Source organism: Ammodytes marinus (assembly GCF_949987685.1).
Source record: "Ammodytes marinus genome assembly, chromosome: 23".
Lineage (NCBI taxonomy): Eukaryota > Metazoa > Chordata > Actinopteri > Uranoscopiformes > Ammodytidae > Ammodytes > Ammodytes marinus.
The window spans coordinates 17,719,749-17,843,991 of NC_137227.1; the positions used below are offsets into that span (position 1 = coordinate 17,719,749).

At 38.9% G+C, this 124,243-nt stretch overlaps 11 protein-coding genes across 12 annotated transcripts; 7 read left to right on the forward strand and 4 right to left on the reverse strand.

The window, feature by feature from the left end:
* Nucleotides 1-3,609: 3,609 nt before the first annotated feature.
* LOC307268982 (chymotrypsinogen B-like) lies at nt 3,610-12,197 on the forward strand (the record flags this gene model as incomplete). Its single annotated transcript, XM_080051803.1, has 6 exons — nt 3,610-3,667; nt 5,274-5,306; nt 9,012-9,171; nt 10,067-10,332; nt 11,458-11,585; nt 11,973-12,197. 6 exons carry the CDS (start codon nt 3,610-3,612, stop codon nt 12,195-12,197), a joined length of 870 nt encoding a protein of 289 aa, XP_079907929.1.
* A 13,150-nt stretch (nt 12,198-25,347) lies between these two features.
* LOC307268983 (serine protease 27-like) lies at nt 25,348-28,524 on the forward strand (the record flags this gene model as incomplete). The annotated part of the gene is made up of 4 exons (XM_080051804.1): nt 25,348-25,499; nt 26,395-26,660; nt 27,785-27,912; nt 28,300-28,524. 4 exons carry the CDS (start codon nt 25,348-25,350, stop codon nt 28,522-28,524), a joined length of 771 nt encoding a protein of 256 aa, XP_079907930.1.
* A 5,057-nt stretch (nt 28,525-33,581) lies between these two features.
* Nucleotides 33,582-42,377, forward strand: LOC307268985 (tryptase-like; the record flags this gene model as incomplete). Its single annotated transcript, XM_080051806.1, has 6 exons — nt 33,582-33,639; nt 35,344-35,376; nt 40,042-40,204; nt 41,088-41,353; nt 41,627-41,754; nt 42,153-42,377. 6 exons carry the CDS (start codon nt 33,582-33,584, stop codon nt 42,375-42,377), a joined length of 873 nt encoding a protein of 290 aa, XP_079907932.1.
* Nucleotides 42,378-47,131: 4,754 nt separating this feature from the next.
* Nucleotides 47,132-54,130, forward strand: LOC307268986 (tryptase-like; the record flags this gene model as incomplete). Its single annotated transcript, XM_080051807.1, has 6 exons — nt 47,132-47,189; nt 48,871-48,903; nt 51,657-51,819; nt 51,961-52,226; nt 53,345-53,472; nt 53,867-54,130. The coding sequence occupies 6 exons, from the start codon at nt 47,132-47,134 to the stop codon at nt 54,128-54,130; spliced, it is 912 nt and encodes a 303-aa protein (XP_079907933.1).
* Nucleotides 54,131-56,322: 2,192 nt separating this feature from the next.
* On the forward strand, nt 56,323-58,220 carry LOC307268987 (zinc finger BED domain-containing protein 4-like; the record flags this gene model as incomplete). Its single annotated transcript, XM_080051808.1, has 2 exons — nt 56,323-57,361; nt 57,841-58,220. The coding sequence occupies 2 exons, from the start codon at nt 56,323-56,325 to the stop codon at nt 58,218-58,220; spliced, it is 1,419 nt and encodes a 472-aa protein (XP_079907934.1).
* Nucleotides 58,221-68,032: 9,812 nt separating this feature from the next.
* On the forward strand, nt 68,033-77,316 carry LOC307268988 (serine protease 27-like; the record flags this gene model as incomplete). Its single annotated transcript, XM_080051809.1, has 6 exons — nt 68,033-68,090; nt 70,545-70,577; nt 70,979-71,141; nt 71,283-71,548; nt 72,152-72,279; nt 76,876-77,316. 6 exons carry the CDS (start codon nt 68,033-68,035, stop codon nt 77,314-77,316), a joined length of 1,089 nt encoding a protein of 362 aa, XP_079907935.1.
* Nucleotides 77,317-79,104: 1,788 nt separating this feature from the next.
* Nucleotides 79,105-84,952, forward strand: LOC307268956 (chymotrypsinogen A-like). Its single transcript, XM_080051768.1, has 6 exons — nt 79,105-79,164; nt 80,524-80,556; nt 81,172-81,334; nt 82,095-82,357; nt 83,181-83,308; nt 83,874-84,952. The coding sequence occupies exons 1-6, from the start codon at nt 79,107-79,109 to the stop codon at nt 84,351-84,353; spliced, it is 1,125 nt and encodes a 374-aa protein (XP_079907894.1). The 5' UTR covers nt 79,105-79,106; the 3' UTR covers nt 84,354-84,952.
* A 6,043-nt stretch (nt 84,953-90,995) lies between these two features.
* Nucleotides 90,996-97,504, reverse strand: LOC307269062 (chymotrypsinogen 2-like). The gene is made up of 6 exons (XM_080051885.1): nt 97,421-97,504; nt 96,153-96,245; nt 93,738-93,900; nt 92,924-93,189; nt 92,608-92,735; nt 90,996-91,949 (listed from the first exon to the last, which is right to left on the reverse strand). Exons 1-6 carry the CDS (start codon nt 97,476-97,478, stop codon nt 91,551-91,553), a joined length of 1,107 nt encoding a protein of 368 aa, XP_079908011.1. The 5' UTR covers nt 97,479-97,504; the 3' UTR covers nt 90,996-91,550.
* An 852-nt stretch (nt 97,505-98,356) lies between these two features.
* Nucleotides 98,357-104,994, reverse strand: LOC307268960 (chymotrypsin-like protease CTRL-1). Of its 2 annotated transcripts, none has more exons than XM_080051772.1 (6): nt 104,915-104,994; nt 101,496-101,543; nt 100,905-101,064; nt 100,487-100,758; nt 100,189-100,298; nt 98,357-99,686 (listed from the first exon to the last, which is right to left on the reverse strand). In XM_080051772.1, the coding sequence occupies exons 1-6, from the start codon at nt 104,970-104,972 to the stop codon at nt 99,246-99,248; spliced, it is 1,089 nt and encodes a 362-aa protein (XP_079907898.1). In that variant the 5' UTR covers nt 104,973-104,994; the 3' UTR covers nt 98,357-99,245. The 2 variants fall into 2 exon arrangements, with proteins under 2 accessions (XP_079907898.1, XP_079907899.1); XM_080051773.1 differs by lacking the exon at nt 104,915-104,994 and adding an exon at nt 103,791-103,869.
* Nucleotides 104,995-105,962: 968 nt separating this feature from the next.
* Nucleotides 105,963-111,379, reverse strand: LOC307268824 (trypsin-7-like). Its single transcript, XM_080051578.1, has 6 exons — nt 111,243-111,379; nt 108,762-108,872; nt 107,979-108,114; nt 107,619-107,872; nt 107,310-107,416; nt 105,963-107,123 (listed from the first exon to the last, which is right to left on the reverse strand). Exons 1-6 carry the CDS (start codon nt 111,298-111,300, stop codon nt 106,734-106,736), a joined length of 1,056 nt encoding a protein of 351 aa, XP_079907704.1. The 5' UTR covers nt 111,301-111,379; the 3' UTR covers nt 105,963-106,733.
* A 2,701-nt stretch (nt 111,380-114,080) lies between these two features.
* LOC307268915 (chymotrypsin A-like) lies at nt 114,081-121,371 on the reverse strand. Its single transcript, XM_080051714.1, has 6 exons — nt 121,270-121,371; nt 120,073-120,123; nt 119,686-119,815; nt 116,680-116,945; nt 116,004-116,125; nt 114,081-115,695 (listed from the first exon to the last, which is right to left on the reverse strand). Exons 1-6 carry the CDS (start codon nt 121,325-121,327, stop codon nt 115,312-115,314), a joined length of 1,011 nt encoding a protein of 336 aa, XP_079907840.1. The 5' UTR covers nt 121,328-121,371; the 3' UTR covers nt 114,081-115,311.
* Nucleotides 121,372-124,243: the final 2,872 nt, after the last annotated feature.

Here is a 124,243-nt window from a genome sequence, read left to right on the forward strand (position 1 = left end):
ATTATGTAGTAGTCTCTCTCTGTATGGGACTGATTCAATTCACTAGCCCCACTATTAAAGTCTCCCATCCCGGATGCTAAGAATACAACCATCTTGAGCCAAACTCCATCTATTGGTGCCTTTGCTTTATCAAGAAAGTTAAGAAAGTAAAAATTATTTTGCTGCTCCGACCTCGACTATGGTATTAATTCACGTGAATGACAATGAGGAAACCAAACAAGATATTAAGTTTAACCAAATATTAATTTATTTAAACAAAGTTTAACGTAAGTTACTAAGTGGTGCGTGAATGTCAGTAATCAGTAATGGGTGAAAAAGAATTTCCCTTTGGGGACAATAACTTCTAAAGGCTTTGACATAAGTCTTCAGGATGACACGGCCAGCCAGGTCTGACCAGTTTTTCAGATTGACCAACCAGACGGGTCCTACCACAATGAAGCTGACGAGCAGCATCATCCTGTTTTAATTATTGCCGTAACCACCAAGGTCCTGCTTTCTGTATTGTTTCTAAAAATAAAAAATAAAAATAGACCTAAAAAAGTTCTTAATGCAAAGAAAGACACAAGGCACAAAGAAGTCGGAAATAACTGAAGGAACAGATTTGAGTTCAAAGATTAAAAACATTTTTTGTAATGATTTCAGTGCTTTTTGCAGTGATGAGAGCAGAATGAACTAAGCCTAAATGTTGCAACCAAACATAGGCCAACTTTATAGTTTTGAGGGTAGGTTGGTTTGGTTATTCATGTAGAGAACCGCCTTTTTTTAATTTCTGTGAAGAATTTGTTGTTATTTATTTCATTTAAGTTATTAATTTAAGAGGCGGGTGGATAATAACGGATCATAGACAAACACACACGGCATCGATTAGGTGTGAACAGGCGTAGAACTCAGACAAAATGTCAATTAAACTGACATGGATTTACAATATTCTTGCACTACTAATTCTCATTTGACGGTTTTCTATGTTACTTGAAAAAAAACGAATTGCGAAATAATGGACCGACAAGAAAATGCTTGTTACTCTTTTCCCCTTCACAAACATTTCAACCTCAACCAAGCACAACATTTAAAAAATGTTTTAAAGGTGCACTATGTAACTTTGGGTGTGTCAGAGAAGTGAACATTTTCTAAGGTATATTCTCATAACTGAATAAACAAACTTTTCCTCACAGTAAAAATGTGATCCCTGGAACACTGTTTGAAGTTAGAAAGCTTCCTGAAAAAGTTACTGTTTCACTGTTGTTGTTTACAGCAGCAGGGACCACAGTTTGGTTTACAAACAAATTCTTGTGATACGCTTGGTTTACAAGTTCGTCAAAATAAGTTAATTTTGATTTGATGATGATAGAATTATTCAATACTAAGAATTACATTTAGAGTAAATATATTTTGTGAACTCACTGCAGGCTCTGCGAATGTAAACAAATCCCCCTCCTCTGACACTGCATAGTGCACCTTTAAGGATGTTCTCAAATTTCCACTACACCTCATAAAAGCAAGCATTCAAGCTACTTTGCCTTTTAATCAAACGTTACCACAGTTATTTGAACAAAATGATCAATGATGTAGTAGTCTCTCTCTGTATGGGACTGATTCAATTCACCAGCCCCACTATTAAAGTCTCCCATCCCGGATGCTAAGAATACAACTATCTTGAGCCAAACTCCATCTATTGGTGCCTTTGCTTTATTAAGAAAGTAAAAATTATTTTGCTGCTCCGACCTCGACTATGGTATTAATTCACGTGAATGACAATGAGGAAACCACACAAGATATTAAGTTTAACCAAATATTAATTTATTTAAACAAAGTTTAACGTAAGTTACTAAGTGGTGCGTGAATGTCAGTAATCAGTAATGGGTGAAAAAGAATTTCCCTTTGGGGACAATAACTTCTAAAGGCTTTGACATAAGTCTTCAGGATGACACGGCCAGCCAGGTCTGACCAGTTTTTCAGAAACCTGGCCAATTGACCAACCAGACGGGTCTTACCACAATGAAGCTGACGAGCAGCATCATCCTGTTTTAATTATTGCCGTAACCACCAAGGTCCTGCTTTCTGTATTGTTTCTAAAAATAAAAAATAAAAATAGACCTAAAAAAGTTCTTAATGCAAAGAAAGACACAAGGCACAAAGAAGTCGGAAATAACTGAAGGAACAGATTTGAGTTCAAAGATTAAAAACATTTTTTGTAATGATTTCAGTGCTTTTTGCAGTGATGAGAGCAGAATGAACTAAGCCTAAATGTTGCAACCAAACATAGGCCAACTTTATAGTTTTGAGGGTAGGTTGGTTTGGTTATTCATGTAGAGAACCGCCTTTTTTTAATTTCTGTGAAGAATTTGTTGTTATTTATTTAATTTAAGTTATTAATTTAAGAGGGGGGTGGATAATAACGGATCATAGACAAACACACACGGCATCGATTAGGTGTGAACAGGCGTAGAACTCAGACAAAATGTCAATTAAACTGACATGGATTTACAATATTCTTGCACTACTAATTCTCATTTGACGGTTTTCTATGTTACTTGAAAAAAAACGAATTGCGAAATAATGGACCGACAAGAAAATGCTTGTTACTCTTTTCCCCTTCACAAACATTTCAACCTCAACCAAGCACAACATTTAAAAAATGTTTTAAAGGTGCACTATGTAACTTTGGGTGTGTCAGAGAAGTGAACATTTTCTAAGGTATATTCTCATAACTGAATAAACAAACTTTTCCTCACAGTAAAAATGTGATCCCTGGAACACTGTTTGAAGTTAGAAAGCTTCCTGAAAAAGTTACTGTTTCACTGTTGTTGTTTACAGCAGCAGGGACCACAGTTTGGTTTACAAACAAATTCTTGTGATACGCTTGGTTTACAAGTTCGTCAAAATAAGTTAATTTTGATTTGATGATGATAGAATTATTCAATACTAAGAATTACATTTAGAGTAAATATATTTTGTGAACTCACTGCAGGCTCTGCGAATGTAAACAAATCCCCCTCCTCTGACACTGCATAGTGCACCTTTAAGGATGTTCTCAAATTTCCACTACACCTCATAAAAGCAAGCATTCAAGCTACTTTGCCTTTTAATCAAACGTTACCACAGTTATTTGAACAAAATGATCAATGATGTAGTAGTCTCTCTCTGTATGGGACTGATTCAATTCACCAGCCCCACTATTAAAGTCTCCCATCCCGGATGCTAAGAATACAACCATCTTGAGCCAAACTCCATCTATTGGTGCCTTTGCTTTATTAAGAAAGTTAAGAAAGTAAAAATTATTTTGCTGCTCCGACCTCGACTATGGTATTAATTCACGTGAATGACAATGAGGAAACCACACAAGATATTAAGTTTAACCAAATATTAATTTATTTAAACAAAGTTTAACGTAAGTTACTAAGTGGGTTTTTGTGATAAGTAATCATCTCCTGGAAGCCTGCAAATCAGGAGGTGCCAGGGGCTGTCACAAAAGGCATGAAGAAAAACATGTTTGACCTGATGCTTGTCCTCACGAGATTATCTGAAAAGTTTGAGTAATGTTGTGGGTGGGGCATGAGCAATTAAAAGGTATAAAAAGGTTGAGGACTGAGTGAATGAGGCATAGGCGAAATGGCTCTCCAACAGCTACTGTGTGGTGTCACCGCGTTGATCCTTCTCTCAACCAGAGGTAAGACAGACAGATTTTACAAATGTTGAGTGTTGGCTGAAATCAAGGGTGGAAGGAGGCTGCAGTGTTGCTGCTTCACTCAAAGCAAGACAATGCAGGGTGATTTTTTTTAAAACATTATAACATTTTGCCACACATTAAAAAAATTGAGATCTGACTTTAATCTTAGAATTCTGAATTTAAGTCAGAATTATGAGAATAAAGTCAGAACTCTGAGGCAATATCTATCTAATTGAAATAGTAAATTTGCATTCTGAAAAACCCTTACTTTTCTTTTTGTTAATTCTTGTATGAAAAAAGACATGTAAAATGCAAAAAAGTGCTTGAAAAAGCTTGCCTTAAGTTAATGGAAGGGAGCTTGGGCTGAGAACTGTTCAAATAATAATTAAAAGAAAGGCCTAAAGTAGCTCTTATCAAAGGGATGCGTTGAGTTATATTTTCTTCATGTGACATCTTACCTGTCTCCATTTCCATATGAGTGCACCAACCACTCACCCTGCGAAAGATCTTAAAAGTATTGGACGTCTTAGGCTAACTCTGGCTCACTCTGTCCCTGAAATAAACCAATAAATAAATGAATAATTACTAAAACATTTTGTAACGGTTTGCGGCATGAGAATGAAAGGCACAAGCAAAATAGAAAATTGTCAGCTGATCTTTGATTTTGCCTGCAAATATTTAATTTACTTAAAACAGAAAAAATTCTGGTTTTACAATGTAATCAAGTGCACGCAAAAAGCTAATCAATCAAAGTATTTAGAGGGTCAAAGGGCTTGTAATTCAGTGGATGTCCGCACTGCACTGCTACAGTTGTTTAGTTTTTTTGAGTCTTCTTGTGTCAGTAACGGTGTCGGTCTGCACTTTATTCTTTAAATGGTTAATTGTGTTATGTTTAGAAGTGTTTGTAAACGTTCACACAACCATAACTAACATTGCTTACAGTAGGTGACATATCTTTAATGGTTTTGTGTGGCATTTTGGGGGTGAATTACAGTAGCCATTTCACTGCCAAACTCTTCACAAATGTTCCATCAACGCAAGTTCCCCCGTGCGATATTTTGCGAGGACACTGTTGCTGCTTCCTGGGCTTACAGCGATTTAGTGAACCTGCAACAATTGAGCATTAATTGAGCATTAACGAACTGCTATGCTTAATTAATGCTTAACTAAGCATAGTAAACTAAGCATAGCAAATGCTAAACCGTTGATAACTAAGCTTTTACAGTTAGTTGATAAGCATGAACTACACATTAATGAACCGTTAATAGCATTATCTAATCCTTACATAGCAGTTAATTAATGTACCTTTATTGCAAAGTCTTTATGTGACACCTGTAACCCATCAGGAATGAGTCCCAGATGGAATGACCTTTTACATTGATCAATCTCATCATCGCCCACATGTTCCGCTAGCGCTTTTGTGAGACGAGAATTAAAATCTAAAATGTGGCTCCTCAGGTTTTTCTCTCAAAACAAAATCGAACATTCCCATCCTCTGTCTCTCTTGTTAGTCCAGTGTGTTCTCTATGCAAATGCAGGCCATTGTCTGTTTGGCCCTGAAAGGAATTTATCTCACATATTGTTATTTCTGTGTACCATCTTTCAGGTAGTTGTCAAGCAACTGAATCCCCGAAGCCAAGTAAGTATCTGTGACTTTACATGTTTACTCTTCAACTTTTGTTTTCTTACGCCAGCTGTATAACTGCTCTTTGCCAGAAAAATTATATACTGTATATATTATTGGTGTGAATGTTGCAAGCATTCACACTATTGATATCCTAAAGTTTTCAAATTATTATTTTTATTCCGCCACTTTAAAGAACTTTAACAACTTCAACATACTTCAACCGTCATTCAAACATTTAAATATTCAGCTCTTCAAGGACATGTTGGGACCATTTCAACATTTTCAAAAAAAATCATAATTTCATATTCTTTCAATGTTTTATGAAAAATATTCAAATCCCTTCTACTCATTCATACTTATTCCCACAAACGTCCTTGTACCTTCTAAATGTTCAGCTATTTCAGTACATTAATTTGTAAGATTCAGAATTTTTTGGAACCTCTGCAAAATTCTGAGATAATTCAACTTTTATGAATTTTAATATTTCATGCAAAATTATGATTGTTCCTACTCATTCATACTTCATCGTAGAAACTCCATTCAATGTTTTTCCTGTTTGTCTTGCACAGGAGCACACTTTCATAATTCACTATTTTTTCATAAAATGTATAACTTCAGAGATTTTAAAGGTTTATTAAACAAAAAAATCTCTCAATGTTAATTAATAGGGAAAGGGTCCAAACGCGCAGAGAGAAACTTAATTCAAACAGATAAATATTCAGCCGACTTCCTTCTTCAATTGTTATCATTCAAAATGTTCAACAAATGTATAGTTTTCACATGAGCCAGCCTTGTTTGAAGCGACGCAAAATCAAATTTATACAGTGAGTGGATGGAGCTGCATTCCATGATCGGATGTCAAATGAACTCCATTTGCAACTTGCTGGCCAAACCACATTTTTTACAATATAGACCCAAACCTTGCACTGAATCTTAATCGGAATCTCCTGGTTCTCTCGGTATCTTCATTTTGTCTGTCAGACAAATGGTTTGCGAGCAAGAGACATTAGTTCGGATGGTGCGTTTCACTGAGCTCTGGAAGGGATATCAGGGGCCTCATTTATAAAGCTTTGCGTGGGATTCACGTGGAAGCTGGCGTACGGAAGAAATGTAGGATGTACGTGCGTACAAAAATATTCGGATTTATAAAACAGTGCGCACTCACGTCCTACGCCTGTTTCCCTTTATAAATCACAATCTACTCTAAATGTGGCGCAGCCTTTGCGGGCTTCACGTACCGCCCATATTTACCCATACATAGTCATCGACACGCCCGAATTAATATCATTTACTGAGTGCATGAAGGCGGTAGTGGCAATCGCCGACTGAAAGGGAAATGGAAAAATAAACTCCACACGGTGTGGATCACTGCGGTCACCCCGAAGTACCCGTTGGAGAAGTGGCGAACAGGGAAAATATAGTTTGGTGGCAGTGTGAGCGTAAAGGCGATAGAGTGCAGCCTGTGGCGATCTCTGTGAACGCTGTGGCCGAAATAAAAAGAAGTGATCCGACATAAAAGTGGACGCAAACAAGTGCATATCCTCACACAACAGTGTTTGTGCCACGAGCGGGGGGCACTGAGACCCCCCATGAGATACAGATTCGGAGAATTCATCCCGGGGCAGTGACGGGCGGCGGAGGGTTAATAATAAACTTCACAGTCCCTTTCAAAACACAATTGCGACGTGCTTAAACACAAAGAAAAACACATAGATAAAACGGACTAAAAGCCGTGAAAAAAATCACAGTAGCCTATGTGATGTACAGTAGGCTTATCATTAGTGTATGAAAAGGTGCACTCCTGTCTGCCTGACTGAGGCATCGAGAACAGCGTCAGTGTAAAAGTAATAGGCTGTATTCCACCTCAATATTATCAGAATTAATTCCACAACATGCAGATAGGTTATTCTTTAATAACTGCAGAGCTTATTCGAACGTTGCTATTTTGTTTTTATTTGCACTCATATGTCTCCGTTTGTAGGCTATTTAAGATCCTAATTCGTTTTGTTTTTGTTGGTATCACTCCATGGAAAAATCCGTGGAGGCATTTGTTCATTAGTTGTAAGAATGGCTTCATCCGTTTTGCAAAGGAACTCCCAATATATGATAGACCTACATGGCTTATAATAGGCCTATCTGGATACATTTTACACAAACACATTCGTTCTCGCACTTCATACATGTGCCGACGGAGTCGCCGTTTCTCCTTTCTCCACTTTCTGTGCGTACGCATGGGTCAGAGTTTGCGTGGAGGACCGCACATCTCCCGTCAAGTTTGGTTTTTATAAATCCCAATATTTGCTTAGAAATTGGCGTGCGCCCTCTTCTGGGCGTACGCAACGTTTATAAATGAGGCCCCAGGTATATCCCATTGAGTCTTCGGACTCAATGGGATATACCTGTATAAATAAAGGTTAAAAAAAAAAAGAAAAAAGGGGAAACATCAGTAACTGCATGTTCACCAGCTGTGATCACTTGAGGCTGATTAGCTCTCAGTCACCAGGTGACACCTGCACCTGTCTTTGACTCAACGATGACATCATAGGCTAATGTAGGTCAAACTCCAATCCCTTAGGCTCCATTGAGAATACATAGACCAAGTTCAAGTGAAATTTGTATAAGTCGAGAGTTTGAGAATGCTTTTCCTCAAATAACTTTTAAACTGTTCAACTTTTTCAGGAGTTTGAAATTACCTCCTCTGGAATGTGCTCTGGGACCCCGAAAATAAGAAAAAATATGAAAACATGTGGATTTTATTTTCCTAAAATGACTCCACAGCCGCATTCAAAGCGGATGGGAAAAATTCAAAATGTGTTAACTCAGTCATTTTTCATCCGATAAACTTCATTCAACATTCTACATGTTCAGCTCCTTCGGGACATTACATGGGAGTATCCTGATTGAGCTGAACACAGGGTCGGGGGTTCGAATCCCCATTCTAACACAACATTTTAGACTTCACCAGATTTTTTTTGCACAGATGTTGATTATGACTCAGAGATGACATGACAAGAGTTTAGAGGTCAAAGGTCAAATTTCAAGGTCACTGTGACATTGCCTTTTGAGACTGCATTATCTCATGAACGCTTCCACGGTTTTTCTTCAAATTTTTCACAGATGTTCATTATGACTCAGAGATGAACTGATTACATTTTGGAGGTCATAGTTCAAGGTCATAATTCATTAATCAATTCAGCTAGAAAGTCCATTCAAACTTCCAAATATTCCACATTATTCAAACATTCCATTATTCAACCATTCTGTTCATTCAGATATATTCATCCTTCGTTCTTCATCAACATTCAGCAGTGAAGCTTCAGCATTCACACTGCAATTTCTTCATGGAATTGCATTTGTAGTTATCATTATATAAAGCGCTTTTCCAGCTGCTCAAGACGCTTGTATACCGTATATAACACAAAATGGAAAAGTTATAATATGCATTTCCATTCTAGTAATTGAAACTGAACTGAAATGGAGAAGACGTTTCCCTAAACTTAAAGGTTCAGTCAGCGATTCTGAAAACAGGCTTCTTGTCCAAATCACATTTTGTCAGGGGGCGCTCGTGTTATAGTGGTTAGAGCGTCCCCTTCTTTGCCAAGTGGTGTTAGTAGCATATACTTCCTTGCATGAGTAGCGGCCTATATACAGTCTATGGTGGCAGCACTAAAAAATAAGTTTGAAATATGAATGTTTACCTCTCTTATCATCCACCAGAATGTGCCATGGCTGTTGGTAACACCAGGATTGCAGGAGGTCAAGACTCCTCTCCAGGAAGTTGGTCCTGGCAGGTGGACATACACAACGATGGCGAGCACTGCTGTGGAGGGTCCCTGATCAACGACCAATGGGTGCTGACAGCTGCTAGCCTAGTAGAGTAAGGGCCAAAGTTTTATTTTGTTAAATTCTGTAGCAAGGCAAGGCAAGATTATTTATATAGCACAATTCAGACACAAGGCCACTCAAAGTGCTTTACAGGGGCAAGATTAGAATACATAAAACACATTATAAAACATTTAAAAGCGAATAAAAGAAGCAAATAAAATAAAAATTGCAGGTTAAATGGAAACAAAAAAGTCTTCAGACTCGATTTAAAAGAACTGAGAGTTGCAGCAGACGTCAAGTTTTCTGGGAGTTTGTTCCAGATTTTTGATGCATAATAACTAAAAGCTGCTTCTCCTTGTTTAGTCCTAACTCTAGGGACTGTAAGTAGACCTGTAAGTAGACCTGTCCCAGACGACCTAAGGGCTCTGGACGGTTCATAACGTATCAGCATATCAGTAATGTATTTTGGCCCTAAACCATTTAGTGCTTTATAAACCAACATCAGTATTTTGAAATAAATTCTTTGAGTGACAGGAAGCCAGTGTAAAGACCTCAGAACTGGGGTAATGTGATCCACTTTTTTGGTCCTAGTGAGGACTCGAGCAGCAGCGTTCTGAATTAGCTGAAGCTGTCTGATAGATTTTTTTTGAAGGCCAGCAAGGACACTGTTACAGTAGTCAAGTCTACTAAAGATAAATGCATGGATAAGTTTTTCTAAATCTTGCTGAGACATAAGCCCTTTAATTCTTGATATTTTTTTAGGTGGTAGTAGGCTGATTTATTAATTGATTTAATGTGTTTCTTGAAATTCAAGTCTGAGTCTACGACACCAAGATTTCTGGAAACACTAAGCGTAAATTATTAGCGCTTGAATCATTTGTAAAAATGCAACAGGTACTCTGTATCTAAACAAAACTAACAATTATACTTCTGTGTCTTCAAAAAAGTGCCAACGCAGAGAACCTAACGGTGCATCTGGCCCGCCACAGCCATTCCGGGCCAGACCCCAGTGAAACTTATCGGGGAGTTGAGAGAGTTGAATGCCATCCTGATTACGATGACGAGACCTTTGACAATGACATATGTCTCCTGGAGCTTTCGTCCCCTGTGGAATTCGATGACTACATACACCCAGTCTGCCTAGCCTCCGCGGAGAGCACATTCCACACCGGGACTAAAGGCTGGGTCACTGGTTGGGGGATCACTGATGACGGTAAGATTGCAAAATGTACATTTGTACGTTTGACTTAAAAGGTCACATATTATGCTAAATGCACTTTTTAAATGTGTTCTAACATATCCATGGGTCCACGGTGTGCCTAGAGACTGCCAAAATATTTTAAAAAAATAACAATCTCTCCTGTTCTCACTCTCCCCCTTTCTGAACCCCCACCCTCCCCCCCCAATATACTCCAGTCAGAATTCTCCTCGTTTCTGACCTCACAAACTGGAAAGCCAGAAGCTTCCACTGTGCAGCCCACACCCCTATTTCTTATTGGTCCACGGCCCTGACAGACAGAGGGTGAGGCGTATCTGGCTTCGCTTCCGGACAGGGGGCGGGGGGAGCTCAAAGATTGTATATTTACGAGGGGAGCTGCAGCTCTTTTTTTTCAAAATAGGCCATTGTGAGATTAGCTGAACATCAGCATAGTACAATAAATCATCTGAACGTTTTTTTCAGCAAACAATTAAAGAAAAACATATTAGGGACCACTAAGACCATATAATATGGTGTATAATAGTACCGAAAAGTGTATAATATGGGAGCTTTAATCACTGTCCTAAATACTAAGTTTTAAGTACCGAGATGTGGAAATGATGAATGCCCAAAAGTGGCACCTCTCTCTTTAACCTAGTCCATTGTCAACATTTTTCTGACATGCTTGAATGATAATTTAAGGCGAGACATGTTTTTTCAAGAACTGGTCAATTTTGAGATGTTTGGCTATTTTGCTTCCATAACATGTCTTCTTTCATACTAGTATAAATAAAATGTCCAAATGTACATTAAGGTGTTTGGGTATTTGACTGAACCTTGTCTGTTTGTCTGTATATTTCTACTACACAACCATCTTTAACAGCCAACATAGGTTTTTTTCTACAATAGTCCAAACATCTAAACATTCTGAAGCACGGAACCTTCATCTCTCCTGATTGTTAGCTTGCACCCTGCGTGGTAGCTGCTGCTATCGGTGTATGAATAGGTGAATGTGTACAAAACACAAGCGCTTTGGGTCTATGAAAAAAACAGGGAAAGCGCTAGATAATTGGAGTGCATTTACTATTTCTTAAAAACATTCAGAAAATAATTTTTTATTTATTTTTTAATCTCCCATAGGTTCTATTTCCGACATCCTTCAGGAGGTGAGGGTTCCAATTGTGGGAAACAATGAGTGTGGATGCACCTATCCTGACCTCACAGAAAACATGATCTGTGCTGGGGCCAGAGGGAGGGACTCATGTCTGGTAACCACCACTTTTCTTTTTAAATGTAATTCCTTGTTGTGTGGCAACGGAGAAATGTACTAGAAGGCAGAAGAATTTTGACCTGGGAATTAGTACCTGGGTTAGAGGGCAGATTTTATAGCCGGTAGACTGATTGCCAAAGACACCTGGATTTACAACAGTACTTAAAATCCAAATTCACATTCCAGAAATGTGATAAATTTACCAATGAGCCACACGTTTACTAGATCGTTTTCCTGAAACCATCTTACATTTTGGGATACAATTATAAATGTAGTTTTGGTGCTCAAAATATTGCCAGGAAGTTACCAATCAGTGTTATATACCTTATGCTTAAACGGCGTATCCTATCCTATATACCAACGCCTATCACTTGTTTGTTCACAGGGAGACGCAGGGGGCCCACTGGTGTTCAAATATTCCGGTGTTTGGATCCAAAGTGGAGTTGTGAGTTTTGGAATCGGCTGCGGCGAGAGTCCTGCAGGTTACGCTCGTGTGTCCCAGTACGAGGAATGGATTTCCAACATAATCGGCAACAGCAACCTTCCAGGATTCGTCACCTTCAATTCCCCAGGAGTTGACCCCGACTCAAACTTTACCTGTCCCACCTGAGCCCGCTGACCAGAGCCGGGCCGAGGCATAAGCGAACTAAGCGGTCGCTTAGGGCCCCCGACCGCCAGGGGTGCCCCCTAAATTTTTTTTTTTTTTTTTTTTTTTTTTAGTTTGTGTTTGATATCAACATCATATTATGCAAATGTAAGTTATCATACAAAAAAGGAATAAAATGTTTTGGTCTAGATAATTAATAGCCTAAAAATGTTATCAGTTCATCTGGGAGGTAATATGAAATTATCTGATCATGTCACGTTCACATCCATGCACAGTGGAAAGAAAAGACTGCAAATTAGCTGAAGCTAGACGTCTTATATGCATCACATTTTCCCATTTTTTTGTGGCAATGTTGTATGCATTGTCCCTGTCAAATAAACATTAAAAGAAAAAAAAAGTGTGTATTGAGTTTATTTAAAAACAATTGGAAATGGGGCAGCCCTCAGTTGCCCATGCACTGTGTATAGCCTATTTCAGCCTCGTCTGTGGAAATAAAGATACAGTAGCTGGACAACAGAGTTCTTCTGCTTCGTTCCTCTCACTGCATTTAAATGCATTCATTATATTACAGAGAAATATGTCCCGTAAAAGAAAAAGAGCACCAAGCCCAACCCAGAGGACCCTCCATAATATTTTATATTATATTAATATTTTTATGGAAAATCCATGTGTCCTTCTTCAATAGCTTCTAATTCATCTGACCCAGTGTCTCCAAATCATTTGTTCACACAAAATGCCTCAGATTCAGCCTCTTAATTTTCCTCTCAAAGTGCACCAGATTCATGCATTTCACTTTAAAAAGGTTAAAAAAATCTCCCGGGGGGGCATACCACCGGACCCCCCTAGGAGGGTCTGAATCTCGGCTGTCTAATATTTTCACACAGCTGCACAGTGGAGGCACTAGCGGAAAACAATGGGTTTGTGAATGATATTTAGCAAAGATCTATAGTTTCAGCAATGATAACACTGGAGAGGGGCCCCCTAATCATATTTCGCTTAGGGCCCCATGAAGGCTTGGGCCGGCTCTGCCACTGACCCTGCCTACACTTAACCCCCTACCAAAACCACGCCCCCTACCGAATACCCACCCCATAACGAATTCCCCCCTCAAACTACCGAGGGCGGTAAAGGTGGCGGCAGCATCTTCGACAGTGGCGAGAACCTGATCCGCTGCTCCCACTTCACTCACTTCTTCTCACTCGGTGGTTTTCTGGTTCTCTCGTTCTATGTGCTGGTGTGAAAATAAAGTGTCAATCTATCTATATTAGCCTTTAAAGGGGACATATTACGCACATTTTCGGGTACAAATGTTGGTAACACTTTACAATAAGGTACACAAAAAAAGAGTAGTTACCCTTTTTAAAAGGTAAATTTACCTTTTTAAAAGGTAAGTTTACCTTTCAAAAAAGGTAAGTTTACCTTTTAGTTTTTTTGGCATCTACTAGAAGTGGTTTTCATAGTTAATTAGCACCTGCACCCCCCCCCCCCCCCTCCTTCTTGAAAAGCCTTATCTGCTGTGATTGGCCAGATCCATGCCCAAGTTTCCACTGATTGCCTTACGGTTAGCTGTGGATGCTACCTATGGGCACATTATGCTATCGAATTGTATTTCTGAATTTTTCTCTTCATGTGGTAAATATACTAAATCAAAACACTGGGATTGTCCACAAGAAATACAACTTTATGAAGTATAAGATAAAACGTGGATTGGAATTATTTTACCCTTTTTCTCTTTCATTAAAGACAATAAGTTGGTGGGTTGATCAGAAGTTTTACAGGCTTCAATAACGTATCATCTTCAACACATCTCGATTCAAGAATTAGTCTTGTTTAAAACGGTTGGCTTCCAGATATGTTTTTCTGTTATAAAAACAAACAAATACTGAGTGACAGAATGATGAGGAAGGCAAATTCCCATTGTATGTAATGTAATGGACAATAAAGCTTCGTATCTAAACATGATTTCCATGATCTCTTGGGTCCAAAAATCTGCTCTAAAAAAAGGCAGAAACTCAAGTAAAGTACAGCTACTCAAAAGTGTGAATATCTGGGGGGAACGGGGCGCTCGTGCTGTAGTGGTTAGAGCACCCTGTCTTGTATATATAAATGTAGTATCTGAGTTTACTACTCAAGAAAAGGCGATCGAAACCATCCCTTTAACTGTGCCTGCATGCTTGAGGAAGAAATGGGCAAAGGTTGCTTATAGTGGATACTATTTTACTAAGTAATACCACAAACCACACCTTCACGGATGTCAGCCACCCCAGAGGTTGGTTTTCTCCCCATTTATCCAACCGGAAGTCCCATACCTCCATTAAGAATTGCTCGTTGTCAGCTTCCATTATTAGGTAGGTATGGATTACCTCAAGGGTCAATACTCTGACCTATTCTGTTCTCAATGCATATGCTTCCACTGGGTGAGGTCATCAGGAAACATGGAATCTCCTTTCATTTTTATGCTGATGATTCCCAGTTGTACCTACTGTTTAATGAAATCCAGAGGTCCTGTTAAGTGTAAATGTTACCACAGTTATTTGAACAAAATGATCAATGATGTAGTAGTCTCTCTCTGTATGGGACTGATTCAATTCACCAGCCCCGATATTAAAGTCTCCCATCCCGGATGCTAAGAATACAACTATCTTGACTTGGGGTAGGATCATTTTTCGAAGTTCACCTGCATCAAAATGTACATTGATGCAGACAGACAGACAGACAGTTTGGTTTACAAACAAATTCTTGTGATACGCTTGGTTTACAAGTTTGTCAAAATAAGTTAATTTTGATTTGATGATGATAGAATTAGTCAACACTAAGAATTACATTTTGAGTAAATATATTTTGTGAACTAACTGCAGGCTCTGCGAATGTAAACAAATCCCCCTCCTCTAAAACTGCATAGTGCACCTTTAAGGATGTTCTCAAATTTCCACTACACCTCATAAAAGCAAGCAGTCAAGCTACTTTGCCTTTTAATCAAACGTTACCACGGTTATTTGAACAAAATGTTCAATGATGTAGTAGTCTCTCTCTGTATGGGACTGATTCAATTCACCAGCCCCACTATTAAAGTCTCCCATCCCGGATGCTAAGAATACAACCATCTTGAGCCAAACTCCATCTATTGGTGCCTTTGCTTTATTAAGAAAGTAAACATTATTTTGCTGCTCCGACCTCGACTATGGTATTAATTCACGTGAATGACAATGAGGAAACCACACAAGATATTAAGTTTAACCAAATATTAATTTATTTAAACAAAGTTTAACGTAAGTTACTAAGTGGTGCGTGAATGTCAGTAATCAGTAATGGGTGAAAAAGAATTTCCCTTTGGGGACAATAACTTCTAAAGGCTTTGACATAAGTCTTCAGGATGACACGGCCAGCCAGGTCTGACCAGTTTTTCAGAAACCTGGCCAATTGACCAACCAGACGGGTCCTACCACAATGAAGCTGACGAGCAGCATCATCCTGTTTTAATTATTGCCGTAACCACCAAGGTCCTGCTTTCTGTATTGTTTATAAAAATAAAAAATAAAAATAGACCTAAAAAAGTTCTTAATGCAAAGAAAGACACAAGGCACAAAGAAGTCGGAAATAATTGAAGGAACAGATTTGAGTTCAAAGATTAAAAACATTTTTTGTAATGATTTCAGTGCTTTTTGCAGTGATGAGAGCAGAATGAACTAAGCCTAAATGTTGCAACCAAACATAGGCCAACTTTATAGTTTTGAGGGTAGGTTGGTTTGGTTATTCATGTAGAGAACCACCTTTTTTACATTTCTGTGAAGAATTTGTTGTTATTTATTTCATTTAAGTTATTAATTTAAGAGGCGGGTGGATAATAACGGATCATAGACAAACACACACGGCATCGATTAGGTGTGAACAGGCGTAGAACTCAGACAAAATGTCAATTAAACTGACATGGATTTACAATATTGTTGCACTATTAATTCTCATTTGACGGTTTTCTATGTTACTTGAAAAAAAACGAATTGCAAAATAATGGACCGACAAGAAAATGCTCGTTACTCTTTTCCCCTTCACAAACATTTCAACCTCAACCAAGCACAACATTTAAAAAATGTTTTAAAGGTGCACTATGTAACTTTGGATCTGTCAGAGAAGTGAATATTTTCTAAGGTATATTCTCATAACTGAATAAACAAACTTTTCCTCACAGTAAAACTGTGATCCCTGGAACACTGGTTGAAGTTAGAAAGCTTCCTGAAAAAGTTACTGTTTCACTGTTGTTGTTTACAGCAGCAGGGACCACAGTTTGGTTTACAAACAAATTCTTGTGATACGCTTGGTTTACAAGTTCGTCAAAATAAGTTAATTTTGATTTGATGATGATAGAATTAGTCAACACTAAGAATTACATTTAGAGTAAATATATTTTGTGAACTAGCTGCAGGCTCTGCGAATGTAAACAAATCCCCCTCCTCTGAAACTGCATAGTGCACCTTTAAGGATGTTCTCAAATTTCCACTACACCTCATAAAAGCAAGCAGTCAAGCTACTTTGCCTTTTAATCAAACGTTACCACAGTTATTTGAACAAAATGATCAATGATGTAGTAGTCTCTCTCTGTATGGGACTGATTCAATTCACCAGCCCCACTATTAAAGTCTCCCATCCCGGATGCTAAGAATACAACCATCTTGAGCCAAACTCCATCTATTGGTGCCTTTGCTTTATTAAGAAAGTTAAGAAAGTAAAAATTATTTTGCTGCTCCGACCTCGACTATGGTATTAATTCACGTGAATGACAATGAGGAAACCACACAAGATATTAAGTTTAACCAAATATTAATTTATTTAAACAAAGTTTAACGTAAGTTACTAAGTGGGTGTTTGTGATTAGTAATCATCTCCTGGAAGCCTGCAAATCAGGAGGTGCCAGGGGCTGTCACAAAAGGCATGAAGAAAAACATGTTTGACCTGATGCTTGTCCTCACGAGATTATCTCAAAAGTTTGAGTAATGTTGTGGGTGGGGCATGAGCAATTAAAAGGTATAAAAAGGTTGAGGACTGAGTGAATGAGGCATAGGCGAAATGGCTCTCCAACAGCTACTGTGTGGTGTCACCGCATTGATCCTTCTCTCAACCAGAGGTAAGAAAGACAGATTTTACAAATGTTGAGTGTTGGCTGAAATCAAGGGTGGAAGGAGGCTGCAATGTTGCTGCTTCACTCAAAGCAAGACAATGCAGGGTGATTTTTTTTAAAACATTATAACATTTTGCCACACATTAAAAAAATTTAGATCTGACTTTAATCTTAGAATTCTGAATTTAAGTCATAATTCTGAGTTTAAAGTCAGAATTCTGAGAATAAAGTCAGAACTCAATTTTTAGGCAATATCTATCTAATTGAAATAGTAAATTTGCATTTCGAAAAACCCTTACTTTTCTTTTTGTTAATTCTTGTATGAAAAAAGACAAGTAAAATGCAAAAAAGTGCTTGAAAAAGCTTGCCTTAAGTTAATGGAAGGGAGCTTGGGCTGAGAACTGTTCAAATAATAATTAAAAGAAAGGCCTAAAGTAGCTCTTATCAAAGGGATGCGTTGAGTTATATTTTCTTCATGTGACATCTTGCCTGTCTCCATTTCCATATGAGTGCACCAACCACTCACCCTGCGATAGATCTTAAAAGTATTGGACGTCTTAGGCTAACTCTGGCTCACTCTGTCCCTGAAATAAACCAATAAATAAATGAATAATTACTAAAACATTTTGTAACGGTTTGCGGCATGAGAATGAAAGGCACAAGCAAAATAGAAAATTGTCAGCTGATCTTTGATTTTGCCTGCAAATATTTAGTTTACTTAAAACAGCAAAATGACTGGTTTTACAATGTAATCAAGTGCACGCAAAACGCTAATCAATCAAAGTATTTAGAGGGTCAGAGGGCTTGTAATTCAGTGGATGTCCGCACTGCACTGCTACAGTTGTTTAGTTTTTTTGAGTCTTCTTGTGTCAGTAACGGTGTCGGTCTGCACTTTATTCTTTAAATGGTTAATTGTGTTATGTTTAGAAGTGTTTGTAAACGTTCACACAACCATAACTAACATTGCTTACAGTAGGTGACATATCTTTAATGGTTTTGTGTGGCATTTTGGGGGTGAATTACAGTAGCCATTTCACTGCCAAACTCTTCACAAATGTTCCATCAACGCAAGTTCCCCCGTCCGATATTTTGCGAGGACACTGTTGCTGCTTCCTGGGCTTACAGCGATTTAGTGAACCTGCAACAATTGAGCATTAATTGAGCATTAACGAACTGCTATGCTTAATTAATGCTTAACTAAGCATAGTAAACTAAGCATAGCAAATGCTAAACCGTTGATAACTAAGCTTTTACAGTTAGTTGATAAGCATGAACTACACATTAATGAACCGTTAATAGCATTATCTAATCCTTACATAGCAGTTAATTAATGTACCTTTATTGCAAAGTCTTTATGTGACACCTGTAACCCATCAGGAATGAGTCCCAGATGGAATGACCTTTTACATTGATCAATCTCATCATCGCCCACATGTTCCGCTAGCGCTTTTGTGAGACGAGGATTAAAATCTAAAATGTGGCTCCTCAGGTTTTTCTCTCAAAACAAAATCAAACATTCCCATCCTCTGTCTCTCTTGTTAGTCCAGTGTGTTCTCTATGCAAATGCAGGCCATTGTCTGTTTGGCCCTGAAAGGAATTTATCTCACATATTGTTATTTCTGTGTTCCATCTTTCAGGTAGTTGTCAAGCAACTGAATCCCCGAAGCCAAGTAAGTATCTGTGACTTTACATGTTTACTCTTCAACTTTTGTTTTCTTACGCCAGCTGTATAACTGCTCTTTGCCAGAAAAATTATATACTGTATATATTATTGGTGTGAATGTTGCAAGCATTCACACTATTGATATCCTAAAGTTTTCAAATTATTATTTTTATTCCGCCACTTTAAAGAACTTTAACAACTTCAACATACTTCAACCGTCATTCAAACATTTAAATATTCAGCTCTTCAAGGACATGTTGGGACCATTTCAACATTTTCAAAAAAAATCATAATTTCATATTCTTTCAATGTTTTATGAAAAATATTCAAATCCCTTCTACTCATTCATACTTATTCCCACAAACGTCCTTGTACCTTCTAAATGTTCAGCTATTTCAGTACATTAATTTGTAAGATTCAGAATTTTTTGGAACCTGTGCAAAATTCTGAGATAATTCAACTTTTATGAATTTTAATATTTCATGCAAAACTATGATTGTTCCTACTCATTCATACTTCATCGTAGAAACTCCATTCAATGTTTTTCCTGTTTGTCTTGCACAGGAGCACACTTTCATAATTCACTATTTTTTCATAAAATGTATAACTTCAGAGATTTTAAAGGTTTATTAAACAAAAAAATCTCTCAATGTTAATTAATAGGGAAAGGGTCCAAACGCGAAGAGAGAAACTTAATTCAAACAGATAAATATTCAGCCGACTTCCTTCTTCAATTGTTATCATTCAAAATGTTCAACAAATGTATAGTTTTCACATGAGCCAGCCTTGTTTGAAGCGACGCAAAATCAAATTTATACAGTGAGTGGATGGAGCTACATTCCATGATCGGATGTCAAATGAACTCCATTTGCAACTTGCTGGCCAAACCACATTTTTTACAATACAGACCCAAACCTTGCACTGAATCTTAATCGGAATCTCCTGGTTCTCTCGGTATCTTCATTTTGTCTGTCAGACAAATGGTTTGCGAGCAAGAGACATTAGTTCGGATGGTGCGTTTCACTGAGCTCTGGAAGGGATATCAGGTATATCCCATTGAGTCTTCGGACTCAATGGGATATACCTGTATAAATAAAGGTTAAAAAAAAAAAGAAAAAAGGGGAAACATCAGTAACTGCATGTTCACCAGCTGTGATCACTTGAGGCTGATTAGCTCTCAGTCACCAGGTGACACCTGCACCTGTCTTTGACTCAACGATGACATCATAGGCTAATGTAGGTCAAACTCCAATCCCTTAGGCTCCATTGAGAATACATAGACCAAGTTCAAGTGAAATTTGTATAAGTCGAGAGTTTGAGAATGCTTTTCCTCAAATAACTTTTAAACTGTTCAACTTTTTCAGGAGTTTGAAATTACCTCCTCTGGAATGTGCTCTGGGACCCCGAAAATAAGAAAAAATATGAAAACATGTGGATTTTATTTTCCTAAAATGACTCCACAGCCGCATTCAAAGCGGATGGTAAAAATTCAAAATGTGTTAACTCAGTCATTTTTCATCCGATAAACTTCATTCAACATTCTACATGTTCAGCTCCTTCGGGACATTACATGGGAGTATCCTGATTGAGCTGAACACAGGGTCGGGGGTTCGAATCCCCATTCTAACACAACATTTTAGACTTCACCAGATTTTTTTTGCACAGATGTTGATTATGACTCAGAGATGACATGACAAGAGTTTAGAGGTCAAAGGTCAAATTTCAAGGTCACTGTGACATTGCCTTTTGAGACTGCATTATCTCATGAACGCTTCCACGGTTTTTCTTCAAATTTTTCACAGATGTTCATTATGACTCAGAGATGAACTGATTACATTTTGGAGGTCATAGTTCAAGGTCATAATTCATTAATCAATTCAGCTAGAAAGTCCATTCAAACTTCCAAATATTCCACATTTTTCAAACATTCCATTATTCAACCATTCTGTTCATTCAGATATATTCATCCTTCGTTCTTCATCAACATTCAGCAGTGAAGCTTCAGCATTTACACTGCAATTTCTTCATGGAATTGCATTTGTAGTTATCATTATATAAAGCGCTTTTCCAGCAGCTCAAGACGCTTGTATACCGTATATAACACAAAATGGAAAAGTTATAATATGCATTTCCATTCTAGTAATTGAAACTGAACTGAAATGGAGAAGACGTTTCCCTAAACTTAAAGTGCGTATTGGAAGTTAGATGCTGCAGTGAAGAATCATATAGGACAAACATTCTAGTATACTATTTTAATATTTGGTTTTATAAATCTATACTAGAAGTGGCCTCTGGAGCCGTTTTTGTGATACAATTTTACTACCGCACCTCAAAAACAGTTTTCGAATGTGACGTAGCAAGGGGTCGACGAACATACTAATCCATAGACTAGCTTGGTGCGAAACAATGGTAATAGGAGGGAGATTGAGTTATGGTGAGAGGAAAATCAGTGGAGTTTCGGTCTGGAGAGTGACTGGCATTAGCTAGAGTTAATGTTAGCTTATGACAGAATGCTGTCCATATTTCAACACTTAACAGTCAATCACTTTACAAGTATAAGGTTATGAAGCTGCATGACGTAACTCCACATTACCTCTTGCATCACTACTGGAACGAGCGAGCGAGCGAGAGAGAGAGAGAGAGAAAGCGAGCGAGCTAAAACAGAAATTACGACATTTACCTCATACACCTTTTGTTTGATAGGTGCCTGTGTGGGAAAGCCAATGAGCTCAGCTGAGCAGAGCATGTGCTGCAGAGACGTGGATACCTTCTGGGCTCTGGTGGAGACGCTAAACCCCAGACCAGACATAACATACTTGACTCAGTATCAGGTTTACTTTTGAGCCCCTTAGTGCTCCAGATAGCATACCTGAGCTTCAGACAGGAGCATGGCCCTCTGCAGGTCAGCAGACACGAGTATGTCAATCAGTATAACCCATAACAGAAACTACTTTCTCCAATTAATTATTCCACACCTTGCAGCTAATGTGTCCACAGGAATTGTCCGATTTTTTTCTACAATTAGAATATAAGCCTGAGGGCCAAAGTAAAGTAAATGAAGTACATCTTGAGGCAGAGTATTGATAAATCCGACCAACTTAACATTTAGAAGAGTCTTCTAAATATTATGTTGGTTGGATTGAGCAAGTATTTTAGTAGACCAACATGTGTATGATTGAAAATCAATATTTCTAGATGCAGAACAGCAGAAAGGATACATTACAATTGAATTGGAATACTTCTGTTTTTCCATTTTCCATGTGATCACTACTTGTAAATGATATATAGATTATCAGGCTTAACAGTGGATATTGTGTGCCTATCCCCAGGCACTTCAGCTATACAGCTTACCTTATATTGTGTCCAGAAGAACCGGGTATATACAAAGCTTCATATTAATCATTTCATTGATAAATTAATCACAACCACAAAGTGTCACACCATATAACATTTTATGCAGTTTAAAACGTATATATTTTGAACACATGCTTTATAAATTATAAGGGTCTTCATGCTGCAAAAGCAAGACTAATAAATGTCATGTACCTATACAAATGTTTAATGTATTTTATATTTATGAATTACAGTTATTACATCAAAGCACGATAAGTAAACATGTAAAGTAAGAGCTTACCAATAAATCACAAATGTATACAGCTTTTTAAAATATATGTTTGGTTTAACGTATATATGGTCAAAATGGAAGATTAACCAATTTAAAATGAGAATGCACTCATAATAGCATACCTCCCAGTATAGCTGTTTAATCCTCATATTTTATTAAGAGAAAATGTTAAATTTTGTATCTGGCTCTAGATAAAACTACCCCCAATCCTCAGGTGTTTCAAGAACAAGACTTTATTACAAAACACAAAACTAAACAATTAACCGTATCCTTGGTCTGTGGCTCAATTCTTTACCAAATTTAGTCAAAATCTATCTTAGCTTTTTGAGATGTCTAACAAACAAACATGACTGAGTACGTCACCTATTTGACTGTAATCAACAAGATTATGAATTGAGTACTGATCTGACTTTGTCTAGACTTATAATAATCACTATCTGAAAACGGGAAACCAAATTGTGTGCTTGAGTTGTGTGAAGCTGTGACTGCCAGGCGAGTCCCAGGCTGCTCCATCTTCAGAGATCTTCTCACAGGTTCTGGAAAGGCAGCAGGTGCACGGTGCAGTGAAGAACCAGCTCTGCTTTCTCCTAGAGTCTTTAGTTATGTGGAGTCTGTCCCTCTCAGAGAGTCCCCCAGGGCCAAGGTGCTAGGGGACGGACATTATGTAAGAATCCGTTTAGTGATATTATAGTATAAACATGATGGATAATATTTAGGGACTGACTGAAGCTGCTCACTGTAGCTGCGATGGCTTGACAGGGTGGCAGGGTCACATTCTAGCTTCCTCTCATCTGCCATAATGTTTGAAATGCAGGACAGCCAAGTTGAGTCTGTGGAAAAGCAAATTGTGTAGATCAGAAGTTGAACATATAAGTTATCCCAGACAAGTACATACAGCATGTAAACATTTTAAACCCTAATTTACTGTGTGAAGTGCTGAGACAACGCTGCCATAATGTGGAAGAAAATTAACATTAGCTAATAAAATGCCAGAGTATGAAAATACAATACATGTAGGTTTGGGTTGATTCAGATCACAAAGTTAAACACGAATGCAGTATTATAACAGCCATGTATTTAATTCTCTTCATGGGGGTTATCCTCTTGTTAGTCATTTGAAAACGCTTTGTAGATGTTTTTTCGGGCTCAACGAGCAGATATAAATGATTATTAGGCCTACATGATGGAGCTGCTGCACAATTTAACACATGTTTATAACATAGTTTTCTCATCTGCATCATGGGCAGCTTATCTACGGGTCTGTCTTCAGAAACATGTCAACATGTATGTTGCGTGCAGGGGGAATACGTGCTCACATTTATTTATTTGGATCTTGATTAGCCACTACAAAGGCAGCAAATGCTCTATAGGGTCAACACATGCTAACATTACATCCTGATGTAAAACTAGTATGATATGATGGTGCTAATGTCCCAGCAAAGTAGACATACAGCCACAGCGTGTCTGATTTTTATTTTAGCATCACGAGTAGCCTATATCAATATATTTTGCTGACTCAATGTCCCCGGCTAGCGCCAGTATTGTTTAAACTGATTAACGGAAGGAGTCATTGGTCAGCCTTCGTATTTGAGGTTAACAGTTAATTATAATCATGTAAACTATTGCATTATGCCTTATAAAATGGCCCATCTTACAAAAAAGGATGCCAACCAACATTAGCCGTTTTGACCTGTTAGCTAGTGGGTTAGCTAGTATGCTGCCTAACAATAAATGACCACACGTTGCTTTTCATCATTGAAATTATTATGCCGACATGGGAGTTTAAAAACATTCGCTAACAAGACTTACAGTTCATAGTTTCCGTGGGTTTAAATATTTGACGGCCCCGTGTCCTAGTAGGTCTGTGTCCGTGTCCGTGACCATCGGTCCAGCGTCGGCCGCAGCTCCGCACGATGAAGCAGCTCAGCTGTTTATTAAACCACCGCAGGCCCTGGTGTTGTTATCCTGAACTTTACCGTGTCACCCACACATAAGCCTCCTGTCTAAAATGATCGGGAAACCACTGTGTGTTTCGTGAGGGAGGCGGCGGCGCCAGAGATGTAGTTCCGTCTCTTCACGTGTAAACATACCAAGGCTCAAAGCTAGCTAGCTAGCACCGCTTATTTTCTGTCACAGAAACCGTGGACTACATTTATTCTAAGGCTGGAGTACACTATACTTCTCCTTTACTGTAATGTAAAATACAATGCAATGTAAAACTACAGAAAAAATACGAGCACACTAAGTGACACATCTTCAATTCACTACGACCTACTACTGCCTGCACGTAGATGCATTCACGTTCGGTCAGCGTCCCCTTGCTACGTAATATGACGCGTTTGACGTAGGGGGTTAAAAAAAAAGAACTTTGTAGGAGCTTAGCTCAAAACAGCCACTTTGATCTCGGAATCAACATTCTTATGTTTTGAAAAACAAAAAAAATCCTGCATATTATTTTTCAATGGGGATGTCCATAATAGATTATGTATACATCTAGGAATATTTTTAACTTCCAATACGCACTTTAAAGGTTCAGTCAGCGATTCTGAAAACAGGCTTCTTGTCCAAATCACATTTTGTCAGGGGGCGCTCGTGTTATAGTGGTTAGAGCGTCCCCTTCTTTGCCAAGTGGTGTTAGTAGCATATACTTCCTTGCATGAGTAGCGGCCTATATACAGTCTATGGTGGCAGCACTAAAAAATAAGTTTGAAATATGAATGTTTACCTCTCTTATCATTCACCAGAATGTGCCATGGCTGTTGGTAACACCAGGATTGCAGGAGGTCAAGACTCCTCTCCAGGAAGTTGGTCCTGGCAGGTGGACATACACAACGATGGCGAGCACTGCTGTGGAGGGTCCCTGATCAACGACCAATGGGTGCTGACAGCTGCTAGCCTAGTAGAGTAAGGGCCAAAGTTTTATTTTGTTAAATTCTGTAGCAAGGCAAGGCAAGATTATTTATATAGCACAATTCAGACACAAGGCCACTCAAAGTGCTTTACAGGGGCAAGATTAGAATACATAAAACACATTATAAAACATTTAAAAGTGAATAAAAGAAGCAAATAAAATAAAAATTGCAGGTTAAATGGAAACAAAAAAGTCTTCAGACTCGATTTAAAAGAACTGAGAGTTGCAGCAGACGTCAAGTTTTCTGGGAGTTTGTTCCAGATTTTTGATGCATAATAACTAAAAGCTGCTTCTCCTTGTTTAGTCCTAACTCTAGGGACTGTAAGTAGACCTGTAAGTAGACCTGTCCCAGACGACCTAAAGGCTCTGGACGGTTCATAACGTATCAGCATATCAGTAATGTATTTTGGCCCTAAACCATTTAGTGCTTTATAAACCAACATCAGTATTTTGAAATAAATTCTTTGAGTGACAGGAAGCCAGTGTAAAGACCTCAGAACTGGGGTAATGTGATCCACTTTTTTGGTCCTAGTGAGGACTCGAGCAGCAGCGTTCTGAATTAGCTGAAGCTGTCTGATAGATTTTTTTTGAAGGCCAGCAAGGACACTGTTACAGTAGTCAAGTCTACTAAAGATAAATGCATGGATAAGTTTTTCTAAATCTTGCTGAGACATAAGCCCTTTAATTCTTGATATTTTTTTAGGTGGTAGTAGGCTGATTTATTAATTGATTTAATGTGTTTCTTGAAATTCAAGTCTGAGTCTACGACACCAAGATTTCTGGAAACACTAAGCGTAAATTATTAGCGCTTGAATCATTTGTAAAAATGCAACAGGTACTCTGTATCTAAACAAAACTAACAATTATACTTCTGTGTCTTCAAAAAAGTGCCAACGCAGAGAACCTAACGGTGCATCTGGCCCGCCACAGCCATTCCGGGCCAGACCCCAGTGAAACTTATCGGGGAGTTGAGAGAGTTGAATGCCATCCTGATTACGATGACGAGACCTTTGACAATGACATATGTCTCCTGGAGCTTTCGTCCCCTGTGGAATTCGATGACTACATACACCCAGTCTGCCTAGCCTCCGCGGAGAGCACATTCCACACCGGGACTAAAAGCTGGGTCACTGGTTGGGGGATCACTGATGACGGTAAGATTGCAAAATGTACATTTGTACGTTTGACTTAAAAGGTCACATATTATGCTAAATGCACTTTTTAAATGTGTTCTAACATATCCATGGGTCCACGGTGTGCCTAGAGACTGCCAAAATATTTAAAAAAAATAACAATCTCTCCTATTCTCACTCTCCCCCTTTCTGAAACCCCACCCTCCCCCCCAATATACTCCAGTCAGAATTCTCCTCGTTTCTGACCTCACAAACTGGAAAGCCAGAAGCTTCCACTGTGCAGCCCACACCCCTATTTCTTATTGGTCCACGGCCCTGACAGACAGAGGGTGAGGCGTATCTGGCTTCGCTTCCGGACAGGGGGCGGGGGGAGCTCAAAGATTGTATATTTACGAGGGGAGCTGCAGCTCTTTTTTTTTTAAATAGGCCATTGTGAGATTAGCTGAACATCAGCATAGTACAATAAATCATCTGAACGTTTTTTTCAGCAAACGATTAAAGAAAAACATATTAGGGACCACTAAGACCATATAATATGGTGTATAATAGTACCGAAAAGTGTATAATATGGGAGCTTTAATCACTGTCCTAAATACTAAGTTTTAAGTACCGAGATGTGGAAATGATGAATGCCCAAAAGTGGCACCTCTCTCTTTAACCTAGTCCATTGTCAACGTTTTTCTGACATGCTTGAATGATAATTTAAGGCGAGATATGTTTTTTCAAGAACTGGTCAATTTTGAGATGTTTGGCTATTTTGCTTCCATAACATGTCTTCTTTCATACTAGTATAAATAAAATGTCCAAATGTACATTAAGGTGTTTGGGTATTTGACTGAACCTTGTCTGTTTGTCTGTATATTTCTACTACACAACCATCTTTAACAGCAAACATAGGGTTTTTTCTACAATAGTCCAAACATCTAAACATTCTGAAGCACGGAACCTTCATCTCTCCTGATTGTTAGCTTGCACCCTGCGTGGTAGCTGCTGCTATCGGTGTATGAATAGGTGAATGTGTACAAAACACAAGCGCTTTGGGTCTATGAAAAAAACAGGGAAAGCGCTAGATAATTGGAGTCCATTTACCATTTCTTAAAAACATTCAGAAAATAATTTTTTATTTATTTTTTAATCTCCCATAGGTTCTATTTCCGACATCCTTCAGGAGGTGAGGGTTCCAATTGTGGGAAACAATGAGTGTGGATGCACCTATCCTGACCTCACAGAAAACATGATCTGTGCTGGGGCCAGAGGGAGGGACTCATGTCTGGTAACCACCACTTTTCTTTTTAAATGTAATTCCTTGTTGTGTGGCAACGGAGAAATGTACTAGAAGGCAGAAGAATTTTGACCTGGGAATTAGTACCTGGGTTAGAGGGCAGATTTTATAGCCGGTAGACTGATTGCCAAAGACGCCTGGATTTACAACAGTACTTAAAATCCAAATTCACATTCCAGAAATGTGATAAATTTACCAATGGGCCACACGTTTACTAGATCGTTTTCCTGAAACCATCTTACATTTTGGGATACAATTATAAATGTAGTTTTGGTGCTCAAAATATTGCCAGGAAGTTACCAATCAGTGTTATATACCTTATGCTTAAACGGCGTATCCTATCCTATATACCAACGCCTATCACTTGTTTGTTCACAGGGAGACTCAGGGGGCCCACTGGTGTTCAAATATTCCGGTGTTTGGATCCAAAGTGGAGTTGTGAGTTTTGGAATCGGCTGCGGCGAGAGTCCTGCAGGTTACGCTCGTGTGTCCCAGTACGAGGAATGGATTTCCAACATAATCGGCAACAGCAACCTTCCAGGATTCGTCACCTTCAATTCCCCAGGAGTTGACCCCGACTCAAACTTTACCTGTCCCACCTGAGCCCGCTGACCAGAGCCGGGCCGAGGCATAAGCGAACTGAGCGGTCGCTTAGGGCCCCCGACCGCCAGGGGTGCCCCCTAATTTTTTTTTTTTTTTTTTTTTTTTTTTAGTTTGTGTTTGATATCAACATCATATTATGCAAATGTAAGTTATCATACAAAAAAGGAATAAAATGTTTTGGTCTAGATAATTAATAGCCTAAAAATGTTATCAGTTCATCTGGGAGGTAATATGAAATTATCTGATCATGTCACGTTCACATCCATGCACAGTGGAAAGAAAAGACTGCAAATTAGCTGAAGCTAGACGTCTTATATGCATCACATTTTCCCATTTTTTTGTGGCAATGTTGTATGCATTGTCCCTGTCAAATAAACATTAAAAGAAAAAAAAAGTGTGTATTGAGTTTATTTAAAAACAATTGGAAATGGGGCAGCCCTCAGTTGCCCATGCACTGTGTATAGCCTATTTCAGCCTCGTCTGTGGAAATAAAGATACAGTAGCTGGACAACAGAGTTCTTCTGCTTCGTTCCTCTCACTGCATTTAAATGCATTCATTATATTACAGAGAAATATGTCCCGTAAAAGAAAAAGAGCACCAAGCCCAACCCAGAGGACCCTCCATAATATTTTATATTATATTAATATTTTTATGGAAAATCCATGTGTCCTTCTTCAATAGCTTCTAATTCATCTGACCCAGTGTCTCCAAATCATTTGTTCACACAAAATGCCTCAGATTCAGCCTCTTAATTTTCCTCTCAAAGTGCACCAGATTCATGCATTTCACTTTAAAAAGGTTAAAAAAATCTCCCGGGGGGGCATACCACCGGACCCCCCTAGGAGGGTCTGAATCTCGGCTGTCTAATATTTTCACACAGCTGCACAGTGGAGGCACTAGCGGAAAACACTGGGTTTGTGAATGATATTTAGCAAAGATCTATAGTTTCAGCAATGATAACACTGGAGAGGGGCCCCCTAATCATATTTCGCTTAGGGCCCCATGAAGGCTTGGGCCGGCTCTGCCACTGACCCTGCCTACACTTAACCCCCTACCAAAACCACGCCCCCTACCGAATACCCACCCCATAACGAATTCCCCCCTCAAACTACCGAGGGCGGTAAAGGTGGCGGCAGCATCTTCGACAGTGGCGAGAACCTGATCCGCTTCTCCCACTTCACTCACTTCTTCTCACTCGGTGGTTTTCTGGTTCTCTCGTTCTATGTGCTGGTGTGAAAATAAAGTGTCAATCTATCTATATTAGCCTTTAAAGGGGACATATTACGCACATTTTCGGGTACAAATGTTGGTAACACTTTACAATAAGGTACACAAAAAAAGAGTAGTTACCCTTTTTAAAAGGTAAATTTACCTTTTTAAAAGGTAAGTTTACCTTTCAAAAAAGGTAAGTTTACCTTTTAGTTTTTTTGGCATCTACTAGAAGTGGTTTTCATAGTTAATTAGCACCTGCACCCCCCCTCCTTCTTGAAAAGCCTTATCTGCTGTGATTGGCCAGATCCATGCCCAAGTTTCCACTGATTGCCTTACGGTTAGCTGTGGATGCTACCTATGGGCACATTATGCTATCGAATTGTATTTCTGAATTTTTCTCTTCATGTGGTAAATATACTAAATCAAAACACTGGGATTGTCCACAAGAAATACAACTTTATGAAGTATAAGATAAAACGTGGATTGGAATTATTTTACCCTTTTTCTCTTTCATTAAAGACAATAAGTTGGTGGGTTGATCAGAAGTTTTACAGGCTTCAATAACGTATCATCTTCAACACATCTCGATTCAAGAATTAGTCTTGTTTAAAACGGTTGGCTTCCAGATATGTTTTTCTGTTATAAAAACAAACAAATACTGAGTGACAGAATGATGAGGAAGGCAAATCCCCATTGTATGTAATGTAATGGACAATAAAGCTTCGTATCTAAACATGATTTCCATGATCTCTTGGGTCCAAAAATCTGCTCTAAAAAAAGGCAGAAACTCAAGTAAAGTACAGTTACTCAAAAGTGTGAATATCTGGGGGGAACGGGGCGCTCGTGCTGTAGTGGTTAGAGCACCCTGTCTTGTATATATAGTATCTGAGTTTACTACTCAAGAAAAGGCGATCGAAACAATCCCTTTAACTGTGCCTGCATGCTTGAGGAAGAAATGGGCAAAGGTTGCTTATAGTGGATACTATTATACTAAGTAATACCACAAACCCCACCTTCACGGATGTCAGCCACCCCAGAGGTTGGTTTTCTCCCCATTTATCCAACCAGAAGTCCCATACCTCTATTAAGAATTGCTCGTTGTCAGCTTCCATTATTAGGTAGGTATGGATTACCTCAAGGGTCAATACTCTGACCTATTCTGTTCTCAATGCATATGCTTCCACTGGGTGAGGTCATCAGGAAACATGGAATCTCCATTCATTTTTATGCTGATGATTCCCAGTTGACCTACTGTTTAATGAAATCCAGAGGTCCTGTTAAGTGTAAATGTTACCACAGTTATTTGAACAAAATGATCAATGATGTAGTAGTCTCTCTCTGTATGGGACTGATTCAATTCACCAGCCCCGATATTAAAGTCTCCCATCCCGGATGCTAAGAATACAACTATCTTGACTTGGGTTAGGATCATTTTTCGAAGTTCACCTGCATCAAAATGTACATTGATGCAGACAGACAGACAGACAGTTTGGTTTACAAACAAATTCTTGTGATACGCTTGGTTTACAAGTTTGTCAAAATAAGTTAATTTTGATTTAATGATGATAGAATTAGTCAACACTAAGAATTACATTTAGAGTAAATATATTTTGTGAACTAACTGCAGGCTCTGGGAATGTAAACAAATCCCCCTCCTCTAAAACTGCATAGTGCACCTTTAAGGATGTTCTCAAATTTCCACTACACCTCATAAAAGCAAGCAGTCAAGCTACTTTGCCTTTTAATCAAACGTTACCACGGTTATTTGAACAAAATGTTCAATGATGTAGTAGTCTCTCTCTGTATGGGACTGATTCAATTCACCAGCCCCAATATTAAAGTCTCCCATCCCGGATGCTAAGAATACAACCATCTTGAGCCAAACTCCATCTATTGGTGCCTTTGCTTTATTAAGAAAGTTAAGAAAGTAAACATTATTTTGCTGCTCCGACCTCGACTATGGTATTAATTCACGTGAATGACAATTAGGAAACCAAACAAGATATTAAGTTTAACCAAATATTAATTTATTTAAACAAAGTTTAACGTAAGTTACTAAGTGGTGCGTGAATGTCATTGTCAGTAATCAGTAATGGGTGAAAAATAATTTCCCTTTGGGGAGAATAACTTCTAAAGGCTTTGACATAAGTCTTCAGGATGACACGGCCAGCCAGGTCCGACCAGTTTTTCAGAAACCTGGCCAATTGACCAACCAGACGGGTCCTACCACAATGAAGCTGACGAGCAGCATCATCCTGTTTTAATTATTGCCGTAACCACCAAGGTCCTGCTTTCTGTATTGTTTCTAAAAATAAAAAATAAAAATAGACCTAAAAAAGTTCTTAATGCAAAGAAAGACACAAGGCACAAAGAAGTCGGAAATAATTGAAGGAACAGATTTGAGTTCAAAGATTAAAAACTTTTTTTGTAATGATTTCAGTGCTTTTTGCAGTGATGAGAGCAGAATGAACTAAGCCTAAATGTTGCAACCAAACATAGGCCAACTTTATAGTTTTGAGGGTCGGTTGGTTTGGTTATTCATGTAGAGAACCGCCTTTTTTAATTTCTGTGAAGAATTTGTTGTTATTTATTTCATTTAAGTTATTAATTTAAGAGGCGGGTGGATAATAACGGATCATAGACAAACACACACGGCATCGATTAGGTGTGAACAGGCGTAGAACTCAGACAAAATGTCAATTAAACTGACATGGATTTACAATATTCTTGCACTACTAATTCTCATTTGATGGTTTTCTATGTTACTTGAAAAAAAAACATCTGCGAAATAATGGACCGACAAGAAAATGCTCGTTACTCTTTTCCCCTTCACAAACATTTCAACCTCAACCAAGCACTACATTTAAAAAATGTTTTAAAGGTGCACTATGTAACTTTGGGTGTGTCAGAGAAGTGAACATTTTCTAAGGTATATTCTCATAACTGAATAAACAAACTTTTCCTCACAGTAAAAATGTGATCACTGGAACACTGTTTGAAGTCAGAAAGCTTCCTGAAAAAGTTACTGTTTCACTGTTGTTGTTTACAGCAGCAGGGACCACAGTTTGGTTTACAAACAAATTCTTGTGATACGCTTGGTTTACAAGTTCGTCAAAATAAGTTAATTTTGATTTGATGATGATAGAATTAGTCAACACTAAGAATTACATTTAGAGTAAATATATTTTGTGAACTAGCTGCAGGCTCTGCGAATGTAAACAAATCCCCCTCCTCTGAAACTGCATAGTGCACCTTTAAGGATGTTCTCAAATTTCCACTACACCTCATAAAAGCAAGCAGTCAAGCTACTTTGCCTTTTAATCAAACGTTACCACAGTTATTTGAACAAAATGATCAATGATGTAGTAGTCTCTCTCTGTATGGGACTGATTCAATTCACCAGCCCCACTATTAAAGTCTCCCATCCCGGATGCTAAGAATACAACTATCTTGAGCCAAACTCCATCTATTGGTGCCTTTGCTTTATTAAGAAAGTTAAGAAAGTAAACATTATTTTGCTGCTCCGACCTCGACTATGGTATTAATTCACGTGAATGACAATGAGGAAACCACACAAGATATTAAGTTTAACCAAATATTAATTTATTTAAACAAAGTTTAACGTAAGTTACTAAGTGGGTGTTTGTGATTAGTAATCATCTCCTGGAAGCCTGCAAATCAGGAGGTGCCAGGGGCTGTCACAAAAGGCATGAAGAAAAACATGTTTGACCTGATGCTTGTCCTCACGAGATTATCTCAAAAGTTTGAGTAATGTTATGGGTGGGGCATGAGCAATTAAAAGGTATAAAAAGGTTGAGGACTGAGAGAATGAGGCATAGGCGAAATGGCTCTCCAACAGCTACTGTGTGGTGTCACCGCGTTGATCCTTCTCTCAACCAGAGGTAAGAAAGACAGATTTTACAAATGTTGAGTGTTGGCTGAAATCAAGGGTAGAAGGAGGCTGCAGTGTTGCTGCTTCACTCAAAGCAAGACAGGGTGATTTTTTTTAAAAACATTGTAACATTTTGCCACACATTAAAAAAATTGAGATCTGACTTTAATCTTAGAATTCTGAATTTAAGTCATAATTCTGAGTTTAAAGTCAGAATTCTGAGAATAAAGTCAGAACTCAATTTTTAGGCAATATCTATCTAATTGAAATAGTAAATTTGCATTTCGAAAAACCCTTACTTTTCTTTTTGTTAATTCTTGTATGAAAAAAGACAAGTAAAATCCAAAAAAGTGCTTGAAAAAGCTTGCCTTAAGTTAATGGAAGGGAGCTTGGGCTGAGAACTGTTCAAATAATAATTAAAAGAAAGGCCTAAAGTAGCTCTTATCAAAGGGATGCGTTGAGTTATATTTTCTTCATGTGACATCTTGCCTGTCTCCATTTCCATATGAGTGCACCAACCACTCACCCTGCGATAGATCTTAAAAGTATTGGACGTCTTAGGCTAACTCTGGCTCACTCTGTCCCTGAAATAAACCAATAAATAAATGAATAATTACTAAAACATTTTGTAACGGTTTGCGGCATGAGAATGAAAGGCACAAGCAAAATAGAAAATTGTCAGCTGATCTTTGATTTTGCCTGCAAATATTTAATTTACTTAAAACAGCAAAATGACTGGTTTTACAATGTAATCAAGTGCACGCAAAAAGCTAATCAATCAAAGTATTTAGAGGGTCAGAGGGCTTGTAATTCAGTGGATGTCCGCACTGCACTGCTACAGTTGTTTCGTTTTTTTGAGTCTTCTTGTGTCAGTAACGGTGTCGGTCTGCACTTTATTCTTTAAATGGTTAATTGTGTTATGTTTAGAAGTGTTTGTAAACGTTCACACAACCATAACTAACATTGCTTACAGTAGGTGACATATCTTTAATGGTTTTGTGTGGCATTTTGGGGGTGAATTACAGTAGCCATTTCACTGCCAAACTCTTCACAAATGTTCCATCAACGCAAGTTCCCCCGTGCGATATTTTGCGAGGACACTGTTGCTGCTTCCTGGGCTTACAGTGATTTAGTGAACCTGCAACAAATTCTACAATAAAACTACATTAATTAGCTGTTAACGAACCATTTATACCTGCTTAAAGAATGTTAAATGAACATTAATTGAGCATTAACGAACTGCTATGCTTAATTAATGCTTAACTAAGCATAGTAAACTAAGCATAGCAAATGCTAAACCGTTGATAACTAAGCTTTTACAGTTAGTTGATAAGCATGAACTACACATTAATGAACCGTTAATAGCATTATCTAATCCTTGCATAAAAGTTAATTAATGTACCTTTTATTGCAAAGTCACTCAAAGTCTTTATGTGACACCTGTAACCCATCAGGAATGAGTCCCAGATGGAATGACCTTTTACATTGATCAATCTCATCATCGCCCACATGTTCCGCTAGCGCTTTTGTGAGACGAGGATTAAAATCTAAAATTTGGCTCCTCAGGTTTTTCTCTCCAAACAAAATCAAACATTCCCATCCTCTGTCTCTCTTGTTAGTCCAGTGTGTTCTCTATGCAAATGCAGGCCATTGTCTGTTTCGCCCTGTAAGGAATTTATCTCACATATTGTTATTTCTGTGTTCCATCTTTCAGGTAGTTGTCAAGCAACTGAATCCCTGAAGCCAAGTAAGTATCTGTGACTTTACATGTTTACTCTTCAACTTTTGTTTTCTTACGCCAGCTGTATAACTGCTCTTTGCCAGAAAAATTATATACTGTATATATTATTGGTGTGAATGTTGCAAGCATTCACACTATTGATATCCTAAAGTTTTCAAATTATTATTTTTATTCCGCCACTTTAAAGAACTTTAACAACTTCAACATACTTCAACCGTCATTCAAACATTTAAATATTCAGCTCTTCAAGGACATGTTGGGACCATTTCAACATTTTCAAAAAAAATCATAATTTCATATTCTTTCAATGTTTTATGAAAAATATTCAAATCCCTTCTACTCATTCATACTTATTCCCACAAACGTCCTTGTACCTTCTAAATGTTCAGCTATTTCAGTACATTAATTTGTAAGATTCAGAATTTTTTGGAACCTCTGCAAAATTCTGAGATAATTCAACTTTTATGAATTTTAATATTTCATGCAAAACTATGATTGTTCCTACTCATTCATACTTCATCGTAGAAACTCCATTCAATGTTTTTCCTGTTTGTCTTGCACAGGAGCACACTTTCATAATTCACTATTTTTTCATAAAATGTATAACTTCAGAGATTTTAAAGGTTTATTAAACAAAAAAATCTCTCAATGTTAATTAATAGGGAAAGGGTCCAAACGCGAAGAGAGAAACTTAATTCAAACAGATAAATATTCAGCCGACTTCCTTCTTCAATTGTTATCATTCAAAATGTTCAACAAATGTATAGTTTTCATATGAGCCAGCCTTGTTTGAAGCGACGCAAAATCAAATTTATACAGTGAGTGGATGGAGCTACATTCCATGATCGGATGTCAAATGAACTCCATTTGCAACTTGCTGGCCAAACCACATTTTTTACAATACAGACCCAAACCTCGCACTGAATCTTAATCGGAATCTCCTGGTTCTCACGGTATCTTCATTTTGTCTGTCAGACAAATGGTTTGCGAGCAAGAGACATTAGTTCGGATGGTGCGTTTCACTGAGCTCTGGAAGGGATATCAGGTATATCCCATTGAGTCTTCGGACTCAATGGGATTAACCTGTATAAATAAAGGTTAAAAAAAAAAAAAAAAAGGGGAAACATCAGTAACTGCATGTTCACCAGCTGTGATCACTTGAGGCTGATTAGCTCTCAGTCACCAGGTGACACCTGCACCTGTCTTTGACTCAACGATGACATCATAGGCTAATGTAGGTCAAACTCCAATCCCTTAGGCTCCATTGAGAATACATAGACCAAGTTCAAGTGAAATTTGTATAAGTCGAGAGTTTGAGAATGCTCTTCCTCAAATAACTTTTAAACTGTTCAACTTTTTCAGGAGTTTGAAATTACCTCCTCTGGAATATACTCTAGGACCCCGAAAATAAGAAAAAATATGAAAACATGTGGATTTTATTTTCCTAAAATGACTCCACAGCCGCATTCAAAGCGGATGGGAAAAATTCAAAATGTGTTAACTCAGTCATTTTTCATCCGATAAACTTCATTCACATTCTACATGTTCAGCTCCTTCGGGACATTACATGGGAGTATCCTGATTGAGCTGAACACAGGGTCGGGGGTTCGAATCCCCATTCTAACACAACATTTTAGACTTCACCAGATTTTTTTTGCACAGATGTTGATTATGACTCAGAGATGACATGACAAGAGTTTAGAGGTCAAAGGTCAAATTTCAAGGTCACTGTGACATTGCCTTTTGAGACTGCATTATCTCATGAACGCTTCCACAGTTTTTCTTCAAATTGACTCAAAGATGAACTGATTACATTTTGGAGGTCATAGTTCAAGGTCATACTTCATTAACCCTTGGGTATCCTTAACTTTTACTACGCCTTGGTTACCTTAGAGGACAAAAACGTCCTCTCCCTATAAACTGCCATAAAAACATTATACATTAATATTTTTTTCTACTTTTTTTTTTACAAACCTTTTATCTCACTTGACCTCTTCACATACATATCAAATATTCATTCATTTGTAATTGCTTTTAACCCTTTACATGCAAGTTTATGTGATGACGTGAGCCATTTTTATTTAAAAAAAACACAATAATTGAAAAATTTCTCATATAATAGATGCAAAGTGGATTTTTTTAAGTGGGATAATTAGACTCTAGGATATGTTAATGATTTGCAATAAAACTGCTTTTGATATATGTTTAGTATTTGTGCAGTCACAGATGCAAATAAATACTCCCTCTCATGACCTTAGAGGACAAAAACGTCCTCTCCCTATAAACTGCCATAAAAACATTATACATTAATATTTTTTTCTACTTTTTTTTTACAAACCTTTTATCCCACTTGACCTCTTCACATACATATCAAATATTCATTCATTTGTAATTGCTTTTAACCCTTTACATGCAAGTTTATGTGATGACGTGAGCCATTTTTATTTAAAAAAACACAATAATTGTAAAATTTCTCATATAATAGATGCAAAGTGGATTTTTTTGAGTGGGATAATTAGACTCTAGGATATGTTAATGATTTGCAATAAAACTGCTTTTGATATATGTTTAGTATTTGTGCAGTCACAGATGCAAATAAATACTCCCTCTCATGACCTTAGAGGACAAAAACGTCCTCTCCCTATAAACTGCCATAAAAACATTATACATTAATATTTTTTTCTACTTTTTTTTTTAAAACCTTTTATCCCACTTGAAGTCTTCACATACATATCAAATATTCATTCATTTGCAATTGCTTTTAACCCTTTACATGCATGCTTATGTGATGACGTGAGCCATTTTTATTAAAAAAAAACACAATAATTGAAAAATTTCTCATATAATAGATGCAAAGTGGATTTTTTTGAGTGGGATAATTAGACTCTAGGATATGTTAATGATTTGCAATAAAACTGCTTTTGATATATGTTTAGTATTTGTGCAGTCACAGATGCAAATAAATACTCACACTCATCCTCTCCCTATAAACTGCCCTAAAAACATTATACAGTAATATTTTGTTCTACTTTTTTTTTTAAAACCTTTTATCCCACTTGACCTCTTTACATAAATATCAAATATTCATTCATTGTTAGTTGCTTTTGACCTTTTAATTCCAGTTTCTTTGATGATGTCAACAAAGTAACAAAGTAAACCTGCAGCCACCTGAAAACCCACAAATTGCACATTACAGCTGCACACATATGCATGCGCACAAAGACACACACACATACACACACAGTAATTTCACAACACACACACAGACACAACCCTAAGGTATCCATATGGATCCACACTTTCCATTAATTTCTCATATTTCTTATGTTTAGGCCTGCAACTCTAAAAAATTACAAAATAGTACAAAAATGGTTTTAGGGAGCATATTTGATCCTCAAAAAAAACTGGAGAAAATAAATGATTGAGCTAGATAAGGCTAAAAAAGCAATTTTGGTGTCTTAAGTGTTGGATTATTGCCTAATATCATCAAATTTACATGTGTTTGTCATCATGGCTATGGTTTGAAAAAATAAAGTTTAAATTGGGCCATTTTTTCCATACACGTTTGAGTTTGTAAAGTTTGGCTGTGTGTACACAAACACACACACTATATTTTCTCAATACACACATATGCACCTCACACTAGCATCCCTACCAACACACTCACACCATTTAGGTTGATTTTTTTTTTCTATTGCACTGTGGGGGGCAGGACCGAAAACCTGGAAAATGCTTGTAATTCAACCCTATGCCAAATAAAGGGAAATGGCTCAAAATTTTGATGGTGTTGAAAATGATCAATTTTGATGCTTTGTGTCCAGGATGAAAGCATAAAATCATTGAAAAAAATATTTTATGCTGTAATGACAGCAGGATCAAATTGGTGAAAAAAGGCCATTTTGAATGGGAGTCAATAGGGGACAAAAACGTCCTTAGGGAGCTGAGAGGAACAAAAAAGTGTACAGCCTTTATAATAGATGGTACAAAGTTGCTGAGTAGAAATAAACAAAATATTTGAAAAAAAAAAATCCCTGGCCAAAAATATTTCAGCTAACATAAGCACAGCCAAAGTTATACACAAAAAAGAGCGTAAAAAAAGTGCGAAAGGACAAAAACGTCCCCAAGAGCACCAAAGGGTTAATCAATTCAGCTAGAAAGTCCATTCAAACTTCCAAATATTCCACATTTTTCAAACATTCTATTATTCAACCATTCTGTTCATTCAGATATATTCATCCTTCGTTCTTCATCAACATTCAGCAGTGAAGCTTCAGCATTCACACTGCAATTTCTTCATGGAATTGCATTTGTAGTTATCATTATATAAAGCGCTTTTCCAGCTGCTAAAGACGCTTGTATACGGTATATAACACAAAATGGAAAAGTTATAATATGCATTTCCATTCTAGTAATTGAAACTGAACTGAAATGGAGAAGACGTTTCCCTAAACTTAAAGGTTCAGTCAGCGATTCTGAAAACAGGCTTCTTGTTCAAATCACATTTTGTCAGGGGGCGCTCGTCTTATAGTGGTTAGAGCGTCCCCTTCTTTGCCAAGTGGTGTTAGTAGCATATACTTCCTTGCATGAGTAGCGGCCTCTATACAGTCTATGGTAGCAGCACTAAAAAATAAGTTTGAAATATGAATGTTTACATCTCTTATCATCCACCAGAATGTGGCATGGCTGTTGGTAACACCAGGATTGTAGGAGGTCAAGACTCCTCTCCAGGAAGTTGGCCCTGGCAGGTGGACATACACAGAGATGGCGAGCACTACTGTGGAGGGTCCCTGATCAACGACCAATGGGTGCTGACAGTTGCTCAAGGCGTAGTAAAGTAAGGGCCAATGTTTTATTTTGTTAAATTCTGTAGCAAGGCAAGGCAAGATTATTTATATAGCACAATTCAGACACAAGGCCACTCAAAGTGCTTTACAGGGGCAAGATTAGAATACATAAAACACATTATAAAACATTTAAAAGCAAATAAAAGAAGCAAATAAAATAAAAATTGCAGGTTAAATGGAAACAAAAAAGTCTTCAGACTCGATTCAAAAGAACTGAGAGTTGCAGCAGACCTCAAGTTTTCTGGGAGTTTGTTCCAGATTTTTGGTGCATAATAACTAAAAGCTGCTTCTCCTTGTTTAGTCCTAACTCTAGGGACTGTAAGTATACCTGTCCCAGACGACCTAAGGGCTCTGGACGGTTCATAACGTATCAGCATATCAGTAATGTATTTTGGCCCTAAACCATTTAGTGCTTTATAAACCAACATCAGTATTTTGAAATAAATTCTTTGAGTGACAGGAAGCCAGTGTAAAGACCTCAGAACTGGGGTAATGTGATCCACTTTTTTGGTCCTAGTGAGGACTCGAGCAGCAGCGTTCTGAATTAGCTGAAGCTGTCTGATAGATTTTTTTGGAAGGCCAGCAAGGACACTGTTACAGTAGTCAAGTCTACTAAAGATAAATGCATGGATAAGTTTTTCTAAATCTTGCTGAGACATAAGCCCTTTAATTCTTGATATTTTTTTAGGTGGTAGTAGGCTGATTTATTAATTGATTTAATGTGTTTCTTGAAATTCAAGTCAGAGTCTACGACACCAAGATTTCTGGAAACACTAAGCGTAAATTATTAACGCTTGAATAATTTGTAAAAATGCAACAGGTACTCTGTATCTAAACAAAACTAACAATTTCACTTCTGTGTCTTCAAAAAAGTGCCAAAGCAGAGAACCTAGAGGTGTCTCTGGGCCGCCACAGCCATACCGGTCCAAACCCCGGTGACATTTATCGGGGAGTTGAGAGAGTTGAATGCCATCCTGATTACGATGACGAGACCTTTGACAATGACATATGTCTCCTGGAGCTTTCGTCCCCTGTGGAATTCAATGACTACATACAGCCAGTCTGCCTAGCCTCCGCGGAGAGCACATTCCACACCGGGACTAAAAGCTGGGTCACTGGTTGGGGGATCAATGAAAACGGTAAGATTGCAAAATGTACATTTGTACGTTTGACATCTACGTTCTAACATATCCATGGGTCCACGGTGTGCCTAGAGACTGCCAAAATATTTAAAAAAATAACAATCTCTCCTATTCTCACTCTCCCCCTTTCTGAATAGGTGAATGTGTACAAAACACAAGCGCTTTGGGTCTATGAAAAAAACAGGGAAAGCACTAGATAATTGGAGTGCATTTACCATTTCTTAAAAATATTCAGAAAATCTTTTTTTTTTTTTTTTTAATCTCCCATAGGTTCTTCTCCCGACATCCTTCAGGAAGTGAGGATTCCAATTGTGGGAAACAAAGAGTGCGGATGCACCTATCCTGACCTCACAGAAAACATGATCTGTGCTGGGGCCAAAGGGAGGGATGCATGTCAGGTAACCACCACTTTTTTGTTATGTAATTCCTTGTTGTGTAGCAAGGGAGAAATGTACTAGAAAGCAGAAGAATGTTGACCTGGGAATTAGTACCTGGGTTAGAGGGCAGATTTTATAGCCGGTAGATTGATTGCCAAAGACGCCTGGATTTACAACAGTACTTAAAATCCAAATTCACATTCCAGAAATGTGCTAAATTTACCAATGAGCCAAACGTTTACTAGATCGTTTTCCTGAAACCATCTTACATTTTGGGATCCAATTATAAATGTAGTTTTGGTGCTCAAAATATTTATGCCAGGACCTTGCCAGGAAGTTACCAATCAGTGTTATATACCTTATGCTTAAACAGCGTATCCTATCCTATATACGAACGCCTATCACTTGTTTGTTCACAGGGAGACGCAGGGGGCCCACTGGTGTCCAAATATTCCGGTGTTTGGATCCAAAGTGGAGTTGTGAGTTTTGGAACCGGCTGCGGCGAGAATCCTGGAGGTTACGCTCGTGTGTCCCAGTACGAGGAATGGATTTCCATCATCACCGGCAACAGCAACCTTCCAGGATTCGTCACCTTCGATTCCCCAGGAGTTGACCCCGACTCAAACTTTACCTGTCCCACCTGAGCCCACTGACCAGAGCCGGGCCGAGGCATAAGCGAACTAAGCGGTCGCTTAGGGCCCCCGACCGCCAGGGGGGCCCCCTGAAATTTTTTATTTTTTTTTTCTTTTTAGTTTGTGTTTGATATCAACATCATATTATGCAAATGTAAGTTATCATACAAAAAAGGAATAAAATGTTTTGGTCTAGATAATTAATAGCCTAAAAATGTTATCAGTTCATCTGGGAGGTAATATGAAATTATCTGATCATGTCACGTTCACATCCATGCACAGTGTGTATTGAGTTTATTTAAAAACAATTGGAAATGGGGCTGCCCTCAGTTGCCCATGCACTGTGTATAGCCTATTTCAGCCTCGTCTGTGGAAATAAAGATACAGTAGCTGGACAACAGAGTTCTTCTGCTTCGTTCCTCTCACTGCATTTAAAGGCATTCATTATATTACAGAGAAATATGTCCCGTAAAAGAAAAAGAGCACCAAGCCCAACCCAGAGGACCCTCCATAATATTTTATATTATATTAATATTTTTATGGAAAATCCATGTGTCCTTCTTCAATAGCTTCTAATTCATGTGACCCAGTGTCTCAAAATCATTTTTTTCACACAAAATGTCTCAGATTCAGCCTCTTAATTTTCCTCTCAAAGTGCACCAGATTCATGCATTTCACTTTAAAAAGGTTAAAAAAATCTCCCGGGGGGGCATACCACCGGACCCCCCTAGGAGGGTCTGAATCTCGGCTGTCTAATATTTTCACACAGCTGCACAGTGGAGGCACTAGCGGAAAACACTGGGTTTGTGAATGATATTTAGCAAAGATCTATAGTTTCAGCAGTGGTAACATTGGAGAGGGCACCCCTAATCATATTTTGCTTAGGGCCCCATGAAGGCTTGGGCCGGCTCTGCCACTGACCCTGCCTACACTTAACCCCCTACCAAAACCACGCCCCCTACCGAATACCCACCCCATAACGAATTCCCCCCTCAAACTACCGAGGGCGGTAAAGGCGGCGGCAGCATCTTCGACAGTGGCGGTGTGAAAATAAAGTGTCAATCTATCTATCTATATTAGCCTTTAAAGGGGACATATTACTCACATTTTCGGGTACAAATGTTTTAGTTTTTTGGCATCTACTAGAAGTGGTTTTCATAGTTAATTAGCACCTGCATGTTACCACAGTTATTTGAACAAAATGATCAATGATGTAGTAGTCTCTCTCTGTATGGGACTGATTCAATTCTCCAGCCCCGATATTAAAGTCTCCCATCCCGGATGCTAAGAATACAACTATCTTGACTTGGGGTAGGATCATTTTTCGAAGTTCACCTGCATCAAAATGTACATTGATGCAGACAGACAGACAGACAGACAGTTTGGTTTACAAACAAATTCTTGTGATACGCTTGGTTTACAAGTTCGTCAAAATAAGTTAATTTTGATTTGATGATGATAGAATTAGTCAACACTAAGAATTACATTTAGAGTACATTTTGTGAACCAACTGCAGGCTCTGCGAATGTAAACAAATCCCCCTCCTCTAAAACTGCATAGTGCACCTTTAAGGATGTTCTCAAATTTCCACTACACCTCATAAAAGCAAGCAGTCAAGCTACTTTGCCTTTTAATCAAACGTTACCACGGTTATTTGAACAAAATGATCAATGATGTACTAGTCTCTCTCTGTATGGGACTGATTCAATTCACCAGCCCCACTATTAAAGTCTCCCATCCCGGATGCTAAGAATACAACTATCTTGAGCCAAACTCCATCTATTGGTGCCTTTGCTTTATTAAGAAAGTAAACATTATTTTGCTGCGCCGACCTCGACTATGGTATTAATTCACGTGAATGACAATTAGGGAACCAAACAAGATATTAAGTTTAACCAAATATTAATTTATTTAAACAAAGTTTAACGTAAGTTACTAAGTGGTGCGTGAATGTCATTGTCAGTAATCAGTAATGGGTGAAAAATAATTTCCCTTTGGGGCAGGGCTGTACGCTTATTTTTTTAGGTGGTAGCACTGGTGCTAGCAAGCAAAAAAAATCAGTAGCACAAAAATAAATTCAGTAGCACACAAAGTATGATCGAAAACTTGCATAACCTTAACCCATGCATTTCGCTCTAATTACCTTTTAACCTGTCATCTTGGTCTCATTTGAAATTCTCAATTAATATCATATCCTAGTGTGTGCAGTAATAATTGTAGAAAAATTAATAGGGGTGCACTGATTGCAATTTAGACAAAAAAATCTAACCTGCCAATTGTAATTTTTTGCTGATTCAGAATTATTTCTCCCCATAAAATTAATATCTATATATTTTCTGTATATATACATATCATTATTATATTCATAATATTTTTTTTTTGTTAAATGTCCTTCTGTTAATTAAAACCAAACTTTAAAACATTAAACATAGCCTATTAAATAAATAAGTAGGCCTATGCATATTGGTAACATTTGGAATAAGTTAAATAGGTTGTTGTGAATGTGTTGGGAGTAGTTCTTCAGTGGCTTATCAGTTATTTCAAACTGTGTTTAAAAAGACTACTGTTGACTGCTCTCTGCAGCTGAAGCAGTTGATTTTCAAGCTAGTGCACTGCAGGGCTGTGAAGCGCTAACTTCTTGTTCTTACCGGCTTAAAAATAAAAGTCAACTCACGTTTGGCTAGTAACAGGCTTTTAATGTGAAGGCGCACAGGAAATGTTCTGTTTGCACACGCGCTAACTTAACTGTGTGCCGTCGCCGCACAAGCACAGGTCCCGAGCACACATCTTTCACCAGCCAAAGTGGAGGGTGGACTCAATAAATTACTTGCCTAAGACTACATTTACCCGAATTTGGAGAGTGTTAATGTAGAGCCCTCTAAACAGTGTTGTGCAGCACTCCTCTGTGTCTCAGACGGACAGCATCTGCTCATTAGCAAGCTGTCGCACTCGTGCGAGTGGAATGGTATTCATCATCGCACGTGATCAATTTCAGTAGCAAATGCGATCAAAACTGTCGCACTGTACAGCCCTGCTTTGGGGAGACTAACTTCTAAAGGCTTTGACATAAGTCTTCAGGATGACACGGCCAGCCAGGTCCGACCAGTTTTTCAGAAACCTGGCCAATTGACCAACCAGACGGGTCCTACCACAATGAAGCTGACGAGCAGCATCATCCTGTTTTAATTATTGCCGTAACCACCAAGGTCCTGCTTTCTGTATTGTTTCTAAAAATAAAAAATAAAAATAGACCTAAAAAAGTTCTTAATGCAAAGAAAGACACAAGGCACAAAGAAGTCGGAAATAATTGAAGGAACAGATTTGAGTTCAAAGATTAAAAACTTTTTTTGTAATGATTTCAGTGCTTTTTGCAGTGATGAGAGCAGAATGAACTAAGCCTAAATGTTGCAACCAAACATAGGCCAACTTTATAGTTTTGAGGGTAGGTTGGTTTGGTTATTCATGTAGAGAACCGCCTTTTTTAATTTCTGTGAAGAATTTGTTGTTATTTATTTCATTTAAGTTATTAATTTAAGAGGCGGGTGGATAATAACGGATCATAGACAAACACACACGGCATCGATTAGGTGTGAACAGGCGTAGAACTCAGACAAAATGTCAATTAAACTGACATGGATTTACAATATTCTTGCACTATTAATTCTCATTTGACGGTTTTCTATGTTACTTGAAAAAAAATGAATTGCGAAATAATGGACCGACAAGAAAATGCTCATTACTCTTTTCCCCTTCACAAACATTTCAACCTCAACCAAGCACAACATTTAAAAAATGTTTTAAAGGTGCACTATGTAACTTTGGATCTGTCAGAGAAGTGAATATTTTCTAAGGTATATTCTCATAACTGAATAAACAAACTTTTCCTCACAGTAAAACTGTGATCCCTGGAACACTGGTTGAAGTTAGAAAGCTTCCTGAAAAAGTTACTGTTTCACTGTTGTTGTTTACAGCAGCAGGGACCACAGTTTGGTTTACAAACAAATTCTTGTGATACGCTTGGTTTACAAGTTCGTCAAAATAAATTAATTTTGATTTGATGATGATAGAATTAGTCAACACTAAGAATTACATTTAGAGTAAATATATTTTGTGAACTAACTGCAGGCTCTGCGAATGTAAACAAATCCCCCTCCTCTGAAACTGCATAGTGCACCTTTAAGGATGTTCTCAAATTTCCACTACACCTCATTAAAGCAAGCAGTCAAGCTACTTTGCCTTTTAATCAAACATTACCACAGTTATTTGAACAAAATGATCAATGATGTAGTAGTCTCTCTCTGTATGGGACTGATTCAATTCACCAGCCCCACTATTAAAGTCTCCCATCCCGGATGCTAAGAATACAACCATCTTGAGCCAAACTCCATCTATTGGTGCCTTTGCTTTATTAAGAAAGTTAAGAAAGTAAAAATTATTTTGCTGCTCCGACCTCGACTATGGTATTAATTCACGTGAATGACAATGAGGAAACCACACAAGATATTAAGTTTAACCAAATATTAATTTATTTAAACAAAGTTTAACGTAAGTTACTAAGTGGGTGTTTGTGATTAGTAATCATCTCCTGGAAGCCTGCAAATCAGGAGGTGCCAGGGGCTGTCACAAAAGGCATGAAGAAAAACATGTTTGACCTGATGCTTGTCCTCACGAGATTATATCAAAAGTTTGAGTAATGTTGTGGGTGGGGCATGAGCAATTAAAAGGTATAAAAAGGTTGAGGACTGAGTGAATGAGGCATAGGCGAAATGGCTCTCCAACAGCTACTGTGTGGTGTCACCGCATTGATCCTTCTCTCAACCAGAGGTAAGAAAGACAGATTTTACAAATGTTGAGTGTTGGCTGAAATCAAGGGTGGAAGGAGGCTGCAATGTTGCTGCTTCACTCAAAGAAAGACAATGCAGGGTGATTTTTTTTAAAACATTATAACATTTTGCCACACATTAAAAAAATTGAGATCTGACTTTAATCTTAGAATTCTGAATTTAAGTCATAATTCTGAGTTTAAAGTCAGAATTCTGAGAATAAAGTCAGAACTAAATTTTTAGGCAATATCTATCTAATTGAAATAGTAAATTTGCATTTCGAAAAACCCTTACTTTTCTTTTTGTTAATTCTTGTATGAAAAAAGACAAGTAAAATGCAAAAAAGTGCTTGAAAAAGCTTGCCTTAAGTTAATGGAAGGGAGCTTGGGCTGAGAACTGTTCAAATAATAATTAAAAGAAAGGCCTAAAGTAGCTCTTATCAAAGGGATGCGTTGAGTTATATTTTCTTCATGTGACATCTTGCCTGTCTCCATTTCCATATGAGTGCACCAACCACTCACCCTGCGATAGATCTTAAAAGTATTGGACGTCTTAGGCTAACTCTGGCTCACTCTGTCCCTGAAATAAACCAATAAATAAATGAATAATTATTAAAACATTTTGTAACGGTTTGCGGCATGAGAATGAAAGGCACAAGCAAAATAGAAAATTGTCAGCTGATCTTTGATTTTGCCTGCAAATATTTAATTTACTTAAAACAGAAAAATTTCTGGTTTTACAATGTAATCGAGTGCACGCAAAAAGCTAATCAATCAAAGTATTTAGAGGGTCAGAGGGCTTGTAATTCAGTGGATTTCCGCACTGCTAAAGTTGTTTAGTTTTTTTGAGTCAGTAACGGTGTCGGTCTGCACTATTATTTAAATGTTTAATTGTGTTACGTTTAGAAGTGTTTGTAAACGTTCACACAACCATAACTAACATCACATACAGTAGGTGACATATCTTTAATGGTTTTGTGTGGCGTTTTGGGGGTGAATTACAGTAGCCATTTCACTGCCAAACTCTTCACAAATGTTCCATCAATGCAAATTCCCCCGTGCGATATTTTGCGAGGACACTGTTGCTGCTTCCTGGGCTTACAGCGATTTAGTGAACCTGCAACAAAGTCTATAATAACACTACATTAATTAGCTGTTAACGAACCATTTATACCTGCTTAAAGAATGTTAAATGAGCATTAATTGAGCATTAACGAACTGCTATGCTTAATTAATGCTTAACTAAGCATAGTAAACTAAGCATAGCAAATGCTAAACCGTTGATAACTAAGCTTTTACAGTTAGTTGATAAGCACGAACTACACATTAATGAACCGTTAATAGCATTATCTAATCCTTGCATAACAGTTAATTAATGTACCTTTATTGCAAAGTCTTTATGTGACACCTGTAACCCATCAGGAATGAGTCCCAGATGGAATGACCTTTTACATTGATCAATCTCATCATCGCCCACATGTTCCGCTAGCGCTTTTTTGTGAGACGAGGATTAAATCTAAAATGTGGCTCCTCAGGTTTTTCTCTCCAAACAAAATCAAACATTCCCATCCTCTGTCGCTCTTGTTAGTCCAGTGTGTTCTCTATGCAAATGCAGGCCATTGTCTGTTTCGCCCTGTAAGGAATTTATCTCACATATTGTAATTTCTGTGTTCCATCTTTCAGGTAGTTGTCAAGCAACTGAATCCCTGAAGCCAAGTAAGTATCTGTGACTTTACATGTTTACTCTTCAACTTTTGTTTTCTTACGCCAGCTGTATAACTGCTCTTTGCCAGAAAAATTGTATATATATATTATTGGTGTGAATGGTAAATGGTAAATGGACTTGACTTATATAGCGCTTTTCTAGCCGGTTTTCTCAGCCCCAAAGCGCTTTACATATCTTACCACATTCACCCATTCATACACACACTCATACACACACTCATACACCGATGGCAGTAGCTGCCATGCAAGGCGCTCTCTGAACCATCGGGAGCAATTTGGGGTTCAGTGTCTTGCCCAGGGACACTTCGACATGTGGCGGGTAGGCGGGGAATCGAACTTCCGACCCTGCACACCAGAGGCAATCTTCCTACCCACTTCGCCACTGCTGCCGTGAATGTTGCAAGCATTCACACTATTGATATCCTACAGTTTTCAAATTATTATTTTTATTCCGCCACTGTAAAGAACTTCAACAACTTCAACATACTTGAACCGTCATTCAAACATTTGAAAATTCAGCTCTTCAAGGACATGTTGGGACCATTTCAACATTTTCAAAAAGAAAAATCATAATTTCATATTCTTTTAACGTTTTATGAAAAATATTCAAATCCCTTCTACTCATTCATACTTATTCCCACAAACTTCCTTGTACCTTCTAAATGTTCAGCTATTTCAGTACATTCATTTGTATGATTCAGAATGTTTTGGAACCTCCGCAGAATTCTGAGATAATTCAACTTTTATGAATTTTAATATTTCATGCAAAATTATGATTGTTCCTACTCATTCATACTTCATCGTAGAAACTCCATTCAATGTTTTCCCTGTTCGTCTTGCACAGGAGCACACTTTCATAATTCACTATTTTTTCATAAAATGTATAACTTCAGAGATTTTAAAGGTTTTAAACAAAAAATCTCTCCGTTAATTAATAGGGAAAGGGTCCAAACGCGAAGAGAGAAACTTAATTCAAACAGATAAATATTCAGCCGACTTCCTTCTTCAATTGTTATCATTCAAAATGTTCAACAAATGTATAGTTTTCACATGAGCCAGCCTTGTTTGAAGCGACGCAAAATCAAATTTATACAGTGAGTGGATGGAGCTACATTCCATGATCGGATGTCAAATGAACTCCATTTGCAACTTGCTGGCCAAACCACATTTTTTACAATACAGACCCAAACTTCGCACTGAATATTAATCGGAATCTCCTGGTTCTCACGGTATCTTCATTTTGTCTGTCAGACAAACGGTTTGCGAGCAAGAGACATTAGTTCGGATGGTACGTTTCACTGAGCTCTGGAGGGGCAGACATCAGTAACTGCATGTTCACCAGCTGTGATCACTTGAGGTTGATTAGCTCTCAGTCACCATAGTGACACCTGCACCTGTCTTTGACTCAACGATGACATCATATGCTAATGTAGGTCAAACTCCAATCCCTTAGGCTCCATAGAGAATACATAGACCAAGTTCAAGTGAAATTTTTATAAGTCGAGAGTTTGAGAATGCTTTTCCTCAAATAACTTTTAAATTGTTCAACTTTTTCAGGAGTTTGAAACGACCTCCTCTGGAATGTGCTATAGGTTCCCAAAAATAAGAAAAAATATTAAAACATGTATGTGGATTTTAAATTTTATTTTCCCAAAATTACTCCACAGCCGCATTCAAAGCGGATGAGAAAAATTCAAAATGTGTTAACTCAGTCATTTTGCATCCGATAAACTTCATTCAACATTCTACATGTTCAGCTCCTTCAGGACATTACATGGAAGTATCCTGATTGAGCTGAAAACAGGGTCGGGGGTTCGAATCCCCATTCCAACACAACATTTTAGACTTCACTGGATTTTCTTCAAAACTTGCACAGATGTTAATTATGACTCAGAGATGACATGGAAAGAGTTTAGAGGTCAAAGGTCAAATTTCAAGGTCACTGTGACATTGCCTTTTGAGACTGCATTATCTCATGAACGCTTCCACGTTTTTTCTTTAAATTTTGCACAGATGTTCATTATGACATCACAACAGTTTAGAGGTCAAATTTCAAGGTCACTGTGACATTGCCTTTTGTGACTGCATTATCTCATGAACGCTTCCACGTTATTTCTTAAAATTTTGCACAAATGTTGATTCTGACTCAAAGATGAACTGATTACATTTTGGAGGTCATAGTTCAAGGTCATAATTCATTACTCAAAGCTAGAAAGTCCATTCAAACTTCAAAATATTCAAAATTTTTAAAACATTCTATTATTCAACCATTCTGTTCATTCAGATATATTCATCCTTCGTTCTTCATCAACATTCAGCAGTGAAGCTTCAGCACCGTCAGCATTCACACCGCAATTTCTTCATGTAATTGCATTTATAGTTATTATTATTATTATATAAAGCGCTTTTCCAGCTGCTCAAGACGCTTGTATACGGTATATAACACAAAATAGAAACGTTATAATATGCATTTCCATTCAAGTAACTGAAACTGAACTGAAATGGAGAAGATGTTTCCCTAAACTTAAAGGCTCAGTCAGCGATTCTGAAAACAGGCTTCTTGTCAAAATCACATTTTGTCAGGGGGCGCTCGTGTTATAGTGGTTAGAGCGTCCCCTTCTTTGCCAAGTGGTGTTAGTAGCATAGACTTCATTGCATGAGTAGCGGCCTATATACAGTCTATGGTGGCAGCACTAAAAAATAAGTTTGAAATATGAATGTTTACATCTCTTATCATCCACCAGAATGTGGCATGGCTGTTGGTAACACCAGGATTGTAGGAGGTCAAGACTCCTCTCCAGGAAGTTGGACCTGGCAGGTGGGTTTACACAACGATGGCGAGCACTTCTGTGGAGGGTCCCTGATCAACGACCAATGGGTGCTGACAGCTGCTCACTGCCTAGAAGAGTAAGGGCCAATGTTTTATTTTGTTAAATTCTGTAGCAACACTAAGCGTAAATTATTAACGCTTGAATAATTTGTAAAAATGCAACAGGTACTCTGTATCTAAACAAAACTAACAATTTCACTTCTGTGTCTTCAAAAAAGTGCCAAAGCAGAGAACCTAGAGGTGTCTCTGGGCCGCCACAGCCATACCGGTCCAAACCCCGGTGACATTTATCGGGGAGTTGAGAGAGTTGAATGCCATCCTGATTACGATGACGAGACCTTTGACAATGACATATGTCTCCTGGAGCTTTCGTCCCCTGTGGAATTCAATGACTACATACAGCCAGTCTGCCTAGCCTCCGCGGAGAGCGAGTTCTACACCGGGACTAAAAGCTGGTACACTGGTTGGGGGATCACTGATAACGGTAAGATTGCAAAATGCACATTTGCACGTTTGACTTAATCACTGTCCTAAATACTAAGTTATAAGTACCGAGATGTGGAAATGATGAATGCAACTGTTTTGTGCAAAAGTGGCACCTCTCTCTTTAAGCTAGTCCATTGTCAACGTTTTCCTGACATGCATGAATGATAATTTAAAGCTCCCATATTATACACTTTTCGGTACTATTATACACCATATTATATGGTCTTAGTGGTCCCTAATACGTTTTTCAATTGTTTACTGAAAAAAACTTTCAGATAATTTATTGTACTATGCTGATGTTCAGCTAATCTCACAATGGCCTATTTTTTAAAAAGAGCTGCAGCTCCCCTCGTAAATATACAATCTTTGAGCTGCCCCCGCCCCCTGTCCGGAAGCGAAGCCAGATACGCCTCGCCCTCTGTCTGTCAGGGCCGTGGACCAATAAGAAATAGGGGTGTGGGCTGCACAGTGGAAGCTTCTGGCTTTCCAGTTTGTGAGGTCAGAAACTGGGAGAATTCTGACTGGAGTATATTGAGGGGGAGGGGTGGGGGTTTCAGAAAAGGGGAGAGTGAGAAAAGGAGAGATTGATATTTTGGCAGTCTCTAGGCACACCGTGGACGCATGGATATGTTGGAACACATTTAAAAAGTGCATTTAGCATAATATGGGACCTTTAAGGCAAGGTATGTTTTTTCAAGAACTGGTCAATTTTGAGAGGTTTGGCTATTTTGCTTCCATAACATGTCTTCTTTCATACTAGTATAAATAAAATGTCCAAATGTACATTAAGGTGTTTGGGTATTTGACTGAACCTTGTCTCTTTGTGTCTGTATATTTCTACTACACAACCATCTTTAACAGCAAACATAGGGTTTTTTCTACAATAGTCCAAACATCTCAACTTCTAAAGCACGGAACCTTCATCTCTCCTGATAGTTAGCTTGCACCCTACGTGGTAGCTGCTGCTATTGGTGTATGAATAGGTGAATGTGTGCAAAACGCAAGCGCTTTGGGTCTATGAAAAAAACAGGGAAAGCGCTGGATAATTGGAGTCCATTTACCATTTCTTAAAAATATTCAGAAAATCTTTTTTTTTTTTTTTTTTATCTCCCATAGGTTCTTATTCCGACATCCTTCAGGAAGTGAGGATTCCAATTGTGGGAAACAAAGAGTGCGGGTGCACCTATCCTGACCTCACAGAAAACATGATCTGTGCTGGGGCCAGAGGGAGGGATGCATGTCGGGTAACCACCACTTTTTTTTTTTAAATGTAATTCCTTGTTGTGTGGCAAGGGAGAAATGTACTAGAAAGCAGAAGAATTTTGACCTGGGAATTAGTACCTGGGTTAGAGGGCAGATTGTATAGCTGGTAGATTGATTGCCAAAGACGCCTGGATTTACAACAGTACTTAAAATTCACATTCCAGAAATGTGCTAACTTTACCAATGAGCCAAACGTTTACTAGATCGTTTTCCTGAAACCATCTTACATTTTGGGATCCAATTATAAATGTAGTTTTGGTGCTCAAAATATTTATGCCAGGACTTTTAAAAAGGAAGTTACCAATCAGTGATACCTTATGCTTAAACAGCATATCCTATCCTATATACCAACGACTATCACTTGTTTGTTCACAGGGAGACTCAGGGGGCCCACTGGTGTCCAAATATTACGGTGTTTGGATCCAAAGTGGAGTTGTGAGTTTTGGTGATGGCTGCGGCGAGAATCCTGGAGGTAATGCCCGTGTGTCCCAGTACGAGGAATGGATTTCCAACATCACCGGCAACAGCAGCCTTCCAGGATTCGTCACCTTCGATTCCCCAGGAGTTGACCCCGACTCAAACTTTACCTGTCCCACCCCACCACCTGAGCCCACTGACCAGAGCTGGCCCGAGGCATAAGCGGAGGCCCCCCTTAACCTTCCTCCTGTGTTAACTTTCTGCTACCATCCATGGTGTTAGCGGGTCGGTTTCGACCCGTGTCTGAAATCAGCTGTAAAAAACACTAAAAACAATGATCTATCATCCTTTTTGTTTATCATCTCTTGGTTACCTTGTTAGGCTTCCTTATCCATGAAACTATTGTTTTTAATATTTTTGGTGTAGGCAGCTGGGCCTTTTTTTTGTCAGCATGCGCCTCAATTTCAATAAATAAAATGGTAAAATGAACCTCAAGAGAATCATATAAATAAATAATTGGTTGTTGTGTTACCTGATCATTACTGAGGGGTATGAGAACACATTTCTTAACTAAATTTGTTTTATTTATTTTTTCATATTAATATTATTGACTTTTTTAACATTTACGGTGTTACTGGTCAATTACGACCCATAAATATTTATTTCAGAAAAGAGCAAAAAAAACTTTTATTTCAGCATTATACAAACACACAATGAAAACCAGAACAAGTCACAACACAAAATATAGATTTGTAAGGTCAAATAAACAACAACCAATCAACTAATCAAACCAATCGAAATCAATTACTAGTTCCAAAACTAGTAAAGAAAAACAGAGTAAAAGTCTCTGTGTGCATGTGTATGTGTGTGTGTACAGATGTGTGATAAAGAGCAACACTTTTAGTGTTCTTTGCAGAGATATTTCTTGCATGTAAAGCACAATATGTTTATCTTTCTGTCCTTAGTGCTTCGGCAGACCTGACACCTCTTATTTTTAGAATCAGGTGGCCATTTTCACCAAAAAAATGATCCAGAACTTGGCTCACTGTATATCTCCTCATTTTTGAATACTGCAAATAGGAGATGTGCACTCTGCAAGTCACCAACTCTATACTGAATTGACCTCACATGTCTGGATATGCCCGTCTGTTTGTTTCGCTTTTATGCAGGTATAAGGGCAAAACAAGTCAAAATGAGAACCCCCCCAGAGCTCACATGATTGGGAGAGGAGCTGACTGTCATTGTGTTGGCTGACAGTGCACTTATGATTTCAGTTTTGGCTCTAATTATTGTTTTTTAAATCTTATTTTATAACCGGGTCGAAAACGACCCTAACACCACCAGTGTTATAATTTCCACCAGAGCATTTTATAATTAAGTGAAACATTTTTAATTTTTTTCATTTTGTTGAAATAGTGGTTCCTGACAAAGTCAAGAAATCTTGAGGCAATAAACAAAATGTAAGTGGTTCTTTTATGCATTTGAAAACCATAACGGGTCGGTGGCGACCCTAACACGAGAGGAAGGTTAAATTATTATGTATTTATTTTTTTAGTTTGTTTGATATCAACATCATATTATGCAAATGTAAGTTATCATACAAAAAAGGAATAAAATGTTTTGGTCTAGATAATTTATAGCTTAAAAATGTTATCAGTTCATCTGGGAGGTAATCCGAAATTATCTGATCATGTCACGTTCACATCCATGCACAGTGTGTATTGAGTTTATTTAAAAACAATTGGAAATGGGGCTGCCCTCACTTGCCCATGTACTGTGTATAGTCTATAGCCTATTTCAGCCTCGTCTGTGGAAAAAAAGATACAGTAGCTGGACAACAGAGTTCTTCTGCTTCGTTCCTCTCACTGCATTTAAATGCATTCATTATATTACAGAGAAATATGTCCCGTAAAAGAAAAAGAGCACCAAGCCCAACCCAGAGGGCCCTCCATAATCAGGGATGGGTCCGATCCAGTATTGGTATCGGGGCCGATATGGCCGTAATCCACGGATCGGATATCGGATGTATGCCACCGATCCATGTTTTTTTTTTTTTTTTTTTTTTTTTTAATAAATATTTAAAAAAAAAGATTAATAATGAAGGAAAATATTAGTTTTTAATTAATAGCAAACTTCAACCGTAGTTTCGTAATTAGAAGTTCTACAAATAAATATCCTGCTATAGTTTTTTTTTTTTATCCCAAGCTACGCGGCTTTTGCTGTTTGGCGCGAGGCTACATTACAACAAAGGAATACACTGGAGCCGGTTACGCAGAGAGATAGGCTACAACATGTCTTCTGTTTGGCGATATTTCACTCTGGAAACACCAAGTAGCAAGACTGCAACCTGCAATGTATGTAATGCTATTGTTCCGAGAGGTGGAAGTTCCTTGGCATCATACAACACAACAAATATGATTAAGCATTTGCGAAAGCACCATGTGAAGGAACACGAGGAGTTTGTGCTAGCTATGAAGCCAAATGTTTCCACTCAGCAGCAGAGTCTCGCGGACGCTTTTCAGAGGACCGCAAAGCTTCCAGCAAACAACATCAAGGCTAAAGGCATTACAGCGAAGGTAGTTAATTTCATCGTTCTAGATGACCAACCACTGTCTGTCGTGGAAAATGCTGGATTTCGCAGCCTTTTGGAACACCTAGAGCCGCGATACAGTTTGCCATCGAGGCGATACATTTCGGACACTGCGCTACCAGAGCTTTACAAACGAGTGGCAGCGCAGTTACTCGAGCAGCTGAAATATGTGCAGTCGATGAGTTTCACTACCGACATTTGGACCTCGGCTGTTAGTCCGTTGTCGTGCATCAGTCTTACAGTGCACTGGTTAAAACCGGACACATACGCCCCACAGCGAGCGGTGCTGCAAGTTAAAAAGTGCAGAGGGTCACACACCGGCAGTGCAATTGCAGACATTATTAAGGAGATGCTGGGCGAGTGGGAGATACCGTTGCCGAAAGTACATGCATTCCTGCGAGACAACGCGAGCAACATGAACAAGGCTATGCGAGAGTTGGGAGTTTCAAGTTTGGGCTGTTTTGCTCACACTTTGCAAGATGTCCAGACGAGGTGGAACAGCTCCTTCTACAGGATAAAGAGCCTTCTGCAGCAGAAGCGAGCCCTTTGCGCATATGCCGCAGACCACAACATGCCCGCAACGCTGTCGGTCAATGAGTGGACACTGCTTGAAAAAACGCAGACAGTGCTGGAACCATTTGAGGAGCTTACCCGGAACGTCAGCTCCGAAACCTCAACTGCCGCTGATGTTATCCCAGCCATATCCGTCTTGAAGCGTATGCTTGCCAGGGAGGACAGTGCAGATAGTGGCATCAAAACCATGAAAAAAACACTTCTGGAAGCTGTCAACCAATGCTTCAGCAGCATCGAAAGTGATCCTCTCTACTCTGTGGCCACCTTACTGGACCCCGATATAAGGACAGGTGAGACTGATTTTTTCTCTCTTAATACTCTAAAGTAGACTATAATTTATTTAAGCATATTTAGAAATAGATCTTTGATCATTTAAGAATGTATTTGCTTCCGCCAACACAAATAGTGCGGCATCAATAGTCGGGGCGGAGCGCGTTGCCATCGCAACGTGTAAACAACGGAAGTGAACAAGACCTGCAGTGTTTATTCTGGTAACATTAACCACAGTGGCCCGATGTCCCGTAAAAGTCACCGGCGGCTCTTAATATAGCTGGATATAAGGTCCGCTACCGCTACTTAATCCAAACCCCACACTTAATTTCCCAGAGTTTATGAGTGTATTTCTGCCCGGGGGAGTGGGAAAGGTTGTAGCCAGAGTTTAGCGCCACACATTATTTCTCCTTAGCCTCTGCTGTGTTAATTATTTATGTTCACATGATCTTAGCTTCTCTTACTCAACTTCTTTCTTTTTTTGTCAGATTCTTCACAGATGGAGTCATTCTGACGAACGCCAAGGCTGTCCTGTTACAAGAGATGGAGAAGGTGGAAATCACCTTGAACAGGACATCTACTGATGAACATGCATCAACAGCAGAACCAGCAGGAAGGGTGCCTCGCATGGAGACATCTGAGCCAACCTCAAGCCATCACAGCAGCTTGGCCAGTCTTTATGACAACATCCTGGAGGAGCATCACGCAGATACAACGGAACTAGGGAGTGCTGCAGTCCAAATGCAGACGTATTTGAGAGACAGAACCATCATGCGCAGTGAGTGCCCGTTCAAATACTGGGAAAACACCCATGCCCGTTTTCCAATCCTTGCTGCCACTGCACTAAAGTTCTTGAGTGCCCCCATCAACAAGTGTTGAAAGCGAGAAAATGTTCAGCACAGCATCAAACATTGTAGATGAGAAAAGGAACAGGCTCACAGCAGAGAGAGCAGAAATGCTCATTTTCCTCAAGAAGAACCTGCCAATGTTTCAGTGACATTTCAGTGTTCTCAAACTCAAGTGTTTGTTAAAGGTTGCTGTTGTTTTTGTTCTTAAAATAGATTATCCTGTTCAGATTTAGGAATCTAAAAGCAGCCGTTTTTGTTTAGTTTTGTTTGTGGATATTTAAATATTTATTTTTAAACTTTAAAAACCTTGTGAAGGATTTCAAGTTGTTGTATAGTTATGTATTAATCTTTCAAACAAGTTCAAATAAATATGTTCAAATGCATTGAAACCGTTTTGCTTCTTTCTTTCTTTTTACATGACCACCAGTCACCATCAACAAAATGTATAATATCGTATCGGTCAGTATCGGTATCGGCCGATATCCAAACCCCAGGTATCGGATTCGGATCGGAACTAAAAAAAGTTGATCGGTGCATTGGTTTTTATGGAAAATCCATGTGTCCTTCTTCAATAGCTTCTAATTCATCTGACCCAGTGTCTCCAAATTATTTGTTCACAAAATGTCTCAGATTTAATTTTCCTCTCCAAGTGCACCAGATTCATGCATTTCACTTTAAAAAGGTTAAAAAAATCTCCCGGGGGGGGGGGGGCATACCACCGGACACCCCTAGGAGGGTCTGAATCGCGGCTGTCTAATATTTTCACACAGCTGCACAGTGGAGGCACTAGCGGAAAACACTGGGTTTGTGAATGATATTTAACAAAGATCTATAGTTTCAGCAGTGCTAACATTGGAGAGGGGCCCCCTAATCATATTTCGCTTAGGGCCCCATGAAGGCTTGGGCCGGCTCTGCCACTGACCCTGCCTACACTTAACCCCCTACCAAAACCACGCCCCCTACCGAATACCCACCCCATAACGAATTCCCCCCTCAAACTACCGAGGGCGGTAAAGGTGGCGGCAGCATCTTCGACAGTGGCGAGAACCTGATCCGCTTCTCCCACTTCACTCACTTCTTCTCACTCTGTGGTCTGGTTCTCTCGTTCTATGCGCTGGTGTGAAAATAAAGTGTCAATCTATCTGTATTAGCCTTTAAAGGGGACAGGCTTCAATAACGTATCATCTTCAACACATCTCGATTGAAGAATTAGTCTTGTTTAAAACGGTTGGCTTCCAGATATGTTTTTCTGTAATAAAAACAAACAAATACTGAGTGACAGAATGATGAGGAAGGCAAATCCCCATTGTATGTAATGTAATGGACAATAAAGCTTCGTATCTAAACATGATTTCCCTGATCTCTTGGGTCCAAAAATCTGCTCTAAAAAAGGCAGAAACTCAAGTAAAGTACAGTTACTCAAAAATGTGAATATCTGGGGGGAACGGGGCGCTCGTGCTGTAGTGGTTAGAGTACCCTGTCTTTAAAAATGTAGTATCTGAGTTTACTACTCAAGAAAAGGTGATCAAAACCATCCCTTTAACTGTGCCTGCATGCTTGAGGAAGAAATGGGCAAAGGTTGCTTATAGTGGATACTATTTTACTAAGTAATACCACAAACCCCACCTTCACGGATGTCAGCCACCCCAGAGGTTGGTTTTCTTCCCATTTATCCAACCGGAAGTGCTATATCTCCATTAAGAATTGCTTGTTGTCAGTTTCCATTATTAGGTAGGTATGGATTACCTCAAGGGTCAATACTCAGACCTATTCTGTTCTCAATGTATATGATTCCACTGGGTGAGGTCATCAGGAAACATGGAATCTCTTTTCATTGTTATGCTGATGATTCCCAGTTGTACCTACCCATCAAGCCCAATCACCCAAATATGCTTAGCTCAATTAATGAATGCCTAAATGACACCAAATGTCATCAAAAGCTGGATGTCACTACATTTTAAGTAATACAAAATACTGCCATCTACTGGTGACCTGTTCCAACATAATTAATTTTTATGCTGATGATTCCCAGTTGTACCTACTGTTTAATGAAATCCAGAGGTCCTGTTAAGTGTAAATGTTACCACAGTTATTTGAACAAAATTATCAATGATGTAGTAGTTTCTCTGTATGGGACTGATTCAATTCACCAGCCCCGATATTAAAGTCTCCCATCCCGGATGCTAAGAATACAACTATCTTGACTTGGGGTAGGATAATTTTTCTAAGTTCACCTGCATCAAAATGTACATTGATGCAGGTGACACAGACAGACGCACACACACAAAAGAGCTATCAATAGCCCAGTGATGGATCGCACATGCCAAGCTCCTTTCTCTCTTTCTTTCACACATTCTCAAGTGAATACCAGTATATAGGTATTGTGTAAGTCTACTGTGTGGGGATTACCAGAAGGGCCGTCGTTTGAAAGGATAAAAGGCGTTGTCAATGTATTGACCCGGGCGAATGTACACGCTGAGAGATGGATGATGACACACCTGCAGCTGAGCATTCTCTATTGTGGCGTAGTGATCCAGGCTGAGAAAATTGTTCTTAAAGATGTTATAAAATCTATCTATCTATCTATCTATCTATCTATCTATCTATCTATCTATCTATCTATCTATCTATCTATCTATCTATCTATCTATCTATCTATCTATCTATCTATCTATCTATCTATCTATCTATCTATCTTTTTTTAAGTAGATTTTTTGTCATCTTCAAGCTTTATTAGACAGTACAGAGTTGAAATGGGGAGACAGAGAGAGAGAGAGGGGGGGGGGGGGATGACCTGGGTTGTGACGGGTTGTGAAACAAAAAGATACATTCACTGATTTTGATGAAACGTGATTTTGACAACAACCATTCTCGACAGAATCACTGACTCCATCGTTAATAACATGATCTAATTTTTTCCCCACACTACTGGGGTCAGTTTTTTTTTTCCTTCACCAATTACTTCCGAAAACTTCTAAAAGAGCAGTGAAAGTTTTGCAAAGGCTCAAATCAAGCTGTAATTTGTGCCTACTACAGAACAGCAAAGGAAATGTGTGTGTGTGTGTGTGTGTGTGTGTGTGCGTGTGCGTGTGCGTGTGTGTGTGTGAGCATTTGAAGAATGAGTCAATCATGAAGTTGCCGTTGTGAGTGAAGGTAGAGCGAGAGAATTATGTAAAAATCAAACAGTGGATGTGATTTATAGGCTCCCGGAAACGCACACACACACACACACACACACACACACACACACACACACACACACACACACACACACACACACACACACACACTGAGACAGAAGATATGTATGAGGTACAAACTTTTGGATGAATGCTATATGCCCTGCCAAAGGGTTTTAGCGTAATTGTAGCTCATTTGGAATAACAGGAACCAATTACAATACTTGGCTTGAGGTTTGAAATGATAAAAGATCATTCAAAATCTGCAGAAAAACATGGATTTGTAATCTAGGGAAAATAATTCGGCCCACGGCTAAGAAAAAAAATTAGAGGAAGAAGTTGTTTTTTGTGTTATGCACTTCGAGAATAAAAACAAAATTCAATATTGAGAGGGAAATAAAATGGTCTATCTCTTTAAGACCACATCAAACAGCTCATATGACTGCCTCAACAAAATGCCTTGTGTAGATGAACTGGTGAAACTGTTCTCCATAGTAGCTTAGGCTCATGCACTTTTTTTTCTGTTATTTTTTTCCCTCAATATTGTAATCCTTCTTTCTATTTTTTTTTCTTCCCCGTGGCCCTTATACTCTTCCATAGAAATCACTTAGTGGAGGTAGGAGGCGCGATTGTTCACCTTTGTAACCCAACACTTATCCACAATCACAAACACAATCTAGTCATGCAGTCATGACACTAGAGGGGAAAAAAATCTAGGTTAAGGTTTAAAAAATAATAATAATAACAATAAAAAGTTGGCAATTAATTCCAGCCAATCTACATCACTGTCTAAATGTTTAAATTGTCTTTTTTTCTGTATGTATTTGCATTGTATATAGTGTATCTATTGTTGTTTTTGTTGTGCATTTGTTTGACTTGACGTCATTGCAAAATGAGGGACATCCCTGAACTGATCTTTCGAGTATTTTAAAAGGTTAAATGAAAAGGAAATAGACAATGGGCTTACACAAATGCAAAAGCACAGCAGCCATTGACTCTGACAAAAGCCTTAAGGTTGTTTTGATGTTACCTATTGGGTAAGGGTGAGTCATCTTCACTGTACAAATCCCCAGACAGATCAACAATAGCTGGATTGTTTTCTTAGTTAAAAGGTTAAACAGAAGTGAAATCAAACACCATTCAAAGCTTTGGAACCGGCTCGACTAGTTTGACCATCACACTGATTTTCCAATATGTCTCGATCAACATTGTAGGTCCAACTTGATTTTTTCAGAGCAGAGTAATTGCTGCTTGACAAGCTTGCTGATTGTAATTCTTGAGTCAGACATGCAGACAGACAGGCAGACAGACAGACAGACAGACAGACAGACAGACAGACAGACAGACAGACAGACAGACAGACAGACAGACAGACAGATACTTTGGGGCCATTAGAGCCACGATGACTCATCACATTTTGGTCAGGGGGGAAAAATATATACGCATATAAATATACAAGGGAATCATTTAAAATTTTGGTCCACATTTTATCGTAAAACAAATTTCGATTGAATGTTATCATAATTATCAATAAAGTACTTAATTCACACACACACACACACACACACACACACACACACACACACACACACACACACACACTCCCTTTGCTGTTCTGTATATTTCTGACACATGTGTAAGTCTAGTGTGCGGTAGCTTTAGTGAACTTGCAGCAACGTTATGTCACACCTGTTACCCGATTGGAACAGGCACGCAATTGTTCATCTTAACAATGATCTCATCGACCGTCATGTTCCCATGGCGATCCGTCGATGGTATCTGGCTGTTGGTGTCAAATGTCTACTGTGCTGTAGCCAAGTTATAATATTTAGGAACATTCAATTTCAAATAGATTTTTTTTTCTTTTTTTTTAAGATATTCTCTTTGGATTTTCAAGCTTTATTAGACAGTACAGAGTTGAAATGGGGAGACAGAGAGAGAGGGGGGATGACCTGCAGTAAAGGTCCACGGGTCGGACTCGAACCCGTGACCACTGCAACGAAGGCCGGAGCCAATATGGTACGCGCTCTATCCACTACGCCACCGGAGCGCCCCTTCAATTCGATTTTTGATATCATATATATCGATTTTTTATTTTTACTATTTTCGACCAGGTTTCAAGAGGCTTTAAAAATGAACTACAAACCTCAGTCCACTTCACTTTGCCACACACAAATGCACACACACTCGCACACACACACACACACACACACACACACACACACACACACACACACACACACACACACACACACACACACACACACACAGCACTAATCTTCCATTCCAATCACCGTTCCATCTCTCACCCCCAATCAATACTATCTGTCCATGTGATTGATACGGACGAGAGAGGTTTCATGTGATTGCATCAGTTAATCAGTATCATTACAAACAGTTTGTCTGCTGCATATCAACGTCTTCTCACCCGCCACAGCCGCCCACCTGTCAATCAAGCCCTCTGTCTCTGTGTGTGTGTGTGTGTGTGTGTGTGTGTGTGTGTGTGTGTGTGTGTGTGTGTGTGTGTGTGTGTGTGTGTGTGTGTGTGTGTGTGTGTGTGTGTGTGTGTGTGTGTGTGTGTGTGTGTGTGTCTGTCTGAGTGTCAATCAACCCCTCTGTCTTTACCGTACCTGCCTTCGTCAATCTGTGTGTTTTCCCCATTCCCCCTTGCAAACGTGTATTTCAGTGAATCACGTTGTTCATGTGTCTTAAAAAAGATGACATTTAATCCAAAAATATGCAGACACCACTTACACTGGATCAGCATTAGACAGACAGTCGCTCTCATAAATTTGAAGAGACCAATAAACACCCCAAAAAAAGTGTCATAAAAACGTTACAAACCCCCCCTCCCCTAAAAAAACTTTCATTCAGGTCATTTTGTTGCCCCAAATCAATGTTTTTTTTTACGCCAAAAATCACCAAAAACTGCCAAAGAGCTGCACCCCAAAATGCCCCAAAACAATCTCTAAACGTCTCATCCGGTCTAAATAGGGATAAAGGTTGAGTCAGCAATCTGAAAAAAGAATCTGGTGTTAATACAGGCTCTGTAAAAGGCTATGCCAACAGAGGATGGCCATCGTAACTAGCAACAAACCCGTTTACAGAGCCTATGGTTGTATAGAAACACTGGGTTTATCAGAGCAAAGACAGGTAGCAGATCGTGAAGATATATACTCAGATTTTGACAAAAAGGTTTTTTTGACAACAAGGGTTCTCCAGAATTACTGACTCCACCTTTAAAGTCCCCTCACACCCCATGCAGGCTTTTTACACTTTTTCACAGACTTTTGCTCAAGCCGAACCCCGTACAGTAGCTGAAAAACTCACTGCTAACTTGCTAGCTCTCCAGGCTAATCTAGTCAGAAACAATAGTCACACATAGCTTCTCTGTTTTTATCTCTCTAGTGCTGGGTCTACTTTCCCCTGGCGTATCCCTCCTCCCCCTCAAAGGTCAGCTCTGTCAGGGAAAACGTGTTGTTGCTAAATTGTTTGGATTTGTGTATCAAAGTTCAAGTCAAAGTTCTCCTGACTGTGGCATATCCATCGGAATAAATTGATTTTGAAGCAATGTGGTTCCAGGCAGTCGAAGCGAAATAGGTCCCCATCAGTTAACAACACATAATAGGGGACACATTTAACAAGGGAGTGGGGAAAGTGTCAATCAACGAGAGTTAGACACACTGTCCTAAGGTCTCATCTTCCAAAATATGTGAACACACCGGTGGGTGACTCAACGGTGGTTATGTTGGCCTGAAAAAAACAAATGGTACAAGGTGTGCTACTAAACTTGCCATGGCTCAGCATATAGGCGTTTAAAGGAATACTTCACCCATACGGAACAGGCGTTCTATCATTATTAAATCACTATTATAATATAATGAATTAGGTTTTTCTTCCCTCTGTCTTCCCTCAGTCTTCCCTTGGCCCAGCTGTCCTGTTAATCCTAACCCTTACTGTGATGTCACACATTAGTAAAATGTAGGGTTGGACAGTGAGACCATAAAACACTCTTTCTGCCTTTTCTCAGGCTAGGATGAACCAATTTCATTTTGCACATTTATACTAAATAGGATCTCAGAATTCAATACACCTTCATATTCCCACCGGTGAAGTAGGTCTTTAAGTAAGGAGTTAAATGTATAAAAAAAATATATAAAAAATTAAATGACATCATTACACTCCAGGCGAATAGGGAAACCTTTTTAACTTATTAGATATCTTTTGTCAACTTTGCCTTCGTTGATTACTAACATTCTAACACACGATTATCGTATTAATTTTTTTTCTTTTTTATATAACCCTATGTCCGTGAGAATTGAAAGGTGTACTGGGCACATTTCACAGTAAAGCACAAGATGTACGGTATTTCATGAGAAGTCGGCACAGGTAGCAGGGCACGAAACACGTGTTTGGCGACTACACAATGGGTTCCTCATTGTCAATCACCTTATAATAACAGATTATGAAAATAGTAGCTACTGTCATGAGCTTCATGCATGAATAGACTTTGACAGCAGAAGAATGCTGTGTTCTTGGGGGAGTTTTTCTGTTCCTCAGAAATTAACAAAAGAGGATTCTATCATTTGTCTTGTGCAAAGAAAACATGTCAACAGGAGCTAAAAATATCGATTTTCAATACAAAAAAATATTTAGAATGGATTAACTATTACAGTATCAGGACTCAAGCACTGTACTCTGAGAGAAAGCAGCCCTCTCAACCTCGTAATGGGGTTAAAGGTGCTGTAAGCGGAGTGGTTATTTTAGCTAACTTCCTGTCAGTTACTGCAGTTAGCAGTCCCCTCGCTCGTCCCTACGTCACCACATTAATGCACTGCGGTCTTCAAGCAGCGAGTTATCTAGCATCATCTCAGATCCATGATGGATGATAAAAAACATCAAAACAGACATTGGGAAGGATTTTTACCTGCTCCGCCATTGTAGGAGCATAAACATTCACCCATCTGTCGCTCTGGCGTGCACCGGCAGTGAGACCATGAGTGAGACGGGTGTCGGTTTCTAGCGTTCTCTCTTGCGATTGGATAAAAATTTCGGGATCCTCCAATAAGTTTATTTGCCGATTACATGCAGAGCAGCTGACTGAGAGATCGGCTTTATGAAACGCGCACATTATGTAAGTGATCACTGTATGAATACAGAGCGATTTAACACTTATATTAACATAAATAAACCGCTTACTTCACCTTTAATGGGAATTTCAGAATATAATTTGTTAATGTTTTTTTGGGGGTATTTTAACCTTTTTATTGACGGTTGAGAGGAGAGAGTACAGAGAGGAAATTGAGAGAGAGAGAGGGGGGTGACAAGCAGTAAAGGTCCACGGGTCAGACTCGAACCCACGACCACTGTGACAAGGACTGAGCCAATATGGAACGTGCCCACTACGCCACGGAGCGCCCTGAATTACTAAATATAGTTATTTTTTTCCGATGGCCATAACTCTCCTTAACAAACCACCAAACAGCTTCACTAGGAACAGTATTGGATCCATATCAGACAATGGTAGTGATATTGCACCTGCACTTTACCCTGGTTGGGTTTGATGGCATCACAGCATCAGTATTTGAAGCGCTATGCAGATTTTATCAACTTGTTTTTGTTGTGGGCAGAATGTTATCTGTTAACTGTAACAGTTTGGCGTCCTATTTATTATCGTTTTGCGTTCTGACTGTCTTGCTTTCATAACTTTTTAACTTAATTCCTTGTTTTTAATGAGCTGTACCACCAAGTCAAATTCCTGTTTACTTCTGTACAATTTGGCAAAATAAAGAAATTTTCATTCTGATTACGCCACAAAATTATGAAAATTGCAAGTTGAAAGTTTAAAAAGGTGGAGTCAGCTATTCTGGAGAACGCATTTTTGTCAGAATCAGTGAATATCTACTCTCAATCCGCTACCTGTCCATACTGTGTGTGTGTGTGTGTGTGTGTGTGTTAAAACAAATAGTGTTAATACACAGCCTAGGTTCTGTAAACTCCCATGTAACAAAGTGTATGTAAACGTGTGGGCGGCAGTGGCAAAGTGGGTAGGAAAATTGCCTCTGGAGTGCAGGGTCAGAGGTTTGATTCCCCGCCTACCCGCCACATGTCGAAGTGTCCCTGGGCAAGACACTGAACCCCAAATTGCTCCCGATGGTTCAGAAAGCGCCTTGCATGGCAGCTACTGCCATCGGTGTATGAGTGTGTGTTTGAATGTGGTAATATATGTAAAGCGCTTTGGGGCTGAGAAAATCGGCTAGAAAAGCGCTATTTAAGTCAAGTCCATTTACCATTAAACAAAGGGCGCCCACCCATCAACATGCCTGTTTAAAAAGCATAAGCTGAGATATACATTGATTTTGTTAAAAAGTGATTTTGACAACAAGCATAGCTCACTCCACCTTTGATTGAGCCAAACTCCATCTATTGGTGTCTTTGCTTTATTAAGAAAGTTAAGAAAGTAAAAATTATTTTGCTGCTCCGACCTTGACTATGGCATTAATTCACGTGTCCGGTTTCAGCCAGACAAAGGCATGAAGAAAAACATGTTTGACCTGATGCTTGTCCTCACAAGATTATGTCACAGTTTGAGTGATGTTATGGGTGGAGTATGAGCAATAAGGTATTAAAAGGTTGAGGACTGAGTGAATGAGGCATAGGCGAAATGGCTCTCCAACAGGTACTGTGTGGTGTCACCGCGTTGATCCTTCTCTCAACCAGAGGTAAGACAGACAGATTTTACAAATGTTGAGTATTGGCTGAAATCAAGGGTGGAAGGAGGCTGCAATGTTGCTGCTTCACTCAAAGCAAGACACTGCAGGGTGAATTATTCTTAAACATTATAACATTTTGCCACACATTAAAAAAAATTAGTTCTGACTTTATTCTTAGAATTATGAATTTAAGTCAGAATTCTGAATTCAGAATTCAGAATTTGTTTTCTTATGTGTGGCCCTAATCCTCTTCCGTAAATTCATTACTCGTATGAAGAAAAATAAATTCAATAACTTTTTTTTCAGAAATCTTTGAAAAAATATGCAAATTAGGCAATATCTATCTAATTGAAATAGTAAATTTGCATTTCGAAAAACCCTTAATTTTCTTTTATTCATACTTGTATGAAAAAGGACGTTTAAAATGCAGAATAACCAAAAATCTTGAAAGTGCTTGAAAAAGCTTGCCTTAAGTTGATGAAAGGGAGTTTGGTCTGACAACTGTTCAAATAATAATTAAAAGAAAGGCCGAAAGTAGCTCTTATAAAAGGGATGCTTTGAGTTATATTTTCTTCATGTGACATCTTGCCTGTCTCCATTTCCATATGAGTGCACCAACCACTCACCCTGCGATAGATCTTAAAAGTATTGGACGTCTTAGGCTAACTCTGGCTCAATCTGTCCCTGAAATAAACCAATAAATAAATAAAAAATTACTAAAACATTTTGTAACGGTTTGCTGCATGAGAACGAAAGGGGCAAAATAGAAAATTGTCAGCTGATCTTTGATTTTGCCTGCAAATATTTAATTTTATTTAAAACAGCAAAATGACTGGTTTTACAATGTAATCAAGTGCACGCAAAACGCTAATCAAAGTATTTAGAGGGTCAGAGGGCTTGTAATTCAGTGGATTTCCACACTGCTACAGTTGTTGTTTAGTTTTGTTGACGCTATTCCACTCTAACGGTGTCGGTCGGCACTATATTTTTCAAATGGTTAATTGTGTTACATTAAAGGAATACTTCACCCATACGGAACCAGCGTTCTATCATTATAAAATCACTATTATAATATAATGAATGAGGTTTTTCTTCCCTCAGTCTTCCCTCAGTCTTCACTCAGTCTTCCCTTGGCCCAGCTGTCCTGTTAATCCTAACCCTTACTGTGATGTCACAGTAAGGAAAATGTAGGGTTAGACAGTGAGACCATAAAACACTCTTTCTACCTTTTCTCAGGCTAGGATGATCCGATTTAATTTTTTTTGCACATTAATACTAAATAGGATCTCCGAGTTCAATACACCTTCATATTCCAACCGGTGAAGTAGGCCTTTAAGAAGTGTTTGTAAACGTTCACACAACCATAACTAACATTGCTTACAGTAGGCGACATATATTTAATGGTTTTGTGTGGCGTTTTGGGGGGTGAATTAGAGTAGCCATTTAACTGCCAAACTCTTCACAAATGTTCAATCAATGCAAGTTCCCATGAGCGATATTTTGCGAGGACACTGTTGCTGCTTCCTGGGCTTACAGCGATTTAGTGAACCTGCAACAAATTCTATAATAACACTACATTAATTAAATGTTAGTTACTGCTATATGCATTAACTAACCATTTATAACTGCTTAAAGAATGCTAAATGAGCATTACTCTAGCACTTACTGCAGTTAATGCTTAACTAAGCATTAGTTAAAGACCTGCTTCACCGGTGGGAATATGAAGGTGTACTGAACTCTGAGATTCTATGTAGTATAATTGTGCAAACATTTTAGAAATCGGTTCATCCTAGCCTGAGAAAAGGCAGAAAGAGTGTTTTATGGTCTCACTGTCTAACCCTACATTTTACCATTTGTAGCATAGTACATGGTAAAATGTAAGGGTTAGGATTAACAGGACAGCTGGGCAAAGGGACGACTGAGGGAAGAAAAACCTCATTCATTCGTTATATTATAACAGTGATTTTATAATGATAGAACGCCGGTTCCGTATGGGTGAAGTATTCCTTTAACGAAGCATAGTAAATGCTAAACCAAGCATTAACCTACAGTTAATAACTCAGCATTCACAGTGAGTTGGTAAACATGAACTACACATTAATGAACCGTTGATAGCATTATCTAAGCCTTATATAACAGTTAATTAATGTACCTTTTATTGCAACGTCACTCAAAGTCTTTATGTGACACCTGTAACCCATCAGGAATGAGTCCCAGATGGAATGACCTTTTACATTGATCAATCTCATCATCGCCCACATGTTCCGCTAGCGCTTTTGTGAGACGAGGATTACATCTAAAATGTGGCTCCTCAGGTTTTTCTCTCAAAACAAAATCAAACATTCCCATCCTCTGTCTCTCTTGTTAGTACAGTGTGTTCTCTATGCAAATGCAGGCCATTGTCTGTTTCGCCCTGTAAGGAATTTATCTCACATATTGTTATTTCTGTGTTCCATCTTTCAGGTAGTTGTCAAACAACTGAATCCCCGAAGCCAAGTAAGTATCTGTGACTTTACATGTTTACTCTTCAACTTTTGTTTTCTTACGCCAGCTGTATAACTGCTCTTTGCTCAAGACGCTTGTATATGGTATATAACACAAAATGGAAAAGTTATAATATGCATTTCCATTCAAGTAACTGAAACTGAACTGAAATGGAGAAGATTTTTCCCTAAACTTAAAGGTTCAGTCAGCGATTCTGAAAAAATGCTTCTTGTCAAAATCACATTTTGTCAGGGGGCGCTCGTGTTATAGTGGTTAGAGCGTCCCCTTCTTTGCCAAGTGGTGTTAGTAGCATAGACTCCATTGCATGAGTAGCGGCCTATATACAGTCTATGGTGGCAGCACTAAAAAATAAGTTTGAAATATGAATGTTTACATCTCTTATCATCCACCAGAATGTGGCATGGCGGTTGGTAACACCAGGATTGTAGGAGGTCAAGACTCCTCTCCAGGAAGTTGGACCTGGCAGGTGGATTTACACAACGATGGCGGGCACTTCTGTGGAGGGTCCCTGATCAACGACCAATGGGTGCTGACAGCTGCTCACTGCCTAGTAGAGTAAGGGCCACATTTTTGTTGTGTTACATTCTGTAGCAACACTAAGCGTAAATTATTAACGCTTGAATCATTTGTAAAAATGCAACAGTTACTCTGTATCTAAACAAAACTAACAATTTTACTTCTGTGTCTTCAAAAAAGTGCCAAAGCAGAGAACCTAACGGTGTATCTGGGCCGCCACAGCCAGTTCGGTCCGAACCCCAATGAAACTTATCGGGGAGTTGAGAGAGTTGAATGCCATCCTTATTACGATGACGAGACCGTTGACAATGACATATGTCTCCTGGAGCTTTCGTCCCCTGTGGAATTCGATGACTACATACAGCCAGTCTGCCTAGCCTCCGCGGAGAGCGAGTTCTACAACGGGACTAAAAGCTGGGTCACTGGTTGGGGGGCCACTGATAACGGTAAGATTGCAAAATGTACATTTGTACCGTACGTATGACTTAATCACTGTCCTTCAACTAAGTTTAATGTACAGAGATGTGGAAATGATGAATGCAACTGTTTTGTGCAAAAGTGGCACCTCTCTCTTTAAGCTAGTCCATTGTCAAGGTTTTTCTGCATGACATGCTTGAAAGATAATTTAAGGCGAGACATGTTTTTCAAGAACTGGTCAATTTTGAGATGTTTGGCTATTTTGCTTCCATAACATGTCTTCTTTCATACTAGTATAAATAAAATGTCCAAATGTACATTAGGGTATTTGACTGAACCTTGTCTGTTTGTCTGTATATTTCTACTACACAACCATCTTTAACAGCCAACATAGGTTTTTTCCTACAATAGTCCAAAGATCTAAACTTCTAAAGCACAGAACCTTCGTCTCTCCTGATAGTTAGCTTGCACCCTACGTGGTAGCTGCTGCTATTGGTGTATGAATAGGTGAATGTGTACAAAACACAAGCGCTTTGGGTCTATGAAAAAACAGGGAAAGCGCTAGATAATTAGAGTCCATTTACCATTTCTTAAAAACATTCAGAAAATAATTTTATTTTTATCTCCCTTAGATTTTATTTCCGACATCCTTCAGGAGGTGATGGTTCCAATAGTGGGAAACAAAGAGTGCGGATGCACCTATCCTGACCTCACAGAAAACATGATCTGTGCTGGGGCCAGAGGGAGGGATGCATGTCAGGTAACCACCACTTTTTTGTTATGTAATTCCTTGTTGTGTAGCAAGGGAGAAATGTACTAGAAAGCAGAAGAATTTTGACCTGGGAATTAGTACCTGGGTTAGAGGGCAGATTGTATAGCCGGTAGATTGATTGCCAAAGACGCCTGGATTTACAACAGTACTTAAAGGTCACATATTATGCTAAATGCACTTTTTAAATGTGTTCTAACATATCCATGGGTCCATGGTGTGCCTAGAGACTGCCAAAATATTTAACAAAATAACACTCTCCTGTTCTCACTCTCCCCCTTTCTGAAACCCCCACCCCTCCCCCCCAATATACTCCAGTCAGAATTCTCCCAGTTTCTGATAGGTGAGTCAATCTAGGAAAAAAAAGGGCTTAACCCCAAAAAAATTGATACAAAAGGTTTTTCAATGGATTCCAGTAGTATTTGGTGTGCTGAATAACATACTAAAAGTCTACCAAAATCTACCCCCCAGAAAGCCCTCATTTTCAAGATGGCGGCCGAAAAGGCGGCAGGGAGCTTGAAATGGCTATATCTCAAATTGAAAAAATGTTGCAAAGGAATTTTCAACTGATTTTGGTACCTCTGGACATGCTTACAAACATACTAAAAATCTAGGAAAATACACCTTCCGGAAAGGCTTCATTTTCAAGATGGCGTCCAAAATGGTGGCCGGCCAAGCTTAAAATGGCTATATATCTCAATAGAAAAATATTATTCAAATGATTTTTCACTTGATTCTGGTACCTGCAAATATGCTTATGAACATACTTACAATCTAGGAAAATATACCTCCCAGAAAGGCTTCATTTTCATAATGGCGTCCAAAATGGCGGCCGGGAGCGTAGAATGACTATATCTCAAATGGAAAATGTTACAAAAGAATGTTTCAACTGATTCTGGTACCTCTATACATTAAGAAAGTGCGACAAATCTAGGTAAATATAACTGCTAGAAAGGCATCATTTTCAAAATGACTGCCTGTAAGCTTACATTGGTTAAATGGTTCAAATTGGTTACTATTCAAACTAGAAAGGTGGTGTTGGTGTTGAATAACATAAATGCCACACTTATTGTGGTCTTTATTCATCATCATCTTCGGGCTCCTCTGGAAGAAACTGGTTATGTGGATTTTCACATTCCTTAAGTTGACATGATCCACAGACAGTAGTACAAGGTAGTCCATATTTTCTGCAAGAGCAGCGGAGTGTCTTGCAGGCAGTGGTACAGTTACAATGAATGACCTTCAAGAGACTGTCTGGAGCAACATTCGTTGTTGACATGAGTGGGACAAATCTATTGTCCTGCAGGCTCCACCCCCAGTTCAGGGCATCCATACCATCTTCTGTTCCCATCCAGACCATGACCTGGTAGTACGCTCTACGACAGTGAAATTTGGTCGCAGATTCAGTTGGTGGCAGACGTTCAGGCGTTACAGTTGATGAAGCTGAGACAACCTTCTTGCTGAAAATGTTATATTGCACTGCTGCAAGGGAATCTGTGACTTTCCACCAAAGAGGACAGGCATTACTTGGCACCCAAGGTCATCAATCACCTCTGTGGTCTGGTCTGGGACAATGAATGCATTGGCACAAGATTGAAGGACAGGATCCCCTTTTACAAGCTTCTGGAAAGCAGTCTTTTTGCCAACCCCGAAGATCCGAGAAGTTGTCACAGCCAGTGAGAGCATGGATGAACATCAACTGAGAACACACATCATGTCCAAGTACTTCTTTTAAATGGTTTACGGCATACACTTTAAAACTGCCATCAGCTTTTGACTTGTCTGATCTGAAATATACGCCCTTACTATCTCTCTCTGCATAGTGAAGTAGTAAGACAAGGAGATCTGTATCTTCTCCAATCAGCGTAGTGGTGTGAAGAAGAGATGATTCCACTGCGGCCCTTACGATGTCTACATCAGCATCTCCAATTGAATTGACCACAGTGCAACCCCTTTCTTTCAGTTCATCGCTTATCATTTGAATCAGCCTCTGTTTATTCAGATCTCTTGATAGGAACTCCTTTACCTGAGAACTCTGTCTCAGCAGTGAAGTTGACAATGGGATGAATATTGTTTCCTCTTCTTTGATGTGTGTTGTCTTTAATGGATGGCCCATCCCCATAGCCATCAAACACAATGGTTGTAACTGAGCCATAATGTTGGATGGTGAAGTCTGCATATGACTGCGCAATTTTACTATAGCTTTGTCCGTGCTTCCATGGTATTTGGTGAAGGAGTGAACCTCCATCAAGAACATAATGATCTGTTTCTGGTACAGAATCTAGGATTGCATCACTTGCATGATCACAGATTGCGTGCGCAAGTTGTGGTTTATCAGCCTTGCAGAAGATGTGTCCAGCTTCAAAGAGGGCAGGAGGGAAAGGACTGAGTTCGTAACGCATAACCTCCTCCAATGATAGCTCTCCAGTTTGGGAGACAATCAGGAAACGTTGAAAAAGAAGTGCAGAATCAATTGTTCGATCAGGAGCAACCTTGATAGACGATTTTTGTCCAAGGGTTATGGCTTCATCCTTTCTACTAAATGAGAATGTGAATGCAGGCTGTCCAATCATTTTGTGCATGATATTGCGTCCAACAGAGTCATAATCATGCACGTTCACTCCGTCCTCAGCAACAACACCTGTAACAACATTCCTTAAAGAAGAGTCTGGAGAGAAAGGTGACCATATAGCAAGTTTTGAAGTGATCTTCTCCAGGTCAGCAGCATCCCTTTTCATCCTTGCCTCTGTTGAGTCCTTGTGCTGTTCTGATGTTGTGTATGTCTGGTTTGTGAACTCCTGCCTGCATTGCGGTGTTGTACTCTGATGTTATGCACTTTGACATGGTCCAAAGGGCTCTCTGATTGTCAGTCATTCCACTTTCATGCGTCATACCACCGGTAGTCTTCAATGACCTCACCAATGTCGTCTCGATGACAAGATCTGAGCTGAAGCCTTCCACATCAACAACGTTAACGGGCAGGATATCCCCGGTTCATTTTAGCCGTAAAGCCACAGGGCTTTTCTGTGCGGCGGCTCACACTGGCGAGGTGTCACTGTGAATGACACCGTTACCCACCGTCATGGAGTTTCAACTGGCAACTCGCTATTTCGCTTACGCAAGGCTTTTGTGTTTCGATTTAACATCAGTCTTGGGCGAGTACTTTAACTTTATGCTGAATAAACCATTGCATTGCAATCGCTGAAAGCGAAAGTGTTTGGGCGGGGGCACAGAAGGGTGCGCTGCATTTACCACACAAGACACGGCGTGCGACACAATAATCAATTTATTACGATTATCTTGTTTTCATGATCGAGGGACGCCAAAATCGTAATCGAAATTGAATTTCAATTAATCGCCCAGCCCTCCCCTATTCCATCAGGCAGTCATTTTGAAAATGACGCCTTTCTAGCAGTTATATTTACCTAGATTTGTCGCACTTTCTTAATGTATAGAGGTACCAGAATCAGTTGAAACATTCTTTTGTAACATTTTCCATTTGAGATATAGTCATTCTACGCTCCCGGCCGCCATTTTGGACGCCATTATGAAAATGAAGCCTTTCTGGGAGGTATATTTTCCTAGATTGTTAGTATGTTCATAAGCATATTTGCAGGTACCAGAATCAAGTGAAAAATCATTTGAATAATATTTTTCTATTGAGATATATAGCCATTTTAAGCTTGGCCAGCCACCATTTTGGACGCCATCTTGAAAATGAAGCCTTTCCGGAAGGTGTATTTTCCTAGATTTTTAGTATGTTTGTAAGCATGTCCAGAGGTACCAAAATCAGTTGAAAATTCCTTTGCAACATTTTTTCAATTTGAGATATAGCCATTTCAAGCTCCCCGCCGCCATTTTGGCCGCCATCTTGGAAATGAGGGCTTTCTGGGGGGTAGATTTTGGTAGACTTTTAGTATGTTATTCAGCACACCAAATACTACTGGAATCCATTGAAAAACCTTTTGTATCAATTTTTTTGGGGTTAAGTCCTTTTTTTCCCTAGATTGACTCACCTATGACCTCACAAACTGGAAAGCCAGAAGCTTCCACTGTGCAGCCCACACCCCTATTTCTTATTGGTCCACGGCCCTGACAGACAGAGGGCGAGGCGTATCTGGCTTTGCTTCCGGACAGGGGGCGGGGGAAGCTCAAAGATTGTATATTTACGAGGGGAGCTGCAGCTCCTTTTTAAAAAATAGGCCATTGTGAGATTAGCTGAACATCAGCATAGTACAATAAATTATCTGAAAGTTTTTTTCAGCAAACAATTAAAGAAAAACGTATTAGGGACCACTAAGACCATATAATATGGTGTATAATAGAACCGAAAAGAGTATAATATGGGAGCTTTAAAATCCAAATTCACATTCCAGAAATGTGCTATATTTACCAATGAGCCAAACGTTTACTAGATCGTTTTCCTGAAACCATCTTACATTTTGGGATCCAATTATAAATGTAGTTTTGGTGCTAAAAATATTTATGCCAGGACTTTTAAAAAGGAAGTTACCAATCAGTGATACCTTATGCTTAAACAGCATATCCTATCCTATATACCAACGACTATCACTTGTTTGTTCACAGGGAGACTCAGGGGGCCCACTGGTGTCCAGATATTACGGTGTTTGGATCCAAAGTGGAGTTGTGAGTTTTGGATTCGGCTGTGGCGAGAATCCCGGAGTTTATGCCCGTGTGTCCCAGTACGAGGAATGGATTTCCAACATCACCGGCAACAGCAACCTTCCAGGATTCGTCACCTTCGATTCCGTAGGAGTTGACCCCGACTTTACTTGTCCCATCCCATCACCTGAGCCCACTGACCCTGCCTACACTTACCCCCCTACCAAAACCACGCCCCCTACCGAATACCCACCCACTACCGAATTCCCCCCTCAAACTACCGAGGGCGGTAAAGGTGGCGGCAGCATCTTCGGCAGTGGCGAGAACCTGATCCGCTTCTCCCACTTCACTCATTTCTTCTCACTCGGTGGTTTTCTGGTTCTCTCGTTCTATGCGCTGGTGTGAAAAGAAAGTGTCAATCTATCTATATTAGCCTTTAAAGAGGAAATATCACACACATTTTCGGGTACAAATGTTTTAGTTTTTTTGGCATCTATTAGAAGTGGTTTTCATAGTTAATTAGCACCTGCACCCCCCCTCTCCCTCCTTCTTGAAAAGCCTTATCTGCTGTGATTGGCCAGATCCATGCCGAAGTTTCCACTGATTGTCTTACGGTTAGCTGTGGATGCTAAGGTGGGGCTACCTATGGGCACATTATGCTATCGAATTGTATTTCTGAATTTTTCTCTTCATGTGGTAAATGTACTAAATCAAAACACTGGGATTGTCCACAAGAAATAAAACTTTATGAAGTATAAGATAAAACATGGATTGGAATTATTTTACCCTTTTTTTCTTTAACTGTGCCTGCATGTTGAGGAAGAAATGGGCAAAGGTTGCTTATAGTGGATACTATTTTACTAAGTAATACCACAAACCCCACCTTCACGGATGTCAGCCACCCCAGAGGTTGGTTTTCTTCCCATTTATCCAACCGGAAGTGCTATATCTCCATTAAGAATTGCTTGTTGTCAGTTTCCATTATTAGGTAGGTATGGATTACCTCAAGGGTCAATACTAAGACCTATTCTGTTCTCAATGTATATGCTTCCACTGGGTGAGGTCATCAGGAAACATGGAATCTATTTTCATTTTTATGCTGATGATTCCCAGTTGTACCTACCCATCAAGCCCAATCACCCAAATATGCTTAGCTCAATTCATGAATGCCTAAATGACACCAAATGTCATCAAAAGCTGGATGTCACTACATTTTAAGTAATACAAAATACTGCCATCTACTGGTGACCTGTTACAACATATTATATCTGTTGCAGGAAGCCTTTGAGTCTTGTTTGATAGCAATTTTTGTTTTGAGCAACATATCACCAAAATCGTACAATTGTGTTTTTACCAACACCAAAATATTTATGAGATTGGATCTATTTTAAATGTCAGAGATGGGGAAACAGTTTTACATGCTTTTATATCCTCACAGCTTGATTATTGTAAGAGCCTTTTTACCTGCTTCAACCGGGAAACATTGAAACGGCTACAGATCGTCCAAAACTCACCTCCCAGGCTTTGAACAAGTTAAAAAGACGCATTAATATCACACCTGTTTAAGTGTCTTCACATTGCTTTACACACAGCTTCCTGCTTGTTTTAGGAATGATTTGATAGATTTTATTGATTACTTTGAAGGCTCTACCATAAGGGCCCCTAAGCTCTGGAACTCTGCCTGAGGGAATTCGGTTTGCTGAGTCACTGTCCATGTTTAAGTCTCTCCTCAAAACCCACTTTTATAGAAGAGCTTTGATAATGTGACAGCCATGATAATGGATATGTTTGAATTTCTAATACATTGAACCAATGTTCTTTTTGCATTGAATTAGCTATTGGCATCTTTGCTTTATTTAGAAAGTAAAGAAAGTAAAACTTCCATTGTAGAATTGACTTAAGTGGGGAATGCCGTTTCACCTCTCACACAATAGTACAGTTAATGCATTCTTCTTTTGTTCATAGACTAAGTGTGTAGCTGCTTGACGTGCCGGCCGCAGACAGACAGGAATCTAGAAAAACATGTTTGACTTGATGCTTCCTAAGCCTGACATTATGTTATGTGGAAGAATCAGTTTCAAGGAAGGAGCCAATAATGACCCTTCACTGGAAGTTTGACAACACTGTGGGTGGAGCAGAATACAAACAATAAGGTGTTAAAAGGTTGAGGACTGAGTGAATGAGACATAGGCGAAATGGCTCTCCACCAGGTACTGTGTGGTGTCACCGCGATGATCCTTCTCTCAACCAGAGGTAAGAAAGAGAGATTTTACAAATGTTGAGTATTGGCTGAAATCAAGGGTGGACGGACGGAGGCTGTCATGTTGCTGCTTCACTCAAAGCAAGACAATGCAGGGTGACATTTCTCAAATAGATCTCATCATTGATATCCCTAAATGGAGTATCAACTCACTATTTCTCACTATGTCATTACTATAGTTAGATGTAAACTGTAAAGTTGTTCCAAAACGTGGCAAAAATCTGCAAGTTCATTCAGATGTAGGCTGCCATTGTAAAGACAAAAAATATCTATACATCTGTACCATTTTATAATATTTGGCAAATGTGAGTTTTTCAGCTGAATTAAAGACAATTATTTTCAAAAAGTCCCACGAATAAAACTTTCAAAGCTAAAGTAATGTATTTCATGACAAATTTGGCTGGCAGTGTATGGAAATATGGTTTAAAGAAAAAGTCAACACATTTTGACAGTGGTTACTAAAGGCGAGTCTGTGTCTGTGCCACAATGGGACGGCCTGGAGGATTAATAAGAAATGTATGTATTTTGGGCAAATTGATATAACAGGCCGCATTGGGCGCTTGCAACAAAGACAATTAAATTTGGTTTTGGAGATCAATCTCTCTTTTTATCATCAGCAAGACATGAGTGTATTTCTTCTTGGAAAGAAATGGTTGGGTCATAATTTAATTACCTTTAAAACCGATTGTTGTTCTTTATTACAATATCTCTGGTTTTCATTATTTCATCAAAGGCCTTTTTTTAATTTTTCGTTACAGTAAGTTATGGTTATTTTAACATTTGCATTATATCCCGCTCAACAAGTCTACAAAAAGAGTTTATAAATTCATTGTTGCTGTTCAGACAAAAGGTGCTTTTTGCTCTAAAAACTGGAACATTGGTGTCAGTTACATGGTTCGTCTGAGAAGAAGAGAAATAAGGTCTGAATTACATTTGTCTGGAACACTTCAATAGAGCCACATTCAAGACAAAAAAGTTGAGTCTGTTGTTAGGCACAAAAGATATTCCTTTGGATAGAAGGGATGTTTAATCATTGAATAGTTATATAGAGGAAAGATGTATTACAGTGTGTGGGTGTGTCAGACAGATCAAATTGAGCACCCTTTGTCCGAACACAAGTTAACATTTAGGTCTGACACTGGCTCATAATGAAGGATACGTGGGATACCTGAAGAGACTAAGATTACATCTAAAATGTGGCTCCTCAGGTTTTTCTAAAAACTCAATCAAACATTCCCATCCTCTGTCTCTCTTGTTAGTACAGGGTGTTCTCTAAACTAATGTATGTCATTGTCTGTTTCACCCTGTAAGTGATTTACCTCACATATTTCCTTCTCTGTTCCATCTTTCAGGTAGTTGTCAAACAACTCAATCCCCGCCTCCGAGTAAGTATCCGACTTAACAAGTTTACTCTTTGTGATGGAGAATATGACGTCACACTTTTCAACTTTTGTTTCCTCCTTCAGCTTTATAGTAATTGGATGATGGTATCGTTAGTTAAGATCTGATGCATTCCAACAACCGGGAAGTGCTCCAGCTCCATAGTTTTGTGTTCTCTACCAGAAACAAACAATAGAAGTATTATTGTTATTATTCTAAGTATATGTTATCTTTGACATTGGTTGAAAATATTTTGTTTAATTCAAGTCCATAATCAGCGTCAAAATCAATAAATTCAAATTCAGCTGGTTTCATGATCCTATGAGACACCAAGGACTGCAAATAATGTCAGTAACATAATATCTTGCATTGTCGAACTACGTAGTTCGTAGTTAGTAAGTTAAGCAACAGTTTTACTGAAAAACATTGTTGTTGAGGTTGAATAGGTTTGTCCACAACAGAAAAACAAATTTTTTTTATTTGTTCAGATGCTTAATGATGTCCATTCAAACAATGACTGTCCTCTCCAAGTAGCAAATGTTAAAGCAGTATGACGGGGATATGCTTTTTACCGTTTGCATAATTATCCAAGTAAAGTTAACTCTCTCATCATCTATCAGAATGTGGCATGGCTGTTGGTAACACCAGGATTGTAGGAGGTCAAGATTCGTCTCCAGGAAGTTGGACCTGGCAGGTGGATTTACACAACGATGACGGGCACATCTGTGGAGGGTCCCTGATCAGCGACCAATGGGTGCTGACGGCTTCTCACTGCATAATAGAGTAAGGGCCACGGTTGTATTATTGTAAATTTGTGTTTGGTTTGTTGGCTTGCAACAGGTCTTAAAACATAGAAGGGATTATAGCGTGACGCCACATGAGTCGAGATAGATGAACACCTCCAAACTTTACTTTATATTTGCTTTTTTTGTGAAATAACGTGTATTGTGCAACATCTAGTGGTGAAAGTTCTCCATTGCGATGCTCAGTGTCTACCCTTTCCTTCAAATGATTGTATAATCGCTTGACAATAAAAGTTGTGGTTTATTTTATTACATTAGAATGAGCCTTTTATATGTAGGAGTGGGGCGTACCGCCATGTTTCTGCAGTAACACAGAACAAACTAACTTAATGGCTTTACGCTTTTATATATAGTGGCCGTGCTAGGGGAATGCACCTGTTGGAATATGAAGAAGAATCACTAGAATAAATAACTAACTATATCTTCACCTCTTGACATAATATTGTGGAAAGACTTGAGGCAGTTGTGGATGATGCCATCTTTAGTAACTAGTTTCTTTATAAGCCACCGTAGCTTCTGCAAATTCTCCAAATGGGTTGTGTAGGTACGGAACATTGCAATCTAGGATTTTCACCACTCGATGACACCAAATACTTGCATATTACGAAGCCAGATAATGTAAACACTTAGCCTAAATTATTAATGCTCTACTTATTTGTGAAATGCAACTGGTACTATGTAAAAAATTTAATAAAATGAAATAAAAAACATAATAATTGTACTTGTTTGTCTTCTAAAAGTGATGCTGATAAAATACAGGTTTTCCTGGGACGCCACAGCCAGTCCGGTCCAAACGCCAATGAAATTTCCCGGGGAGTTGTTAAAGTTGAATGCCATCCTGACTACGACTTCCTGAACAATGAGAACGACATATGTCTCCTGGAGCTTTCGTCCCGTGTGGAATTCGATGACTACATACAGCCAGTCTGCCTAGCCTCCGCGGAGAGCGAGTTCTACACCGGGACTAAAAGCTGGGTCACTGGTTGGGGGACCACTGACAACGGTAAGATTGCAAACGGTACAGTCACGTAAACATCGCAGTTTGTATTAAATCCCTGTCCGCACTACAAAGTAATAAGTATCTAGATTATACATGCAAATGTTCTCACTTTGAGCTGTTAGACCATTGTTAATGTGATTCTGACATGCCTGAAACATACTCAGCTCTCTTCACGTGCTCACTCTGGAATTAGACCCCCAAATACTTGATCTCCTTCACTTGGGGTAAGGTCTCATTCCCGAAATGGAGTAGGCAATCCATCTGCTTCCTGCTGAGAACCCTGGCTTCCGATTTAGAGGTGTCCCACCAAACTGCAGCCCCTCCCCACTCCCCACCACACCTAACGATCGATATCCTGGCCATGAATATTACACACAGGATTGGTGGAAAGGTTCAGCCATGGCAGCGACTAACCCCCAGTGCAGAACAAGTCTGACTTACTTCCAAGAACCCGGACACAGTTTTCGCTCTTAGCGTACAGAGATTGGATGAGAAGGAACCCCCTTACCCCGTACTCCCTCAACAACCCCCACACTATCTCCTACTACTATTTGAAGATTTCAAAAATGTATGGTTTACCTAATCCCCAAATGAATCCAGCAAAATTACACAAGGAACCGCACTATTATCTCAACATTAGTTTTTTTTCCACAATACTCCAAAAATTCCATCAACTTACATTGACTTCACTTTCAATTATCATTCTTAGCACTATTCTGAAGGTTATCACAGAAGGATTTGTTCATATTATGTTAATTGACACATTTATGATACTTTTTGTCCTTAAAAACATGCCTAAGATCTAAATTTTTTTATCTCCACCTAGGTACTTCTTCCGACATCCTTCAGGAGGTGAATGTACCGATAGTGGGAAACAACGAGTGCGGATGCTCCCATTTTGGACTCACAGAAAACATCCTCTGTGCCGGGGCCAGAGGGAAGGATGCATGCAAGGTGAGCACCACTTTTGACACTGGGTGTTTGTTATTTAATGACTTGTTGTGTTCAAAGGTAGAAATGGAATCTACAAGAGCAAGACAAGCTGCAGAATGGTGTCCTGGGAATATGTACAGGGCAGATTTTTTATACAGTACATTTGTTAGTAAAGATCTTAATAAAAATCTAAATTCACATTTCGGAACTGTGTAAATACATCAATAACCTGCAGATGATGCACACGTTCACTAAAGTTTTTAACTTAAACCTTTGACAAAGTTGGGATATGATTTTAATTTAGTTTTTGCTTTTGTCTTTTGACATGAATATAAAAAATAAATAGTTTTACTCAGACTTTTCCATGATTAATTGATAGTTTTTTTTAATCCAGTTATATCAGTAGTAATGTACCTGCAAATCCTTTTTTGCAATAACTGTTAACAATAATTACAATTTCTGGCTGTGACGTACCTAAAGAAAGTAGTACCAAAGAATGTGTGCACAGCCCCGTAGCCTCTTGGATTTGTCAGCTTGCTAGCTAACAGAGTACAGTGTGTAAACCATTTTATAATTATGTGCACAGGGAGACTCAGGGGGCCCACTGGTGTCCAAATATTCCGGTGTTTGGATCCAAAGTGGAGTTGTGAGTTTTGGTGATGGCTGCGGCGGGACTCCCGGAGGTTACGCTCGTGTGTCCCAGTACGAGGAATGGATTTCCAACATAATCGGCAACAGCAGCCTTCCAGGATTCGTCACCTTCAATTCCCCAGGAGTTGACCCCGACTTAAACTTTACCTGTCCCACCCCACCACCTGAGCCCACTGACCCTGCCTACACTTACCCCCCTACCAAATACCCCCCTCACAAAACCACACAACCTACCAAATACCCACCCCATACCAAATACCCACCCCATACCAAATTCCCCCCTCAAACTACCGAGGGCGGTAAAGGTGGCGGCAGCATTTTCGACAGTGGCGAGAACCTGATCCGCTTCTCCCACTTCACTCACTTCTTCTCACTCGGTGGTTTTCTGGTTCTCTCGTTCTATGCGCTGGTGTGAAAAGAAAGTGTCAATATGTCTACATAAGACTTTAAAGGAGACTTATTGCACTAATTTTCGGGTTTAAATGAGTGTTTTTGGCATCTGTTAGAAATAGTTGAATTGTTAAAAGAAACATTATTTTTCTCCCAATGCACTTATTACCAAATCTGAAAGTCTCCGTTATGGCACCTGCCCCCCCCCCCCCCCCCCCCCCCCGTTCCCCCTCTTGAAAAGCATAGTCTGCACTGATTGGCCAGATCCATGTGTAAGTGTCCACTGGTTGCCTTAGCAAAGTTAGCTGTGGAGTCTCAGGTAGGGCTACCTAAGGGAAGCACATAATGCTTGCGTATTGTTGTCAACACCAAATACCCAAATATGTGTTCACACAACACTGTAAAAATCCAATTTTCATAGTTGGCCTATGTCCCCTTTAATTTGCCTTTTCCTAAATGTGTTCTTCACTGTGATTTCTTCTTTTCATGTGGTGAATATATAAAAATATAAACACTGGGATCTGACACAACAAAATAAAATCTATTTCATGAATTACAAGATTAAACACGGGCGGTATTATTTTACCAAGTATGAGTCTGGTGTAGAAAGGTCGTTTTCCATAATAAAAACATACAAACATAATTTCTATTACATTATTGGTTTATTTTGTACAGAAATAAAATATCGGGACATCCTTTGATGTAGGCTGTAGCATGTATGTTGGCAACAACTGTGAATGCTAATGTGTGTCTGCTGGATGTGTAAGATTGTTCTAGCTACATAATGATTGAAAGTCATGTTCACTCTGCAATTTAACCCGTGTTTTAATATAAGAAAGAATGATTTTCCTGCTTTTAATTAGAATTTTAGAATAAGGAACACACTTGGACACATGAAAACTCACAGTCTGCCAAAACGTCTGGATAAAATCCAAAATGTATTTCCTACAAGGAAAGACATTCTATCATTCATTTGCCGTCTAAACCTGAAACACTGGAAGATCTGGTTTCCTCTCATGCTTTGTCATATCCGATCCACACTGGCCTACTGCCCTTGAAATGAGTTGCTAGTCTACAAAGCTTGACAGTTAGCTAACAGTCTAAAGGTCCTCCAAAAAAACCCAAGGTGTAACTTTTCTTGGATGTTTAACAAAGAAACTTTAATCTTTCTTTTTACTAGAACATAAATTAGAATATTTCATTACAGATACCAAAAGTATCCTGTAAGAACACAACTATAGAAACAGTAAATGCTCATCATAGTGCTACCACCAATTAAACACTATGGCTTAAACAACTACTGATAACCAGAACGGGGCACTGTTTTTTTAATTGTTTTTCAGAGGTAATCCAAACAGGGCAGAAAACCACACATATAGGCCCATTCCTGTTAAATTGGCCCATATGATCAGTCAGGTGAGAAATTACTGATTCCAAGTGGGTTTGAGCACTCATTGGGTGAATGCTAATAGGTCATTCTCATTCTGATTATGTGTGTATGTGTATCTGTAGATGCCCTTAAAATGCCCTTTAAGGTTCACAAACTTCCTCTGAAATGAAACCTAATTGGGCCAAATGGGACTTATTTTTCATTGCCTTCCATTTTTTTTTTAAGTTCACCTTTCAAATGTTCACACATGAATGCGACGACTGTCCCCAAATGGCCACTGTAGATCATTTGTGACAAACCCGGGCACTGCAATATGTTCTGGGTGGCTGATCGGAAAAAAACTAACTAGCAAGGAGCCCGAAGCAACCGCAATCGTCTCATTGTTATTCAGTGGCTGTGATTGCGTATTATCATTTTAATCCCAGAGGTGTAAATTATGCATTTGTGGACGTTTCTCGAACTGTAGCACACGCAGAATAACACAAAGATGACCAAAAGCCAATTTGAACTCCCTATGTAGTAATCACTTTGTTTCTTTGAGTGACTGCCTTTTGCCTCTTTGAAAGCCAGCACTATTAGAATGTTTTTTTCATTGAACTGAAACGTGAAAATGTTTTACCATTTGCTTCATTCTCCTTAAAATCCTCTTAAAGCTATAGTGCGAAACTTTTCCATGTAAATTAATGTTTATCCTTTGATCAGCTCAACAAAACTCTCTGTATTTCTCAGTATGGCAGCGTTTACAAACTGGTGTCGGCCCCTAACACTGGCGCAGGAGCTCAGAAAAATCCTGAGAATCGAAGAAATCAAATGTTTAAATTGTTGATTCTGCTGCTAACAAAAAACCTGGACGTAGCGGAGAAGGTAGAAAAATCTATGTGCGGTGACTGAAATGTACCTCATTTAGATGCACAGACAGTGTTGTTGTAATAACTCAGACTTCATCATGGGGACAACAGATGTTATGCACTATAGCTTTAAGAGTGGCAGTGTCATCTTTTTTTAGTGCTGCATAAGTATATTGTTCCTTTTATATCCTTCTAGAAAGGATATAAAATCATGGCAAAATGTCACGAAGAATAACCTTAACTGGAAGGAGATCACAATAGGAAAGGAATTTAGTTTGGAAGCCAAGTATGAAGAATGTGGAATAGCAGCATTTCAGAGGTTTGCTGCACCTTACATACAAAGGTTTTCTCACCAAAAAATAATTAGGCAGATTAGTTCACACAAAGGCTAAACCACAGTCAAATAATGGACATCAGTGAATATTAAAGTTATAGTGGGGAACTTTGGTTGCCCCCATGAGGAATTCTGAGTAATAACAACAATGTTGTCGGTGCATCTACATGAGGTAAGCCATCGGTGATCACGCATGGATTTGTATACCCTCTGCTGTACATCCAGGTTATTTCTAAGCAATAGAATCAACAACTGAAACATTTCTTGGGATTTTTTGGGGAATTTCCTGAGCTCCTGCACCAGTGTCGGGCAGAGGGGGCGACACCAGTTTGTAAACGCTGCCATGCTGAGAAATACAGAGAGAGTGTTGTGGAGCTGATAGGCGCTTAATCAAATGTGTGTCATCCATCATTTGACAATGGCTTGAATGTAACCGACATTCATTTAAATAAAAAAGTTCCGCACTATAGCTTTAACACAAAAACAATCAATAGACAGAAACAGGACAGACACACAGACAAATGCCCCTCACTTTTAAAACAGAGCATTGCAGACAGCAGCACGCAGCAGAGTTTATTTCCGTGGTGACTCACTGTTTACGTGTAATGAGTCATGAAGTGGATGCCATCGTCAGTAAGCTTCTGTTACACAACAATCTAATGTGATAAGTGTTGTTAGCAAACTTAGTGGATTGATAGTTAGCCTGCAATCGGTGTATGAGAGAGTATGTGTGAGTGAGTGAGTGAGTGAGTGAGTGAGTGAGTGAGTGAGTGAGTGAGTGAGTGAGCGAGTGAGCGAGCGAGTGAGTGAGTGAGAAAGAATGGGAACAGGTCTCCCTTGAAAAAGAGTCTCCGGTCTCAATGGGACTTACCTGTTATAAATAAAGGTTAAAAGTATAGTTGGATATTATGTTTGGTTTTCTAATGTAAATGTTACTGGACGACTGCAATATGTTGTTTAGGATCATTAAAACCAAGCTAATTAGTAGATAAATGTGCTTAGAGGTGATATAAAAAGGCTCATTCTAAAGTAATATTTAGTAAAAGATGTCTGTAAATTATACATTTATTTCCAAGCGATTATAAATAACATTCTATGAATATTATATTCCATTTATACCAAGGCTGTTCTAAAAAAAAAACAAAAAAAAACGCAATTCCCTTTTCACACTGCGCCTTTAAGTAAACAAAAAAAAGGTCTTCCTCGAGGGTTTAGAGATCTTGATTTAAAGCTGTAGTGAGTAAATGTTAGTGACAGTAGCAGCAGTAACTCGCACTCACATCATCATCAGCAGTGAAGTCATGCCACCCTGGTTCACTTCCTATTCCCTCAAACGTTCCCTCCCAAAAACGTCTAGACAGCTCTGTTATTAACTGTCCGTGTGTGTGTGTGTGTGTGTGTGTGTGTGTGTGTGTGTGTGTGTGTGTGTGTGTGTGTGTGTGTGTGTGTGTGTGTGTGTGTTGTGTGTGTGCGCGTGTGTTTAGGAGACAAGTAAATAGCTGTAATTTTTCTCTTTGCAGCATCAGCTATTTCAGCAAAAGTATTTTTGTTGCTTCAGTGGCCTAAAGTGTTTAGCATACACACACAAACACACACACACACACACACACACACACACACACACACACACACACACACACAGTTAACTCCGTAATGTTATTTGGTTATAAATCATGTTGATGTATATAGTCCTCACAGTGCAGAGCAATGCGGGTGATCGCGGTAAAAGTTCTCAGGTATTCAAGACAACTCTTAGGAATCTCTAAGCGCTCATATGTATTCAGAATTGGACTCTCCCTCTCTCTCCCCCCTACACACACACACACACACACACACACACACACACACACACACACACACACACACACACACACACACACACACACACAGCTTTTTATATCTAGGAGCGGGATGCAAAGCACATCTTCCCTTCATCACTTGATATTGTGGAAAAACTTGAGGCAGTGGTGGATGATGCCATCTTTATTAACCAGCTTCCTGTCCTTGAAGGCTACTGTAGCCTCTGTAAATTGCAGTAGATAGCATTGCAATCTAGAATTTCATTACATATGAATAAGTTATCTCAACAAAAGTACATTTGTTGGCTCAAATGTGCATACACTTTTCCTTTAAAGGTGCACTGTGTAACTTTGGATGTAACATTTTCTAACATATATTCTCATAATTGGATCCCTTGAACACTGTTTGAAGTCAGAAAAGCTTCCTGGAAAGTTACTGTTTCACTGTTGTTGTTTACAGCAGCAGGGCCCACAGTTTAAATTCCTTCATTGTTTTGAATAATGATGATTGAATTATTCAATACTAAGAATTACATGTAGAGTACATATGTTTTGTTTTGTTTAACTAACTTGTCCATTGCTACAGTGTGTTTTAACATATGTTCTAACTCCTGCTGCATAATCTAAGAAGCTCTCAGCACTGCACCTTCCAGCCTTTGATGTGTAGCCTAATTTACGGGTTCATTACAGTTTTTTACGATCGCACAAACACTAAAATCAAAAGTATTACACAATTATCAAAACCTTAAACTCAAGAAGCAAACCATTGGCTATATGTGCACCACTATAAGCACAAAGTCAGCCTCACACTTTTTGCAAAACAATACACACAGTGATTTGCAAAACACTAAACACACTTAAACACATTAGACACAGAAGTTTATCATGATGTCACATCATTGCAATTCCAAAGCACTGACTGTCAAACTACCAAACACATGAGCCAGTCAGTAAACACAGCCATTAGGTGCGCAAACACATGATTGCTTTATTCTAAACACTTCAATCAGGAGAACAGTGAGAGTGAGGGTGAGAGGGGGAATCCACAGAGGTCCACAGATCCGTCATGCCAATATTAGCCCTTACAACACACCTCACATACTCACATTTTTAGACTGATTGCACAACATAGTCACAGCAGGTAACCAAATGCACCAGATGCAATACATTGTCATCTGGGACAATGTGTCATTCCATCGTGCTGCTCTGGTCCAAAACTGATTTCAACACCATCCACAGTCCACAGTTCACAGTTCTATACCTTCCACCATACTCTCTGAAGGATGTGGATGCAATTCTCTGGACAGATCCAGCTAGGCGAAGAGATACTACAATGTCTAGTATGTTCTATACTGTATTTTCTGTTTCCTTTATCAGATTTTTTTATTTATGTATTACAGTATCTGTAATTTGTAAGCTGTACTAGATACAGTATTGTATGTGTGTTGTTGTTTCCTGGGATAACAGTGTTACTGTATGCAGACTACTGCACAAATGTTTGGTTGTGATTTTCCATGTTGACTGATTTGGGTGTATGAGAAATAAATAATATTTTCCTCAGTCTGCAGCATTGGTCTTGTCAAGTGTTTGGTGAACTTCTTGTATATTTGCACTTTCTCTGTGTACTTTATATACATTACTCAAATCACTGAGAAGTAGAATTACTAAAAGTGTTTAAGGTTAGCAACAGCAGTGTGTAACTGGTCCAGACAGAATTAAGTTATATGCAAAGTGTGTGTTTCATATGGCGAAAAAATATGTTTTTTATAAAATAGTGTATAGTTTTGAAAAGAGTATTTCATTTTGCAAAGGGTCTGAGGTGTTTTGGTAATTGGGTGTTTAGTGGGCTAATTGTGTGTAGTGTTTTGAGAAATCGGGCCCTGTTTTCAAAATCGTGCTTAAGCAATCGAAAAAAACTGTAATCAGCTGTGGATATTTGTATGCACGATGCATGCTGGCTGGTGCTGGCCCTTCACTTCTTTCCAAACAGACTGTGCTTTGATGTCTATGTGATGGATAGATTGAAAGGATGTAACCTATCTTCGTCGACTCACGAGAAAAACTGACTGAGAGGGGAGTGCATTGCAAAAACATTGATTTTGAGACTGCAATTTTAGTTAATAACAAATAAAAATCGTCTTTCAATATTTTACTAAACTCATTTTGACAGTCCTAATGTAGAGGCCATTTTAGGTAAAAGAATGGCTTGTAAAAATGGCGTTAAATACAAAATAGAGTTGATAAGCAAATAAATCATAGCCTAGACAAATGGGAAACTGTCACACTATTGTTTGTTTATTTTTATTTTATGCATAATTTTAAAGTTACAGACAAGTGCCTAAATTAAGTCCATTACATTACAGGAAATGGGAATTATTACTAATTATGTTTTTATTACAAAAAAATCTCTCTGAAAGCCAATCATTTTAAACAAGACTCACACTTGAATCATGATGTGTTCAAGATGATAGGTTATTGAAGATTGTAACACTTTACATCAACACATAACTCGTTGTTTTTAATGAAAGAAATAAAAAGGGTAAAGGAATCCCAATCCACATTCTATCTCACACTTCTTTACGTTTTGTTTCTTGTGGACAATCCCAGTGTTGTTGATTTTAGTATATTTTACTACATGAAAAGAATGCTAAAATGGAGCCTTTCAGATAGGGCTGGAAATTGGTAATGAAGAAATTGGATAGTGGGAGAAAAAAAAAGCAAACTTTTTTTAAAACGATTAACCATGAAAATCACTTCTAGTAGATGCCAAAAACACAAATTTGAACCCCAAAAAATGTGCATAATACGGGCCCTTTAAAAGTCTCATATAGACAGATTCACCCTTTCTTTTTCACACCAGCGCATAGAACGAAAGAACCAGAAAACCACCGAGTGAGAAGAAGTGAGTGAAGTGGGAGAAGCGGATCAGGTTTTCGCCACTGTCGAAGATGCTGCCGCCACCTTTCCCGTGCTCGCAGGTGGTGTGGGGGGGGGCAGTCGGACAGGTGAAGTGTGAGTCGCTGTCGTTTCCCATGGACCAGTTGGTGACAAATCCTGGCAAGCTGCCGTCGTCGTTGCCGGAAATTTGGGGGTTGCTGGTTTGGTTAGTGACATTTCTGATGAAGTCCTCGTACCGGGACAGACGCGTGTAGCCACCGGGATATTTGCCGCATCCCTTACCGAAACTCACAATCCCAGTCCCGACCCAACGATCGAAGGTTTTGGTCACCAGCGCGCCCCCTCCGTCTCCCTGTGGATCGGGAAGTGACAGAAGTTTTTTATATGCTACAGGATGTCTGAATTTCCTTCAGGATCAATAAAGTATGTATCTATCTATCTATCTATCTATCTATCTATCTATCTATCTATCTATCTATCTATCTATCTATCTATCTATCTATCTATCTATCTATCTATCTATCTATCTATCTATCCATCCATCCATCCATCCATCCATCCATCCATCCATCCATCCATCCATCCATCCATCCATCCATCCATCCATCCATCCATCCATCCATCCATCCATCCATCCATCCATCCATCTAGTTGTTGGTATAGGATACTGATATTTAATTCTAAAGTCCGGCTTTTAAAGTCACGACAAAAATATACATTATAAATATGTAAATATATTTACACATCTGCAATGTAATGGAGACAGATATTAACTGGGGGCAGAGAGGGGAATGACATGCAGAGAACGACCATGGGCTGGATTCTAACCCGTGGTCTGCTGCTTCTGAGGACTGAGCCTCTATTGGGGGGGGGGGCTCTCTAACCACTACACCATGAGCACCTCCCTTGAATTTAGATTGTTGTTAAGATCTTTAATAACATATCTACTGCTTTATTTTGCTCTTGTATATTAAATGGTACATTTGTTTCCTCTACAAAGCGGTGCTTACCACACAGGCATCCTGCCCTTTGGCCCCGGCACACATCATGTTCTCTGTGAGCTGAGGATAGGTGCATCGGCACTCGTTGTTTCCCACTATCCGTACATTCACCTCCTGAAGTATGTCAGCATATGTTCCTAAATGGACATTTTAAAAAATTGAGATTTTTATTAAGAAAATGTTTCATAAATTACAACTACCATCATATGAACAGATCCATAACCTTCAGAATCGTGCAATTATAGAAAGTTTAGTTGATGTTCTTTAGCACCTTTAAGACGAACTGCAATGTTTATCTGTAAAATGTACAGTTTTGCAATCTTACCGTTATCAGTGATCCCCCAACCAGTGACCCAGCTTTTAGTCCCGGTGTGGAACTCGCTCCTTGCTGAGGCTAGGCAGACTGGCTGTATGTAGTCATTGAATTCCACAGGGTGAGAAAGCTCCAGGAGACATATGTCATTGTTTTGGCTGTAGCCATCGTAATCAGGATAGCATTCAACTCTCTCAACTGCCCGATAAGTTTCATTGGGGTTCGGACCGGACTGGCTGTGGCGGCCCAGATACACCGTTATGTTCTCGGCTGTTTCACTTTTTTGAAGACACAGAAGTCAAATTGTTAGGTTTTTGTTAGTACCTTCACATTAGTAGCTTCACATTATCTTGCTTCTTCGGTAACACTTTATTTGAAGGTGTATTCATAAGACTGTCATAAGACTGTCATGACACCTGTCATGAACATTATGAATGGTTATGACTGTTATCATAAAGTGTCATTCGGTCAATTATGTCACGTTTAATGCAACATTGACATTGTCTGAGATATCTTTGTTATGACAACCTGACATAAGCTGAGACAAAACAACTTGTCCATGTCTTTGTAATGACAACCTGACATAAGCTGAGACAAAATAATTTGTCCATGTCTTTGTAACAAAAATGCACATTCTAAGGAAATAAAGAAACAACTTTTATTTTCAAGCGATGTTACACTTATCATGAGAGGGACGGGTAAACACGGAGGGTTGCAATCTAGAACTATCACCACTAGAAGGCGCCAACTATAGTCTGCATTACATTTTAAGACCTGTTGCAAGGCAAGCTATCAAACCAAAATCAAAGGAAATGTTGGCCCCTACTCTATAACGTTGTGAGCAGTCGTCAGCACCCAGCTGTCGGAGATGAGGGACCCTCCGGCGATGTGTCCCTCCTCGTTGTGTATGTCCACCTGCCAGGGCCAAGCACCTGGAGAGGAATCTTGACCTCCTACAATCCTGGTGTTACGAACGGCTATGCCACATTCTGATAGATGATAAGAGAGGTAAACATTGGACATATGTGGACAAACTTCAAACGCATTTTGTTGTGCCGCTACTCATGCAATGAAATCTATGTTACATAAATAATATGTTAAAACAACTTGGAAAAGATTACAGAAAAAGGTCACGGTGATTGTTAAAAGTGGAGTCAGTTTTTCTGGAGAACGCTTGTTGTCAAAATCACTTTTGGTCAAAATCAGTGAATATCTCCTCACGATCCGCTACCTGTCCGTACTGCCTAGTCCATGCAAACGGGTATGTCAACAAAGGGGGCCCAACATAGCTATAGCAACATACCCATTTACAGAGCCTAGGCTGTGTTTAACGACTGGATTTTTTTCCCAGTGAACACACACAGAATACGGAGAGGAAGCGGATCGGACAGGAGATATTCACTGATTTTGACAAAAAGTGATTTTGACAACAAGCGTTCTCCAGAATCGCTGACCGCACCTTTAAGTTAAGGGAAAAAACCTTATCTAGAGCGAAAAACTATATATATATATATATATATATATATATATATATATATATATATATATATATATATATATATATATATATATATATACTGTGTATAAAAATGATATATAAAAAAAACTTCTTTTAGAGAACACACGTCAATGGAGCATTTTTTCGTTGGATAGGGGAGAACGGGGTTATATGTCACACGGGTTGGTTGTCACAATCGTTATATCTCGGAACCAGAAGGCGCTGTCTGTTAAATTTTGGTATGTAAATATCCACAACTGGGATCAGAGGTCACCTACATAGTCTTCCTTTGAGTTAGACTGCTGCATTTGAGGTGAGAGGACTGTTAGTGTTTTTCATGTCAAATTGAAAATATTTAGCTCCTCAGTATTTTTCTTCTAGGCTTTTACACAATGGGTTTATAACAAAACACTTGTTACCCTAAAAAAGTGTGAAGGGTAAGCTATAGTTTAGGTTGTTTTTAGCAAGCTAATTAGTTGTCAGATGGTTGTTGACCTTGATGCTAGCAATAAATTCCAGTTGGGGTTGGTCGTCACATTTTTTGGGGGGTTGGTTGTCACAGGTTATCCAAAGGGTGCAGCCAGGAAAGGAACCCAATAACAAAAGAAAATGTCAAGCTGTATCCTCACTGACACCCCAGAGAAGGGGAGAATTGAGCAGGAAAGGCAGCTAGCATGCAAAAGAGAAAAAGGGCAACAAAATCAAAACGACCCAGTGCATCCCAAACTAGACCAGTTGCCTAGGCTACTGCACCCCAGTGCACTCCACCCCAGCTGGGGAATAAGAAACAGAAGAAAAAGGGACAGGAGGAGGAATCTTCATCAGATGAAAGATTTGGTTTGTATGGAAACGTTCTCCAGCACTCGTTCAGGGGAGGTAAGGTAGAAGTGTTGTATGTGCAACCAGTGGGCACACAATCTCTGCTTAGTTAGAGTGAGCAGACCCTACATTTGCCATCACTGTAACTCAGATAGTGAATGTGTGTATCCTAGTTGAGTAGGCTATTATTGTTAGACCTATTTGTTTTGTTCTTTATGTTGTTACATACAGTAGGTTGGTCTTAATATGGATTTCCTTTTTGTTAATTCCTTGCTCATTTTGTGTTAAGATGCATAAAGTTATGTAGGCCTATTTTTCAACTTGACAATGAAATTAAAGTTTCAAATGTAGTTTTGCTTTCTTGCCTTCTTTTTAAGAATTTTCCCATAAAAATAACATTGTGACAAACAACCCCATAGTGTGTGACAACCGACCCCTTGATGGGGTTGGTTGTCACAATGTGTTAGAGTGTCTTTGATGGTAAATTTATTCTTTATTACAATAAGTTAGAAAAGGTGAGGGGTTCACATTTCAAGTTAACACCTTAAGCTTCAATTTAATGTAGGAATGACTATTGAAAGATGTTTAGGTGATGAGCAATTCTCACTAGAGTAAAAAGTGTGCCTACTTACCCCGGTCTCCCCTACCTAAGATCTTTAGAAAAAGTTCAAATTGTATAACTTTATTTTTCAACTTTTTTTTATGTAAATCATTATCACAGACCCAAAACAAACATAAAACAAATAGCAAGCAATGCAATGAGTAAATAACATAGAAGAAAACACAACATACTTTTAAAAACATATATATATATATATATATATATATATATATATATATATATATATATATATATATATATATATATATATATATAAAAGGGGTGGGATTTTCCTACTTATCCACCTTGAGTCGGATACTTACTTGGCAGCATTGGTGGAGAATGCGTTGGTGGAGAGTGAGTTGGTGGAGAGTGAGTTGGTGGAGAATGAGTTGGAGAGTGAGTTTGACAACTACCTGAAAGATGGAACAATAAAAAACAACATGTCACGATGAAACAGACAATGATATTCATTAATAGTGATAACACACCCTCTACTAACTAGAGTCAAAGTCAAATGTATTCCTATAGCACATTTAAAAACAACATCAGTTGACCAAAGTGCTGCACAAGATACAATACAAAACAACATATAAGATACATGAAAAAAAAAGTTAGGAGTGTCAAAGTCTCAACTTGTGTTAAAGGCCAATGCAACAAAAGTGAGTCTTCAGCAACGTATTAAACTGTTAAACTTTAGAGGCATCCGGGTTCTATTCATTCACACACAGTCATATTGGTGGTGGTAAACTACTGTAGTAGCCACAGCTGCCCTGGGGACAACAAGAGAGTGTGAAATGTTTTGATTTGAGTTTTTAGAAAAACCAGAGGAGCCACATTGAGGCTGGTTGGTTTTTAATTTCTTTAAAGGTGCAGTGCACATGACACACTCAAATACCAACACAGGAACGTCAGGGGGACAGATGACAGGTGCAGTGGTTAAATGACTCAAATAAATTATAATATGTAATAAACCTGTGGCACTACATTTTTCAATTGAAGAATTCTGACCGATTGCATGAAGGTAAAAACATTGATTTTACAATCAACTTTTTTTTTATTCTAAAACTACATAATCAAATACATACTGGAAGATTATTGAATGTCCGTTGAATCTTAACAGCTATAAGTTAAGTCTCAAAATCCGCACCCTCGACGCAAACCCTTCTCAACTCAGATTCAGATCAACTTCTGATTTGATTGACATTATCTTGACTTTGGCGACGCTTTTCTTCAATAACGTACACTCGCAAAAGGGGGAAAAGATAGTCCATGTTGGTTTTTATTTGCACATTAAGTGTGCTAGGGGGACGGGTCTGCCCAAATTGTTACGATGTTAAGAACTAGTTGGACGCTCAGACTGCTTTGAGGGCAGGGAGAGACCACTTTGCTTTTAACATGCACTTGCAACTACATCATAGAATCGATCATTTTGATTTTATTGTCAAATATTTCGAATTTAACAAAGTTTGATAAATATTGCCAAATGTGCATATTTATTAAAAATGTATTGATAAAAAAAAATAAAGTAATGCAAAACATAATGTATCTATTTAAGTTCTTGGTAACTGGTAAAATCTGTCTGTCTTACCTCTGGTTGAGAGAAGGATCACTGCGGTGACACCACACAGTAGCTGTTGGAGAGCCATTTCGCCTATGTCTCATTCACTCAGTCCTCAACCTTTTAATACCTTATCGCTTACACTCCACCCACATTAAGTAATAACTCTGAAAACTTCCTGATAAGTTTGTGAGAAGAGGCATCTAGTCAAACATGTTTTTCTTGATTCCTGTTTGTTTGTCCGCTGCCGGCGCGTCAACTAGATGAACATTGAAGATTAATTACACGTGTCTATGTACAAATGAAAAAATGCCTTTTATTGTGTAAGAGGTGGAACCACATTCCCAACCTAATTTTTATTTTCTTATTTTTCTCAAAGATGCCAAAATTGATTAGAAATTGGTTCAATAAACACATTCAACACCTATTCATTTGCCTCATTTGTCTCATGTCACATTATTAAAGGTGCACTGTGTAACTTTGGGTGTCTCAGACAAGTGCCTGAATTAAGTTTACATATAAAATTCCTATTTCAGTTTCAATAATATAGGTGTAATGCTTCTTTAAAAAAGCAGTAGAGAAGCAGTGTCTTTGTTTTGGTGATAAGTTGTTTAAATCTCTCAGACACTTCTTAATAATAAGATACATAAAGTTGAATTATTCTTTTCTTGTGTGTATGTTTTATTTTAATCAGCGGTACACCATTTCATTTAAGGGGGTAGAAATTAATTCCGCACCCAATATCGTATCGTGATATCAATCGCAATATCGTATCATACTCAAAATGTCATATTTTTACATCCCAGGAACAACAGCTGCCGTAGTAAAAACACTACCTTTGTCAAAAGGTGGTGCAAGAATGAATACAAACTGAAAGTTCCTCGGAGAACCTTTAAGAAGAACATCAACGCACGGATATTTTATTGTTTTAAATAAATCAGTAAAAGAATAGAAAACATGTTCAGATTAGATGCTTTATTGTCCATTACATTACAGGAAATGGAAATTGCTCAGTAGTTGTAACTTCTCTGAAAGCCAACCATTTTAAACAAGACTCACACTTGAATCACTTGATGATAGGTTATTGAAGCTTGTAACACTTTACATCAACACATGACTTGTTGTTTTTAAAGAAAAAGGGGTAAAGGAATCCCAATCCACGTTCTATCTCATACTTCGTTTTGCTTGTTGTGGACAATCCCAGTGTTTTAGATTTTTGTATATTTTACTACATGGAAAGAAAAAGTCATTATGACACACAGAGGGATACATTGAGGAATAGGAAACTTAAAGGGGACATATTATGAAAAACTCAGTTTTTAAGTGTTTGTGCATACAGTACAGGTTTGGGTAATTGGTGTAGACAACCCAGTACATTTCTTTGGGCTATTTATAGGTCCGAAAATCATGCTGTTCGAATGAGCAACACTCTATACACAATCATTTGCATATCAAGCTTCCAATAGGTAACTTTGCTAAGGCTAACAGTGAACACTCCCACGCGTATCTGGCCAATCAGAGAAGGAGCATGAGAAAAATAAAGTAAAACGTATTTTTTTTAAACAATTAACCATGAAAAACGATTCTAGTAGATGCCCAAAAACACACCTTCATGACACCTTTTTGGGTTTTTATTTTTGGCTTAACATTTACCTGTAATTTAAACAATGTCATTAGAAACCTGTTAAGAGGAGTGCGCCATGTTAGTTGTTTATTTGATTTAGTCTTTTGTTTGTGTGTTCACTTTTTCAATTGTGGGTTTGTGTTCCTTAAAAAAATAAACATTTGAACCCAAAAATCATGCAAAATACGTCCCCTTTAAAAGTCTCATATAGACATATTCACCCTTTCTTTTTCACACCAGCGCATAGAACGAAAGAACCAGAAAACCACCGAGTGAGAAGAAGTGAGTGAAGTGGGAGAAGCGGATCAGGTTTTCGCCACTGTCGAAGATGCTGCCGCCACCTTTACCGCCCTCGGTAGTGTGAGGGGGGAATTCGGTATGGGGTGGGTATTTGGTATGGGGTGGGTATTCGGTAGTGTGAGGTGGGGCAGTCGGACAGGTGAAGTGTGAGTCGGTGTCGTTTCCCATGGACCTGTAGGTGATGAACTCTGGCAGGCCGTAGCTGCTGCCGTTGCTGTGGCTGCGGTTGGTGACACTTCTGATGAAATCCTCGTACTCGGACAGACGCGTGAAGCCACCGGGACCTTCGCAGCTATTCGTACCGAAAGTCAGCATCCCGGCTCCGATCCATTGACCGAAGGCTTGGGTCACCAGCGCGCCCCCTCCTTGTCCCTGTGGACAGGAAGGGACAGAAATGGATGTCTGAATTTCCTTCAGGATCAATACATATCTATCTATCTATCTATCTATCTATCTATCTATCTATCTATCTATCTATCTATCTATCTATCTATCTATCTATCTATCTATCTGTCTGTCTGTCTGTCTGTCTGTCTGTCTGTCTGTCTGTCTGTCTGTCTGTCTGTCTGTCTAGGATACTGATTGGTAAATTCTAAAAGTCCGGCCTTTTAAGTCCTGGCAAAAATATGTATACTATCGGCTGTTGGCACACAACAATACATTAAATAAAAAACGCTCTAAAAAGCGTACACATCATGGGGACGGAAGTTTTGTTGTTTGTTATTACGTATGTTTGCTACTAACCACTACACCATGAGCACCCCCCTTGAATTTAGATTTTTGTTAAGATTTTTAATAACAAATCTACTGCTTTATTTTGCTCTCTCTTGTATATTAAATGGTACATGTTTTTCCTCTAAAAAGCGTTGCTCACCTCACAGGTCCCTTTGGCACAAATCATGTTCTCTGAGAGTTTAGGATAGGTGCATCGGCACTCGTTGTTTCCCACTATCTGTACATCCAACTCCTGAAGGTCACGTGATCCTAAATGGAGATTTTAAAAAGTTTAGATTTTCAGCATGTTTTTAATAAGAAAATGTTTCATAAATCAAACAACTAACATCATATGAACAGATTCATAACCTTCAGAATCTTGCAATAATCTTAATGCTTTAGCACCTTTAAGACAAACTGCCATGTTAATCTGTTAAAGGTACAGTTTTCAAGCTTACCGTTAACAGCGATCCCCAAACCAGTGACCAAGCCTTTAGTCCCGGTGTGGAATGTGCTCTCTGCGGAGGCTAGGCAGACTGGCTGTATGTAGTCATTGAATTCCACAGGGGACGAAAGCTTCAGGAGACATATGTCGTTGTCTTTGGTGTAGCTGTTGTAATAAGGATGGCATTGAACTCTCTCAACTTCCCGATGAGTTTCATTTTGGTTTGGCCCGGACTGGCGGTGGCGGTGGCGGCCCAGAACCACTGTTATGTTCTCGGCTCGATGTCTTGAAGACACAGAAGTAAAATGTTTTGTTTTTTTTAGATACAGAGTACCTGTTGCATTTTACAAATTAGTCAAACCTTAATAATTTAGGCTTAGCGTGCTCGATGGTTGCTACAGAATTAAACACAATAAAACATTGGCCCTTACAGTGATGCGCAGCTAATAGTCGTCAGCACCCATTCCTCACTGATCAGAGACCCTGCACAGAAGCCAAAATTGTTGTGCAGACGCACCGTCCAGGGAAGAGTATATGGAGATGAACCATTTAGATCCATCCACTTGTTGTGTTCAACAGCCATGCCACATTCTGATAGACGATGAGAGGTAAACATTGAGCATATGTGACCCAACTTCATATTTCAATATAGACAGTACATAGGCCCCTACACATGCAATGAAGTCTATGTTGTCTATTTTTGAAAACGCACCATAAAGAGATTATCAGATGGATATCCACCAAATTTATATCTCCACATGCCACATTCTGATAGACGATGAGAGAGGTAAACATTGAGCATATGTGACCAAACTTCATATTTCAAATGCATTTTGTTGTGCTGCTACTATAGACAGTACATAGGCCCCTACTCATGCAATGAAGTCTATGTTGTCTATTTTCGAAAATTTCTTTTTTTGTTTACATACTGTCAGCATAATATCTTTACTATATTTACCATCCATTGTTTATACGGATGACAGGAGGAAACAAAAGTTGCAGAGTAAACTTCGGACACTTACTTGGCAGCGCTGGTGGAGAGTGAGTTGGAGAGTGAGTTTGACAACTACCTGAAAGACGGAACACAAAAATCAACATGTCACGATGGAACTGACAATGACATGCATTATTAGTGATAACACGCCCTCTACTAAAGGCCCATTTATGCTCTACGTTACATAGGCATACGGATACGGACGGAGCCTTCTGTCCGTACTCTGCGTACATTACGTCCGTATTTCTGCACGTATGCTGCAAGCTTGCTGATGCGTACCAAACGAACAGAACAGAGCATTACAACCGAAAATCACGGGAGGCGCATAGCCAACAGTTCACTTTCACTTACTGTACATTTGTTTACAAACACAAACAAAAGACATAGGGGAGAACGGGGTAATGTGAGACACTTTTTACATTTGCTCCCCTCTAAGGGAGCTAAAATGATTTATCAGTCAAATGTACACATTTCCCATTAATTCAGGATGTTTCCTAGAAAAGGGCATTAGCAGAATTTATTCATGACAAAGGGCAGTGAAAATATGATTGTTTTAAAAAAAGTTGTCTTGTGTCTCACTTTACCCCAGCTTAGGGGTAAACTGAGACAGACCAGAGAAATCAAGGGGGTGAACTGATCCACTTACTTTTTCCACTCTGAAACTACCATAACAACACATGTTGTAACAGTTAGAATCCTGACAGCTAGATTGAAAACCAAATATTCCGAAACTAATGTCGGACTAGTAGCAGAATCATGGGGTTTGGTCAATTAAGAAAAACATTTTCTTAACACTTGAAAGTAAAGACATATTACTTAGAGTCTATTGATGTTAAAGGTCACTCTCCTGTCCCCCACATACATACGTGCCAAACCATGCCCCTGCTGACACCCCTTCAACCATCAACCCCCCACCTCCAGCCCACATTGTCTTTTGTCTTATTCAAACTAGTCTCCTTGCTACCTCAACTATAATGGATTCATTAAAAGAGGGAACAGACAGTCTCACTTTACCCCACAGCATTTGTCTCACTTTACCCCACTGCCACAATTTGAGTAAAAACTACCTCTCTCAGCAAATCAGGCTAATCTTCAGTTGTCATCATCACATGGTTTCATATGTTGGTAGTTCATCAACATGTATGATAGAAGTCTTTCTACCTGAATCAATTTGCTTTGGCACAACAAATGATTAAGTTGACAGCAAGAAAATTTACTTTTACATGCAAAAAAGACATTGTTGTGAAAAAAACATGCTTACAACATCACCATGAGGTCCTCTCTTTCATGGCCAAGGGGAAATGTGAGGGGCTTGAAAATATATATCTCACATGACCAAAAATGTGTTCCATTGACTAGATATAGGGGGTGTCTCACATTACCCGATGGCTCACATTCCCCCGTTCTCCGCTACTACTTTAGAACATTTCTTAACTTTTGAGGAGAGGTTTTTGTGAGTTGGTACGAAATGACATACACATTTATCTATCTATGAAGTTACACGGCCGGGGCACAGGGACATACAACTACAACAGAGCAGCATGAGTGGGGATCGCACGGGGAAGAATGTCAGCTAGACGACAGGCTGACGGCAGTAATAGAGACGCGCCGGAGGTCCGTGCGAGACTAGTTTGTTTGAAATGTCGTGATTAATGTCCTCACCCCCGCTGTCTATATTACAGCCTCTAGTTTAGCCTCTTCCATCGCTACAGTAGTAGGCCTATATCACTAAAGCTGCTCCTCACATAGCTGTCAGTCGCACTCCTTACTGCATGTGATGAACCAGAAAGGTTGACTTTTGATTTTTCTCATTATTGAATTTTGTCTTTACTCTCGAAATTTCAACTTTGTGCATTATAAAAAAAAAATCTTCCTCTCATGTTTCTTCTTTCCTGTGGCCCTAATACTCTACTCTTCAGTAGTTAAAAAATAAAAAATAATAATAATAATAATTAAGTGTGCACTTGCAGTGTGGAAATCAACTGATAACAAGCCCTCTGACACTTTAAATACTTTAATTGATTCGTTTTTAAACGTGCACATGATTACATTATAGAATTGATCATTTTGAAAATGCGAATTTACGAAAGTAAGATAGATATTGCCAATTTCGCATTTTTATTTAAACATTAAAAAAAAATATATTAAAAAGATTATTTATTAATGTAAGTTATTGACGGCAACTGGCAAAGTTTCATGATGATATCTATTTGAGAAATGTCACCATGCATTGTCTTGCTTTGAGTGAAGCAGCAACATTGCAGCCTCCGTCCACCCTTGATTTCAGCCAATACTCAACATTTGTTAAATCTGTCTTTCTTACCTCTGGTTGAGAGAAGGATCAACGCGGTGACACCACACAGTACCTGGTGGAGAGCCATTTCGCCTATGTCTCATTCACTCAGTCTTCAACCTTTTATTTCCTTATTGCTTATACTCCACCCACATATCATAACTCAAGCTTTAAGATAAGCTCATGAGAAGAAGCATCAAGTCAAACATGTTTTTCTTGAATCCTGTGTCTGTCTGCAGCCGGCACGTCAAGTAGATGAAACTTAATTACACACGTATACGTTCAAACTAAAAAATGCCTTTGCAGTATTATTGTGTAAGAGGTTGAACCACGTTCCCAACATCTTTTTCTACTTTCTTCACTTTCTCAGAGATGCCAATAACAACTCCGATGCCATGCGATTTTAAAATGTGAACATAAGCAAACATGAGTTGAAAAAATAAAAATAATAAATAATCATAAAACTCATAGAGAAATACTTTTTATGTGATGCAATGTGAATGACCCTAACCCATTGAGCCGAAAAGAGTCCTCACACTTTCAACACACGGACATGCACTATATTGCTCCCTTCTCAGTTCACACTCACGCGCCTGGCACGCGCTAGGAAACAGCTTTGCGACAGCGGGCGTCGTAAAAATACTACCGCTTTTGTCCAAAGGGGACGCCAACGTGCCATGTTACTCGTAGTGGCTTTAAGTCCCAAAATCCGCACCCTCGACGCAAACCCTTCTGAACTCAGATTCAGATCCACTTCTGATTTGATTGACATTATCTTGACTTTGGCAACGCTTTTCTTCAATAACCCACACTCGCAAAAGGGGGAAAAGATAGTCCATGTTGGTTTTTATTTGCACTTTAAGTGTGCTGGGGACGGGTCTGCCCAAATTGTTACGATGTTAAGAACTAGTTGGACGCTCAGACTGCTTTGAGGGCAGGGAGAGACCACTTTGCTTTTAACATGCACTTGCAACTACATCATAGAATCGATCATTTTGATTTTATTGTCAAATATTTCGAATTTAACAAAGTTTGATAGATATTGCCAAATGTGCATATTTATTAAAAATGTATTGATAAAGAAAAATAAAGTAATGCAAAACATAATTTATCTATTTAAGTTCTTGGTAACTGGTCAAATCTGTCTGTCTTACCTCTGGTTGAGAGAAGGATCACTGCGGTGACACCACACAGTAGCTGTTGGAGAGCCATTTCGCCTATGTCTCATTCACTCAGTCCTCAACCTTTTAATACCTTATCGCTTACACTCCACCCACATTAAGTAATAACTCTGAGAACTTCCTGATAAGTTTGTGAGAAGAGGCATCTAGTCAAACATGTTTTTCTTGGTTCCTGTGTTTGTCCGCAGCCGGCGCGTCAACTAGATGAACATTGAAGATTAATCACACGTGTCTATGTACAAATGAAAAAATGCCTTTGCAGTATTATTGTGTAAGAGGTGAAACCACATTCCCAACCTAATTTTTATTTTCTTATTTTCTCAAAGATGCCAAAATTGATTAGAAATTGGTTCAATAAACACATTCAAAACCTATTCATTTGCCTCATGTCACATTATTAAAGGTGCACTGTGTAACTTTGGGTGTCTCAGACAAGTGCCTGAATTAAGTTTACATATAAAATTCCTATTTCAGTTTCAATAATATAGGTGTAATGCTTCTTTAAAAAAGCAGTAGAGAAGCAGTGTCTTTGTTTTGGTGATAAGTTGTTTAAATCTCTCAGACACTTCTTAATAATAAGATACATAAAGTTGAATTATTCTTGTGTGAATGTTTTATTTTAATCAGCGGTACACCATTTAATTTAAGGGGGTAGAAATTAATTCCGCACCCAATATCGTATCATGATATCAATCGCAATATCGTATCATACTCAAAATGTCATATTTTTACATCCCAGGAACAACAGCTGCCGTAGTAAAAACACTACCTTTGTCAAAAGGTGGTGCAAGAATGAACACAAACTGAAAGTTCCTCGGAGAACCTTTAAGAAGAACATCAACGCATGTACGGATATTTTATTGTTTTAAATAAATCAGTAAAAGAATAGAAAACATGTTCAGATCAGATGCTTTATTGTCCATTACATTACAGGAAATGGAAATTGCTCAGTAGTTGTAACTTCTCTGAAAGCCAATCATTTTAAACAAGACTCACACTTGAATCACTTGATGATAGGTTATTGAAGCTTGTAACACTTTACATCAACACATGACTTGTTGTTTTTAAAGAAAAAGGGGTAAAGGAATCCCAATCCACGTTCTATCTCATACTTCGTTTTGCTTGTTGTGGACAATCCCAGTGTTTTAGATTTTTGTATATTTTACTACATGGAAAGAAAAAGTCATTATGACACACAGAGGGATACATTGAGGAATAGGAAACTTAAAGGGGACATATTATGAAAAACTCAGTTTTTAAGTGTTTGTGCATACAGTACAGGTTTGGGTAATTGGTGTAGACAACCCAGTACATTTCTTTGGGCTATTTATAGGTCCGAAAATCATGCTGTTCGAATGAGCAACACTCTATACACAATCATTTGCATATCAAGCTTCCAATAGGTAACTTTGCTAAGGCTAACAGTGAACACTCCCACGCGTATCTGGCCAATCAGAGAAGAAGCGTGAGAAAAATAAAGTAAAACGTATTTTTTTTAAACAATTAACCATGAAAAACGATTCTAGTAGATGCCCAAAAACACACCTTCATGACACCTTTTTGGGTTTTTATTTTTGGCTTAACATTTACCTGTAATTTAAACAATGTCATTAGAAACCTGTTAAGAGGAGTGCGCCATGTTAGTTGTTTATTTGATTTAGTCTTTTGTTTGTGTGTTCACTTTTTCAATTGTGGGTTTGTGTTCCTTAAAAAAATAAACATTTGAACCCAAAAATCATGCATAACACATCCCCTTTAAAAGTCTCATTAAGACATATTCACCCTTTCTTTTTCACACCAGCGCATAGAACGAAAGAACCAGAAAACCACCGAGTGAGAAGAAGTGAGTGAAGTGGGAGAAGCGGATCAGGTTCTCGCCACTGTCGAAGATGCTGCCGCCACCTTTACCGCCCTCGGTAGTGTGAGGTGGGGCAGTCGGACAGGTGAAGTGTGAGTCGCTGTCGTTTCCCATGGACCTGGTGGTGATGAATTCTGGCAGGCTGTCGTTGCCGTAGCTGCTGGTGGTGTAGTTGGTGTGTTTGGTGGTGACCATCCTGATGAAGTCCTCGTACTGGGACAGACGTGTGTAGACAGGAGGACCTTGGCAGCTTTCCTTACCGAAGCTCCAGATCCCGGTTCCGATCCATTGACCGAAGGCTATGGTCAACAGCAGGCCCTCCCCCTGTCAGAAGGTGACGGAAGTGTTGTTGTTTGTTATTACGTATGTTTGCTACTAACCACTACACCATGAGCACCCCCCTTGAATTTAGATTTTTGTTAAGATTTTTAATAACAAATCTACTTCTTTATTTTGCTCTCTCTTGTATATTAAATGGTACATGTTTTTCCTCTAAAAAGCGTTGCTCACCTCACATGTCCCTTTGGCACACATCATGTTCTCTGTGAGATTAGGATAAGTGCATCGGCACTCGTTGTTTCCCACTATCGACTCTTGAAGGAAGTAGGAATATTGTCCTAAATGGAGATTTTTAAAAATGGAGATTTTCATAATTTTTTAATTAAGAAAATGTTTCATAAATTACAACTAACATCATATGAACAGATCCATAACCTTCAGAATCTTGCAATTATAGAAAGTTTAGTCGATGTAAGTGCTTAAGCACTTTCAAGACAAACTGCAATGTTTATCTGTTAAAGGTACAGTTTTCAAGCTTACCACCGGTATCAGTGATCCCCCAACCAGTGACCAAGCTTCTAGTCCCGGTGTGGAACGTGCTCTCCGCGGAGGGTAGGCAGACTGGCTGTACGTAGTCATTGAATTCCACAGGGTGAGAAAGCTTCAGGAGACATATGTCATTGTCGTCGGTGTAGCTGTTGTAATGAGGATGGCATTCAACTCTATCAACTTCCCTCTTGGGCATTTCATAGCCTAAGTATCCCACAGCCACTGTTATGTCCTTGGCTTGATGTCTTGAAGACACAGAAGTAAAATTGTTAGGGTTTTTTAGATACAGAGTACCTGTTGCATTGTAAAAAATAGTCAAACCTTAATAATTAAGGCTTAGTTGGCCCTTACTGTGATACGCAGTGAGCAGCCGTCAGCAGCCATTCCTCATTGATCAGGGACCCTGCACAGAGGTGGCCCTGATCGTTGTGCAGACGCACCATGAAGGGATTTTTGGAGGGAAAATCATATCTCCACATGCCACATTCTGATAGACGATGATAGAGGTAAACATTGAGCATATGTGACCAAACTTCATATTTCAAATACCTTTTTGTTGTGCTGCCACTATAGACAGTACATAGGCCCCTACTCATGCAATGAAGTCTATGTTGTCTATTTTTGAAAATTTATTTTTTTGTTTACATACTGTCTGCATAATGTGAGGGAATTTTGGGTCTTTAGTTGTAATATTAATGGTAAAGATTAATAGGTCATATATGCCTATCTTGTGTGTCTCTCAGACTCTAGGTCAGCCTTGGAGCCTGTTAGGAGACACTTAGGTCAGTTGTATAGATAAAGTCTCATCTCCTTAGTAGAATGTTATGGTTCACCGTGTTCAGCTCTGAACCAAAACATTGGTACGCTTGGTGCCCGAGCCGGGGAGGTGGTAGAGATAGCGCGAGGTTAAGACACAGCTCTAAGCATGAGTCTGGCAGAATAGAAGTGCAAGTCACGAGAGTTGCAGTCATAATTCATCCAAGTCTCTTGAAATATTCTTCCACCTGAGTTGACCTCCAACGTTAACAGAACTTCCTTCACACATACTATCTTTACTATACTGCATTTACCATCCATTGTTTATACGGATGACAGGAGGAAACAAAAGTTGCAGAGTAAACTTTGGACACTTACTTGGCAGCGCTGGTGGAGAGTGAGTTGGAGGAGAGTGAGTTGGAGGAGAGTGAGTTGGAGGAGAGTGAGTTGGTGGAGAGTGAGCTGATGGAGAGTGTGTTTGACAACTACCTGAAAGACGGAACACAAAAATCAACATGTCACGATGGAACTGACAATGACATGCATTATTAGTGATAACACGCCCTCTACTAAAGGCTCATTTATGCTCTACGTTACATAGGCATACGAATACGGACGGAGCCTTCTGTCCGTACTGTGCGTACATCACGTCCGTATTTCTGCACGTATCCTGCAAGCTTGCTGATGCGTACCAAACGAACAGAACAGAGCATTACAACCGAAAATCACGGGGGGCGCATAGCCAACAGTTCACTTTCACTTACTGTACATTTGTTTACAAACACAAACAAAAGACATAGGGGAGAACGGGGTAATGTGAGACACTTTTTACATTTGCTCCCCTCTAAGGGAGCTAAAATGATTTATCAGTCAAATGTACACATTTCCCATTAATTCAGGATGTTTCCTAGAAAAGGGCATTAGCAGAATTTATTCATGACAAAGGGCAGTGAAAATATGATTGTTTTAAAAAAAGTTGTCTTGTGTCTCACTTTACCCCAGCTTAGGGGTAAACTGAGACAGACCAGAGAAATCAAGGGGGTAAACTGATCCACTTACTTTTTCCATTCCAAAAAAAACTACCATAACAACACATGTTGTAACAGTTAGAATCCTGACAGCTAGATTGAAAACCAAATATTCCAAAACTAATGTCGGACTAGTAGCAGAATCATGGGGTTTGGTCAATTAAGAAAAACATTTTCTAAACACTTGAAAGTAACTCTGATCAAATACACCATATGATTCATTTTCAATAATTAACATTCAAATGACAGATAGAACCAGTTAGATTAAACTAGACCCAGCTGTCATTTTCCATCTTTTGAGTCTTTGATTTATATTTTTCTGCATTTGTTTTATTGGGATCATTCATTGAATAAAGACATATTACTTAGAGTCTATTGATGTTAAAGGTCACTCTCCTGTCCCCCACATACATACGTGCCAAACCATGCCCCTGCTGACACCCCTTCAACCATCAACCCCCCACCTCCAGCCCACATTGTCTTTTGTCTTATTCAAACTAGTCTCCTTGCTACCTCAACTATAATGGATTCATTAAAAGAGGGAACAGACAGTCTCACTTTACCCCACAGCATTTGTCTCACTTTACCCCACTGCCACAATTTGAGTAAAAACTACCTCTCTCAGCAAATCAGGCTAATCTTCAGTTATCATCATCACATGGTTTCATATGTTGGTAGTTCATCAACATGTATGATAGAAGTCTTTCTACCTGAATCAATTTGCTTTGGCACAACAAATGATTAAGTTGACAGCAAGAAAATTTACTTTTACATGCAAAAAAGACATTGTTGTGAAAAAAACATGCTTACAACATCACCATGAGGTCCTCTCTTTCATGGCCAAGGGGAAATGTGAGGGGCTTGAAAATATATATCTCACATGACCAAAAATGTGTTCCATTGACTAGATATAGGGGGTGTCTCACATTACCCGATGGCTCACATTCCCCCGTTCTCCGCTACTACTTTAGAACATTTCTTAACTTTTGAGGAGAGGTTTTTGTGAGTTGGTACAAAATTACATACACATTTATCTATCTATGAAGTTACACGGCCGGGGCACAGGGACATACAACTACAACAGAGCAGCATGAGTGGGGATCGCACGGGGAAGAATGTCAGCTAGACGGCAGGCTGACGGCAGTAATAGAGACGCGCCGGAGGTCCGTGCGAGACTAGTTTGTTTGAAATGTCGTGATTAATGTCCTCACCCCCGCTGTCTATATTACAGCCTCTAGTTTAGCCTCTTCCATCGCTACAGTAGTAGGCCTATATCACTAAAGCTGCTCCTCACATAGCTGTCAGTCACACTCCTTACTGCATTTGATGGACCAGAAAGGTTGACTTTTGATTTTTCTCAATATTGAATTTTGTCTTTACTCTCGAAATTTCAACTTTGTGCATTATAAAAAAAAAATCTTCCTCTCATGTTTTCTTCTTTCCTGTGGCCCTAATACTCTACTCTTCAGTAGTTAAAAAATAAAAAATAATAATAATAATAATTAAGTGTGCACTTGCAGTGTGGAAATCAACTGATAATAAGCCCTCTGACACTTTAAATACTTTAATTGATTCGTTTTTAAACGTGCACATAATTACATTATAGAATTGATCATTTTGAAAATGCGAATTTACGAAAGTAAGATAGCATTTTTAATCAAACTTATAAAATTATAAAAAATATTATTTATTAATGTAAGATATCTATTTGAGAAATGTCACCCATTGTCACCCATTGCATTGTCTTGCTTTGAGTGAAGCAGCAACATTGCAGCCTCCGTCCACCCTTGATTTCAGCCAATACTCAACATTTGTAAAATCTGTGTCTTACCTCTGGTTGAAAGAAGGATCACCGCGGTGACACCACACAGTAACTGGTGGAGAGCCATTTCGCCAATGTCTCATTCACTCAGTCCTCAACCTTTTAATACCTTGTTGCTTATACTCCACCCACATATCATAACTCAAGCTTTAAGATAAGCTCGTGAGAAGAAGCATTAAGTCAAACATGTTTTTCTTGATTCCTGTGTCTGTCTGCAGCCGGCACGTCAAGTAGATGAGACTTAATTACACACGTATACGTTCAAACTAAAAAATGCCTTTGCAGTATTATTGTGTAAGAGGTTGAACCACGTTCCCAACATCTTTTTCTACTTTCTTCACTTTCTCAGAGATGCCAATAACAACTCCGATGCCATGCGATTTTAAAATGTGAACATAAGCAAACATGAGTTGAAAAAATAAAAATAATAAATAATCATAAAACTCATAGAGAAATACTTTTTATGTGATGCTATGTGAATTACCCTAACCCATTGTTCAGCTGCCAAAAAGTGTTCCGTGCTTTGCAATGTGAAATACACCCTGTGCTTTATTAAAGACTGTGGAATGTGTCCTGCGATGTACCTTTCCATTCTCAGTTTCACTGTAAGAAAGTCCCTTTCTGCATGCAGACTGCATTCTTATCTAGTAACTGAACGTGTGGCAATAAAGTTTTTAAAAATGTTGATTTTTCAAGCACTGGTCAATTTTGAGATTCTGGGCCATTTAACTTCTATAACATGTCTTCTTTCATACTTGTATAAAATGTCTAAAATTTACATTTAGGTGTTTTTTTTTTTACTAAACCTTGTCTGTGTTAGCTTCTGCATATTCCTACCATACAAACGGCCATTATCTCAACATTAGTTTTTTTCAATAGTCTGAAACAAAAATCTCAATTTATTAACTTATAGCAAATACATCAACTTAACTTTTCATAATCATTCTCAGCACTATTCTGAAGGTTATTACAGAAGGATTTGTTCATATGTTGTTAATTGTCTGAATTTATGATCCATTCTGTTATATAAAAAAAAAAACATGCAGAAAATGCCGTTTTTAGAAACCTTTAGCTTTTGATTTATAAAATTAAAAAATTTGTATCCAAAATCTATTATTTTAAACCTTGGACTTTAATAGGTTGTAGAAGAAGAAAATAAAGATTTGAACTCTGGCTTTTTTTAAATATTGATGTTTTCAAGAGATGCAATATACACATAATTACTTAGATATTGTGTAACCTTCGTATTTATTAAAACATTTTTGAAAAAATTATTGATGTTGATAAGGTAACATTTTTGCCTATTGACCTGCAGGTCAATGATGTTACCTATACATTTCACTTCTTAATTAAATGTAGTGGATTTATACATGTGTTCATTCATTGAAACTTTTATTTTAAGGTGATATCAATCAAAGCAGAAACCGTTTTTCATGCCAAAGGAGCAGAACCCCAACACTGCAACGAATGGTGTGTAGGGGAGACCGGGTATAGTAGGCACACTTTTTACTCTAGTGAGAATTGCTCATCACCTAAACATCTTTCAATAGTCATTCCTACATTAAATTGAAGCTTAAGGTGTTTGCTTGAAATGCGTACCCCTCACTTTTTCTAACTTATTGTAATAAAGAAGAAATTAATCATCAAAGACACCCTTACACATTGTGACAACCAACCCCATCAAGCGGTCGGTTGTCACACACTATGGGGTTGTTTGTCACAATGTCATCTTAATGGGAATAATCTTAAAAAGAAGGCAAGTAAGCAGAACTAAATTTGAAAGTTTAATTGCATTGTCAAGTTGACAAATAGGCCTACATAACTTATTGTAGCCTTGGCAGCTGGTCTAGTTTGGGATGCACTGGGTTGTTTTGATTTTGTTGCCCTTTTTTCTTTTGCATGCTAGCTGCCTTTTCCTGCTCTATTCTCTCCTTCTCTGGGGTGTCAGTGAGGATGCAGCTTGACACTATCTTTTGTTATTGGGTTCCTTAAAGGCTGCACCCTTTGGATAACATGTGACAACCAACCCCCAAAAAAATGTGACGACCAACCCCATCTTGAATTTCTTGCTAGCATCAATGCCAACAACCATCTGACAACTAATTAGCTTGCTAACCACAATCTAAACTGTAATTTACCCTTCACACTTTTTTAGGGTAACAAGTGTTTTGTTATAAACCCATTGTGTAAAAGCCTAGAAGAAAAATACTGAGGAGCTAAATATTTTCAATTTGACATGAAAAACAAAAAACAGTCCTCTCACCTCTATTTCAGCAGTCTAACTCAAAGGAAGACTATGTAGGTGACCTCTGATCCCAATTCTGGATATTTACATACCAAAATTTCACAGACAGCACCTTCTGGTTCCGAGATATAACGATTGTGACAACCAACCCGTGTGACATATAACCCCGTTCTCCCCTACACACATCTGGTATCGTATGAACCACTAGGCAGTAAAGCTTAGCTTAGCAAGAACACATGGTTGAGAATACTGTTAACTTGGAAATGTATATTTACTGATTTGAACTATTCATTGTTATTTTTGTAATTGGGTTTACATATTTTGATATTACATTGAACTTATTGGTTACACACTAAAACATGTATTTTGTTTAAAATTGCCTGTCTTTTCTCCCCAAATCCTCCACCCCAGCTTTAAATTCCACGTAATTTTGACCAAATTCCGAATTTTAGATTTAGCTCTAAAATTGTCCAAATGCATTGTCACTAGCAGAAGGCCTGGAGCCAGGCTACACTGCTCAGAATGACTCTTTATCCCAAGATGTGCAGATAGCTAGAAGAGAAGCTCTACGCTATATATAAAGGACTTGCACACAGCACAAATCATGTTTAGATCAGATGCTTTATTCTCCATGACAGGACAGGAAATGGAAATTACTCAGTATTTGTACGTTTCTAATACAAAAAAAGCTCTCTGAAAGCCAACCATTTTAACCATGACTAATATTTGAGTCAAGATGTGTTCAAGATGATAGGTTATTGAAGCTTGTAACACTTTACATCAACACATGACTCGTTGTTTTTAAAGAAAAAAGGGTAAAGGAATCCCAATCCACGTTGTATCTCATACTTCATTACGTTTTGTTTGTTGTGGACAATCCCAGTGTTATTGATGTTGTATATTTTACTACATGGAAAGAAATAGTCATTATGACACACAGAAAGAAAGGAATAGGAACTTAAAGGGGACATTTTATGAAACACGTAATTTTTTAAGCACTGTAACAGTCAGTTTTATAACATGTAGCGCCTCCCTTTGTTTGTTGTGGAATGTAATGTTGAACATGAAGAAAAAGTGCATACGCTCCTCCGCTCTGCTACGAGTAACTATGCAGTCTACGAGTGAAGTCTCCGTTTTATATTCTTTATTTTGTAATGAGTTGGTGTGGGCAGGAATCTCGGACTATGTTCCTGAACTCATGTATGCTTAATAGATATAGTGTCGTAGAGACCTGGCTTGATATGGTCAATGTGTAATAAAAGTACCTTGAGGAGAATCCCACAAGTTGCCTACCGAGTCTTCATGCTAACCGGAGCTGTTGCTATCGGACCATAACCATAACCTGCACCAGTCACCGTTACAGCATGTTTGGGTAATTGGTGTAGACAACAAGATAACCCAGTCAATTTATTTGGGCTATTTGTAGGTCAGAAAATCTTGCTGTTTGAATGAGCAACACTCTATTAACAATCATAGGTAACTGTGCTAAGGTGAGCAGTGAACACTCCCATGTGGATCTGGCCAATCAGAGCAGTAGCGTGAGAAAAGTAAAAGTTTTTTTTTTAACAATTAACCACTTTTAGTAGAAGCCCAAAAACACATAATTGTACCTCCATGACACATTTTTATTTTTTGCTTAACATTTACCTTTAATTTAAACAATGTCTTAAGAAACCTGTTAAGTGGAGTACGCCATGTTAGTTGTTTATTTAATTTTGTCTTTTGTTTGCGTTTTCAAAAATGTAAAGTATTAAAAAAAAACATTTCAACCCAAAAATCATGCGTAATACGTCCCCATTAAAGTTTTATATAGAGATATTCACCCTTTCTTTTTCACACCAGCGCATAGAACGAAAGAACCAGAAAACCACCGAGTGAGAAGAAGTGAGTGAAGTGGGAGAAGCGGATCAGGTTCTCGCCACTGTCGAAGATGCTGCCGCCACCTTTCTGGCAGGTGAAGTGTGAGTCGCAGTCCTTTCCCATGGACCTGTGGGTGACGAACCCTGGCAGGCCGTAGCTGCTGCCGTCTTCACTGCTGCTGCTCTCGTAGCTGTCGGTGTGGCCGGTGTGGTCGGTATGGTTGGTGACCATCCTGATGAAGTCCTCGTACTCGGACAGACGCGTGTAGCCACCGGGACCTTTGCAGCTTTCCTTACCGAAGCTCGAGATCCCGGTTGCGATCCAACGACCGAAGGCTTTGGTCAACAGCACGCCCCCCTGTCAGAAAGTGACGGAAGTTTTCAATCATCAATAAATCTATCTATCTATCTATCTATCTATCTATCTATCTATCTATCTATCTATCTATCTATCTATCTATCTATCTATCTATCTATCTATCTATCTATCTATCTATCTATCTATTTATCTATCTATCTAAAGTCTGGCCCCAAAAATATGTATTATAAATACCCCCCTTGAATTTAGATTTGTGTTAAGAGTTTTAATAACAAATCTACTGCTTTATTTTGCTCTCTCTTGTATATTAAATGGTACATGTTTTTCCTCTAAAAAGCGTTGCTCACCTCACAGGCATCCTGGCCTTTGGCCCCGGCACACATCATGTTCTCTGAGAGTTTAGGATAGGTGCATCGGCACTCGTTGTTTCCCACTATCGATACATTCAACTCCTGAAGGTCATGTGATCCTAAATGGAGATTTTCAGCATGTTTTTATTAAGAAAATGTTTCATAAATCAGACAACTAACATTATAGTATGAACAGATCCATAACCTTCAGAATCGTGCAATTATAGAAAGTTTAGTCGATATAAGTGCTTAAGCACCTTCAAGACAAACTGCAATGTAGATCTGTTAAAGGGACACTGTGTAACATTGTTAAGTAATTTATTAGCTAAAATCAATTTCCCCATTCATAAATATGTCCTCATTGGTATAAAATCACCTCTGCCAATAATCTGAATTATCTTCCTGAGCGGAGAATTACAAATATTAATATTACATTTTGTACAATGAGCGGGCAAGTCTTATGGAGGAATCCATGTTTTTGGAATGTCATCAGGTGCATTGTTTGGAATTTAGAATTGTTCTTGTCCTTGAAGGCCACTGTAGACTGTTATTATTCAAAAGGGGTGGGGTTACCAAGGGAGCGTTGCATTCTAGAATTTTGTAGAACTTTCTTGATGATATCATATTGTCATATTACACAGTGCCCCTTAAAAGGTACAGTTTGAAAGCTTACCTTCCCAAATGATCCCCCAACCAGTGAGCCAGCCTTCAGTCCCGGTGTGGAATGTGCTCTCCGCGGAGGCTAGGCAGACTGGCTGTATGTAGTCATTGAATTCCACAGGGTGAGAAAGCTCCAGGAGACATATGTCATTGTTGGAGGAGTAGGGGTTGTAATGAGGATGGCATACAACTCTATCAACTTCCCGATGAGTTTCATTTTGGTTTGGCCCGGATCGGCGGTGGCGGCCCAGAACCACTGTTATGTTCTCGGCGCGATGTCTTGAAGACACAGAAGTAAAAGTGTTTTAGATACAGAGTACCAGATACAAAAATTAGTCAAGCGTTAATAATTTAGGCTTAGTGTGCTTGATGGTGTTTTGTCCTCCCAACGGAGCCTTCAAGGTAGCGTTGCCTGGAAGGCCCTGGCCTATACCTTACCATTACCTTAACCCTAACCCCACCCTAACCCTATACCTTACCATTACCCTAACCCTAACCCTAACCCCACCCTAACCCTATACTTTACCCTAACCCTAACCCTAACCCCACCCTAACCCTACACCTTACCATTACCCTAACACTAACCCTAACCCCACCCTAACCCTAACCCCTATACCTCACCATTACCCTAACCCTAACCCTAACCCCACCCTAACCCTATACCTTACCATTACCCTAACCCCACCCTAACCCTATAGTTTACCCTAACCCTAACCCTAACCCTAACCCCACCCTAACCCTATACCTTACCATTACCCTAACCCTAACCCTAACCCCACCCTAACACTAACCCTAACCCTAACCCTATACCTTACCATTACCCTAACACTAACACTAACCCTATACCTTACCATTACCCTAACCCTAACCCTAACCCCACCATTACCCTAACACTAACCCTAACCCTATACCTTACCCTAACCCTAACCCTATACCTAACCCTAACCCTAACCCTAACCCTATACCTTACCATTACCCTAACCCTAACCCTAACCCTATACCTTACCATTACCCTAACCCTAACCCTATACCTTACCATTACCCCAACCCTAACCCTAACCCTCTACCTTACCATTACCCTAACCCTAACCCTAACCCTACCCTAACACTAACCCTAACCCTAACCCTAACCTTACCCTAACCCTACCCTAACCCTAACCCTATACCTTACCCTAACCCTAACCCTAACCCTATACCTAACCATTACCCTAACCCTAACCCTATACCTTACCATTACCCTAACCCTAACCCTAACCCTAACCCTAACCCTATACCTTACCATTACCCTAACCCTAACCCTAACCCTAATCCTATACCTTACCATTACCCTAACCCTATACCTTACCATTACCCTAACCCTAACCCTAACCCTATACCTTACCATTACCATAACCCTAACCCTAACCCTAACCCCCTAACCCTAACCCTAACCCTAACCCTATACCTTACCATTACCCTAACCCTAACCTTATACCTTACCATTACCCTAACCCTAACCCTCTAACCCTAACCCTAACCCTAACCCTATACCTTACCATTACCCTAACCCTAACCTTATACCTTACCATTACCCTAACCCTAACCCTAACCCTCTAACCCTAACCCTAACCCTAACCCTAACCCTAACCCTAACCCTAACCCTTTACCTTACCCTAACCCTAACCCTAACCCTAACCATTACCCTAACCCTAACCCTATACCTTACCATTAACCTAACCCTAACCCTCTAACCCTAACCCTAACCCTAACCCTAACCATTACCCTAACCCTAACCCTAACCCTATACCTTACCATTAACCTAACCCTAACCCTAACCCTAACCCTATACCTTACCCTAACCCTAACCCTAACCCTAACCCTAATCCTATACCTTACCATTACCCTAACCCTAACCCTATACCTTACCATTACCCTAACCCTAACCCTAACCCTATACCTTACCATTACCATTACCCTAACCCTAACCCTAACCCTACCCTAACCCTAACCCTAACCCTAACCCTATACCTTACCATTACCCTAACCCTAACCTTATACCTTACCATTACCCTAACCCTAACCCTATACCTTACCATTACCCTAACCCTAACCCTAACCCCACCCTAACCCTATAGTTTACCCTATCCCTAACCCTAACCCCACCCTAACACTAACCCTAACCCTAACCCTAACCCTTACCATTACCCTAACACTAACCCTATACCTTACCATTACCCTAACCCTAACCCCACCATTACCCTAACACTAACCCTAACCCTATACCTTACCCTAACCCTAACCCTAACCCTAACCCTATACCTTACCCTAACCCTAACCCTATACCTTACCATTACCATTACCCTAACCCTAACCCTAACCCTATACCTTACCATTACCCTAACCCTAACCCTAACCCTATACCTTACCATTACCCTAACCCTAACCCTAACCTTACCATTACCCTAACCCTAACCCTAACCCTATACCTTACCATTACCCTAACCCTAACCCTAACCCTATACCTTACCATTACCCTAACCCTATACCTTACCCTAACCCCAACCCTATACCTTACCCTAACCCTAACCCTAACCCTATACCTTACCATTACCCTAACACTAACCCTAACCCCACCCTAACCCTATACCTTACCATTACCCTAACACTAACACTAACCCTAACCCTATACCTTACCATTACCCTAACCCTAACCCTAACCCTATACCTTACCATTACCCTAACACTAACACTAACCCTAACCCTATACCTTACCATTACCCTAACCCTAACCCTAACCCTATACCATTACCCTAACCCCACCCTAACCCTATACCTTACCATTACCCTAACCCTAACCCTATACCTTACCCTAACACTAACTCTAACCCTAACCCTATACCTTACCATTACCCTAACACTAACCCTAACCCTAACCCTCTACCTTACCATTACCCTAATACCTATACCGTTGGGAGGACAAAACACCAAACACTGCTCAGTGTTGATACAGAATTGAACAAAATAAAACATTGGCCCTTACTGTTCTACGCAGTGAGCAGCCGTCAGCACCCATTCCTCACTGACCAGAGACCCTGCACAGAAGTGGCCACGATTGTTGTGCAGACCGACCATCCAGGGATAACTGAATGGAGATATAGCCATGCCACATTCTGAGAGACGATGAGAGAGTTAAACATTGAGCATATGTGACCAAACTTCATATTTCAAATGCATTTTGTTGTGCCGCCACCATAGACTGTACCTAGGCTGCTACTCATGCAATGAAGTCGATTATTATTATTATTTTTTTTTATGACTTTAGTTTTAAAGGTGCATGAGATCTTTACTATGTTAACCATCCATTGTTTATACAGCTGAAAGGAGGAAACAAAAGTTGAAGAGTAAACTTGTTGAATCGGACACTTACTTGGCAGCATTGGTGGAGAATGAGTTGGTGGGGAGTGAGTTTGACAACTACCTGGAAGATGGAACATAAAAAAAAAACATGTCACGGTGGAACTGACATTGACTTGCATTATAATTGATATCACGCCCTTAGCAAACAATAGACAGAGTGTGAATGTTTTGATTTTTGTTTTTAGAAAAACCAGAGGAGCCACATTGAGGCTGGTTTGTTTTTCATATCTTTAAAGGTGCAGTGCACATGACACACTCAAATACCAACACAGGAGCGTCAGGGGAACAGGTGACAGGTGCAGTGGTTAACCAAAATGACCAAAATAATTTAGAATTCATTGACTTGACTGTATGTGTCTACGTGCCGTTATAAACGTGTGGCACTACATTTTTCAATTGAAGAATTTTGACCGATTGCACGAGGGCAAAAACATGGATTTTTCAAGCTCTGGGACAATCAACGTTTTTTAAATCACATACTCCTGATTTGATTGACATTATCTTAACCTTGGCAACGCTTTTCTTCAATAACTTGCTCCTCGAAAAAATTCAAGGACAAAAGGGAAGAAAAAATAGTCCATGGTAGAATAGTTTTTTACACTTTTACTGTTTGTGGGTTTAGGTTCTAAGGAAGACTATTAGGGCCACAGGAAGAAAAAAAGACGAGAGGACCAAGTTTTTTGCAATTCGAGAATAAAGCTGAAATTCAATAACGAAAAAAAAAAAGTCTACCTCTTTAAGACTACATCTAACCGCTCATATGACTGACTCAACATAATGCCTTGTGTAGATGAACTGGTGAAACTTCACTGCAAAGATGTAGCAGCCTATAGGCTCGGCCAGCTCCTCACATTGCTGTCTGTCACTCCCCTTACTGCATTTGATGGACCAGAAGAGTTGACCTTTTATTTTTCGCGATATTGAATTTTTGACTTTATTTATTCGTCTCATTCCAAAGTGCATTATAAGAAAAAAAATCTAGTTTTGTTCAGTATCGTTAAAAAAATAATAACTAAGTTAAATTACTGATAACATGAACGCTGACACTTTAAATACTTTAATTGATTTGTTTCTAAACATGCACTTGATTACATTATCGAATCAATAATTTAGATTTTCTTTTTTTTAGTCGATGAACGATTTTGGCTCCTCAAAATGCAAATTTATAAAAGTTAGATAGAAATTGCCAAAAATCTGTCTGTCTTACCTCTGGTTGAGAGAAGGATCACCGCGGTGACACCACACAGTAGCTGTTGGAGAGCCATTTCGCCAATGTCTCATTCACTCAGTCCTCAACCTTTTAATACCTTATTGTTTACACTCCACCCACATAAAATAATACACTTTGAGAACTTCCTGATAAGTTTGTGAGCAAAGGCATCTAGTGACTAGTCAAACATGTTTTTCTTGATTCCTGTTTGTTTGTCCGCAGCCGGCGCGTCAACTAGATGAACATTGAAGATTAATCACATGCTTCTGTGTACAAATGAAAAAATGCCTTTTATTGTGTAAGAGGTGGAACCACATTCCCAACATATCTTCACTTCACTTCACTATGTCAATTGATTAGAAATTGGTTCAATAAACACATTTGAAACCTATCCATTTGCATGTCTCATGTCATATTAGTAAGGTTATAGGATTCAAACGTTTTAAAGTTGCAGTATGTAGCTTTGGATGTGTCGGAGAAATTGAGATTTTCAAGTTAAAAACAACAGCATTAGTAGCTCTGTGTAAGGGGCTCTAAGGCCCCCTCACACATACAGGAATAAGCTTGCTATGTGTAAATTCTAAATTGTTCATATAAAGTATCTATCCACCCTTTATCTGTTGAAATGTGCCCCTCCATCACAGAACATAGGTCTGCAGACCAATCTACTGTACTTTATTTTTTACAGTTGCAGAGGAAAGAGTGCTGCCTGCTTAAGAAAAATCTGAAAAATAATGTTCATTCTGCATCTCAGGATTTGATATAGCCTCTCAAAGTGCATCAGATTGATGAATTTTCCTTTTTTTTTTTACAATATGTGAAACTGCATAGTGCACCTTTAACATAAGCAAACATACGTTTAAAAGAAAAATCAATCAAACAAAGCATTCTTACGTGAAGCTATGTGAATGATGCTACCCATCGTTCAACTGCCATAAACAGTTTTGTGCTCCGCTACCTCTTCTGAATTCTCAATGTGCAGTACACCCTGTGCTTTATTAAAGACTGTGGAATGTGTCCTACGATGTACCTTTACATTCTCACCGTGAGAAAGTCACTGTCTAACTGTGAAACTTCTATGCCAATAGATTGGAAATTGGTTCAAAAAATAACAAAACCTATCATGTCATATTAGTAAGGTTATAGGATTTTAACATTTTAAAGGTGCACTGTGTAACTTTGGGTGGGTCAGAGAAGTGAATATTTTCTACTGTATATTCTAATAACTGAATAAAGAAACTTTCCTCACAGGGAAATGTGATCCCTGGAACACTGTTTGAAGTTAGAAAAGCTTCCTGAAAAGTTACTGTTTGGTTGTTGTTTACAGCAGCAAGGCCCACAGTTTGGTTCCAGGTGCCTCCAAATGAATATATTTTGATTTATGATGATAGAATAATTCAATATTGAGAATTACATGTAGAGTAAATATGTGTTTGTAAACTAACGGCAGGATTTGCAAATGTAAACAAATCCCCCTCCTCTGAAACTGCACAGTGCACCTTAAAAAGGAATGCTTCACCGATACGGAAACAGCGTTCTGTCATTATAAAACCGCTATTATAATATAATGAATGAGGTTTTTCTTCCCTCAGGCTTTCCTCAGTCTTCCCTTGGCCCAGGTGTCCTGTTAATCCTAACACTACATGTATGCATGATGTTACATATGGGAAGATGTAGACAGTGAGACCATAAAACACTCTTTCTGCCTTTTCTCAGGCTAGGATGAACCCATTTCTATATGTTTGCACATTAAACTACACAGTTCATTACACCATACATTCATGTTTCCACCTGTGAAGTAGGTCTTTAACATAAGCAAAAAAAAATAAAACAAAGAATTCTTACGTGATGCTATGTGAATGCCGCTTGGCCATTATTCAACTGCCATAAAGTGTTTTGTGCTCCGCTACCACTTCTGAATTCTCAATGTGCACTACACCCTGTGCTTTATTAAAGACTGTGGGATGTGTCCTACGATGTACCTTTACATTCTCACCGTGAGAAAGTCACTGTCTAACTGTGAAGCTTCTGTGCCAATAGATTGGAAATTGGTTAAAAAAAAGTACAAAACCTATCATGTCATATTAGTAAGGTTATTGGATTTTAAGATTTTAAAGGTGCACTGTGTAACTTTGGGTGGGTCAGAGAAGTGAATATTTTCTACTGTATATTCTAATAACTGAATAAAGAAACTTTCCTCACAGGAAAATTAGATCCCTGGAACACTGTTTGAAGTTAGAAAGCTTCCTGAAAAGTTACTGTTTGGTTGTTGTTTACAGCAGCAGGGCCCACAGTTTGGTTTACAAACATATTCTAGTCCTATGTTTGGTTCCAGGTTCCTCCAAATTAACATATTTAGATTGATTTATGATATGATGATATAATTATTTAATACTAAGAATTACATGCAGGCTCTGTGAATATAAACAATTTCCCCTCTCTTGAAACGGCATAGTGCACCTTTAACATCAGCAAACATAAGTTAAAAAATAAAAATAATAATAATCATAAACAAATAATTGTTATGTAATGTGTTATGTATCTATGTGAATGACGCTAGGCCATTATTCAACTGCCATAAAGTGTTCCGTGCTCCGCTACCACTTCTGAATTCTTAAAGGGACACTGTGTAACATTTTAAGTAATTTATTAGCTAAAATCAATATCCTCATTCATAAATATGTCCTCATTGGTGTAAAATCACCTCTGCCAATAATCTGAATTATCCTCCTGAGCGGAGAATTACAAATATTAACATTACATTTTGAACATTGAGCAGGCAAGTCTTATGGAGGAATCCATGTTTTTGGAATGTCATCAGGTGCATTGTTTAAAATTTAGAATTGTTCTTGTCCTTGAAGGCCACTGTAGCTTCTGTTATTATTCTAAAGGGGTGGGGTTACCCAGGGAGCGTTGCATTCTAGAACTTTCTAGAACTTTCTAGATGATGTCATATTACACACTGCACCTT

Bases quoted from the DNA above. Each gene is read 5' to 3' on its own strand.
- LOC307269062 (XM_080051885.1), bottom strand. From the start codon at position 97,478: ATGGCTCTCCAACAGCTACTGTGTGGTGTCACCGCAGTGATCCTTCTC. The intron at 93,190-93,737 runs GTAGGGGCCAAC...TCTTCAAAAAAG, and splicing joins ACTGCTCACAACGTTATAGA to TGAAACAGCCGAGAACATAA. The intron at 92,736-92,923 runs GTAAGATTGCAA...ATGTCCATTTAG, and splicing joins TTGGGGGATCACTGATAACG to GAACATATGCTGACATACTT.
- LOC307268915 (XM_080051714.1), bottom strand. From the start codon at position 121,327: ATGGCTCTCCAACAGCTACTGTGTGGTGTCACCGCGGTGATCCTTCTC. The intron at 119,816-120,072 runs GTAAGTGTCCGA...ATCGTCTCTCAG, and splicing joins TTCTCCACCAATGCTGCCAA to AATGTGGCATGGCTATATCT. The intron at 116,126-116,679 runs GTAAGCTTTCAA...ATCTCCATTTAG, and splicing joins TTGGGGGATCATTTGGGAAG to GATCACATGACCTTCAGGAG.
- LOC307268824 (XM_080051578.1), bottom strand. From the start codon at position 111,300: ATGGCTCTCCACCAGTTACTGTGTGGTGTCACCGCGGTGATCCTTCTT. The intron at 108,873-111,242 runs GTAAGACACAGA...TCCGTCTTTCAG, and splicing joins GATCCTTCTTTCAACCAGAG to GTAGTTGTCAAACACACTCT. The intron at 108,115-108,761 runs GTAAGTGTCCAA...ATCGTCTATCAG, and splicing joins CTCTCCACCAGCGCTGCCAA to AATGTGGCATGTGGAGATAT.
- LOC307268956 (XM_080051768.1), top strand. From the start codon at position 79,107: ATGGCTCTCCACCAGGTACTGTGTGGTGTCACCGCGATGATCCTTCTC. The intron at 80,557-81,171 runs GTAAGTATCCGA...ATCATCTATCAG, and splicing joins AACTCAATCCCCGCCTCCGA to AATGTGGCATGGCTGTTGGT. The intron at 82,358-83,180 runs GTAAGATTGCAA...ATCTCCACCTAG, and splicing joins TTGGGGGACCACTGACAACG to GTACTTCTTCCGACATCCTT.
- LOC307268960 (XM_080051772.1), bottom strand. From the start codon at position 104,972: ATGGCTCTCCAACAGCTACTGTGTGGTGTCACCGCAGTGATCCTTCTC. The intron at 101,544-104,914 runs GTAAGACAGACA...TCCGTCTTTCAG, and splicing joins GATCCTTCTCTCAACCAGAG to GTAGTTGTCAAACTCACTCT. The intron at 100,759-100,904 runs GTAAGGGCCAAT...TGTGTCTTCAAG, and splicing joins ACTATTAGCTGCGCATCACT to ACATCGAGCCGAGAACATAA.